The sequence below is a fragment of the Hippopotamus amphibius genome, chromosome 6, assembly GCF_030028045.1.
Source record: "Hippopotamus amphibius kiboko isolate mHipAmp2 chromosome 6, mHipAmp2.hap2, whole genome shotgun sequence".
NCBI classification, from domain to species: domain Eukaryota; kingdom Metazoa; phylum Chordata; class Mammalia; order Artiodactyla; family Hippopotamidae; genus Hippopotamus; species Hippopotamus amphibius.
Window position 1 is genome coordinate 43,664,592 of NC_080191.1, and position 121,896 is coordinate 43,786,487.

General features: G+C 41.5%; 2 long non-coding RNA genes across 3 annotated transcripts; one reads left to right on the forward strand and one right to left on the reverse strand.

The window, feature by feature from the left end:
- Window positions 1-54,042: 54,042 nt before the first annotated feature.
- On the reverse strand, window positions 54,043-106,666 carry LOC130855906 (uncharacterized). Its single transcript, XR_009054393.1, has 3 exons — window positions 106,650-106,666; window positions 58,569-58,614; window positions 54,043-54,132 (listed from the first exon to the last, which is right to left on the reverse strand). It is a non-coding gene; the product is annotated as an uncharacterized LOC130855906 (long non-coding RNA).
- On the forward strand, window positions 74,933-119,093 carry LOC130855905 (uncharacterized). 2 transcript variants are annotated; one of them, XR_009054391.1, is made up of 5 exons: window positions 74,933-75,054; window positions 91,263-91,349; window positions 94,719-94,785; window positions 114,544-114,628; window positions 118,800-119,093. It is a non-coding gene; the product is annotated as an uncharacterized LOC130855905 (long non-coding RNA). The 2 variants fall into 2 exon arrangements; XR_009054392.1 differs by having other exon boundaries at window positions 75,015-75,054; window positions 91,263-91,287.
- The last annotated feature ends 2,803 nt before the right edge of the window (window positions 119,094-121,896 follow it).

Below are 121,896 nucleotides of genomic sequence, written 5' to 3' on the forward strand. Positions count from 1 at the left end.
ATTACTATAGTACTTTATTGTATTAAAAATGGCATCTGGCTGTCAGTCTACACAGGAAGCAAAGTAAGAGAAGACATCATTTACAGCATGAAAAATCACAGCAGACACTAGCATGAATTTCCTAATATTAAGAAACATGGAGGGACTTCCCTGATCGTCCGGTGGTTGGGGTTTTGCCGCAAGGGGTGTAGGTTCAGTCCCTGGTCGGGGAGCTGGGATCCCATATGCCTCATGGTCAAAGCGCCAAAGCATGGGACAGGGGAAATATTGTAACAGATTCAATAAAGACTTTGAAAGAAATGGTCCACATCAAAAAAATCTTTAAAAAATAATAAAGAAAAAAGAAACATGGAGCCCTGAAATGACTTAAGAGAAAGGTGGACTAAATCCCTCCTTCACTGACATCCCCCACCTCCAAGCTGCCTCCTGCCTTTAAAACAGTGCTCATCTATTTATCTGTATTCTAACATCTTCCAGTCCTATGATTCAGTGAAGTCTGTTCAGGTTTTAGGGAGCTGGACTTCAAGTCCTTGCTGCTGAAATCCTCCAGGCCCTGGAGGTTGCACATGCCCTCTCACCAGCAGTTTGGTGAAGGTGAAACCAATGAAAATGCTGGCTGAATGTTGAATTAGTTTCACGAGCATATAATGCTTCTCTGTGAATTCCAATTTTATAGTTAGATTTTCCAGTAGAATAATGAGTCAGAAAATAGGAAGTAGCTAGTACTTCGTACTTTTCATGATTATCTTGAGCAAACTTAAACTAAAAATGACTAGATAGAAGCCTGGTAGTTGTTTTATGCCTTCTTGAGGATTTCAAGATATCATCAGGTTTGTGGTTTTTAAAGCAGGCACTTTAAAGTAAAAACACTAGCTACCTGTTCCTCAGTTTTCAAAGTATCATGTTTTCTATCTCATGCCTGAAGTTACATTTTATTTAAAACACTATATTCAGAATGGAGAATACGTTCAAAATAGGAAACATATTTTTATCTGAGACCTACAGCTTTCCAGTACCCATAAACAGATTGGAAAAGAAAGCATACAAAATCATTGCTGGTTAAAAAAAAAAGTGTATTTAATAAAGAGATACTTTAAAAGAATGGTCAAAACCAAAAACCCAGGAGTTGTTTTGAAGAGTGGAAAGGAAATTGTTGACACAGAGGCTTCTGAATCTGCCAAAGGATCAGCCCCACTGGCCCAGCAGAAGCTACACACACCCTTAGAGGCAGCAGAATTGTTTGTGGGTCTGTGGAAAACGTATCACAATTATTTAACCACAGAACTAGGACACATATTAGTTAGACTGACTTTATGCTTCTTTTGTTGTCTATATAGGATTTTGTATTTTTGAGGAAAGGACTACTTGTATTCCACATCGGAGGAAATAGACTCATTTCTCTTCCATCTCCAAAATGCTTTAAAGATCGTACCTGATTGTCAGAGAATTTACTAAAGATGTCATAATAATATAGTTGGCATATGTTCCAAACCATTAGGTAAATAGAGGATATTATAAAATATTATTTAATGAAAATTAAATGAATCAGAAATTTTTTTTTAATAAAAAAAATTTTTTAGGAGGTGAAGAAGGGTTAAAGTCTGTTCATTTGGGATCTATCAGCTCATCTAGGCTCCCACTCTCATCAACAGATTGCTCCTCACCTGGACCATCGCACCAGGTTGGTAACTGGGCCTTTTGCTTTCAGTTAGGACCCCTGCAAACCATCCTAGACAGTGAAGCCAGTGGGGTCTTTATAAATGTCCATCTAATCATGTTCCCCACCCCCCTTGGTGCCTGTGCAACAGCCTAGACCAGGAGGATTTTAGGGCCGAAGACTTGAATGAAGCTCCAAGTCCCTGAACTCTGAGCAGAATTTCACTCAACTGTAGGATTGACTTCATATGGCCCTCGGTGGGCTTTCCGCTAAGTCCGAGCTCCTTCTCACGCCCACTAGGCCATTCATGATTTGGGCCCGTGGCTCTCTGCATACTTGCACACCCACATAGAATCCCACATGCCATGAGTCTACAGCCTGCCTTGCCATTCCCACTACCTGCCCCACCCTCGTTCCCCAGCCAACTCCTATGCAGTCCTCAGGACTCAACTCCAGCGTCTCATAATCCAAAAAACACCTTCCGTCTCACACTCTCCAGTTTGAGTTAGCTGCTTTTCCTAGGTGTTCCCATTAAACTCTATGCACTTTCTGTCACTATTTTGTACTTATTGGTTAATCTACCATCGATGTGAATTTCTTAAAGAAACTTTCTTTTTCTGTGTCCCACACAGTTTGGACTTTTCTCTTGGAAACAAATACTGAGACAGTATTTGAGGTCTAATTTGTTTATTAGAGATCAGAACTTCATATTTTGCCTGGGATCAGCCTTCTGTACCTTCAACCATAAGCCAAAAAATGAAAAAAATATATATGCCGCTTTTCTTGTAATGACTGCCATTAGTGAACCTCCACGAAAATGCACATCACCATTGAGTTGAACCCTTAACAAGGATGTCTACGCCAATTTGCAGGATGTACAAATATTTTTGTGATTTCTTGAGTGGTCCAACTGTATTAGAAAGAGACTTTCATTCCATGGAATTTCTTAATCAAGGTAGTGCTCTAAATGTGCATTAAGTAGGTGACCCATACAAAACAAGCCTGAAATTAAAGCGTAACACTTTGAAGATTTCTTTTTTTCCCCTACTCAGGATATACACTTCTTGGCTTGTTCCAACATATCTCATTTTCTCCCCACTCACATTTATTCTTTGTGTACTCTGTTAACATGTTAACAATATGTCACCTTCCACGTTGCAAGCATCGGGTTGCGAAGATAAGTAAGACACATCCATGTCTTCAAGAGCTCCATCCAGTGAAAGAAACAAACCTGGACACAAAAATTACACCACCACAGAGAAAGTGCTGTAATCGGTTAACATTGGATTAGGGGGAAGAAATTACCACTCTAGAAATTCTAAGCTGGAAGGGATGTAATATAGGAAACGTGATGCTAACACAACGGATAGGATTGTTGGGGGAGAGAAGCTCAGACAAAATCGCTGTTGACTTTCAAAAAGTGGGAAGATGCAAAAACCGCATTTGTGTTCTGCCTGTACCTGCTACCTACAGCTGTCACTGGAAGATTTCTCCTTTTCTTTGGCTTTTCAATCTTTATCGAGTTCCTCTCAGAGGGACACTACACAAGAAACTTGCTAGCAAGATAGGCTTGGAAATGTCATTTCCAGGCCTTCAGCCCCTGCGTAGAAAAGAAAGCTTGGAAGGGCTGGCAAAGATGGTAGCAACTAACGCTGCCTGTACACTGGGTATTGGGATAAGTTCTCTGCTCTGAAATAGCCAAGTCACCTGCAGAAATGTGGCACAGAGCTTCCCGCTTAATAGATCCGTGCTTAGGAAGAGCCATATTCTCACACGAGGAGTGGTCCCAGAGCCGGAGAAATGTAAGGGATGTTCTCAAAGACCCTTCAGATTCACTGGTTTTTATCCTACTAACTGTACTGTATCTCATATTTATACCTTTTGAGTAATTCTCTGGAGGTTAGAGTGTTGTCCTAGGAGTCGCAGTACATGCATCTTTCATACTGTAAAGTCGGCTGCCTCCTGAGATGAATCGTAAGGTCAATTCGAAGCGGAGGTTCGTAGTTGCCAGCCCTGTCAAGTGGAAAGGACACTGAAATAAAAGACAAAAGGTCTGTGTTCAAGCCCTGACGAGGCCATTTATTAACTGTGTAAACATAAAGAAGTCATTTGACTTCTTAAAGTCAATGTATTTTTCATGAAACAGAAATTTAACAAGCCTCCCGCCCTACCTCATAGAGTTATTTTAAGACTTAAAACTAGAATGGGAAGGGACTTCCCTGGTGGCGTGGTGGTTAAGAATCTGCCTGCCAATGAGGGGACACGGGTTTGATCCCTAGTCTGGGAAGATCCCACATGCCGCGGAGCAACTAAGCCTGTGCGCCACAACTACTGAGCCTGCGCTCTAGAGCCCACGAGCCACAACTAATGAGGCTATGTGCCACAGCTGCTGAAGCCTGTGCACCAAGATCCTGTGCTCCGCAACAAGAGAAGCCACTGCAATGAGAAGCCTGCGAAGAGTAGCCCCTGCTCGCAGCAACGACAGAAAGCCCGCATGCAGCAACGAAGACCCAACACAGCCAATGAATAAATAAATAAATAATACATATTTTTTAAAAAACTAGAATGGGAAAATGGATGTGAAGATATTTTTGTAAACTATAAAAATATTGTGAAGGTCAGAACCCAAGAAGCCTTACTTGAAGAGTCCGCCAGGACCTTGGCAAAGGGGTGATAAAGATAGGAGAGGAAGTCAGAATTGATGGGGGACTCAGCTGGCTATAGAGCTGGGTACTAAGATGGGTGGCCAGGTTTTCAAGTTATAGTGTCCAAAAGTATATAGTAAACTTGATATAGCATCAATATCTAAGAGGTCCAGTTTGGGGCAAAGCAGGACAGTCCAGGCAGTGGTGATTTTCAGAATCAGATGCTTGGCAGGGGTGGCTGGGCTCTACCTGCTCTGGAATGATATTACAGCAGTAGCTTAAAATCCAAGGCAGTAGTACCACCCACATAGTACCTTGGCACAGAGTAGGAATCAATATATTTTTATTGACTTGATCAACTGACTAGTAGAATAAATGATAAATATCTGGTAATAGGAAAGGATGTTGCCAAGGCCCCAGAAAAGCTAAGTCCAGTTCATAACCTGGGAAATGTCAGTTTTAATCAGGATGAGCTGCCCAGCGACAGGAGCTGAGCAAGCTCGGTGCTGGCCAGAAGGAGAACGGATGCAGCTCAGGGGGCTGAAGACGTGGGAGCCCACCCGATGCACAACAGCTTGGCGCCAACAGAAATTCAAAACCACAGCTTTGGGTAGAGTTGAGGCACCTGGCTTGGTCAGGCCAGCTGGGTCAGGACTAGGATGGAGCTAAGAACTGGCAGGTGCCTGAAGCTTAACAGGAAGTAAAAATATACATTAATGTATTGTTGTACTGAGTTTTTAAATATTTACTACTCACCTAAAAAGCGGTGAAAATTTGGCTCTGGGATTCAAAGGGAGTTTAATATGGATTCTTTTGAATAATTATCTTAATATACAGCCACTAAAATGTCTGTTTTTGGAGAAAACCTGGGAAATGCTAATGAAGTAATGAAAGAAGTAGATAAACAGGCTATACTCCTATGTCCATAATTTTGTGTTTATGAATGTTCACCAAAATAAAATTACACTCTGTTACCATCACACATCCTTCCTAAAAGGCATCAAAGTTATAAATATCAACAAAGTCCAGTAGAGTGCCTATTTTTAAATGCAATGTTAAAGCATAAGACTTTTTTGTCCATTTACCCCATTTCCAGGGATGGCTGGGAAAGAATGTTATGCACAAAGATTAAATTTCAGATTTCTTCTTCAAGTAAATGTTAACATTGTCAAGAAAAGGTTGGGGCCAATTTTCTTTTTTTAACAATGGGAACATACTTGTAACTGGAAAACAGTCTATATTCAAGTAATTTATACATAGCTTTGGTGAAATGCACTTGATAGATAGGGTCATATTGATTTGTGATGTTAAAATCCAATGCAGAAGTTTCCCAAAGAAGGTAGGAAGGAGGTGAGGTTCTGGGTACAAAGGTCCAAGCTTTCCTCCTTAGAGGAGGCCGTTGTCCAAACACTTTTCGGTCCCAAGTCATATCTGGGGTTCCTTTATTCCTTTGTGAGTGAGCAGCTTTGGGCACTTTCTTGAGTGTTCCTATCATAGGCTAGAGAAAAATAACAGTGAATTTCAAGTGATCCCAGAGACTCGTGTTTTGAGGATTCTCTCATTTTCTGCTTGGGGAGAAAACCATCCCATACAATTGTCTACACGTTGTGTTGTCAATACAATAATTCATCCTCCCCAGGTTAGAGCCTCCTGTGAGGTTTTAGCACAAAGTGTTGATTTTGTTCTGATGGTCTGGAAGAGTACACACTGCCTGTTAGGGGGAAGCTCCCCCACTGGAAACATATCACCAAGGGATGCCATCCGAGGAATGTCGGTGGAGGACTGAAAAGCTAGAGTCAGTAAGATATCTGAGAGTCCTCAGCCCCACTACAGGAGAACAGGATTTCCTCTGGGGGCTGGGGGAATATGTTACTTTAGGTAAGTCTTTCGGGTTTTTAAAACCCAGAAAGCAGACAAGGGGACTGGAAATTGAATTTATTATTAGACCCTTATCTTAGAAGTGTGTAGGGCAGGAAAGTCAGCCTAGTACCCTGGAGTTCCCATCTAGTCTGTGGATTCTTGGGGGGCACTTCCCAGAATATTCAGGTGCCACAGATACCCCTGGCAGGGCCACCGTGGAAAAACTCTCCCTGCTCTTCTGATGCCCAAGGGGCCGTGCTGCCAGCACCTCATTCAAGGAGGTTTCTCACTCCGGACCTAAATAAGGCAGTTACATTGAAACTATTGCATCACCTTGTTGCAGTCAAGCATGGTTAAATAGATATGTTGGAAAGACAGAGGAAGGCGGCTGATTATAGAGTGGAAGGGGTGTCATTTATGGTAAAACACCTTTTTCCTTTAGCTTGTAGTAAAATCAATCACAGGCAGTGGTATTTGCTACAACATGCTTTTAGTGACAGTTTGATTTCTACATTTCTAGTTAGTTTCCCATTCTTTTCTTCCTTCCTTCCTTCCTTCTTTCCTTCCTCCCTCCCTTCCTTCCTTTTTTTTTTTTTTTTTTTCTCTCTCTCTCTTTTTTTTTTCTTCTTCTCTTTAAGCGACCTTAAAGAAACCTGAATAAAGTTTTGACCGAGGGCGGGTAGAGGGGACATGGAGTATGATAGTCACTTTTGTTCCAATGTTAATTTTCAAAAACTCCAGATGTCTAATACCGAAAGCCGGTCCAGAGCGCGCAGAGTTAAAGAACTCGCTACCTACCCCTCCTCGGGCTGCGGGGCTGAATCACACTGGGGGAAGGAAAGTCTGCCTCACAGAATTATTAATTCACTACTGTGATTTCTTTCTCTGTTGCTGAAGGGGAGCTGGAGGAGGGGGCGTGGGAAGTCGAGTGGGCAGCCAGGAAATGTGACATTTGTCTTGGTTCCTTGTGATTGGAGGAACTTCTGTCCTCTTTTGGTTCAGAAATTTTAGCAGCGTAACTTTTTGGTTGTTTAAATGTTTAAATGGTTGACTTTTATCAATGGAAGCAACCTCTCTGGGGCTGTAAAAAATCTTGATCAAATGATGTCACTGAGATGGAGGGCTGCTAAGTAAAACCTAACCCCGCAGGAGCCGGGTCCCAGCCTGCCTCTAAATCCTTGTGTAATTTAAGGCCGCGCTTGTCAGGGGAGTCTGATCAGACCTGTCGCCTTCAGTCTCCTCTTTGAACGTCACCTCACTTTTCTACTTTATTTTCTTTTGATGAGAAGTGAACATTAATATGAATGATCGTCAATGCCTGCTCTCTGAAGACCCATAGTCACTAAGAAGTGATCACTTAGTGACCGATAGTCACTAAGTTGCCAGACAAAATGCAAGTGCCATGTGAATAAATGTGCCTGACTAAACAGGCTGTGAGAAAGTTTAGATGATGCGCAGCAACTATTTTGAGTTATTTGGATAAAATATATTCCTCAAATTTGGGCACAATATTATAAATAATGCAGCACTAATTTAATATATCCTCAGTATATCTCATTTCAAAAGACTGTAATTTCTATTTCTGTTTATTTTTAAGAACTTTTTTCCATTTTTAAAGAACTTATATGATATTTCAATAATAAAATAAATAAAACTACATGTATTGCATACTCATTATATGGCAGTCCATGAGCTGGGCTTTTAAAAAAAAAAATCTCATTTAATCCTAACAAAACATTATGAGTTAAGTATTATCCCCATTTGACAAACGAGAAAACTGAGGCTCAGAAATGTCACACGGCCAAGTTTAAAAATGTGGTTTATCTATCTCAAAAGAGAAATGCTACACTAAGAGGAATGTCTAATATTTTTCTCTCATTTTCAGTGTTTTTATTCTTTAACAAAAGATTGTAAATAAATATTTAATACAAAAAAAGCATATTTACAACATATGCATAAGGTCTAAAGAACAATAATAGAATAGATAATTGTATACTCACCCTTGGGCTTAGAAAATCAGATATTAGCAACATTTTTGAAGTTTTTTGTACCCTTCCTCAGTCCTATTTTTCTCCATCATTCCAGAGACTGATGGTTTCGTGCATGGGATAGAGCCATCTCCGCAGTTAGAAAGTAAGCTTCTTGAGAAAAGCACTGTGCTTTTTCATTATGGGTTTATGATTCTTTCGTTTTTCTTCCCAGTTTTACCACATAGGAATTTATCCCCAAACAACGTATTGCTTTATATTGCTTGGGTTTGAATGTCATAAAATGAGTCTTTTGTAACTCACTGTCTTCATTCAGAATGCTCTATGCTGATAAGAATGGTGTGCGGTTCTTCATCTTCACTGCTATACAGTATTCGGCTGTAGGAATATACGCCATTTATTTATCCAATCTCTCATTTATCTGCATCTGTGTCACTTCTGGGTTTTGCTGTTACAAAAATAATAATAATAACATTCTTGTCCAAATTTCCTGGTACACACGTGCCATACATGTATATAAAGGAGTAAAATGGGCAGGTTGACGGGTATGTGAATGCTCAAACTTACATGATGATGCCAAGTATTTTTTTAATATTTTGAGAAAAGTTTTACGTTTATACTTATAATATTTTAGATGTTCCGTTGTTCCACATTCTCATCAGTGTTTGCTGTCATTAAAAGAGCTTTTGATTTTTGCCAGTCTGGTAGGTCTGAAATGATAGTTCATTCTGAATTTGGTACAAATTTCCCTGATTACTAATGAATTTGAAATTCTTTTCATATACTTACTAATCATTTGAGTTTGCTTTTCTGTGACAAGTCTGGTTATATTTTTTGCTCATTTCCCCAATGTTTTTCTATTGTTCTGTTGGCCATTTTCTTATTAATTTGTAGGTTGACTTTATATGTTCTTATTACTATTTTTCCATCTGACATATATGTTACAAATACCTTCTCCAAATTTTTGGCTGGATTTTCACAAAGAGAAAGTCAGTTTTAATGTTGTTAAATTTAATTTTTTTCCCTTTGTAAGCAAAAATCTTACCTGCAAAATCTTTTCCTTTCCAGAGGTCATAAAAATGTTATCCTATATTTTCATCTAAACATTTTTAAGCTTTTCTTCCCCATATTTAAATCATTGATATCTCTGAATTTGTTGTACGAATATGGTAGAGAATAGTGAGGAATTTATTTTTTTCCATGAATTCAAGGAGCCACACAGTCTGAAGCAAGACCACCTGGACTCAATAATTAAAATGTTACAGCATTCTCCATTGCATTCCTGCTCCTCTTTTGAAAACGGTATTTCCATGTACTTTATGGTTGTTATTGCTTTTATGATTACTGTCTTTTGTTTAAATTTGGTTACTTTTTCTAACTTGTTTGCTCTTATATAAAATACAATTGACTTTTAAGTATAGATTTTCTGTTTTAATAAATTCTATAGATTCTTCTGGGTTTTCTGTGAGAACAATTACATCATCAGAAGTGTGATTTTCTATATAAAATAGATAAACAACGAGGACCTACTGTAGAGCACAGGGAACTATAATCAATATCTTGTAATAACCTATAATGGAAAAGAGTCTGGAAAAGTACATTTATATGTATACATATGTGTATATATGTGTGTGTGTATGTATATATATACATGTATATTTGTATAACTGAATCACTCTGCTGTACACATGAAACTAACACATTGTAAATCAATTAGACTTCAGTACAAAAGTATGATTTTCAACTTGTATGTGTATGTGTGTACGCATGTGCATATGTATAAAGATACATTAGAGACTAAAAACTTGTCCTTTTGTATATTTATTGCATTATTTGTCCATATACATAAACTTTCCATAGTGTAAATTTTGATATGGTTTCTCGTTTTTAAGTAATATCTATTAGATGAGAAAACTTAGAAAATAGGCATAACAAGAAAATCAAAATCACTCATAACTCTACCACACAGTTTAATAAAATTCGACAATATATATTTTAATAACATACTATGTACTCAAATGCAGCTACTTATTTCATTTGGTCCTTTTTCTAATGATAAATTCATATTTTTAACACAAATGAGGTAATATTGTACACGTGATTATGTAACCTGATATATTTCATTAACAATATATGTAGCCATTTTTCACATCACATTCTTCTGCAACTTTATTTTTGAGGAACGCATATTATATTCCATTGTATGTGGAATTATATACAATGTGCGTTATAATTAATTATTTTGTTGCATACATACTGTGTTTTTTGCTACTATAAATAGTTAAAACTTTGTACCATTCTGTGACAATTTCCTCAGAAAAATTTCTGGAAGTGGAATGCAAAATTCTAAGTTATATAAAAAATAATATTGCCGAATTGCCTTCCAGAGATGATGTTCTAATATGAACATCCACCAACGGTGTGTCTGATTCATTCTATAATCCTCTCTCTCTCCCTCTCTCTCACACACACACACAAACACACACACACACACACACACACACATGTCTCAAGACTCCAAACTTGAATCATTAAATGGAACCAAAAAACTTCCTAAAATTTTCACTAAAACTACCTGGGAAAACTTTTTGTAAAATTACCCACCCGAGAAATTATTATACTTGTTCCCACTGAGTTTAAGGGGAAAAAAAAAAGATTTTTTTCTGGGCACTTTTCACTAAGATGACTAGAGTATAAAACTTTATTTTTCTTTCTAAGGTTGAGAGAAGCTTTTTATTTTAATTTTATCACATCTGATGGAATTCCTTCATGTATTTATTGCTTTGTTTCTAAATATAAGTATGAGAAGCTCACAGCCGTCTGTGGTTACACGGGGGTTTTTGGAAACAATTTTAACTTCGGGCATACCCCTGAACGTGGGCAGCGCCCACACACTCTCATCTCAGCCTCCTCTTACCCTTTTGGGAAGTCCTGATACCCTTAAGGGGAGGGGTTTTTTTTTTTCTGCTTTTTTTTTTTTTTTTTTTACCATTCTCAACTCAAAGAGGGGTTTTCTTCCATCCCCAGCCCACTTTAACTTACACAATTTTAACAGGTAGCACTTTACTGAGAATGCTTGTTCTACAATATTAGTTCTCACCCTGGGCCACACATTAAAATCACTTAGGGAGTGTTTTTATTTTTCTAAATTTTCTTAAATTTATTTTTTTTATTGGGATAGAGTTGTTTTACAATGCTGTGTTAGTTTCTACTGTACAGCAAAGTGGAGTTCCCTGTGCTACACAGCAGGTTCCTATCTATTTTATGCATATTAGTGTATATATGTCACTCCCAATCAGGGAGCTTTTTAAAATGCCCATCTCTGAGCCCTATGTTGAGATTCAAGTTTGCCTGAGGTGTGAGCCCCGCGGTCACTGGTATTCTAATGCGGCTTCTGTCCTCTGCCACTGTCATTAGCAAGATGGCCTCCACAAAGGATGGGGTTAGAAAAGGGAAAGTAAGGATACTCATGAAGCAGAAGTGAAAGACTCTCTCTTTTTGTAGCCAAACAAGATGTTACAGTAGAAGGTAAAATCGTGTCAGTTTATGAAAATTTGTAAAATTCCTGAAATGGTAAGAATTTCACCATTTCATCATTGTATTTGGAACATGCATTTCAGCTCAGCGATCTGCTTGTTAAATCATGAGTTGTCTTCCAAAGGTGTCATTTTACAGTTTATTACTCCTATTCCCCTTCAGAGAGGAAGGAAGAAAGAAAGTGTAGGGTTGAAGCAGGGAAGAAAAGGGCAGGAGAGAGGACACAACAAAATGTGAAGGGAAGAATAAGGGACAGGAGATAAAGTGTGAGTAAAACCAGGCGATAGAGCAGGAGAGTACAAGCAAGGGAATCGCAGATCAACGGTGAAGGGGAGACCCCTGTGACAGGCAGGCAGGGAGCTTCATTAAACCCTTGTCAAGTGAAAACAATCAATGGAAAAGAAGGAGGCCAAAAAGCAGAAGAAGATTGACAGGAAAGGAAGAGGGGGTACATGCAACACCAGTGCTTAGGGCTCGCCTCCGACAGAAAGACAAGGCAAAATGTAGGACCCCAAATCGAACTTCCCATTTCCTCACATGTTCCTACTCTTATAGTGCAAGTGGGTCTCAAAAGAAAATTCAACCCCCAATTCTCAAACAAGACTGCAATTGCTCAAGACATCATAGATAAAGATGCTATAACTTTCCTCAGTAATCTGTTTATTTTACAACTTGATTTTCCTCAGTTCTCCTCTTCTTTAATAATGTCTGTGCATTTACAAATTAGAAATTAACATTAGTTATTGTTTTCCTTCTATACAACACTGACATATATTTAAGTATCTTTCCTATAATTTCCACCTATCCACCTTAATTCAAGTGGTAAAAGAGAAGGTCTGTGTTCAGGGGCAGGGTCGAAGTGAGAAAATTTTGTTCTACTACCCGGTATCTTTCTTAATCTTTCTATAAGAATTACAAATGCTTGTAATGGCACATACGAAGACACCCATGATTTCAGTTGTATTGTTTATAAGAAGTCTGGAGGTAGGTACTTCCAGGGTTCACTAAGGGTCTCAAGCACTGTTAGCTTCCCAAGCGATGTATCTTTCTGCTCAGCCAGCCTCAAGGTATAGTCTTTACCCTTGTGGTTTTGCTTCGCGGTTGTAAGATTTTGTCCTCAATTCAGCATCTCAAGCAGGTACTGGGGGTGGGGTAGGGGTGGGGGACGGGGGACGGGGGAAGCAAGGGAAAATTTCTGTCCTTTTAATCAGAAAGCAAAATATTTTCCCAAAAGCACCTCCACAAATCTATTCAATGCCTTCTTCACCAGAAATGGGTCCAATGGCCACCCTCAGCTCCAAGAGAGTGTGAGAAACATTCTGAGGCCGTTCAGCTGCCGTAATGGGAAGAGGGATAGGAGAAGGGGGCTGAGGGTGGCTTTGGGGAAACCCAACCACAGGGACTTCCACCCCTCACCCCTCCTTTGGCTGGGGTCCCTTTCTGTCCTTCTCTCCTGCTTCACGCCTTCAAGCACAATTTCCAAAGTCTGTTCCTTTTATAGAAACACAAGCCTATGGAATTTCCACCTATTAAAATAGAACCCAGAACATCCACATGTATTTTTTAAATATTATTTTTATAATATCTAGGCTATGTTTTCCTAGGGGTATTACTTACCTAATAGGTTATCTAGGTCCCTTGCCTCTTCCTTGGCATCAACCACCTTTAAAACTCCTGGCTTCAAATAGAATATGGCTATAGTTGGTGTCGCAAGAGCTATGAACAAATCATTTGAGGATTATTTATTGCTTTCATCAGTTAAGCCACGTATCCACAAATTCTCTAACTTCTTTAAAATCTCCCTTCATCCCAATAAGCTTATTCTTTTTAGCAACAGGCAATTGTCAATTCCTATTTTATTTTCCTGTAAATAAAGCTGTTGTTTTTATTCTCAAAGAGTGTTCCTTATGGACATTCAACACTTACTGCCCACTAGGAAGTCTTCCCTGACCCTCCAAGGGTAGTAAGGCTGGACTATGTGTCCCTCACCGTGTTCTCATAGTTTCCACGTCGTGTATATTATAGATGCCACTGTGAACCCCTGCAGGGCATGCGAGCATGCTATATTTACCTCAGCATCCTCTGAGCCCAGTGTAACTGCCACATTAGACTGGCCCTTTTCAGAGACACTGGGCAGATGCCCATTGAATTGAAATGAAGGAAAAGGATCTGAAGTGCCCCATTTGGCCACATGACCGTCAGCTAGTTGAAGCTGGTTTACCCAGACCAGGTACCGATCTGTAGAGTAAGTCCCTCTGAAGCTTGTTGGCCACAACCTCTCATAAGGCTGTTCTTCATCAAAAAAAAAACTCCCCTCCCATCAAGTCAAACAGAAAAATAAGCAGATTTAGGAAATGGATGGAAGTGAAGATTGACGGCCAAAGCCACACTCCTTTTTGGCATCTTCGCTGCTCATTTGTGCTGGGGAAGCACCTTTATGCTACAAAACAGGTCCATTGGCAGAAGGACAGGCAGGAAACATGTTAGGGAAACAACAGAATTCTGGAGCCAAATTACCTCTCTCCTGCCCCTTAAGCTCTTCTTCTTTGGTGGCCATTCTTTTCATTTTAATTCATTTCCTATTTAGAGATCCTTCTTGGGCAGGCCCTGAGGGCATCCTAACGAATTAGTCCAGCTAGCACAATCGCTTCCTTTTTTGTCAGCCTACAAGATCCGCCATCATTTTTAACTCTCTCTTAATCAACGTCTTTGAAATCAAATTGGACTATATGCAAAAGCAGTCTTGTCTATCAGTATAATTGAAAAATATACTTCTTGAGAGCTGGTTTGGAGGTTCTAGCAGGGGAGCACAGCTACTCTTACCCCCTTGACCAAAGAACGGTCCTCCTCTGTGGGTAAGGTCATCCTCTTCCACAGAGCCTGTGGCTTGGGGAGGGGTGCACACAGAGCAGCGAGGGAAGAAGGGGACATCCGCCTAGCCAGCCAGATCAGCGGAATCAACCCTGGAGATCAATGAGGTGACAGATGTCACAGTCAGATCACCCTCACATCCCAAAAAAGTACTTCTTGATGAAAGACTTATTTCATTAATCTCATCTGACTTTATGATCACCCTCAATGTGCCACCTTAGCATTTATATGCCCAGTGTCCCCTTCAATTTCTTATTTAGTATGAGTGAATGACATCCCCAGTTAGAAAGTAGGCTTCTTGAAAAAAAGGACTGTGTTGTGTTCTGTAATGTTTTAAAATCCTTCTACTTGACAATACTGTCCCCCCTACTAATGTGCTCATCATTCTGTTGGTATATGCGATGGATTTAACCCGACCCTTTTACAGACAAATTCTGACGTGTAGAGACACTTGGTTCAGTGTAAAGGCATTTGTATTCTTAGCGAACTCACATAATGATCCGTGTATGGTAGATGCTGAGCACTCCTGACCGCCTGCTCCACATTCTAACAGGACTTGACTTTTGCAAACAAGCCACCATATTTGCTATTAAATGACTGGAAAGGACATCCTAAAGGCTATAAAGACCAGTGCTGACCCTGGAAAAAGTTGCAAATGAGACACTTTTCAATAAAAAACAGACATTAAAATATGTCACATCACAAGAGCCTGGATACAAAGAATCAGGCTGGCAGCATCATCAAGGACACTGGTTCTCTCTAGCTTTGACTTTCCGTAATTTTTAGTTGGCTACCCTTTTGCTCTCATGCTTTTTGGATCGTGATGTAACATGATACCATAATGGTGGATACATGTGATTATATTACATTTGTATGATACCATAATGGTCGCTACATGTCATTACACATTTGTCAAAACCCATACATTATACAGCATAAGGAGTGAACCTTAACGTAAACTATGGATTTTAGTTAATAATAATGTATCAATGTTGACTCATCAATTGTAACAAATATTCCACACGAATGCAAGATGTTACTAACAGGGGAAATGAAGGAGCAGGTGAGAGCATATTTCTGCTCAATTTTTCTATAAACCTAAAACTGGTGTAAAAAATAAAGTCTGATTTAAAAACACTAATGTGCATTAAGTATCTAAAACACAGGGAACACTCAATAAATAATAGCTATTATTATTCACCATCTCCCTGGTGAGTACATCCATTACACAGCAGCTTCTGTAGCTGGCTAAAGGTACCCATGATGTTAGGGTTTCTCAACCTTGGTACACCACTGGCATTTATACTAGATAACGTTTTATTGTGAAGGACTGTGCTGAGCACTGTAGGATTTTAGCAGCATCTATTCTGCCCCCACTAGAGAGAACCTGTTCCCCACCAAACCCCTCCTCATTCTGTGACAACAGAAAATGTCTCCAGACTGTCCAATGCTCCCTGGGGGAAACAAAATCACCCCCAGTTGAAAACCACCACATTAAGTGCTTTTGAAGAAGAATGAAAGGGCGCCAAAGATCGTAATCTGTACCTCTGTCACATTAGATGAGAGTTTCCAAACTAAATATAAAATATATGACACTAGAAATAAATTCTATCTGCTGGGGATTTTTCATTTCATGATTTTGGCCTTGGGACCAAAATAGCTGGGGACCTATCCTGGTTTGGCATTCTTTGAAAGCTGAGAAGCTATTCAGTCTCTGCTTTTGGAAGTTTCTGTCCAAACTGATCCAAATAAAACTAAAACCATATGGCTAGAGCAAGGGTATGATACCCACCTTTTTTCCCTCTTCTTTTCAACATAAGCACAGGAGGTGAGAGTGGCAAATCTCTTTGCCAAAAGGACCTTTCCAGTCTGTTTTTTTTTTTCCGGTCTTGTTTTGTTTTGGGCTGCGCCACACAGCTTGCAGGATCTTAGCTCCCCGATCAGGAATTGAACCCCAGCCCTCAGCAGTGAGAGCTCGGAGTCCTAACCACTGCACCAGGGAATTCCCTGTTTTGTTTTGTTTAAATAATTATTTAGGACATCTTGATACATCATGGCATTTTCCTCCCGAGAAAAAGAGTTTTCAGATTAGTAATATTTTTCATCACTAATCTCAGTCTTAGCCACTAAACCTCAATCAAAGGGTCTGGAGAAAAGCAAAAGACCCTGTTGTTTGTTATTTGTTAGGTTAAAAGGGGATTTTATGCGGGCACCTTAATTGGGTCGGATACCCTATGACTACCTTCTTTAAGTTTGAAAGCTGGGAGTTTCCAGGAGATATGCTAATCTTGATTTGCCTGTATGAGTTTTTATTAGGTACCAGCCAGAAGATGGTATTTATTTGTTTATTTATGTAAAGACTGAGGGATTTTGGCAGTAGGCCCCAGTCCAGGGGAATTCATGGTTCAATAAAGACTAACAGCCCAGACAGGGCTAGTGCTTTCCCCATTGGGTTTCTCCGGATTCCCTATCAAAGGAAAAGAGCTCTTCTAAGAAAGAACTTCAAATGAATCATTTCTTCTCACTAAAACTTCTTAGCATAGCCAACAGGTACTCTAGTTAGGTGTGTGTGTGGTGGGGTGGGGGGGAGGGGGCAGGGGGGCAAATGATAAGTAGGAACACGTGTGAGGTGGGCCACAGCTGCATGTGTCCTCAGAGAAGACACATGGTTACGGTGCCGCCCCGCAGGAGCGCTTCTAATGCTGCGGCGCTTTCGTGGGGCGGGAATGGTTAGTTCGGAGAGCCAAGGGTTATGTAGGCCAGCACCTGGTGTCAGATCCCAAGGCACAGAGCCACCATATGTTGTTCTTCAACAAATTTATTTTTTATGTGTTTGTGAAATGCTGGGCTCTCTAACACGCAGGTGCTAGATGATTCTTACAGTAAATGAACACATAATATCAGTCACCTACATCACCGAACGTCTCCCACTGAGAGATTTCAGTAAAGGGGGCAAGCAGTTAATTCTGGCCAAGTATCAGAATCAATGCGTAGAATTGTTTAATACTATAGACCCCCAACTTCTGCCCCAGCTCTTCTTAATGATATCCCTAGAGGTAAAATTCAAGCATCAGCATTAGTTTGAGGTTGGAAGCCAAGTTTACATAGCAGAAGGTTCCCTGACCATGTTTTCCACCTGGACGGCTGACAAGGACAGTAGCACATGCCATGCCGGGTCTCTGGTGAGGATACCAAGTGGAGAACAAAGGACGCCTTTATTCCCTAGTTCACCTTGGATGGCCATGGCCTCAAACTTTCCACATCATATATCTTACTCTCCATAAAACTATTATCACAGCCAGCCTCCTGTTTGTGCTTAATAAATTAACCAATTAAGGCAGCAGCTGTCTGATTCCATTCCCCATGTCCCTAGTTCTGTCTTATCAATCAGCACCTAAATACATGTTAAAAGAAGCAATAAAAGTTTGAGATTCCTGAGGGATCTGGAATAACCTCCCATGGGAAAAAATTGTTTTTATAATAGCTCATGTGTCTGAAACCTGGAGAAGCCCTGCCAGAACTTTTTAGGGAGAAGTTGAGCATGTTCAGAATTTAAAAGGTCCTTTCTTGTGGACATTTTGTGTGAAGAAAGTTTTAAACTTACATTTAGAAAGACATTTAATAATAATGAAAGACTCACATACTGTGAAAGGAGAATTGTGGAAGTATTTGGCTTACATTATACCAAACATATACTCAGAGATAAAGAAGGGGGAAAAAGATTTATTTAAAATTGAATTAGAGAAGTTGCATAACAAGTAAGACCACTTGGCCTGGTCTAGGGAAGAGCTGGAGGGGCCATCTCCCAGGGTTGACAGTAGAACCAGCCAGCACAGTGACTCTCAGCCCTGCCCCGTGATGCACGATGACCTCAGGTTCATAACCCCATGATGCACAGAAGACGTCTTGATGCTGTCTTACAAAAGATACGATCTCCAGTGATAGGGCACGAGGATTCACTACTGGGCAAATTGTGCCTCCAGGGGAGTCCCGTGCAACAGGGCTCATGCAAATAGGCGCCTCGAGAGTTCAACTGCAAAATTTAATTGTGATTGAAAATTATCTCAAAGGTCAAACCATAATCAGATGGGTACGTTGTGGTTCTGCCACCAAATAACCCTCTGTTACTTTGGGTATGTTAATCAGTTCACTCATTCTTTCATTTATTCATTTGTTTATTCATGCACTTATGAAGTGCCTGTCATGTGCCAAAAGGTTTTTCAATAACTGGGGTTACAACAATAGTCAAAGCAGAGAGCTCCATGTCCTTGGCTGGTGGGGAAGCAAACATGAAACAAAGCATCACACAGATAGGCGTAGAAATAGACCTTATGAGAAGTGTTGGGAAGGAATGATGTAACAAGGGAGTCCCTCTGTTAGGCTGAGGGGTCCAGGAGGACCTCTCAGGGTCATTAAACTGATACCTAAAGGATAGTTAGGACTCAGACCAAAAGGTGTGGGAAGAGGGTACCAGACATTAACAACGACAGCCATGAAAGCTGCTGTTCAAGGGAAAGAGTATTTGGAGAAGTAGCCGTGAGAGTAACAAATCTTTGCTTCACGATGATGAAAATGACGGCTCAAGGATTCTAAGGCAGGCATAAAGGAAAATGAAAGAAGGAGGTGCTGAAAGAAAAGAGAGAGTGAGTGCATTGGGTTCTGGCTCAAGGCTGATAGGATGGCAAACTGTTGGAGTGACGAAAGTCTAGCCTACACGCTAAAAGGATGTGATTTTCTCCTTGGAGAAGTTCTCCTATGAACTAGTAATAGAAGTGGTGTCCAGGGCACGGCAATGGGGTGCACGTCTGAGGAGGAGCGCAGGAGAAATGTACCACAGTGTGGAGGTCGTAGGAAAGAGCCTGTTGGATGGGCTCTATGTTAAATGGACCTCTAGGTTATTTATGTTTTGTAGGATAAAGACTAGTCCGGGTGCTAGAGTCTTCAGTGAGTCAGGACAAATGATCAGGAGGCTTGCAGACAATTCCCTTTACTCCCTTGGGGGGAGCCCCTGGGAGCTTTGTGGTCAACAGTAACAATATCCACTGTTTTTTTTCACTCTTTCAACATAGTGACTTAAAATCAGAATACCCAGGTTCAAGTTCTGGCCCTTAGACTCTCTAAATGTGCCCTTTACCTTGGACATGTCACTCTAAGCCTCTGAGTCTGGGTTTTCTCATCTGTGAATTATATAAATGACCTTCAGAAGATTGATGAGAGGTGGGGAAGAGATGGTCTGCCTCCCTAGGGAAGTACATCAGAATTTCCAGGGCAGTGGTTTTCAACTCTCCTTGCACATGAGAATTACCTGCATTTGGTCAAGGTTGGGGCAAGCTTTGGAATTTTTTAAAAGGCCCCCCAGTGATTCTAATGAGAAGAGTTTGGGAACCATTGCTCAAGGGAAACAGATGTCGTTTGAGGAGTTTATTCAATATACGCTACTAGAATATAAGCCTCATTTCCCTGTTTTGTTCACCAAAATTACCCTAGTACCCAGAATATCTGACACATAATGGACACGCAATAAATTGTGTTTGGCAGTATCTTGATTATAAAGCAGAGCAGAGCCCTTGCCCAGGGACACAAACAAAGTCAAAATTGTTACTGAAATTCTTATTCATTTACATCCTTCTCTGGTCCGTTCTGGCCATAGAACTCCGGGTGACCCTGTAGCCTCAAGCATAATTCTAAAACATTAAGTAGGATTTGCTTACATATAATTAACCTCCTTCTGAGATGCCCCTTCCCCCCACATTCACATAAAATGTGGCCTCCATCTCATGAGGGCTCTGTATTCAGGGAATTTCTTATCATCACACCCCCGGAAGACAAGCATCTTTTTCTCTCTGCTCCCACGGCACCTGGAACCTCATCCTCATCCCACAGCCATCACAGACAGTAAAGATTATCTGTTTGATAAGTCTGTCTCCTCCCTTTACACAAAGCTCCCTGAAAATAGAGAATTCGTATTTCCCTTGTAATTCTAGCACCTGTGGATGGTGATGATGTTAGGGATGCTGATGTCCCTGGCACCGAAACAATATTTTATCACATAATGAAGAATGAATACATTTTTATGCTGTCTGGGACGCATTGGGGATTTTTCTCACCGCGTTTCTCTTCTGATAGAGAAAGAACCAGGAGTAAACCACAGAGGCCAACCAGAAATTTACTTCATGATCAGTGGTGGGATAACTTTCCTGGCACAAAGATTAAAGGAAAGGAGTGGAAGAAAGCTTTGAGGGGCACCTGAGAACTGGCTGATGGGCTCAGGTTACTGGATTTTCCCAGCCTACTTTGGGGAGGTCAGCCGACCTTGGCAACCAACGCACCACGATGAAAGGAGAGCTCACTGGGGTCAGAGGTGTTCCTGGCTGCACATTCTTCCACCATGTGGTCTCCCAGAAATAACCAGAGAATAAGAATTGGGAAACTCAGTCTCCTGTCTTCTTATTTACCAGCTGAGTGATATTGAGTAAGCCACTTAAAGATTCCACGGGGGAGTCTTTTCATTCATAAAAGAAATGGCTAAAAGTTGTTGCCTTACCGTGTGGTCATGAAAACAAAAAGTAGGTACTACATGTAAAACCTCTTTATAACGAAACTCGTTAGGTGCTATACGAAGTGACAGAGTTAGCAGAGCACTCATATCACGTCAGTAACTTAGGTTTCCCAGGGGTTTGCTGCATAAGCTCCAAGGGCAAGACCCACGTATGAGTAGCTCCCTGGTTCAGTACAGGGCCTGGGCATTAAGGGCTGTCAAGCCATTGCCCATGTGGCCTTTCATTTGAGATGTGAATGGTGCTATTGTCTCCCCTGAGAACAGACAAGAGCCCAAGGGAAATACAAACTTTCCAGAATACTTTAAGCCCTTCATTCCCGCCATCACCTGAGTCCCCCAGCTGTCAGGTAATAATTAAAGACTCTTTGAAAATGTTAAATTACCTGCCCAGGCCTGCTAGACCTCCTCCCTGTGGACACGAGGGACAGATCTGGGAGCGACCCTAAAGGACTGGTATCACCCACAATGGCCTCCCCATCCTTGTTTTTTGCAGCTCTTCCTCTACACCCAATTTTGCAACTGTTCCTCTTTATCCCTCTTGATGAAAACCAAACTGCCCAATAGCTGCTAATCCACAGAACAATTCCTCCTTCTTCAGAGAACATCTTTGACCAACCAGCTGCGAAGCAAGCTGAACTTCTCCCTTGTCCCTCCTGCTAAGGCTCCATAAAATGGTTCACTGTCCTTCTCCAAGTCAGACAGATTCTGACACCTGGCATCCTGAATGAAGCCTTATGTTAATGATGTTCTCACTCATTTTCTTCCTCTCCTCTCAGAGGCCTACATTCTGCCTTTATGGTAAGTGGGTGCCAGCATAGGAGAGACACGGTAGTTCTTATTTTCTGACTTCCTTCCATAGTCAGTAGAACAAAAGTATCTTTCCTTCTCTTCTTGCTGTTGTCATCATTTAGATGGGTCTGAGCCTTGTTGGGGAGAGAAAAATTTTTTTTCCTTCTACCCATCTTCGATTCTCCAGGTAGGATACTGTAAATTGGACTGATGAAAGACAGCTTAACAAGAGGAAAACAAGTTTATTAACACAGACAACAGCACCTACACATGGGCGCTCTCAGTGATGAGTGACGCAAAGTGGTGGTTAGAACTCAGGGTCTAATATATCTTAACTTAGCTGGGAAAAGGGAGGGAAAGAGAGGACACTTATGGAAAAGCAGATTACTTTTTGGAAAGATAAATGAGCCCTTAAAAGAATAAATGGGAGATACAATTACTCGTGAGATGTCTGTCTGGGTGTGGTATGGTCTTCTCCGCTCCCCAAAGAGAAGGTTAGAGTTGCTCCTGAAGGGAATTTATGACAATTGAGTTCTTTTTAAAGGCTTTGCTTTTAGGCAGATAAGGGATCTCAGGAATTCAAATGTTTTCATGTCAAAATAATTCTTCTATCCAAGTGGCATATTCAGGGGATGGAACATCCTTCAACCTTCTAGACCAAATTACTACACTTCGTGTTATAGGATTGACTTGTAGGACTAAACAAGTCTTCAACCTTGCTTTGGACAGGGCTGGGGCTAGGGTGTGTCAACTGAAAAAAAAAAAAAACTGCACCATGTGAGAGTTGTGAGTTAAGTTTTATTTGGGGCCAAATGAGGACTAGAGCCCAGGAGACAGCCTCTCAGAGAGCTCTGAGGAACTGCTCTGAAGAGGTTGGGGGAGGTCAGTATATATGTGATTTGGCAAAGGGGTATACGTGCAGTCAAGCACACATTTTGGCAGAAGGTCACTGCTGGTCACAAGAAGCAGATGTCACCATTAACTATTTTAGTGCTTTTCTAGATATGTGAGTAAATGGGCTTATAATCTTCTCTTGAAAATATCTACCTGAAGGCCCGTTCTGCCAGTTTTTCCCAGAGCACAGAGTGCCTCATTCCTGATCTCAGCTCTGAATTCCTTTCAGGGGGTGTCAAAAGTCAGCGATTGCAGTGTCGAATGAATTCATTCTTGCAGAACCAGATGGCAAGCAACAATTTTTAGTTGGCAGGTGCAATAAATGAACACTGGCCTTGACTACAAAATTTAGGAGGGGGGCGATGGAGAAGGCAAAACTCTATCATCATGATAGATAATATTTTAATGTAGAATTTAAAAAAATGAAAAGCCATGGAAAAATCCAAGATGAACAAATAAGAAAATTTTAAATTAAACTAGGATCAGTATTATTGAATATGGGCCACTGGCCTAAGGGATCTATTTCTGATACTGATTTGTACTGACTGCTTCCTTGTCTGGGCACCTACCTCCACAATGAATTTTCCAAAACCACAGTGTCCTCGAAAGTCTCTCATGTGCACCTCTCCTTCCTTCACCTGCGAGTCCATCCTCATGTGCTTTATACTAGCAGCCAAAATTTCTCAGCCACGTGAGAGGCACTGAGCCAAGATCTTTGCATTCATGATGTCAGGTGATCCTCACCACCTGCACAGGCACTAGTAAAGCAGGTTCTGGTGTTACCCAAATTTTATGTTTTAAAGTTGAAAAAGCTTCAAAGGGGGTCTATCACAGCCAGAGGTGACACAGCCAGTACACAGCAGAGCAGAAACCCACCCTCTATACTGCTTCTCACAGATTAAGTCCTCCGTCTTGTCTTTTCTTTCTACTTGCCGTTCATCAACTGCAGTCAGGATTCCCTTTCCAAGACCTCCTGACTTGTCTCTTTAAAAGTTTTATGTTGGATGGAAGATGCCTTAGAGGACTGGGGCAGGGAGGGTGGGGGGGACTCGAAGGGGGGGGCATCAGGGAAGGGAGGGAATATGGGGATATGTGTATAAAAACAGTTGATTGAACCTGGTGTACCCCCAAAAATAAAAAAATAAAAAAATAAAAAAGTTTTATGTTGAATTAGAAACTTTGCTAAGGGATTTCCCTAGCAGTCCAGTGGTTATGACTCTGGAATTCCACCGCAGGGGTCATGGGTTAGATCCCTGGTTGGGGAACTAGGATCCCACATGGGCCAAGAAAAAAAGAAAAAAACTTCATTATATTCAGGTTATATATCTTTTCACTCTACTATATCACTCTGATTTCTCTACAGAAAACAATTTTTAGAAAAAGAAAAGCTTTGTTGAAATTCATCTTGCTGAAATGGAAAGCTGGAAGGGGCCTTAGAGAGAAAGCATTTAATTCCCTCAATTTGCAAAATAGGAAACTGAGTCCTGGAGGGGCCATGTAACTTGCCAAGTTGGCGTGTTGGTAACCCCAAGAGAATCTGCTCAGCAGCCCTGCCTTTCCTGCCTTTCCCACCAAATGCTGCCTCTGTGTCATACTGTACCATCCTGAGTTTGGGAGCAAACCCGTCTGTCCACCAGGAGTTTTTCCACCAGTTTTCAGGTTGCAGGCTTTGTTCCCCAAACTTCTGTAGTTTTCTCCTCTTCAAGCCCACTTGCTCCCTACTCCCCAGAAATAGCCATTGATCACTTCCTACATGCAAGGGGTTTTACTGATATTTTAGGTAGCACTCTGAAAACAAATAAATAAATGTCTGGCTCAGAATAAAGTTTTTGGGCTTGAAAAACAAAAATGGGGGGGGGGGGTGGCAGGTAGAATGGAATCCCAGCTTCCAAGAGAAAATCATCTCAGGAATTTATAGTCCTAATTTTGCTTCCATGCTGAGTTCTGGGTGCCAATCGCCATCTCTAGACTAGACGTGGCTCTGCATAGAGAAGCCCTCCAACATCCCAAACCGCGCTTTATCCTGACCTGTCAGCTCCCCTCCGCTGTGGGAGCTGCAGTGACAGCCCTTAGAGTCAACAGAGAAGGGAGGACTTACAAGGTTTCATTAAAATGCACATAAGTCCCCTTTCTCTCACTCCCAGAAGCTCATTAATAGACCATCTGATCGACCTCTTGGAACACACCTTGGGAGGGACAGGATAGATGAAAGGAAACTTTCCATGAGGTGAGAGGAATCTGGTGCCTTAGACCCGGAATGGCCCGAGCCCCCATCAGAGACTGGCAGGCTCATATGTTCCGCTGGTACCAATGGTTCCCAAATTCCATCCACAGGGGAGTTTAACACAGAAAGGCTGTCCTCTGGGAATGTTCCTGCTTATTCTGCAAATGATTAGTAAGTTGGGGAAAAAGAACCAGAATGTTCTACAACATTCTGTAGAAACTTGGGGGCGACAATGCACCAAAACAGAAATGAATTGGTCAAGTGGATGGTGTTCAGGTAAAGGAGATATTTTAAAATATTCGATGGAAAATAAGCACCAATCTGTGAATTTGGCATCCCTGCTCAAGGGAGGGCACAGGAAGTAAGTGAGTGGAACTTCTGGATCTTCCTTCCACTTTTTAAATGGCAGCAAAGAATCATCCTCTGAATCCTTTAGGGTATGGCGAAAAAGAGCTTCCTCCCTCATCCTAGTTTTGTCCCATCAGCTCCACTCTGGGGCTACTGACAGGCATAGCACATTACAGTTTTACAGAAAGTCCTTAGCAGGAAGGATAGGAAATAAAATAGAAACTGGGCTGGACTGCTCATTTGCCTCCCTAAATCCAAAATTAAACCCACAGCAATACATAATCTCTCTAACCTTTACCTTACTGGGTAACCAGAACACACCAAGTCCTGCTAAACTATAGGTGAGCGATCACTAGAGCCTCCACACAAAGCCCATCTTTGAAAATCAACCGTTCTTTATGGGGCTATTGCGTTTTAAAGGGATTTTTTTTTCTTTTTAAAAATAAGTTTATTTTTATTTGGTAAGCAGCACTGTTCATAATAGAATTTATTTTTTCCTGATTCTATTTTCGCATTATGCATGACTGATATTCCTTGTTACGTGGAGATTCCTGAGGCTTGCTGGCTGCAGCCTCAGTCTTCATGGCTCCCAGGACAGGGTAAGCAGAGCACAGCTCGAGGAGGGAGGGCACCCCCGGGAGGGCACCCCCCCTTCCCCCGCCCCGAAACCACCACCCAGATCTGGAACATCTCCTTGGTGAAAACCACAATATAGAAAATTTGAAAAGTACAGAGATGTCTGAGGAAGAAAAAAGTCCCTTATCATTTCACCATTTTCAGCATTTTGATTAAAATATGTGTTTGTCAATGCAATAGCTCTTTCCTACGTTTTCAGAAAACATCTTGATTCCAAACAGAACTTGGGGGTAAGTCAAGTCGTAAAAATGTTGAAGACGCGTGCCATGTTGGAGATGGACTTTAAAAGCCATGATGCGGGGAGGGGAGGAGAAAGCGTCTAAATATAACAAACTTCCCAGAAAAGGCAATCAAACCTAACTGAAGTCAAACTATTTTTGAAAGTGGAAATCCCCTCATGCACCACACAAGTCAGTGGTCGAGCCATCTAAGAATTGAACTTCTGTGCCGCCAATAGGACAGAGCGTCCTTCGGTGAATGCCATGGTCACTCCTCTTCCTTCCTGCCACCCACAAGGTCACTAACAAGTGCTATCAATTAAACGTGACACCTGGTGCCCAGGGACCTGAATCCCATGTGCCAGTGTGGTTCCCACTTAAACAGATGTTCCCTTTGAAGCACCCTTTTTTAACCCTCATTTCAGTTCTGTGCTAGTTTCTGGACTTTCGCCAACACTTCCCTTGAAACAATTTGTATTACCTTTAAATTTTTTTTTTTTTAAAGAGGCTTATATTCTGGAAAATATATTTCATATACGTCTCTAACTTTTAAAGGACTGAAGGAGAAACGTAGCAGTTTCTTTTTGCAAATTTTAAATATAGGAGAGAAATAGCAGTCACTTTACAAAGAAAATCGAGGTTGTCCACGTGCTGAGACTCCCTCAAGTTCATTTCCATGTTCAACTTGAGATGGGCTATATTTAGGGTGCCAATTAGCTTGCCCCATACACTTCTACATTCTTGATGTCCAAGGCAACATCCTCTCCAGAAATTGGTTTTAAGGCAGGCCTCTGCCACCTACAGCCAACCTCCTCACGCCTTCTTCCCCTGTCTGGCCTCTGAGGGACAGAGGAAGAGCACCGGACCCGCATCAAAGCAAACTGCTTGTCACCTACTTTCAGGCAATTTCCTTCAAAGACTTTGTTTTTTTAGAGCAGTGGTAGGCTTTCAACAAAATTAAGAGGAATTTACAGTGATTTCCCATACGCCTTCCAGGCAATGTGGAGACAGCTTTTCTTCATTTATTCTCACTCTTAGACCCTGACACAATATAATGATATCTCAAAGCCCCTAAGTGTTAAGAGAAAATAATAAAATCACATTTTACATAACTGAAGACAGGCCTCTCATGGCTTGCTTAGTAATGTACATCACTGCAATTCCTTATTTCTTAACGTGCCGTTTGCTTCTGTTGTTGTTAGGTTGAGTTTCTGATTTATTCCGCCAAGGATGGGAAACAGTAGAAGTGAGGTGACCCCACAGGGGGGAGCAGAGGCAGCCTCTCAGACCACACTGTGCACTTTTAAAAATTAACTTTTTTTTTCTAATGATGTAGGTAATTCATGTTTACTTAGGAAATGTTGGAAAAGATTTTAAAACATCACAAAGGAAAGCAGATCACCAATGTGGGTCATCTCCCCCAAATTGTCACTCTAAACATTTTGGGAAACAGTCTTCAGGCATTTTTTTTCTCTGCCCACAAGCACACATTGCCTTTCCCAGCCCTCTAATTAGGATCATGCTACATATACTATTTTATAACATAATTTTTTCACTTGCTCTGTGGTGATCATTTTCCTAACATTAAATTTGTTCATCTATTGTTCTGTTTGTCATTATAAAAAAACAGAGAAATAGCCAAGGCAGTTTTTAGCCCCTTGAGGCACAGAGGTGACTATACTAAAATTATAAAGCCGCTCAATTTAGGTCTCCCAGCTGCCAAACAATGCCCTTCTACTCCAGAAAATTAAAAGAGTAGAAAAGCGCAAATTGAGGGATCATTGCTATTCCTTTGTAAGTGGTACGTGATACATAGATACTATATGTAATCTCCATCCATTCTCCTTTCATATTTTTTTTCAGGTTCAGCTTTTTTTTATTGAGGTATAGTTGATGTACAATATTATATAAGTTATAGGTGTACAACATAGTGATTCACAGTTTTTAAAGGTTATACTCCATTTACAGGTATTATAAAATACTGTCTATATCCCCTGTGTTGTACAATATATCCTTGTAGCTTATTTATTTTCTACATAATAGTTTATCCCTCTTAATCCCCTACCCATCTATTGTCCCTGTCCTTCTCATCCTCTCTCTCCCCACTGGTAACCACTAATTTATTCTCCATATCTGGGAGTCTGTCTCCTTTTTGTTCTATTCACTAGTTTGTTGTATTTTTTTAGGTTCCACATATAAGTGATATCATATAGTATTTGTCTTTTTCTGCCTGACTTATTTCACTTAGCATAAACCCCCCCAAGTCCATCCATGTTGCTGCAGATGGCAAAATTTCCTTCTTTTTTATACCTGAGTAGTATTCCATTGTATATATATATATACCACATCTTCTTTATCCATTGTCTATCGATGGATACTTAGGTTGCTTCCATATTTGGGGAATTGTAAATAATGCTGCTATGAACATTGGGGTGCATGTTTCTTTTCAAATTAGTGTTTCTGTTTTTTCAGGAATATACTCAGGAGTGGAACTGCTGGGTCATATGATAGTTCTATTTTTAGTTTTTTGAGAAACCTCCCTATGGTTTTCCACAGTGGCTGCACCAATTTACATTCCCACCGACAATGTACTAGGGTTCCCTATTCTCCACATCTTCGCCAACATTAACTGTAGTTAACTGTAGTCTTTTTTATGATGGCCGTTCTGACAGGCGTGAGGTAACAGCTCATTGTGGTTTTAATCTGCATTTCTCTGATGATGCAAATGATTAATCTCTGATGATGATTAATGATGTTGAGCATCTTTTCATGTGCCTGTTGGCCATCTGTATGTCTTCTTTGGAAAAATGTCTATCCAGGTCTTCTGCCCATTTTTTAATTGAATTGTTTGTATTTTTGCTAATGAGCTGTTTATATATGTTGGATATTAATCCCTTATTGGTCTTATCATTAGCAAATATTTTCTCCCATTCAGTAGGTTGTGTTCTCATTTTGTGGATGGTCTCCTTTGCTGTGCAAAATCTTTTAAGTCTAATTAGGTCCCATTTATTTATTTTTGCTTTTATTTCCTTTGCTTTCAGAGACAGAGCCAAAAAAATATTGCTATAATTTATGTCAAAGAGTGTTCTGCCTATGTTTTCTTCTAGGAGTCTTTCATAATTTTTTTAACTGAAATATATTTGACATACAATATTGTGTACATTTAAAGCATACAGCATGTTGATCTGATACACATATATTGCAGTATGATTGCCATTTAGCATGAGCTAGCATCTCTATCACGTTATATAATTATCATTTCTTTTGGGGGGGTGGGAATAATTAATATCTAGTCTCTTAGCAAGTTTGGTGTTTATAACACATTATTATTTATAATCACTATGCTGTCCCTTCGATCTCCAGGACTCATTTATCTACTAGTTGCAAGTTTGTACTCTTGAACAACTCCCCAACATCCCTGCCCTTGGTAATACCATTTTACTCTCTGTTTCTATGAGTTCAGCTTTTTATATTTATATTCTTTATTTACTTTTATATGTATTTATATTTACACTTGCTGTTTCCTATGCCGGAAATTTTTTTCTGTTCTATATCCAAATAGCTATTCCCTCACTTCCTGCAAGTCTTTGCTCAAATTTAAGTTTCTCAGTTCAGACCTACATAGACCCCCTAAATAAAACCACATTCCTGACTCCATTTCAGAATTTTAGATTTTCCTCACTCTGCTGTTTTTTTCTTTCCATTGTACATATCACTTTCTTACATACTATGAAATTTACTTATTTATTATGCGTATTGTCTGTCTTTCTCCCAATAAACTGTGAATTCCACGAGAGAGGAGATGTATTTCTATCTTGTTCACCTCTGCATCCCTAACATAGGGTAGGCATGCAAGAAATATTTTTCTTATGAGTAAGTGAATGAAGATGGGCAATAATCCTTTCTGACACTAGTATTTAGAGTTACTGTGGTTCATAGATTATTTCCAAAAAGATTTCAGTTATTTGTACTCCTAACTAGTAATACATGAGTATGTTTATTTCCCCATACTTTTATTAGCATTGCATGTTATCAGTCTTTCTAATTTTAGACTATGCAATTATAGTTCGTTGATTTTTTCATTTCTATTTATTAATCACTTATTTCACTTCTAGGAATTGCACGTTTATGTTATTTGGTCACTTTTTTCTAAAGAAAGAATCTTTTTTTATTTTATTTTATTTATTTATTTTTATGTTTTGGCTACATAGGGTCTTAGTTGTGGCATGCAGGATCTTTCATTGTGGCATGTGGGCTCTTCACTGCAGCACCGGGGCTTCTGTCTAGTTGTGGTGTGCAGGTTTTCTCTTCCCTAGTTGTGGCACGCAGATTCCAGAGCTCATGGGCTCTGTAGTTTGCCACACACAGGCTCTCTAGTTGAGGCACTTGAACTCAGTAGTTGTTGTGAGTGGGCCTAGTTGCTCCGAGGCATATGGGATCTTAGTTCCCCCACCAGGGATTGAACCCACGTCCCCTGCAGTGGAAGGTGGATTCTTAACCACTGGATCACGAGGGAAGTCCCTGGTCACTTATTTTGAATTGTCTTTTTTTTTTTTTTTAACTTAATGGGCTATTTTATAAATTAACGTAATCCTTTATCAGATACGGTTTAAATATTTAATTCCATTCTCTTTTTGTCTTTTAAACATTTGACATGAATTTGACTAGCTACTTTTCTGTTCAAAGAAATGTAAGAATATGAGTATTCCTTTTTACTATCTTCATGAGACAAAAGATGTTTATTTTAGAGCTAAACTTTATGATGTCCTTTTGCAAGAAAGGCTTATTTTCAGGGATCAAGGCTCTTAACCAAACTGCAGTTGTAGTTAGCAGCAAGGACAGGAAACTGCCAGCAGATGACTTTTCACAAAGTCTTGCATTTCAGGAAAAGGGAAAAAAGAAAGATAATTGCTAGGCTAGCTTTCAATTACTTGACCTATAGCAAAACTCGTTGTAAGTCAATGAGAAGAGACAAAGTTTGTTATTGTTGATTTTTTCTTTTTCTTTTTTTTTTTTTGGTAAAACAGAAAACTCAATTAGTTCTCAGGATAACCAAGCCATGATTCTGTGAGCAACGGATAGTAATTTTATAAAATAGTAGGTTCTGTTTGTATAATGATTTATAGTTTCAATGTACTCATAAATATTATCTGATTTGATCTTCAAAAACAAAAGCATTTTACAGAAAGCTAATTCTGGTACCCCATATTGATTCTAAGACAGAGCCAGACCCTATGGCTCCCAAGGAGGATTTCCTAGTCAAGTGAATTATTTAGAATTTTAATAAGTTAAAATATTAAAGAAAATGATATTAGAATATTAAGTTGAACAGATTGCAGATAAAATCTCCTTTTTGTTCTAATAAAAGTTCTCGTGTATCTCCTCCTGTCTTCCAAAACACACTAGCATCGGGGCTTCCCTGGTGGCGCAGCAGTTAAGAATCCGCCTGCCAATTCAGGGGACACAGGTTCGAGCCCTGGTCCAGGAGGATCCCACATGCCACAGAGCAAATAAGCCCATGCACCACAACTACTGAGCCTGCTCTCTAGAGCCCACACTACAACTACTTAAGCCTGCGCGCCTAGAGCCTGTGCTCTAGAAAAGAAGCCACCGCAATGAGAAGCCTGTGCACCGTAAGAAAGAGTAACCCCTGCTCACCACAACTAGAGAAAGCCCATGCGCAGCAATGAAGACCCAATGCAGCCAAAAATAAAATGTAATTAATTAATTAATTAAAACAAAAAACAAAAAAAAAAGCACTGGCATCTAACCTGTACCTCCTCTTGCCCTGGGTCAATATGTGTGATTCACAGAATATGTCAACAGTATTAAGAGAAAAAGGTTTCTGGAAAATCTTGATCTATCATTTTACAGTCTTTTAAATTTTGAGGACCTTCTTTCTCCATAATACATTCTTCTTGGATTCATAGTTTCAAGACATTTTTTTAAAGATGCAAGAACAGCAACAACTTTTAGATAATAATCAACGCATTTTTATTTTAAAAGTGTGTAAGATCATAAAATGACGCCTATCACTGTATTCAAAAGCTCTTGAATCATATTCAAATATATGGCAATCCTATTTTATATACTTTTATTTTTTTCTTGGAGAAGCCATAGTAAAGACCATAATGAAGTTAAACAAGGGACAGTCTGTAAATTCACACTTACAAATATCCCTGGTGAGGTGTCCATACACAGGAGATCCACATGTTCTCTGAAACCCTGGACTTCCTTAGCTTTATAGACTAAGCCTAAGTCCACATCCGCCCTCACGTTCCACCCTCAGCTGGCCCCTGCCATTCTTAATTAGTCCCATTTGTACTGGATATTTTTAATCTTTTATGCCATCTGTTTCCAAACACTGTTTTTGTTAAGGCCTGGCTGGGTTACCCCTTCATTCAAGAGTCCCTATATTTGCTTCTCAGTTTGTGACTGCTTTGTGTCAGAGTTTGTGTTTCAGAGATTGGTTTCATTACTTTGAGTCATAGACTCAGTGAAGACACCAACTTTCCCCTTATTTCAAATAATTCTGGCCCTGGGCACTTTCTTAGTATTTGGCCTGAAACATGAGACCTTGTTCAGCCAAAAGAAAGCTAACCAGCAAGACTGTGTATCGACCTCAGTCTGGAGACCCACTTATATGGGCATCGCCTCATGCCAATAAACAAAGGACTTTGGGCAGCCTGAGAGGGAAATGTCCAGAGAATTACAGTGTTTTTCTCGTGCTATAAGTGAAGATGGGACTTTTGGCTTGAAACCACTTGTGGGAATGGCTGATTTGTTCCAGATTATCCATTTTTCTACCAGTAACATATTGCCAACTAAATAAAAAGAAAGACATGTAGAGGTTTTCTTAGGATGCCAATAGTCACTGGCTCTTAAGATAGCCTTCTTGCATAACTTGTTTTTCTACTACTAGCAAAAATTTGTTAACCCATATGTTTCTGAATAGCTTAACTCAATACAAGTCCAGAGCAACAGAACTTTCTTTGGGGACAAGCAAAGCAAGAATGTTGAAAATAAAAGCCTACAGCATTGTAGTTTTCCTCAATCTAGGTCACTGTTATCTGCCTAGGATTTTATTTTCAAGACAGGGACCACCGTATCTGTTTAGTTTTCTTCACCTAGTTCTGCCCAGCACTTAGAAATATGATGTGATGACATTATTTGAATGATTACCATAGGATCTTGTGCTTTTTCAATTTGGTGAACAGACATTATTAGGCAAAAAGAGTAATGGAATTTATAATTTATCTCTCCTTACAACATAATTCCCTCCCAATATTCATTATTGAGCCTTTCCTTTTTTATTTAATGAGCCCCGTGATTTTCCTCTTCCTCTCTCTTTTCTTTCTTACCTTATGTAAAACAAACAAACAAAAACCACACATAATTCTACTATCTCCATTTCCAGAGGGATTTTTGCCAGTAATCAGGTCCATCTTCCTGGCACTAGCTGATATGTCTGGGTGGTCTCCCTGCCTCCCCCATCCCACCCACCCAAACTCCAGCGTCCTTCATGTCAGGCTGGCCCCTTGTGTTCTGCTTTGCCGTATGTGAAGTGAAGACAAAGAATTCGAGAGACTTACGTGCAATTCCTGATCCTACTTGAAACTCACTCTGATTTAAACTCTCTAATAACTTTCCTAGCAGTTTCGATGAGTGCGATAGCATGCTGGAATAGCTACAGAAATTGGGTAAATGCGCTTTCACTTTTCCTCTTCATTGAAATGGATTATAGAACTTGCAGTTGACCCCATGTGCTCATCAGTAAGTCATTGGTTTTACAACTGAGACTTCTCAGTGGTTTAGGGGGACTCCTCCCACATCTTCTCTAAACTCTTTTTTAGAAAAGGGGACTATAGGGGAATTCTGGTTCTAACACCCCCCTCCCCCATCTCTTCCGGAAGCTGCCAATGTACTATCTCTAGAAACCTCAAGCAAGTCTGAGAAACCCCTCATCCAACACCCTGCCCAGATTTCAAAGAGATTTTATAGGTCAGATCTTGGCAGAAATTTCCAGTCACTTTTTGGACTATTTGTGCTTAAGTAAAATCACCAATAAATATCAGATCATCCTCACAATGCCTTCACTTTCACAACTGCTCGTGTCCTACACTCACATGAAATGAGCCAGTTTCCAGACTCAGTTCAGATGCTCTCAAGGGAACATGAGAAGCTGGCATCCCCTTGGTAGATTTTTCCTGACGAGAGTACAGGAACCAAGGAAATGAGGCACCCCCGATACTTAAAGATTTCTCCTTGTTGGTAGCAACTGGCTCACAAAGGGAACACTGAAATAGAGTAGAAATGCTATGGAGAGAATTCTCACATATATTTGCATTGAGAAGATTTGGGAATGAGGTGTTCTAATTAGTTATTAGTTAGAATGTAGCTTATTAACTGGAATACTGGCTTGGCTGCAATAACAATGAGACAAAATAACAGTGTCCTTTAAAACATAGACTACTTATGTCTCTCCAACATAAAAGGGCAATTTGGCAGTACAGGCTGGTGAGGTGGCCCCACAATCTTGAGGCTCTTTTTTTTTTTTTTTTTTTTAGTCTTTCATCCTCAAAGACTGGTTTCCAACTGAAGATCTACAGTGGCTGATTCAGCTCCCACCACCACACCTGCTTCCCAGCCAGAGGAAGGAGTACAGGGCATGGGAGGGCTCCCCCTGCCCTCTAAGAGCACAGCGAGCCGTGGCACACAGTACCTCCGCTCATGTTCCACTAGTCAGAACCAAGTTCATGGCCACACCTGTCTGCAAGGAAAGCTGTGAAATAAATAAAAACTTTAACTGGGTAACCATGTACCCTTTTTTAAAGGAGAGAATGGATCCTGGAGGACAGCTACTAATTTCTGCCACAACCTACTTTCCAAGGATCTGAATATAACACCTACAATCAATAGAGTGGCTCTGATATTAACTTCCAATCCCTTCTCACTGAAAAATGGGTGAAGAACCTAGTCTAGATGTACCCTATTTTCAGTGCTATGACTCTAGATATTTTTCCTAATCCTCTTCTGTGGTCCACATATTTTTGTGCCATATACTTTTATACCAAATAAAGATCCTTTTGAGTCTCTTGGTTTAAAATTTCTAAATGTTCAATTTAAGGTAAGATTTTTCATCAACTACATTTCTGCAGTTATTCATGATCCTTATTTGTATGTCAAAGAACCAAAAAGACATGTAAATTTTAAGAAGGCAATTTGGAGAGATGGACATATTGTGAAGTTGAGTCAGATTTCTCTGTGTCCAATCTCAGCTCAACTTTTTGCTGATTATCTTCTCTTAGACAAATTACTTTACCTTTCTGAGCTACGTATTTTTCACTTTTAAGTAGGAAGCTGGGAATACCTCTTTGCAAATCATTGGAAAGATTAAATGATCTGTTGCATAACATTGTCTAGCACATAGCAGATGCGCAGTAAACAGTCATTCTTTTTGCTTTAATTCTTGACACACTTCCTAAAATTCCTACCACAGCCCTTCATCTGGAAATGATCTCCCCCTCTCTCTGCCATGTCTTGAAGAGCTGAAGACAGTCCTGACTTTGGGGTGACTCAAGCCCCACTTTAAAGTGGCATATTGCCTGAAGAATTCTTTTCCAGAGTGCAGAAGGCATGTGTCCTGTGAAACTAAACCTTATCATCTCTCACAGTTCCTTCCCCAGTAGTTATAGGACAGCTTGGACTTTGTCATTTAATTGTTTCATACCAACTGTATATAAGCCAAATGTGCCCAGGCAAGATAATAGTTACTTACCAATGTATATCATTTCTAAACCTAAAAAGAATTTCAGGCAGCTTGTAAAGATACATCTAAGACAGCAAGCTAAAAAAACAGAAGACAAAATTAGAAAAATGAAACAATGGAAAGCAAAGAATTGGGCAAAAATGAAGCCAGGAGTGAAATCAGTGCTCAAATGCTCACACCAGAGCTCATGGACACCTCCCTCTGCATTGGTCTAAACATTGTATATTATTTTGCAAGGCCACTCTCCTTGGTTTATAGATGGCCATCTTCTTGCTCACACAGTGTTCTCCTTGTGTGTGTGTGTGTGTGTGTGTGTGTGTGTGTGTGTGTACAAATTTCCCTTTCTTAGAAGAACACCAGTCATATTGGATTAGGAGTCACCCAGTAACAGAGCCATCCCCTAAGGACCTCACTTTGACTTGATTGCCTCTGTGAAGACCCTGTTTCCAAATAAGTGCACATCCCTTATTTACTGGGGCGGGGGGGGGGGGGGGCTAGAACTTCAACTTATATATTTCAGGGGGACACAATTCAACCTATAACACATGGCTTCTGATAGAACAAGCTCAGAGCTTGTTGTTTTGCTTTATTTTGTGTTTTATAAGTTTTTTTTTTTTTAATTTCTCAATATCTGACTTTGGGGTTTCACAGGCCCTTAGGATGAGCGTTTAACCATCAGTTGCTGCATAGCGGGCTAGAGAGGGCCCCAGCCACGCGAGCTAAGGGACCCCTGGGATTCCCTTGGATGCATTAAGCTCTGAGAGCAGCTGGTAATGGAGCCTTTTCCAGATCTGTATCTCTTATAACTAAACTTAAATGATATTTCTTCCACAGTGTTCCCTAGCACTCTCTGGAGCTCATGACTACTTCTCTATTCTAGTAGTTTCCCAGCAGTTTTGCTGAGTTGACTAATGTATCAAGATATCTGTAAAGTTGGGGTAAACGCCCTTTCACACCACTGAGTGCAGCGTCAGTCAAGAATCTGTCTGAAAACCCACAAGACAGAGAACGGATTTTAGCTTTAAAAATTTTCTTAGTGAAAATAATAAGATACCACAATCTACTCTTTGTGGCATGAATGCCTCCACATTTCTTAAGAAAGGAAGAAGGAGTGAAAATCAGAATTTTAGAGCCAGAAGGCCTTAAATGTCATCTCCTCCTTCATTTTCAGGAGAAAGAACAGAAGCCCAGAAAGATGAAGTCTCTCAGCTCTCAAACCAGTCCTCTTTTTATTAGGCTTTCTTATCACTGTCAAATCCAAATATAACTGCTTCAAATACCACCTATGGTCAGGACGTGAGAACACAGTACATGTGTCTTTTATCTGAAACCCTCGAGGCCATATGAGCTTCTGAATTCCAAAGGTGTTTGGACTTCAGATAGGCAATTCAGTGTACCTACCATGTATCTCACAACACCCCCGGTGGCATTGGGACAGCACCTTCTAATCAAATACATTAATATTTCCTAGGAAGTGTGTAAATATTCACATTATGGGCACTAAATAAGACTCATACATAGCTTCCTGGCATTTCATGGGTCTGATTTTGCCACCAAAGTAAGTTATGCGAATTTTTCAGTTTTCAGAGTTTGTAGTACTCTCTGGGTTTTAGGACTGGGAATAAGGAATTGTCGGCTCTCCTTCCTCTGGAAGAGAGATTCTCAAGCTTGGTTGTGCGGAGGAACCCTTGGAGGTGCCCCAGCCCAGAAGCATTGAATCAGATTCTTTGCGGTGTGCCTGGGAATTGGAATTTTTGACAAACAACCCAGCTGATACTGATGCAGATGGCGGGGGGCAGGGGGGAAAGAAACACTGCCGAGTGCACAGAGTTCGGGCATGGGAAACAGGTGGGAACCTTTGTTAGGCTATTTCTAACACATGCCTCTCCTAACACCTCCCTTTGACATCAGTTTGACCCTGCAGTCAAGTTTCACAGAATTTTTCCATTTTTACATTTTAATGGGAAGTGAGTGTCCAAAGGGTGTGTATATGCAAATATTCAAAGGAAAGGGAGAGAAAAACAAAGCCAGACAAGGAGGAGAAAAGTCACTATTCTAAGAATGTTGAAGCTACCATCTGGTCACCAGATTATGTCACATGTATCCATTCATTATCTGAGTGCCTACTATGTGTCAGACACTGATATAGGCATCTGTACAATCACAGAATTGTTCTATACCAACAAACGTTGTTGTTGTTTTAGTAGTAGTAGTCGTAGTAGTAATTCTCCTCTTTCCCCACACCTCTTTTTGTTACTGATTTTTCTGAGGGGGGCGCATCTGCCTTTGAAGCGGATTGAGCCCCTCCAGGCTGTAGATCCATCTGCTGGAACACCGGGAAAGGAACCAGTGCCCCACTGGTGTTTAATACAGATGATCCTTCGTATATATTAAATCAGAATGCACTATATGACTGTGTCAGTTGTGGTAATGGAAGTTATTTGTTTGTTAGCTACAGGTAAGCACATGAGAGAATTATCTGTGCAACCCCATCGGAGAGCGTTAGACTAATCAACGTGGTTGAGAAGGCTTTAGTGTAAACAGGTTCACCCGAGTGCAACTTCCCTAATATAGCCTGCACTTGCTGGGGATGAAGAATTCACCTTCCTTGCAAGTGCCTTCCTCTAATCCTGGGCTGCTGAGAAAAGCCCCAGGGTGGCTATCACTGCCTCTTGGTCTTGGCTATAGGCATGGAGCACAGATGACCACTGGAAGCTTGTTAATGGGCCTTCTGGGTTTAGTATTCCACCTAGGTAGCCTGAAGTTGTTTTGCTGACCTTTTATGTACCGTCTCAGCCATCTCCTCTCTGCCCATTCATTTTCTCCACACTACCCGTTTCTCCCTAAACTCCCTCCTCCATTACTCACCAGAGCTCGCGCTCTCACATCCCTTCCATTGAGGGCCTGTTTCTCTCAATGTCTCTCTTGGTATCAGCTGACACACGGAGCTCCGATTGTCTCTGGAGAGCTTTCTATGCTGATGTCTCTGATTGGAGCAGGATCTCTGTAGGTAGGAGTGGAGGTGGGCAGGGGGTGTTTATGTTTAGATACATCGGCACTCACAGGTGGAAGTGTAACTGATGCTATTTTTAGACTGTCTGGCTTCTATGAAAATGGGGGATTTGAATACAGGAAGGGGAGGAATACAGGAGGGTAAGGAGGAAGAATGAACATTTGAGGAGATGGGAATGGATATGGCCCATGGGCGGGCCCATGAGAACACTAGAACGGGGAGACTCCTTTCCCCAACGTCAGCTCCACAAGACCGCGAACTTCATCTATTTGTCACCTGGAGTCTCCCCAGGAGCTTGAAGAGGGCCTGACACGCAAACACCCAATGTTTGTTGAATGAATGAATGTTGTTGTTGTGATGGTTACTGTTACCTAAAACCATGCCCTGCAAGTACCTAGAAATTTGTAAGTTGTAGAGTGTGTCTTAGTCAACAAATATTTAGGAATATCTGTGATGCCAGAAGTACTTCGGGGAAGTAGAAATGAGTCCATTAAAGTTGGTCTTGAAGGCCAGATGAGGAGTTTTGAGATGGAAGGACACGTTGCAGTAATTCTGGTTGTGGGAAGGGGGCTTTCTAGGTGCCAGAGCCTGCAGGACTCTTCACAAATCCTACATTATTCATCACAGCTCGGCTTCTTACCAACTGGATGACTTGGGACCAGATTCTCTTCTTGCATCTCTGGATTCTTCTCCTCTGCCTGACCTATAAATTTTCAATGTTGGGGTGTTCAGACCTGAGAGGCCTTCTCTTTTCTATGCATATTTTGTCCTCCAAGCCAATGGCCCTAAACACCATGTATATGCAGATAATCCCATATTTTTTATCTCTCATCCACATTCGTGTAGCCAACTGTCTGACCTCTTCATTTGAATGGTTGCTCATATTTTTTTTTTCACGGCCAAACTTGATTTCACATCCCATTTCTTTTTCTCAAAACCTGTTTCTACTCTAGTCCTCCCAGCTCAGCTCCTGGCCCTGCCATTCACCCAGGGGCTTAAGCTAGAAAACTCTTTCTAAATCCTCCCTTTTCCTCACTTTCCTCCACATCCAACAGCAAGTCACAAAGCCTCTGCCTCAAAAATAGGTCCCTCATCTCTTCATTTGTGTCCATCTCCACTCAATCCTTGAGCCCAAACCCCCATCATCTACTGCCCTGACTCTTGCAGTAGCTGCCCTGCTGGTCTCCCAGGTTTACATCTCGCACCCTCATCCGCCTCACACCACACCAAAGCCAGAGTGATATTTCAAATTCTAATTCAGATTAGTCTTTGCACTGCTCTCACTCTAACCAGTCTTCCCATTGCATAGAATAAGCTCCAAACTCCTTGCCATGGTGTACAATATTCTCCATCCCCAGGGCTTATCCCTCAACTCCCCCACCCCTACTTTTCTCCAGCCCTGCCTGTCTTTAAGTCTCTTAAACATGCTGGCTCCTGCTTGTTTTGAGGCCTCTGCACTCTCCCCTCCATCCTTTCTTGGTTGAATGCTTTCTCATCCCTTACATCCCAGCTCAAATATCACCTAGTCAGAGATGCTTTTTTAAATTAACCCAAAGTAGGCCAACCTACCTATTACTCTGTCTCTCTCTCAAGACTCTACTCTTTACTTCTCAGGACTCTTCACAATCTGTCATTATTTTATTTGTTGACTTGGTTAGCCTCAACTAGGATGTAAGTTTCATAAGATCTAGGGCCCTATCTTATATACTGGATGATCTCAAGCTCTTAGAAAAGTGTCTGGTACAGACTAGGCATGCAGTAAACATTTGCTGAGTGAATGGATGAGCTTCTGCAGGCCTCATTTTCTTATTCTGTGACCTAAAGATAAGATATACAACCCTGCTTCATAGAGCTGTTATGAGGATTAAATGAGAAACTACCAAGAGATCAATAAATATTAGTCACTGTTATTATTACTAATACAATTCTTCTATATTACTACTACTATGACTACTAGTAGTCATAGTAGTAGTACCACTATTCTTTCAACAACCCTTATGAGGTAGTCAAAATTAACTACAATTTACAGATAAAGAAATGAAAATCAGAAATGCAAATAGCCTATGTAAGATCACTTAGCTAGTATACATTAGAGTTTGAATTTTAAGAGTGAAGAGTTGTAAACAACTACAGAGCTCAATTCTGAGTGATTGGAGGAAAGGTGTTTCCAATGGCATAAAGAAGCTTTGGACAGAGGTGGCTCTAAAGAGAAGATGTATTATGCTGAGCGAATAGCTGGATACCCAAGGTCTGATACCTAATAAACTATTGGAGAGGGACCTCTTACTCAGGTGAGAGGTCAGGAGTTTGAGATTTGTGCATCCAAAAATATAACCTCTCCATTGTGATCACAGTACCATATCTAGAAAGCTGTCCAGTTAGAGTCTGTTAGCAGACACACACACACACACACACACACACACACACACTTTGAGGCCAAAAGACAGTGCCTGCTCCTCATGTGGACCCCTCTCTCTCTCTAATCTACCCACATTCTTACATACCCCACCCCCTACTGGAATTCCCTTCTGTGTTTTCTATTCCTAGACCCTTCCTCACAGCATCCCATATCCTTTTTGGGGGCCCACTTTGAGGGCCTCAAGCATTAACTTCAGGACCCTGAATCAGGTCTTGGGATTTGATGTAGTCTTATGCTCAGGTGATGTGAATTTTTTGGAATGGAACAACAAAACAAAGTACAACACCAAAAACTCTTTCTCTTCTTATACTGATGTCTCTGAATATAGCTAAAATTGATCTAGCATTTATCGTATGCCAGGGACTATTCTAAGCACTTTATATAAACTAACTAATTTGTTCCTTATAACAACCTTCTAAGGGAGGTGCTATCATTTTCTTTATGCTACAGTGGAAATTGAGACACAAAGTGGCTAACATCACAAAGCTACTCAGGAGAGCTGGGGTTCTAACCAGTGCGGTGGGGTTGCAGCATCATTGTTCTAAACCACTGGCCCACACAGTCTCACAGTGTGGGCTCTGCCTCTCCACCGCATCTTCCCAAAGATGCATTTCCCATCAGAGGTGAGGAGGAGAAAGAAGAGAGTAGAGGGACAGCTCTCTTGCCACAAAAATATAAATGTTATGCCTACATCCGTGAAAAGAGAAGGTGAAAGTGGGAAGAGAAAATCAGGGAGTTGAGGAAGAGGCCTTAAAATGCTTATATTAGGGAATAAGGTAAAGAAGCGTGATGAATAGAAGGGACAAAACAAAGAATATAAGGCTGATGAATAAAGGACAAGATGGATAAGCTAGTGTTTTAGAAATCAAGAAATCAAGCACTTCAAGGAGGAGATAGCCAGCAGCATCAAGTCTCTTAAATTGGGGGAAGAAAATTAGGTTCGTATTTAACTACAGAAAAGTGTTTTAGTAGAGAACTTAGAAGCCAGGTTACTAGCAAAATAAGGGAGGAAGTATAAGCTGAAGGTACAGAGAGACTCCTCCACATATTTGACAGCAAACAAAAGTAGGCAAGTAGCATGCTTGCTAGAGAAGACAGTAAGGTAAAGGGAAATATTTGCTCAATACTGGAGACCTATAAATATTGAAAGGTAGAATGCAGGAAGCAAAAGGGGTGGGAGGAGAGTGAAGATGTGGAAAGGGAGAGAATAATAACAGGTGCAAACACCCTTCAAAGTTGAGCTGAGACCAAACAGAGCTCAAGAAGTGGTTCTTAAGCTGGGATGCATAATGGAGTCTCTTGAGAGCCTTAAAAATCATTGATGCCTGGGTCCCATCTCCAGAGCTTCTGATTTAATTGGTCTGGGGGTGCCTGGGCATCAAAACATGTAATATTTCCTAATAGATTCTAACAGGCAGCCAAGTTTGGGAACTGCTGATCTCTGAGTCCTGACTCAGAGACTATCTCTTCTTTGAATCTGAAAATAAGAACCAAGAAAACTATGTAAAGATAGAGCATTTGAATTGAAGACACGTTTAATTGATGAAACTCACACCTGTTGGCTTGGATCATCTTAGTAAAAAAAAGAATTAAACAGGTGGTTTGATTATCTGTGGAGAGGGAAGAAGGAAGTTTGAAGATAGAGACTTCTCAAATAGCTACTATGACGGGAACACGCAAGAGGCTCCCACAGCAGAGGAGTGATAGATAACGTGGGACGGTGATGATGCTGTTGTGCCTGGGTCTTGGTTTAGGCAGGGCTTCACACGATTGGTCCTCATATCTGGGCTTCATAGACTGATGGAGATGAAGAGAAGAGGGAGATCCATGGACTCAGGAATGTCAAAGGAAGTCAATTGACCATGGAGTCCAGTGTTGGGTTATGGTTGGTTAGGAAACAAGTTGAGTAGATTTGGAGAGTGGGAGAGACCAGGAAGGTTGTGGTTAGAGAAAGAAGCATTCACAACTGAGATCCCCATTAGAAAATAATCCCTCGGGATCTATAACTCTTAGGGCACATTAAAAATGTTAAAAATGCGAGCACCATGTGACCTCTAAAGGAAGTTTGGTGAAATGAACAGTAGACACAAATTCTCAGATCAATCTTTAGACAGAGCTCTGCCAACAACCAGTCCCTCTGTCCATCTTCAGGGCTCGGTGTATACTAGAAAGAGGCTTGCTGAGATAAATTCTCAGAACTCATATACCTAAATCACTACATGAGCTTGTCAGGTTGCTTAGCTACACACATCAAGCACCAAAAAAAATCCTTCCTTACCATGAGTTTCTTTCTCTGATTCCCCCACTCCAAACATTTTTTTATGTCTTCTCTCTCCTCCGTACTCCCATCCCCCAAATGGCTGTAGCAATCTTGATATTAGAAACAGGCATCTTGAGGGAAAAAACCTCAAGGTTCCCATTTGTTTTCTAGCATTAAACTAGCAAAAAAGTTTACTGGTAATCCGTTTAAAGAGGTGGAGCCTTATTAAAACCAAAAACAAATGGCTCATGGGAAAGCTTTTGTGCACTTAAGCATAACTCCTTATTTGTGTCAGCCAAAAGTTGTACTGACTTATATTGTCCTGCATTTTAACCAAATTCAAGTATCACATTAACATTACCAGTTTCACAATTTGTACCCTAGAGTGTTCTTCTTCTCTTTTTCTTTTACCGAAAAGTTGAGTTTAAGGTAAAATTCCAACCTGCAAAGCGAGCAGGGTCATCTAGCCCTCTCTCAGCTGACGGGCTTGTTTCATCTGAAATGAAACTCACTTTTGCTCTTAATTCTCCCTCCTTCTCTCCCCTCCCCTACTCTCACCTACTTCCTGGAAATGTCATTCAGGTCAGAGTTCTCAGAGGCAATATGAGATGGTTCGTATCTTCCAGACATTAGAACTGCACGGTACTATGGCTGTAATGTTTAGACACAGGAATGTGAGGGAGAAGAGTCTAATGACAGAATCTTCTATTTAATGCAGACTCCACAGAAATTTTGAGTTGCTTAGTTACCAGTAAGCTTAGTTATAAAAGTAGAATACGGGGATATGTGTATAAAAACAGATGATTGAACTTGGTGTACCCCCCAAAAAATAATAAGTAAATAAATAAAATTAAAAAAAATAAAATAAAAGTAGAATATATATATATACACACATACATACATATATACTTATATATCTCCATCACACCAATTTGCATATGAAATCTACTGAAATGCAAAGAAAACTTTATTTAAAAGTTACACTATGACTAACAGTAACAATCATGACGATTTATACTATTCAGTACACTTCCACATACATTTAGTATACATCCTTCCTAGTAATCCTCAGAACCATGAGGGAGGTGATTAAACATTTATTTACTCATTCATTCAAGTTAACTGTCCTATCTCGTGAGAGGGGCAAAAGTCCAAACAGCCCTTTTGAGCTAAAAGGACTTTGAGGAAAGCCTAGGTATTTACAGAGGCTGATTGCATCCTGGGACTCAGAGGTCAAGAAGTGATGTACCGGGACTTCCTAGGTGGTGCAGTGGTTAAGAATCCGCCTGCCAATGCAGGGGACAGGGGTTTGAGCCCTGGGCCAGAAAGATCCCACATGCCACGGAGCAACTAAGCCTGTGAGCCACAACTACTGAGCCTGTATGCCTCAATTACTGAAGCCCATGCGCCTAGAGCCTGTACTCCACCACAAAAGAGGCCACCACAATGAGGAGCCCGCGCACCACTATGAAGGGTAGCCCCCGCTCGCTGCAACTAGAGAAAACCCATGAGCAGCAACAAAGACCCAACATAGCCAATAAGTAAATAAATAAATAATTTTTTTTTTTTAAGTGATGTACAAGGCACTCAGGAGTCTCTGTCATAACTTATGCAAATGATTCGCACTAGAGTGAACAGCTCAAGATTTACAGAAACCTGACAGCTGGGCAGGGAGGATGCTATTTTAAAGGCAAGCCACCAGGTGGGCATCACTGGGACTCATGATTGACAGCTTGTTGGAGCAGCAAATTCTCACCTTGTTGAGGGGAAGGATTCCTTTTCAACAGCAAAATATCTTAGGAATTCCCCACCACCCCGATGCTAATCGTTGTCCTCTTTGTATCCGTTACTTGAGAAATACACAATGATAAAAATCAACTAGGAATCAGTAAAGTGTTGAATTGAATGTATATTTCCCTGATTCCAGCAGTACTATGCCAGTTCTCAATGTATTGCCTCTCAGTCCCAAATTCCTTGCGTAGCTGCTCTGCACACCTGGACTGGACCAATTAAGTATCTCTCCTTGACAGTGAGTACCATGCTAAGCTTCGTTAGTGAGGGCTTGCACTGGAATGACATTGCTGGAAGGGGGTTTCTCGTCCTGGCTCTGGTATGCTCTGTTCTGCTTCTTCTTGTCTCTGCTGCCTGATTGGTCAGTGGCGCCATGTGTGCCCCTGCCACACGCCCAGAGGTACAGTCCCCCAGCCACTATTCAGCCTCAGCCTGGGCTGTGACCTCCCCTGCACAGCCTCAGATGTGGGCGCTGGGTGCTCTAGGCCTCCATCGGCAGAGGCAGCCTGGCTTGCCCCGTGCACCTGCCAGCCAGCCCCAGTTTGCCTGTGCGCCAGAGAATTGCTCCCCACCATTTTCCCAACACATGTAACAAGCACTCCAGGTCTTGCACCGTCTTCCTCAGTTCTGGCTGCTATAACAGAATATACAGACTGGGCACCTTAAACGACTATTTCTCCCAGCTCTGGAGGCTGAAAGTCTGAGATCTGGGTGCCCACATGGTCAGGTTCTTAGTGAAATATTCCCTCCTAGTTTACAGATGTCCGGTCTGCTGGCAGAGAGGAGAAAGAGAGGGAAAAAGAACTAGCTGTCTTCCCCTTTAAGGATGCTAACCCCATCATGGGGCTCCACCCTCATGACCTAATTACCTCCCAAAGGCCTCACCTCCAAATACCATTACATTTGGGCTTCAACATACTGATGTGGGGGGGGGGGGCGGGGGGCGGGGAGGGACACGACACAAACGTTCAGTTCACAGCGTGCACCTTCCCCTACTCCCCCACTCCCTTGTAAGCCTGCTCTCCAGCCTATTTGCCCAGGCTGTAACTGAAGATTGCTTTCTGCTTGCCCAGCAACTGTGGACAATCTCTGGTCCTAGCAAACAGTCATCTGCTCTGACATCCGGTGGGCTACACACCTTCTCCAGCAAGGCCTGAACCCCTCCTTCCAAGTTGTCCTCCCATGGGTACTCTTCCTCCGTCCTAGGATGCCCTTTAAAGTTCTTTTTATATCTTTATAGTTACTCTTCTATCATAGTTTATTAACATTATACTAAACGTCCTCTGTTTTACATTATTGTATGGTTTCTGTCTCTTGATTGAACCAAGACTGATACAAGTTCATCTGGAAAAGTAACAACATGTATTTGTATGAGACATTCAATCTACAGACAGTAGTTGGAATAGAAAAGAATTCTTAACTTTCTTGCAACTGCTACCTGCAATCTTGCAGGCGTCCACAGTCACCAGGTTGGGAAACCCTGGGCTAGAACTGGACAGTTTAGCAGGAACAAAAGCAGAATCCCTGACATGGAAATGGAGCTATTCAGGGAATAAGATGCATGGTCTGGGGTAGGGGGTGGGGAGGCTTTGAGTGTTAGGGAACCGTGTTGATGTTTGTGGTCGGCCCTGCCTCCTCCTCTTGATCCAGAATCTGTGAATATTACAAAGATAAAATCTGTCTTGGATGGAAGGAGAAGGGAGAAGGAAACGGCCTATTCTCGGTCAGGATGGGTTCAGACCCTGGACTAGGATGGACCCTGAAGGTGAGGAAGGAGAGGCAACATCAAACCCAATTGTGAAGATCTGAGACAGGCTGGGGAAACAAATGGCAGAGCTGACACCAACCTCTATCATGCACTGGTTTGACAGGTGAAGCTGTAAAGCAAGGGGTACCAGGTGAACTGCTGGAGAGCACTCAGTTTACAAGTGGAACATGCATGATTGGAAAACAGGTCCTCTGAATCCTAAAAAGGATACCTCTTTATCACACTGCTAATCCTATCAGAGCTTACTATTAGGAGCAGAATAGAAGGCTTCCATTATTTTCGATGTTCTGGAACAGATTAAACAGCATAAAAATCATCTTTTTTGGAAGATATTTATGGAATTAGTCTTTCAAAATATCCAAATCTGGGCTTCCCTGGTGGTGTAGTGGTTAAGAATCTGCCTGCCAATGCAGGGGACATGGATTTGAGCCCTGGGCCGGAAAGATCCCACATGCCACGGAGCAACTAAGCCCATGCGCCACAACTACTGAGCCTGCACTCTAGAGCCTGTGAGCCACAACTACTGAGCCCACGTGCCTAGAGCCTGTGCTCCGCAGCAAGAGAAGCCACTCCAATAAGAAGCCCTCGCACTGCAATGAAGAGTAGCCCCCCTCACTCTCCGCAACTATAGAAATCTTGTGCACAGCAATGAAGACCCAATGCAACCAACAAATAAAATAAAATTTTAAAAAAATATCCAAATCTGGCTTTAGCAGGGTTAGATTTTAGGAAATATTTTAAACTCCTCTGGTTTTCCACCTAATTAGTTTTTGTTTTTTTTTTTTAAGCCATCCCTTGAGTCAATTTTGGTAATTTTAAATTCCTGCAAAAGAATATTGATTTTATCTAAATATTCAATTTCTTTGCTTAATGTTGTAAATAGTATTTAATGTCTAATATCCTCTATATCTGTGGTTAAAACCCATTTCCACACCTAATGATGTTATTGTGTTTTCCCCCTTTTCCACGGTCACAGATGCCAGCAATTTGCTTATTCAATATCTTTCCATAGAACCACCTCTATATTTTTCATACCATTCTATTCCATTGCTTTCTTTCTTGCTTTCTTTCTTTTTTTTAATTTGATAGGAGGCATGTTACAGGGAACCTCGTGCATCCAAAATATAACCTCTCCATGGTGATCACAGTACCATATCTAGAAAGCTGTTTAGATTTAATCATACTTCTTTATGACTCACTTTTACAGTTGTTCTCTACAAGACTCTATTTCAATTCTTTTATTTTTTTTACTTTACTGTAACTCTTACCCCCATTCCTTTCCCCTAAATAGACTTCTTCCAGTTCTTGGATCAGTATGTTTTCTAGAAAAATATAATATCTTTTTATTTATTTCACTCTGTAATTTTAGACTCTATCCATATCATATACTTATATTAGTTTCTTATTGCTGCTATAACGAATTATCTCAAATTCAGTAGCTAAAACAACAAAAGTTCTCTTATGGTTCTGGAGATCAGAAGTTCAAAGTTGATATCAACTACCACTAAAGTCACTGAACTAAAGTCAAGGTGTTGCCAGGGTTGGTTTTTTCAAAGGCTCTGAGAGAAGAATCTTGTTTCCTGGAGGCCACTTTCATTCCTAGGCTCACAACCCTTCCTTACTTCACTCCAACCTCTAGCTTCCTTGCTTACATCTCCTACTCCTAACTGTGATGCTACTGCCTGCCTCTGATAAGGACCCCTGTTATTGCACTGGGCCCACCTGGATAACCCAGGATACTCTTCCCCCATCTCAAGACTCTTAACATTACTTAATTGCATCTACACAGGTTCTGGGGATTACAATGTGGCCATCCTCAGAGGACCATAATTCAGCGTACAACAGTGCTCATCTAATTCATCTCTTCTAACAGCTCTGTAGCATTCCATGGCATACATGCACCATCCTTTACTTATCCATGCCCCTAGGGATGGACACCTGCTACCATGGACATCTCTTCAATGAATATCCTCTAACACGTCCCCTTAAGAATCTGTGTGAGGCTTTCTCAATGCTATATACGGGGACAATGAGGGGTGGCAGGAGCTGACACAAAGTACCAAGCATCTGGAAGGGTACAAGGACCTGGAGTGATATCAGTAGAAATCCCATGTAAAGATGTTTGCCAAGCCCAACCTTGGTAGGAGAACTGAAAACAATTTTCTCTATAGGGCCAAAATTGCATGCCATAACCCTGAGTTATACCCAGAAGTGTTGCTAGTTGCAGTATGTAGACAGGCCATTTCTCCAGTATGCCTAGGTTGCTCTCCACCTGCAGTGCAAGGAGGTTCTTATTTCCTACACATCACTGCTAACACTTGGTAATGCCTGTGTATGGTCAGGCCATTCAAGATGGTTGTTCTCTTGCTCTTTGTACATCTGCTCGACTGGACCCTGCTTCACACACAGGACTATCCAATACTCTTAATTATAGGGCTTAATTACTCACTGCCTATGGGCTTGCCCCTGCCTCAGCTGCTGGTTTCCCTGGTAATTGATGAGCCAATCTGATGTCAATTCTGCGTATAAATGGTAGCCTCCTTCTCCCCCTGTAGTGAAGATGGCTGCCATGTCCTGCCGGCCGGCTGCTGTTCACAGTGGGGTGTCACTCCAGGACCCTTTTGCTTCAGACAGGTAAGATCCCCTGTCCAATACACTGTCAATGTCTCTGTCGCCGTCTCTGGGCTCTTTCTTCAGTCTCAAGGCTGGGTACATATAACGCTTGCAAGTCTGTGGGGTGCAGCCCAACAACCTGATTTCCTAATTATTTACTCTTCTTATGAGAGCTAATGTTTTCTCATTATTTTCATCAAGTTCCTCTAGTAATTAGTAAGGTTGACCATCTGTTGATATGCTTGTTATCCATTCTGCTTTCTACTTCTAGGAATCTTTGCTTGTTTTCTTCCAGGGTATTTCCAGGGTATTTCATTTGTATTGGTGGTTGATGTTGTTTTTATCCATTTGCAGGAATTTCTTGTGTGTTCCAGATTTATTACTTGTCGGTTATAAATATTGCAAATACCTTCTCTTAATATATTATGCATCTCTTAACTTTTCTATGTTGCCTTTTAGTTAACAGAAGTCTCTAATTTTGGCATAGTCAAGCTCATTAACTTTTTACCTTAGAGTATGAGTACTTGCTTTCTAACTCATTAATTTCTACATTTATTTTCATTTCTTCCTTCCTCTTATTTTTTGTGTAGTCTATTTTCTCTAGTATCTTAAGCTAAATGCCTACATAATTTTCATCTTTTAGTTTTTTAATTGAATCAGTGAATATTAGTTACTATTCCTTTGGTGAGAGATGTTTTTGAACTTGATAAATTTTCAAGTAAATTTTTAATATATTTTACTTCAATCTTTAACCAAAATATTCTTGTTTTGAGCTATTTCCCATCCACTACTTTGCAGATGTTAGGTTCATTCACAAAAAAAGGTATATTTTATTATAACTGGACCAAAATAAATATATTACTGGAAGTTGCAGTCTGCAAGTCATAAAGAGGGAAAGTAGGGTGTCCATTAGCAAGTGAAAAGAAATTGCAAGCCCAGTCACTCCTTCCTCCCTTAATTTTATTTTCTTTCTCTAAGCTGTTAAATTTTAAAACTTGGGATTGTTTTGAGGTGTTGATTTTACTTTAAATGTATGATGATGATGACTTGGGAACACTTGAAATCATTTGATACAGAAACAGTAAGATTAGAAAGGGAACTTGAAAGTCATTTTGTCAGTGCATCACTATACGATTTTTTAATTATTGCAATGAGGATAAACTCATTTATACAGAACCTAAATTTATAGCCAGTGCAGCACATACAAACTGCAACTTAAGAAAGCAAAAGAAATATAGAAGCTGAACTATGTTTTGTTCACTTGTTCAACAAATGTTAAAGGCCTACCATGTGCCACTGTTCTGAACACTGGGAATACAGCAGTTAACAGAGTAGGCAAGATCCACACTCGAATGGAGCTTTTGAGTGAGAGAGGCTGTGATAAAGAAACAAATAAATAAGGTAATTTTAGTACAGGTATTTCCCAGGACAAAGATAAAACATGGTGGCATATGAGCCAATAACTTACCAGATAAGAAGCTGCCATCCATCCACGTGGAGGTCACCTGGAGGAGCATCTGGGCGGAGCCACAGCAAATGCACACGAACCCAACAATGCACTTCTCATCTTTATCCAAAATGCAACAAGAATCAGGCTTATTAGTGTGAACAGCTAGAAATGAGAGAAACTTTGTTCCACAGGCCTGTTCATCACAAAACTCATTGCACAGACAGGATTGACTGTTACACTCTTCTCTCATGATGAGAGATGCAACAGGGAAAAGTCATCTTTTTGCACGAAGGCTAATTCTGAAAAAAATGTTTATGGCTTGTTTTCTTGGAGGGAGTGGGGAGAGAGATAGGTTCAGATATCCGTAACGATAGACTTTTTAGCCAGTAACAACCATTTCACAGGGGAGTCAGAAGGCTAACCACGGCCCCAGCTCTCAACACACAAATTCAAACATCCCAATTCAGTGTGTTTCTTCCACCCCAAACGTTTCATCCAACCAGGGTAGGTTCCTTCTCAGTGCTTCCCTCTCCAATTTCCAGCCCAGCTAGCTCTCGGCTTTCACATTTCAGGATATTTCCCCAGGCATCTATATCTCTTCTATTTCTTACCAGAACAATTTATTTCCACCCAATCCAACATCCTCTTAACGCCTAGGCTCACATCTAGACCTTGGCAAAAGAGACGGCCCCTTCAGATACTAAGGCCACCCGTTAGAAGGCAGTAACAGGAACTTCCCTGGCTGTCCAGCGGTTAAGACAGCTTCCACTGCAAGGGGTGTGGGTTTGATCCCTGGTTGGGGAACTATGCCACGTGGTGTGGGAAAAAAATTTTTTAAAAAAAAAGGCAGTGACAAGTTATAAATGAGACCAATGAGACCAAAAGCCTTTTACAATTCTATCTCCTATTGTGATTTGGCATTCTACCATTTTCAGTAACAACTGTTTTGTGTGTGTATGTGTGTGGTTTAGATTTCAGAAGCTACATAACCAGCATGTATTATTGTAACTTCACGGTACTGACAAGTGTCTGTACAAATTTTGTTAATTGAAATGGTTCTGAAGCTGATTTATTGTGGCTTTCCTTGACTGACCTTATAAATTACTTAATTGCAATATATAGTTAGTCTCACAGTTCTTCCTAATTTCTTAAGAAAACTAGTCTTAAGATAGAAAAGAAGACCATATTTACGGTAGCATCTAAAAAGATAAAAATACCTAGAAAAAAAAAAAAAACGTTTTAAATGTGCAACTTAATGTGAGGAAAATTTTAAAGCCATCCTGAAGTAGCTAACAATAGCCTTTGAAGGGGTTCCAAGCATACCACCCTAAAATATCCCACTCTGACGTAAGGATTATTTTGAGCTAAAGGCAATTGGAAAGAAACACACACAAACACGCAAAATCGCTCTGCCCTCCCTTCCTCTACCAAGAAGGGCAGGACAACTCTTAATCACCAGAGACAACTTTAAACTCTTATCAGCCCAGAGAAATCTACATAACAAAGCTCACTAACTAGTCCTCCTCTTCCATTAGTTTCACCCATATATCTACCCTCCCACAGTTTACCACCCTGTAGAAGCCTAACCCCTTATCCTTTGTCTTGTCACTCTTAACAAATGTATTGTTCTTTTGCTAAGATGCTGTATAAGCTCCAGTTCTGACCACTCCTTTCAGTTACTTATCACTGAGGTTTCTCCTGTGATGAGCACAGTATATGTTAATAAAGTGTTTTTTCTCTTGTTAATCTTTTGTTGGTCTAATTGCAGGGCCCTGGCTGAAGAACGTAGGGGTTAGAGAGGAAACATTCTTCCTCCTCTTAAACTTCAACATATATAAAGACATATCTTAGATATCATGGATAGAAAGACTCAATAATGAAAATGTACCAGTTCTCCCAAAGTTAACTTCTAAATAAGGTGTTATCCACTCAAAATAACACCATAAATCTCATGTGGAAAAATAAACAAATTTGAATAGTTAGAAAAAACTAACAGAAAAAAAGGACTGTGGGAGATCCAGTTTACCAGATATTAAAACATACCAGAGTCTTAATAACTACACGTCTGGTTGGTACATAAATAGAAAGACCTGTGGATTAGAAAATGTCAAAAATACACACAAACACATTCAGTAATATGGTGCATGATAAAGATGACACCTACATCAATAGAATAAAGATGGATCTTTAGATTAATGGGACTACTTATTGACCATCTGAAGAAAAGATAAAATAAAATTGGATCTATACTTCACATTATGCATAAGGAAAAACCTTCAATTATAGCAAGCATTTAAAAGTATAAATAAATAAGTTTTTAAAAATCACAGAAGACAATATAAGCGAATGCCTTGCTAACCTTGGAGTAGGGGAGTCCCTTATATGACTGAAAATTCATGTCATAAAATTAAAGATAAATTACATATGTACTTTAAAATCCGTTAGCCTAGCAAATACACCATAAGCGAAGCAGATGACAAAATGGTAAACTGGGAAAAATTGCAAATCCTGTCCATGACAAATACTGTTCTCCTGAATAGATAATGCACTGCTAGGGAACTCCCAGGAATGAAGAAGTTTAGGAAGAACACAACACAAAAACAGGCAAAGCACATGAACAGACATTTCATAGAAAAATATTCATAGCCAAATGGAATACAAATTAATATGAGAAATACAAATAAAAATGGCATTACTTTGCTATGAAGGGGCAAATGGTGCAGGCCCTGTGCAGTGGTATCTGGCGCTACCAGCCAAAATGACAGGTTCAGTGGCCCTTGGACCCAGCAATCCCACATCTGGGCATCTTTCCTGCAGTTACATCTGCACACACAGTAAGTGAAAATGTACAAGACAACTTATTGTGACAGTGTTTGGATAGGACCCAGATAAAACATGGCATATTTACAAAATTAATCCTATGAAGCTATAAAAAAAATAATGAGCACCTTTTCTGTAGTGATGTACAGAGATATTCAGGCCGTACGCTTAAGCAGAGAAAATGACATGCAAAACTCAATACAGTGTGGGCTGCATTTTGTGTAATAAAATGAGAGTGGGTAACAATATATTCTGTTCTTATCTATCTGCATATGCAAAAAGAAATATTGGAGCAATACATAAGCCAACAAACCAAAAATAGTACAAAGAGTAGGAAGTGAGAGAGGATAGGACGGATGGGAAGGGACAGATGTGGACTTCTTTGTGTGTACTTTTTATATCATTTTGATTTTTAACAGTCTAAATGTATTACCAACTTGGGAAAAAAATAGTGTTCTTCGAAACTAGAGGTTGTTTTCATTGCAAATGAGACAAACAACAGGGTCTTAAACTAAAACAAGACCATTCTTTAGTTTCCATACTTTACAACATGACTTTTCAGCTGTTTTTTCCTTTATGGCGTGAGTCATGGTGGACACTTGCATTTAGTCTCAAAATATCCCCCTCTCTGCACATTCACATACTTGCACTGGTATCCCCTCCAGTCCCTGCTCCTGCCCAAGTCTTTCAAATATGCTGCTTTCTCTGTAGGCTAGTCTTGGCTCCCCTGAAATAAACCCAAGTTGAGTTTTTATAGTGAGTCAAAATAAGACTGTCTTTCTCCTTAGGTCTCAAGGGATTTGTGGTATATCCTTCCAAAGAAATCACATCCACAACTTAACAAGTTGCATCCCTCCAACATCTGGTCAGTCGGCAGCTTCCAGGGCCAGTCAGTCTCATTTTTCAGCCCCAAACCCTTTCTTCCAGCTCTAAGTGTAGTTTTCCCTTAATCAGAGAGGGAAGGTAGAAACACATTCCCTCTCAAGCACTGGAGAAAGCATTTTCTCAAGAATGTTCCAGGGAACTTTAAGTCCATAAGATGCTTTGTCCCCTCCCCAAAGTGTGAGTTAAGTCGTTTGGGAAAGAGCCTTCAGTGGACCCTCACCACACATGCATTTTTTTCTCCCTGGAATTCAACTACACTTACACATCAAAAAAAGGAAGGAGTGGTGGGAGAATCGTTCATGTCCTCTATTTCTCTTCCTCCATTTCAAACTAGACTTGGTCTTCACCATCAAAAGAATAGAGAGATCACTACTGAAATGCAAAGAGAAAGAAAAACATTCTCTGCTGTTGTGATTCTATAGACCCAGCTACATTGTTAAAGGTAGTTTCCCTCCTTTCAAGCAACTACTGTTATATGAAGGGTCATTTTGACTGCACCGTTTTTGCCTTTTTCAGATCTCTGTAGAACAAGCCATTGTTTGGTTTTATTGTTTCTATATCACCTGTTTGTTTACATATTATCTATGGCTGCTTTTATGCTACAACAATAGAGCTGAGTAATTGGGATAGACACCCTGTGGCTCACAAGCCAGAAAGATTTACTATCTGGCCTTTCACCCAAAAAAGCTGGGCAACCGCTTCTTTAGAACTTCACCCCCTGCAAGACATAGCCCCACTCTAGCGGTTAAGGATTTTATCCTGGAGTCAAAGCAAGAATTCCAACAAGAATTCAGTGCCACAGCTTTGTTGGTTTTGCTTTTAGCCAAGTTTCTTAACTTCTTCTAAACAGCAGCTTCTTTACCTATAGAACAATGTCTATAAGAACGGCAGTGGCTCAGGGGGTTGCGAGGATTCCATGAACTACCTACCACATGTAAAGCACAAACTACAGTACTTGACAAGAAGCAAGTCCTCAAAAGGTATTAGCTATTATTATCGAAATTATGATTGATATACTATTTTGGTTAAGGCCTGTGAGCATAATTAAGAATCTGAGAAGAATTTTAGGAATAGAACATTTTTCTTTACCATTTCTCAAATTTCTGTGAGTGCCTTGGCAGAGATACTGCCTGACCTTAGGCATTAGTACGAAGGGTCTGTCTTCCTTCAGGTCCTGTCTCTCCTCCTTTCTCCACGCATCCCTTACAGCTCTCACCCTCACTCTTTTTCCTTCTGTGGTCTGGCTCTACCTGTGAAGTGTTTAATATTTCAAGCCTCAAGGTTTCCTCACCCCTCGTTTCCAGCAAACTGTACTCGTCCTGCCACTCAATTAGTTGGGGGTCTAACTCCCAGCTAATTGAAAGCCAGCTGATGTGATAGATGAGCTAGTCCTTGCTGACATATTAGTGTCTGAGGATGTTACCTCTTTGCATTCTAATGGGGTCTTTGGACACATAATGCCTTACCCAAAGCAATCATTCTAATCAATCTGGGAACTGCAGGCACTGGGGCAGTCAGCTAAGGAAGAGATGTTAGGGCAAGGGACCATTTGGCACTCTTCCAATTCACGGTGTATATGTGTTGTCTATAAATAAAGTGAGTCTAGGATAATTTCTAAAGGAATACTTTGGCATTTGTTCTGGTTAGGACAGGTAGGGGAGAGATCTAGAAACAGCCAAGCATCCCATACAGTTGCTAATGACACTTCACCAAGCCTCTGTGAACATCGTTATCTCTAATGATGAAGCTAGTGATGCTTTTCTCCCCAGCATCATGTCCCATCCTGGGGATGCAGGCCCTGGAAGGGACCCAAGATCTGGGATGTGAAGCAGAAAAAGCAGAAATAGCTTCCCTCTGCAATCAACTCTTGGCAGTCTACCCATAAGATCACCTAATCCAAGCTGGGCTTTCCTCTGGGAATTTGAACTTTGGTGGTCATCTCAGATATGGACATTCCAGAGATGAGGAAACTGAAACTCAGAAAGACTAAGTATCTGCTCAAGTTCCCACAGTTGGCAGAGTGGTGGGTCTTGAATTCAAATTCATATCTCTTAGACTTCAAAGCCCTTTCTCTGTCTGCTACACACACTACCTCTCGAAAAAGATGGTTTTGTCCACCACTGAGAAGTAATCAGGCTCTTTTACCACCTCAAAAACTGAATTTAATAACACAGGCACTTCTTTAAAGTGGGCCCTGCTCATCCAATTAATTCAACACTTTTTTATAAAATCTTACCCAATTCTTATAGCATGCACTGCTCTATAATGAACAAAGAGAATGGACACTCCTGCCTGTCCTGCATCAGAATACTTTAATTAATTATTTTTTGTCTGTACTGGGTCTTTTTTGCTGCATGTAGGCTTTCTCTAGTTGTGGTGAGCAGGGGCTACTCTTCGTTGCGGTGTGTGGGTTTCTCATTGTGGTGGTTTCTCTTGTTGAGGAGCACAGGCTCTAGGCATGTGGGCTCAGTAGTTGTGGCACGTGGGGTCAGTAGTTGTGGCTCGCGGGTTCTAGAGCACAGGCTCGGTAGTTGTGGCACACGGGCTGAGTTGCTCCACAGCATGTGGGATCTTCCCCGCCCCAGGGATCGAACCAGTGTCCCCTGCATTGGCAGGTGGATTCTTAACCACTGTGCCACCAGGGAAGTCCCCCAGAATACTTTATAAGTTCATTTTTCCATGTCTGTGCACCTGAGCTAGATGGAGACCTCCTGTGTCCCTGGAGCTTCCAGACTCTGAAAACACAGCCTGGGCCATGTTTTCTTTCCTTCTCTCCAGTAGGTGAGCAAGTAAACTATTTCTATTCACCTGTTAAAAATTTCTCTTACGTTTCCTTGTTAGATGGACCTGACCTAGAGTGTTTAGAATAACACAGTCTGAAAGAGGGTGATGATGGATGTCAAATGATATGGTACTTGCTTTGCATTGGATACAATTTAAAAAGTGATTAATATTTTATGAAAAGCCTATTATTTACAATATGTAAGAAATTACATCCTTTGCCCCACTGTTTAAGCGTATGATGACAAATTTCAGAATATCAAGCTGACAATACATATGGCAGTACTTAGTTTTTCAAGTAATTTTAAGGGACCAAAGCAAAGATGTTTGAAGATCAATGTTGTAGAAAGAGGATGGATACCTATGTTAACCCCCAGGACTGGGCCAGGGAGTGGGGAGAAGTAGTCAGAGGATGGGCTGGAGGAGGTGGTGACTAGGAAGCCTTGAAGGGCTAAGAGTGAGTATGGCCACCATGGTGGAGAGGGGAAGAACTTTAGGTTTGGTGGGGAGCAAGGTACAGTAAGTTCCAATGCTCGAAGACAGGAGAGAGCTTGGCATATTTGGATACGAATGCCATGCAGCTTCAACACAGGCAAGTGGTGAAAAAATGAGACTAGGAGGGATGGTGGGGATTCACGTATGGAAAAAGTCAACCTACCCTAGCAACACCGTCTTATGAATTTCCTTTGTCATGATTCTGGGCTCAGGGTGATGACTGAAACGGACTTGGGTCCAAATAACCTGGCACTGAATCCCAGCTTCACTCCTCTTACCTGTGAGAAGCTGAACAAATGATCCTCTAGGTCTTTACTTCAATATCTGTAAAAAGAAGAAAATTAAGAGGACTTACTTCGGACTTCCTAGGTGGTGCAGCGGGTAAGAATCCACCTGCCAATGCAGGGGACAAAGGTTTGATCCCTGCCCCAGGAAGACACCACATGCCGCAGAGCAACTAAGCCCGTGCGCCACAACTATTGAGCCTGTGCTCTAGAGCCCGTAAGCCACAACTGTTGAGCCCATGTGCTGCAACTACTGAAGCCCACGTGCCTAGAGCCTGTGCTCTGCAAGAAGAGAGGCTACCACAATGAGAAGCCCACACACCACAACAAAGAGTAGCCCTTGCTCGCCGCAACTAGAGAAAGCCCATGTGCAGCAACGAAGACCCAACACAGCCAAAAAATAATTTAAAAAAAAAAGAGGACTTACTTCATAGAGCTGCTCTTACAATTAAATAAGATACAGATGTAAAGCATTTGGCATAGTGTCTTGTATACAATAAGCGCTGAAAAATATTGGTTATTTATATTATTATTTTAAAACTATATTTAAATCTGATCCGATCATTCTCCTGCTTAAAAATCCTTGAGTTGTTTCCTTTTGCCTTTAGGATAAAAGTCCAAACTCTCTAAAGTTATCTGAAGCTTCCCCCTCCCTGTGTTTTAGTGGCAACTCCCACCCAGGTCACTCCCCAGAACTGGAATGAGAGAAGTCCTAAAGTAATATCACCATAAGCAAGTTAAACTGTCAGAGATAATGTGGCACTAATGGACCTAGTGAACCCCTCTAAGCGCAAGAAGTCAGGGAATCTATCCCTGCATCCAGGTCTGTCCTCCACCATCACACTGCTGTCCCAGCTCTGTCCCGCACCATCACTCTGCCGTCCCAACTCTGTCCTCACCACCACTCTGCCATCCCAGCTCTGTCCCCACCACCACTCTGCTGTCCCAGCTCTGTCCCCATCATCACTCTGCCGTCCCAGCTCTGTCCCCACCATCACTCTGCCGTCCCAGCTCTGTCCCCACCATCACTCTGCTGTCCCAGCTCTGTCCCCACCACCTCTCTGCCGTCCCAGCTCTGTCCCCATCACCACTCTGCTGTCCCAGCTCTGTCCCCCACCATCACTCTGCTGTCCCAGCTCTGTCCCCACCACCACTCTGCCGTCCCAGCTCTGTCCCCATCACCACTCTGCTGTCCCAGCTCTGTCCCCCACCGTCACTCTGCTGTCCCAGCTCTGTCCCCACCACCACTCTGCTGTCCCAGCTCTGTCCCCATCACCACTCTGCTGTCCCAGCTCTGTCCCCCACCATCACTCTGCTGTCCCAGCTCTGTCCCCACCATCACTCTGCCGTCCCAGCTCTGTCCCCATCACCACTCTGCTGTCCCAGCTCTGTCCCCATCATCACTCTGCTGTCCCAGCTCTGTCCCCCACCATCACTCTGCTGTCCCAGCTCTGTCCCCCACCACCACTCTGCTGTCCCAGCTCTGTCCCCCACCACCACTCTGCTGTCCCAGCTCTGTCCCCCACCATCACTCTGCTGTCCCAGCTCTGTCCCCACCACCACTCTGTTGTCCCAGCTCTGTCCCCACCACCACTCTGCTGTCCCAGCTCTGTCCCCACCATCACTCTACTCTCCCAGCTCTCTCCCCCACCATCTCTCTGCTATCCCAGTTTTGTCCCACACCACCTCTCTGCTGTCCTAGCTCATGTTTCTACAGTATGGTTAGTTCCTCGGGGTGTCAAATATTTGATGAACCTCTATTAAAGTGATGCAGAGAAAAGGCAACATACTCCAATTCTGAAATGACAAGCCTTTGTGGAGGGATGATCAGTACAGTGAAATTGATACAGGGAAGTTAACCAGTGATTTTGACATATGTGGTTGGAATTGCCCCAATCAAAATATCTTTTAGTTCCTTTTTATCACTTTTTTTTTCTATTTTATTTTATACTATTTGAGTGAGAAGTTTCTCGGATGGGAGTGGGAGGCTTGAGAGGGAGGCCGTATCCTGGTTTTCAGCACTCCCTCCCCGATGTCTTGTCTCCGCTGGCAGGGAGGAGGCTAACATCTTTGTGTCACCAATGGCTAGAAGACCTCGAACCTAGCATTTGCAATGTCCTAACTCTGATCACAGCTCTGTATGTATATGTTCAGACACACGTGTGTGTGTGTGTGTGTGTGTGTGTGTGTGTGTGTCAGGAGGAGTTGCAGGAGGAAGGGGGCAGAACTCATTATTTCTGCCCAAAAAAACTTCATATCTCACCATGACCCCTAGACTATGACACAAAAAAATGGAGAGATAGAGGACATATTTCAGATACATCTTACATAATTTATCTAAAGGAATGACTATATGATTAAATGAGACAGGTGAGGGAAAAAGAGATATCTAGGAAAATTGCCGTATCGTTAGCTTCCATGACTAAGTACATGGCTGGCTATACCATTCACTGAGAGAGGAGTTATGATGTTCAGTGTTTTAACTTATAATCTTGAGGTCCCCACAAGATGGCTAAATGGAGATGGTCTGGAGGCAGCTAGATATATGGGTCTGAAGAACAAAGTGAGATCAGGGCTAGACAAGGTTGTAATTGAAGCTGCTGGCCACTAATGAGCCTGTCCAGGTAAGATAAACAATGCTAAGAAAAGAAAAACAAAGGCAGACCCCCTAGGAAATTGCATCATTTAAAGATAAGCCACAAAACAATTGACCGAGGGTTAGAATGAAAACCAGAGAGAATATAATCTGAGCAACTAATAGAAGAATGTTTTTTTTTAAAAGGAGGGCATGGTTAACTGAGTCACACATAAAAGAGGTCACAGAGAGGACTCATTCATTCATTCATTCACTGATTCATTCATTCAACAAACATTGAACATCTAATCAGTGCCATAGATTGGTCTAGATGCTGGGGACAGAGGTAACTATGAAACCACCTTGCTGTCAGAGAACTTAGTGTATTGAGTAAGACAGAAAAGAAAATAGCTGATTACAACATCAAATATAATAAATAAGTGAGGGTGTTATGAGGTGACATGGTTGCGTCTGGACCTCAGGGACAACACTTTCAGTGGAGGGACAAGGACAGATACAAGCTTGTGCAGATGTGGCATTCAAGGGACTTGGTTCTCAGCAAATAAGAGACCTAGAGTGATAACAACAGATGGACAGGGGTGAGGAGAGGTGTTATTTTTGAAGATAGATACGATCTGGGTTTATTCAAGAAAGGGAGAGATTAGCAATCAGAAATAAAAAGGGATTCACTGATCTTGCAGTTGTCTGGGGAGAGTGAGGAGGACGAGAGAAGGGTTTGGGGGGTGGGGTGGGGAGGAGGGAGAGGATTGGAATCCAGAGTCAGGCGGACAAAGTAAACTTGTAGATGAGGAAAGCCTGTCTTTCATAGAGATAGCTATCAAGAAGAGGACGGAGGACGGATGGATGAGTGGAGGGAGGGATGGAGGGAAGGGTGGAGGGAGGGTTGGATGGAGGGATAGAAGTGCAGATAAACTTTGGAAACAGAATGACAGATTTTCAAATACTAGAAATGATCAATTAGCAGGTAGAATTATTAATTTCCTCTTTCCCTCCACTCATATTCAAACAAAAATAGTGAGTAAAAGGATTTACTTGAGTGAGCAACCTCAAAGGCCTTTCAAAGAAATCTGGTAGACGTGGCTGGAAATACTTTAACCAGCAGCCTGATACATGGGAACTGGGTTTGTGCGGCTCTGCTGGGAAGTGCTCTCAGCCTGGGCCACAGTTCTCAAAGGGGGTGGGGGGGGGCGCTTTCTCATATCAGCAACCGTGAGGCACAAAGGTCACCAGGCCTGAGGAAGCAGCACATCCATGTCCTCCCCACAGTTTCCTCTGTAACACTACACTCAGCCTCTGCCCTGGCTGCTTCATCGAAACCCATCCCTTGAAGGTCACCAATGACATCTTTATTGCTAATTCAAATGGGCTTTTCTTCCACCCTGTTCTCATCATCCCCCAGAGTCTATTGTTTATCAAAGTCCTTTCAGTGACAGCTGACATAGCTGACCTCTTTTTGAAACTCTCTCCGGCTTCCATGACACTGCATTACCATGATTTCCCCCCTCTGGGTGAGTAAAGGGTAATTCCTAGAGAATGGAAACATAGAGTTGACCATATAATTCGGTGAAGGATGGATCTGTGTGAGTATTACAGACAAAGTTCTTACGATGGTCATCAGACCCAGCAAAAGCTGCCCTCCTCTCCCGCTCATCTCCACTCACCCACTCACTCCACCCCAGCCACCCTGTCCCTGCCGTTCCAGAAACACACTAGGCACAGCTCACCTTTGCCACTACTCTCCCAGGGTGCTCTTCCCTCTGGTATCCTCCTGGCTGACTCCCTCACCTCCATAACGTGTGTTTACTACATTTGAGAACATTCAGTTCTGCTCTCAAAGATGAGACCAGCAATGGGCTGGATAAACTCCTACGATACGTTAAATACTGTACGTAAATATCCTATGCGGCATGATAAAGATAGACATAATGAGTGAAATATATGATTTCAAAAGCATGGAATAATCAAGAGTGTTATTTCTATAAAGAAACGAATGGAAGGACCAAGCAGTAAGATCTTGATCATACCACCTCCAGGTTGACAGCTATGTTATCGCAAATTGACCACCCCTTGGAGACACATATTATGGTCCCCACTCTGACTCCATGTGTGTTCCATCCAAAAGACCCAGGGAAAGCTCATGGCTGCTCAACAGGCTAATTTATGAGTCATATGCTTCGCCTTGAGTCTCTCTCATAGAGCAAGTGTGTATTGGCCCCCAGGCATCTTCTCTCTGCTGAGCTTCTAGGTTAAGTTCAAGTCTGGTCCTATAACTTTACTATCAGTGAGAAGGCTGGGGGGGGGGGGGTGTGTGTGTGTGTGTGTGTGTGTGTGTGTGTGTGTGTGTGTGTGTGTGTGAATACATTAGCATTGCACAACCCAGGATTCATCTAGTGTGATCCTTCTACCTGCTTATACAACATCCTAAGTATGTTCATCTACCCCATCTCTTTCCTCTTGCTACCCTCCATGTGTTATGTGTTATGTGTTAGGTTGATTCAATAATCTGTATGATTCAAGCATCTTAACTTGGCCTGTGAGTCTTTCCGTTCCATAACAGAACAGCCTGCCTGGTACTACATCAGGGTCATTTCCTATAACAACCTCTTTCAAGTCTTTGTTTAAATGCCACCTTCTCAATGAGGTCTACCCTGAACACTCTATTGAAAACTGCAGTCCCCATTGCCAGCCCCCTAAGACCACTCTATTGGTTTTTTTCCCTTAGCAGATATCATTTTTAAACACGTGTAATTTATTTATTCTATTCATTGCTTATCGTCTGCCACTAGAAAATATATCCTCTTGCTCTTTGTTACTTAGTGATAGTCCACATTCATAACACAGCATCTAGAACATAGTGAAAATATTCGTTGCTGGATTGAATTGTCACAAATTGGGCACAAGTAAAAGTGCTGGGGTACATAGGTTGGTGCTCACAGTTTACAAAGATGTGAAAGTCCGTATCACCTCCAGCACTGAGCAGCAGCAACGGTGGAAGATTTATAGTGCACAGCTCCTGGAAAAAGCCACACAACTAGGGGTGATCTCAGTGGGGAAGACAGGGAGGAAAGGACACTCTAATAATAGCCTTTGGATCTATGTAAAGATGTTGAATGGAGAATTAGCTCGTCTCCCATTTCTAGTGGACTGTTTGAAGAAAACCGTCAATTTTAATTGGTTTTATCAGATTAAATTTTGAGAACACCCCTTTCTAAATTTAGGTGCAAACTCCGCTGCTTATAGAGGCTAAGCAGATAATTAAGTGAGGCAAGAGGAGGGTAACAGATTAGGGCGTGGTGTGGATTTTGCTGAACTGGAGCTCCCGGAGCCCATTAAAGACAGCAACCCCTCCTTGGCTTCAGCCAAGTGTTGAGATACAGGAATGTAGATACAATGTCACCACATTCAAGAATGTTAGAAATCCAATTTTTTCCCAAATTTCTCAATCTTCACAACTCTGAACGGAACAAAATTTATTATTTTGGCCTGCTAGTTTATTATTTCTGGATTATATTCAAGGCCCTCTGTCATTTGTTGCCAGCCACCCTTTCCAACCTGTACTACCTCTCCTTCTCAGCAAGAATCTTCCTCTGCATTTAGCCATCTCTAAGGCTCTCAACCCCCTTACACAGTTTTCCTGCTCCTCAGAAGACTGCCGTTTCATAGAATGGAACTTACCCCAGCCCATCTTTCTAGTCTTTCTCTCTAATCTTCTTTTCTTTAAGGACTCACAGATCAAGACCCACCATACCCTATTTCTCAGATTACTCTAATCTATAGCAATGTGTCCTTTAATTTTATTTGGAATCAATCATCTACCACCTTATGATATTAGACACCTTTCCTGTGTACATGCATTGTCCCCTAACCAGATTGTGATTTCCTCGAGGGTTAGTGTTTGGGACCAGAGCATACACAGTCTTTGTTGTTAGGAAGACTGGCCTTTGTCACCTACCATTAATGTGGCATCAAGCTAGTGACTGAATTTTTCTCAACCTCAGTTTCTTCACCTATAAAATGCAAATAATATTTCTTCATAGAGAGATTGCAAAGTCTAAAGGAGATTAATAGAAAACGGACACTCACAATGGATAGAAAAAATGTCTGGCACATAGTAAGGATTCAACCTGCATTGACTGTTTTCGTTCCATCTCATTTCATTTCTATAAAAATTCTTTTACAGTGCCCGGTATAGGTCTTTGCTCCACAGAACATTCATTATAAATATTTGTTGATCTGTTTCACATAGAGAACATTATTCCGACTCTAACAAAGGCATTTATGCCCAATTTCATACTTGGAAAACGCTAACAGGTATTTGACGAACAGGCGTTTCTCTGAAGATTCAGTGTGAGTTTTGCCCATGAACAGGACAGCAAGATAAACAAAACTTTCAGGATTTTCTTCATTTTTGTAGTTAGAGTTTATCTAAAGCAGTGGTTCTCAAAAGGGGTGGTGGAGACAAGTGTTCTCCCCAGGAGACCCTTGACAATGTCTGGAGACAGTTTGGATGTCACAGCTTGGGTGGGGGGTGTTCCAGGTATTTAGTGGTACATGGTGAAGATGCTGCTAAATATCCTACCATGGGAAGGACAGCCCTTCACCCCCTCCCCCCACAAGGAAAAGAGTTATCTGGCCCCAAATCTCATTAGTGCCGAATTAAAAGAAAAAAACCTCAGTCTCAAGATGAAGCAATCACCATTCTTAAGATCTCTCCCTTTCCAGAACTCTCTGCTATTCCAAATTCATGAGACAGGGGAGAGAGCAAGTAGCCGAAAGAGATCAACAGTAGGTCAAGTAAGTGGTGGGTGGTCAATAGAGAATTAAAGAGCCAACGCTGAAAGAATTCTTCTCAACTCAGGGGCTTCTAGGACCACCGAACTGGTGGCACCCTTTCTATTTCCAACACATCAAGGCATTGCTGCTGATGTGTGTCTAATTATTCTCTTCTTGAATAATGTATCCTATTTTGCCACACAATTAAACCAACAAGGAAACCAATGTAAAAGACCTCTATAAAGGGTACTAGATAAAATAAGTCTTGAATCCAAGCTGTTTGTTATGCTAACATATGACTGACTTAACAGGACCAGAACCCTTTGTAAATGTAAATTCATTCTCAAAGTTTCCCAAAGACACAACTGCTTTTATAAGAAGGTCAAATGTCTATCTTATACTCACACATCGAGGCTGTGAATAAATGTGGTTATAACATTGGTTTCCTCTCTCGGAAATTTCCTACATCGATGGCTTGGTTCTTTTCTTTCGTTAAATATAATCTAGCTGAATGTGAAATATTTTTTCTTTGTTCTTTTGCTTTCCTTTTTCATTGCCACCCCTCCTCCTCCATCCCACTTTCTTTTCTCTTTTCCTTTGTTACTTCCTTCCATATTTATTTCTTCCTTTCTTTCCAGCTATAGGAACAAGAAGAAAAGTTCTCAGTTATGGTTCCTTTCTAGTCCTCTTTCTATGCAAGCGCTGGTCACCTACTTTTAAAAATTAACTTCATGCTGCCATCTTGTGGTGAATTAAGATATCCAGCCAGTCAAATAAATTCAGAGTTCTGAATTATTGAAATCCCCGAAAATGCACAGCCCGTTAACTAAGAATCCACGTGATCTCACCTCATGTTTTAAGATCCAGGGCTCAGAGCTAAGCCCCCTCAATCCCTACAATCCTCCCTCCTCCCAAAGCCTGTGATTTCTCCTGGGAAAGGAGGCAAATATTGTTATCACATTGAGTCTTGACAACTCTTGAGTATGGAAAAAGCTTCTACATAGGCCTATGGCATATTTTAGCTTTTTAGAAGGAACTTCTCGGGTTTTAAGTATTGTGAATTCACTGGTCTCAGGTCATCCAGGTAGATTCAAGATCTACAATATTAAGGTAGGAGAATTGCCCAGTCATGATATTGATGTTAACCTAGATACGTAACCAAAAATCAAATACTTTGGGACAGGCAGAAAACAACACAAAAAAGTTAGTGAGAGATTTTTAAAGATCAAAATAGTATTTTTTTTCAATGAAATAATACAAATGTCTATTGCCTCATTGTAGCAGGGAAGTTACACAAAATATAAAACTGATATTTAATGAAAGTTCTAAAGAGTAGATCCCTCAGGTGATGCTAGGGCCTCAAACTGAGCAGATTCAAAATGAAATTCACTCATTATTTCCCCAGCCCCAGCTTCCCCACACCCACCACACACGAACACACGCAAGCACACGCACACGGGTCTCCATACTACAGCCGTACTATACCTCTTTAAAATTCTTATCTGATCATATAACTATCCTTAATTTCCTTCACTGGCCTCTCTTGTCCTCGGATCAAAGCCTGAAATCCCCAACGCGGATCTGATTCCCTGTCCACGTCCCTAGCCCCCTGTGTTCCATCTGTATTTGCCTCCTTCTGATTCAAGCACCGTGCATTCACTCACAAGGTGGGTTTCCCTGTCTACATGCACCTGTACTTCTTCTGTAACAATCCTCATGCCCATAATTCATTTTTTCCTGTTACAAGAGGGTAGGGGCTCTGGGGCATTTTTCTTACTACATAGTGAATGCTCAGACATATTGATTTAACCTGCCTCTGAATGTGGTTCTCAGCAACAATGAGGTAAGATAGGACTTGTAGAGTAAGGAAGACTGTAGGACCCCTGCCATGGTTTCCAGATAAGAAACAGGTCCGACAAGCCTGGATTATCCTCTGGCTTGTCTAATGGCAGCCCTGGAATCAGAACCCTGTTATCCCGACAGACAATTCCAAGGCCTCTCTGGGAGGAGAGATGGGGATACAGGATGCTTCCTTTGATATAAACATTGGATGTGATATGGGTTTGGGGGGTGAGTGTGAGTCTGGTCCCTGGTGCCTCCCTTAGTGAAAGCATCTGCTTTCTCCCTGTGCTTTGGGAGTTCACCCTGAGTTCTGTGGTTCTCTTTGTTCAGAAGCTTTAAATGTTCAAATCTATGACTTTGTGGTTTGGGGAAGGCCATTCAGAGTGATTTTGGTGTGCTCTGAAGAAAGGAAAAGGGAAAGAAAACTAACTTTTATGTTTCCAGCTTTTATGCCCACTCTATAAAACATCTGTCACTCTTCACTCTTCCCAATCCAAAGTTAAGCAACAGGGCCCTTCGGGGAAATGAGCTCTGATGACTGAGATCCTCCTCAGTGCCAATCTCGATCTCCAGGCAGGGGGTGCATCAATGCTCAGAGCTGGAAGGAGGGCTTCTTAGGAGACCCTGGGGAGGCGGGAGACTTTCCTGTGGCTGATGGTGAATTCAGCCTTGGGAATTAGCTAAAGGCAGACGCTTCCACCACCAGCTGTGATAGTGTGATGTATTATATAAAGAGAAATACATATTCGGGCTTGGTCCTGGTTCCTGACACAGAACTCCTGAAACCCTTGTAAATTTCTAAGTAATAAGAGTACTAGGAGCAGACTTTCCTGGTGGCGCAGTGGTTAAGAATCCGCCTACCAATGCAGGGGACATGGGTTCGATCCCTGGTCCAGGAGGATCCCACGTGCCACAGAGCAACTAAGCCAGTGTGCCACAACTACTGAGCCTGTGTGCTGCAACTACTGAAGCCCGCACACCTAGAGCCCGTGCTCTGCAACAAGAGAAGCCACCACACTGAAAAGCCTGCACACTTCAGTTAAGAGTAGCCCATGCTCGCTGCAACTAGAGAAAGACCGTGTGCAGCAATGAAGACTCAATGCAGCCAATAGATAAATAAATTTATTTTATTTAAAAAAAAAAAGAGTACTAGGAGCATCTTTTGTCCTAATGAGGCAACTCTGGGTGGGCTTCTGGATGGGGCCTGGTCACCAGAAAGACTAAGTCATGATGAGATGCTTGGAATTTTCAGCCTCATCCCCGCAACCACCACCTCTCCAGAGAGGGGAGAGGGGCTGCAAATGGACTTAAGGCTCCATCATGCCTACGTGACAAAGCCTCCACAAAGCCCCAGCAAGCAGGGGCTTCAGAGAACTTCCAGCTTGGTGAACACATCCCTGTGCCAGGCTGGTGATGCATCCCAACTCCACAAGGACAGGAGCTCCTGCATCCGGGAACCTTCCAGAACTCAGCCTAGTATCTTTTCATCGGGCTGTTCATCTGTATCCTTAATAAACTAGTAAACACAAGAAAGTGTTTCCCTGCATTCTGTGAGCTGTTCTAGCAAATAATCAAATCCACGGGGGAGAAGATGATGTATGTAGCTGTGTCTGACAAGTTGTAGGTAACCTGGGGAACTTCCACTTGCTTTTGGCATCTGATGTGGGAGAGGGGTCATCTCTTGGGACTGAGCCCTTAACCTGTGGGCTCGATCTGACGATGACTCCAGGTAGATAGTGTCAGAATTGAGTTGCACTGTAGGACACTCACTTGGGGTCACAGAGAATCACTTGGTGCGGGAAAACCCCACACACATTTGGTGAAGAGAAGTGTCAGAAATGTGAGTGTGGTAGTCATGCGAGGGTAAAGGAGAGACCCACAGGAGGGAAGACTGGATGGTTTTCTTTTCTTTCTTTTTTCTTTTTTTGCAATAAACTACACATATTTAGAGTGTACAATTTGGTATCCCAGTCTCCCAATTCATTCCCCCCCAAACCTCCCTGCTTTCCCCACTTGGTGTCCATATGTTTGTTCTCTACATCTGTGCCTCTATTTCTGCCTTGCAAACCCGTTGATCTGTACCATTTTTCTATAGTCCACATATATGTGTTAATATACGATATTTGTTTTTCTCTTTCTGACTCACTTCACTCTGTATGATAGTCTCTAGGTCCATCCATTTCTCTACAAATGTCCCAGTTTCATTGCTTTTTACAGCTGAGTAATATTTCATTGTATATATGTACCACATCTTTTTTATCCATTCATCTGTTGATGGGCATTGAGGTTGCTTCCATGTCCTGGCTATTGTAAATAGTGCTGCAGTGAACATTGGAGTGCATGTGTCTTTTTGCATTATGGTGTTCTCTGGGTATATGCCCAGTAATGGGATTGCTGGGTCATATGGTAGTTCTATTTTTAGGGTTTCAAGGAACCTCCATACTGTTCTCCATAGTGGCTGTACCAATTTACATTCCCACCAGCAGTGTAAGAGAGTTCCCTTTTCTCCATACCCTCTCCAGCATTTACTGTTTGTAGGTTTTCTGATGATGCCCATTCTAACTGGTGTGAGGTGATACCTCATTGTAGTTTTGATTTGCATTTCTCTGATAATTACTGATGTTGAGCAGCTTTTCATGTGCCTCTTGACCATCTGTATGTCTTCTTTGGAGAAATGCCTATTTAGGTCTTCTGCCCATTTTTTTGATTGGGTTGTTTGTTTTTTTGATATTGAGCTGGATGAACTGTTTATACATTTTGGAGTTTAATCCTTTGTCTGTTGATTCGTTTGCAAATATTTTCTCCCATTTGGAGGGTTGTATTTTCATCTTGCTTATAGTTTCCTCTGCTGTGCAGAAGCTTTGAAGTTTCATTAGGTCCCACTTATTTATTTTTGTTTTTATTTCCATGACTCTAGGGAGTGGGTCAAAAAAGACCTTGCTGTTATTTACATCGAAGAGTGTTCTTCCTATGTTTTCCTCTAGGAGTTTTATAGTTTCTGGCTTTACATTTAGGTCTTTTATCCATTTTGAGTTTATTTTTGTGTATGGTGTTAAAGTGTTCTAATTTCATTCTTTTACATGTAGCTGTCCAGTTTTCCAAGCACCACTTATTGAAGAGGCTGCCTTTTCTCCATTGTATATCCTTGCCTCCTTTGTCATAGATTAGTTGACCATAGTTTATCTCTGGGCTTTCTATCCTGTTCCATTGATCTATATTTCTGTTTTTGTGACAGTACCATACTGTCTTGATCACTGTAGCCTTGTAGTATAGCCTGAAGTCAGGAAGCCTGATTCCCCCAACTCCGTCTTACCTTCTCAAGATTGCTTTGGCTGTTCAGGGTCTTTTGTGTTTCCATACAAGTCGTAAGATTTCTTGTTCTAGTTCTGTGAAAAATGCCATTGGTAATTTGATCGGGATTGCATTCAATCTGTAAATTGCTTTCGGTAATATAGTCATTTTCACAATGTTGATTCTTCCAATCCAAAAACTTGGTATGTCCCTCCATCTGTTTGTGTCGTCTTTGATTTCTTTCATTAGTGTCTTACAGTTTTCTGAGTACAGGTCTTTTACCTCCTTGGTTAGGTTTATTCCTAGGTATTTTATTCTTTTTGTTGCAATGGTGAATGGGATTGTTTCCTTAATCTCTCTTTCTGATCTTTCATTGTTAGTGTATAGAAATGCAAGAGATTTCTGTGTGTTAATTTTGTATCCTGCAATTTTACCAAATTCATTGATTAGCTCAAGTAGTTTTCTGGTGGCATCTTTAGGATTTTCTATGTATAGTATCATGTCATCTGCAAACAGTGACAGTTTTACTTCTTTTCCAATTTGGATTCCTTTTATTTTTTTTTCTTCTCTGATTGCTGTGGCAAGGACTTCCAAAACTATGTTGAATAGTAGTGGTGAGAGTGGACATCCTTGTCCTTTTCCTGATCTTAGAGAGAATGCTTGCAGTTTTTCACATTTGAGAATGATGTTGGCTGTGGGTTTGTCATATATGGCCTTTATTATGTTCAGGTAGCTTCCCTCTATGCCCACTTTCTGGAGAGTTTTTGTCATAAATGGGTGTTGAATTTTATCAAAAGCTTTTTCTGCATCTATTGAGATGATCATGTGGTTTTTATCCTACAATGTTACTATGGTGTATCACATTGATTTGCGTATATTGAAGAATCCTTGCATTCCAGGGATAAACCCCACTTGATCATGGTATATGATGCTTTTCATGTGTTGTTGGATTCTGTTGGCGAGTATTTTGTTGAGGATTTTTGCATCTAAATTCATCCGTGATGTTGGTCTGTAATTTTCTTTTTTTGTAGTATCTTTGTCTGGTTTTGGTATCAGGGTGATGGTGGACTCATAAAATGAGTTTGGGAGTGTTCCTTCCTCTGCAATGCTTTGGAAGAGTTTGAGAAGGATGGGTGTTAGCTCTTCTCTAAATGTTTGATAAAATTCACCTGTGAATCCATCTGGTCCTGGACTTTTGTTTGTTGGGAGATTTTTAATCACAGTTTCAATTTCATTACTTGTGATTGGTCTGTTCATATTTTTTATTTCTTCCTGGTTCAGTCTTGGAAGGTTATACCTTTCAAAGAATCTGTCCATTTCATCCAGGTTGTCCATTTTATTGGCATATAGTTGCTTATAGTAATCTCTTATGGTGCTTTTTATTTCTGTGGTGTCTGTTGTAACTTTTCCTGTTTCATCTCTAATTTTATTGATTTGAGTCCTCTCCCTCTTTTTCTTGATGAGTCTTGCTAGAGGTTTATCAATTTTATTTATCTTCTCAAAGAACCAGCTTTTAGTTTTATTGATTTTTGCTGTTGTTTTCTTTGTTTCTATTCCATTTATTTCTGCTCTGTTCTTTATGATTTCTCTCCATCTACTAACTTTGGGCTTTGTTTGCTCTTCTTTCTCTAGTTTCTTTAGGTGTAAGGTTAGATTGTTTATTTGGGATTTTTCTTGTTTCTTGAGGTAGGATTGTATCGCTATAAACTTCCCTTTTAGAACTGCCTTTGCTGCATCCCATAGGTTTTGGATCATCGTGTTTTCATTGTCATTTGTCTCTAGGTATTTTTGGATTTCCTCTTTGAGTTCATCAGCGATCTCTTGGTTATTTAGTAGCGTATTGTTTAGCCTCCATGTGTTTGTGTTTTTTTACAGTTTTTTTCCTGTAATTGACTTCTAATCTCATAGTGTTGTGGTCAGAAAAGATGCTTGATATGATTTCAATTTTCTTGAATTTACCAAGGCTTGATTTATGACCCAAAATGTGATCTATCCTGGAGAATGTTTCATGTGCACTTGAGAAGAATGTGTAATCTGCTGTTTTTGGATGTAATGTTCTATAGATGTATATTAAATCAAGCTGATTTATTGTGTCATTTAAAGCTTGTGTTTCCTTATTAACTTTCTGTGTGGATGATCTGTCCATTGGTGTAAATGGGGTGTTAAAGTTCCCCACTATGATTGTGTTACCGTCGATTTCCTCTTTCATAGTTGTTAGCATTTGCCTTATGTATTGAGGTGCTCCTATATTGGGTGCATATATATATATTTATAATTGTTATCTCTTCTTCTTGGATTGATCCCTTGATCTTTTTCTTGTCTCTTGTAACATTTTTTATTTTAAAGTCTATTTTATCTGATATGAGTATTGCTAGTCCAGCTTTTTTTGATTTCCATTTGCATGGAGTATCTTTTTCCATCCCCTCACTTTCAGTCTGTATGTGTGCCTAGGTCTGAATTGAGTCTCTTCTAGACAGCATATATATAGGTCTTGTTTTTGTATCCATTCAGCCAGTCTGTGTCTTTTGGTTGGTGCATTTAGTCCATTTACATTCAAGGTCATTATCGATATGTATGTTCCTATTACCATTTTCATAATTGTTTGGTTTTCATTTCTGTAGGTCCTTTTCTTCTCTTATGTTTCCCACTTAGAGAAGTTCCTTTAGCATTTGTTGTAGGGCTGGTTTGGTGGTGCTGAATTCTCTTAGCTGTTGCTTCTCTGTAAAGCTTTTGACTTCTCTGTCGAATCTGAATGAGATCCTTGCTGGGTAGAGTATTCTTGGTTGTAGGTTGTTTCCTGTCATCACTTTAAATATACCTTGCCACTCCCTTCTGGCTTGCAGAGTTTCTGCTGAGAAATCAGCTGTTAACCTGATGGGAGTTCCCTTGTATGTTATTTGTCATTTTTCCCTTGTTGCTTTTAATAACTTTTCTCTGTCTTTAATTTTTGTCAGTTTGACTGCTGTATGTCTTGGTGTGTTTCTCCTTGGGTTTACCCTGCCTGGGACTCTCTGTGCTTCCTGGACTTGGGTAGCTATTTCCTTTCCCATAGTAGGGAAGTTTTCAACTATAATCTCTTCCAGTATTTTCTCAGGGCATTTCTCTCTCTCTTCTCCTGCTGGGACCCCTATAATGCAAATGTTGGTGCATTTAACATTGTCCCAGAGGTCTCTTAGGCTGTCTTCAGTTCTTTTCATTCTTTTTTCTTTATTCTTTTCCACATCAGTGATTATCACCATTTTGTTTTCCAGGTCACTTATTTGTTCTTCTGCCTCAGTTAATCTGCTATTGGTTCCTTCTAGTGTATTAATCATTTGAGTTATTGTGTTGCATATCACTGTTTGTTCGTTCTTTAATTCTTCTAGGTCTTTGGTAAACTTTTCTTGCAACTTTTTGATCTTTGCATCCGGTCTTTTTTCAAAGTCCTGGATCATCTTCACCATCATTATTCTGAATTATTTTTCTGGAGGGGTGCCTATCTCCTCTTCATTTAGTTGTTTTTCTGGGGATTTATCTTGTCCCTTCATTTAGTATAAAGTCTTTTGCCTTTTCATTTTCTCTGTCTTTCTGTGGCAATGGTTTTCAGTCCCACAAGATGAAATACTGCTGATACTGCTTGATTCTGCTGTTTGCCCTCTTGTGGAGGAAGCTGTCTAGGAGGCTCATGTGTGCTCCCTGATGGGAGGGACTGATGGTGGGTTGGGCTGGGTGGGTGGAGCTCATTAAAACTTTAATCTTATTTGGTGGGCGGAGCTCAGTGACACTTTAATCTGCTTGTCTGCCAATGGGTGGGGCTGTGTTCCCATCCTGGTGGTAGTTTGGCCTGAGGTGACCCAGCTTACAGGCTCTTTGGTGGGGCTAATGGTGGACTCTGGGAGGGCTCACACCAATGAGCACTTCTCAGAACCCCTGCTGCCAGTGCCCTGTCTCCTCAGTGAGCCACAGCTGCCCCCCACAGCAACCCTCCAACACCAGCAGGTAGGTCTGGTTCAGTCTCCTATGGGGTCACTGCTCCTTCCCCCGGGTCCTGGTGAGCACACTTTTTTGTGTGCCCTCCAAGAGTGGAGTCTCTGTTTCCCCCAGTCCTGTGGAGGTCCTGCAGTCAAATCCCGCTGGCTTTCAAAGCCTGATTCTCTGGGGATTCCTCCTCCCATTGCTGGACCCCCAGGTTAAAAGCCTGACGTGGGGCTCAGAACCCTCAGGACTTCTGCGGTATAATTGTTCTCCAGCTTGTGAGTCACCCACCCAGCATTTATGGGATTTGATTTTAACGTGATTGCGCCCCTCCCACCGTCTCATTGCAGCTTCTCCTTTGTCTCTGGATGTGGGGTGTTTTTTTTTTTTTGGTGAGTTCCAGTGTCTTTCTGTCGATGATTATTCAGCAGTTAGTTGTAATTCCGGTGCTCTTGCAAGAGGGAGTGAGCGCACATCCTCCTACTCCGCCATCTTGATTCTGTTTTCCAGACTGGATGATTTTCTAAGTCACCAGCCCAGGCCAGAGCCCACACTGTAAATCAAACCACAGTTATACCAACTGTGTTGGGGTTCTAGAAACTCAATATTCTGCCAATTTTAGTTCTCTATGACCTATTTGTTGTCTCATATATTTGTGATATGCAATAAATCTTACAATCAAAAGGGCCTTGGAAGCAACTATACTCCAATTAAGAAAAGGGGGGGTGGGGACTTATCTTAAGAGAGGACTAGGAAGGGAGAGAGCAGGGGAGGGGGTGGGGGAAAGCAGGCTGAGTCACTGCAGCTTGCAGTAAAGGAAGAACAGACCTAAAGACCCCTGAGGTATGTGCTTGACAAGAGGCCATGAGCTGAGTAAGAAGTAGAGAACTGGACAAAGTCCTCTGAGAGGTGCAAGGCTAGAGAGGGAAGAACTGGCCTTCACATTGGAGTGGAAACAACTAATCAATCTGTCCAAACCCGTTCCCCATAAAGGGAGGACTGGTGGCTGCCGGGCTGGCTCGGTGAATGCTGTTTACTGATTGTAAAGGGTGAGGGTCAGGCTCGTGGAGAGCGTGCTTGTTTCAGGGCCACAGGGACAGTGACATCAGAGAAAGTTGCAGCCATCTGTCACTGGTTCTCTGTGGATTAGTGGTTACCAGCCTGAGCAACTGGTACAAAGGTGAATCACAGTCAGCAAAAGCAGTATACTTTATTTCAGACTAATCTCTACAATAACGTCTATTGCTTTTGCTGACTATGTTTATTGTACAATACACTGTGGCTTTAAGGAAATGACTTTCAAGGCCCCCCAGTCCCAACCTGCAGGAAAGAATGAGAACTGGGTCCCACAACACTCTGCCTCCCCTCTGTAGATAAGCTCCCCTGCATCCACCCTCCACGCCCACGCCACTTTCCCTCTTCCTTACACTTACCTGGTCAAACCCCATCCTCGTTAAATCCAACCCACATCACTCTGTGCTTGCAGCCCTACCCCTGTGCATGGCTGGAAAAACCACCCCACCATGGCAGCTGGTCTTATTTTAAATTCATGGCAGCAAATGTCTCAGATTCTCCTAGGCCCATAGTCGCCCAAGCAGTTCTGCTGTATTTCCCCAGTCAGCTCACTCCCGTGACCTTGTAGATGACTGTCACACACCTCCTCCTCTCTGATTTTCCATCACATTCTCCCCCTTCCTGACTCTCAGCTAAACATTTGCTTCTCATGTCATGATGAAAGTTGAAGCAACAAGAAGAGACACTCCACACCCTGCCACTTCTGTGTTCACCTACCCACCCCACTTGCCTCTGAGGCCAAATAATTTGTGTTCCCTTCTGTAGTCTAAGACCAATTTGTGCACTATGTCCCATCCTTTTGCACATACTCAAGGACACCATCATCCCCTTGATCTCGTGTATCATTCATTTCCCTCCTCTACTGGACCAGTCCCATCAGCATACAAGCATGCTGTAATAGCTCCCATGTTACACACACACGTCTTTCGAAATCTACATTCCCCTCTAGCTTTTATTCCATCTGTCCTCTTTCTTTTATATCAAAATGCCTTAAAGAGTTTTTAATCCTTTGCGATCTCCACATCCTCTCTCCCCAGGCTCTCTGGGACCCACTCAAATAGGGCTTCTGCCTGACCGTTCCATTGCAACGGTTCTGGTCAAGGTCAGCAACCTGCATGTGGTCAAGCTCAATGGTCACTCCACACACTTTTTGTCTGGTCTATTAGCAGTATCTGTCGTTCCTCTCTGGCTTCTTGAAACACTAACTGCATTTGGCTTGTAGGTCATAACTTCCTTTTGGTTTTCCTTGAATTCATTGGCCTCTTCTCATTGTCCACTGAACTGCATCTTCACCTGACCTCTGGATGTTGGAGTGCCCCAGGGTGCAGTCCTCTGACATTTTTTATGCTCAGATTACATTCACGTCCTAAGTTAACTTAGCTTTCAATGTCACTACAGGCCAGCAACTCCCATATCGACATCTCTAACTAGACCTCTCCCCTGAATTCCAGGATCCTGAGTCTATCTGTTGGGCATCTCTGATAACCCAAAGATCACAGTAGTTCAGTGTTTGGCCTCCGGAATCTATTTGTGATTGAAGCCTAGCTTCAATCTTAGTAGCAATTAGTAGATGCACATGCAGAAAAGTGTTGACATATCAGGTATGATAGCTGGTCTTAAAAAGGCATCCTTGCAAGGTTGGTCCTTGGTTGGCATCCAGGAACTTGGATTTCAGGAGCATTCACTCTATTTCCCAAACTGATAAGAATACCTCCCTGAGCCTAAACTTGGCAAACAATATGACTCATGCTGAATACATGCTTTCCTTCTGGGAGTCTGGAATTTTGATACATGCTGGGCAGAGGTGGCCTACATAACCAGCTTCCAATAAAAACCCAAGCATTTAGTTGCTAATGAGCTTCCCTGGGAATCATTTTTCATACATGTTGTCACCGCTCATTGCTGGAGAAATTAAGTGCATCCTGGGTGACTGTACTGAAAGAGGGCTCTTAGAAGCTTGGGCGTGGTTTCCCTTCAACTTTCTCCCATGTGCCTTTGCCCTTTGCTATTTGCTTGGTATCTTTTCATTGTAATAAATCATGACCATGAGTATGGCTGCATGCTGAGACCTGTACGTCGTCCTAGCAAGTCACTCAACCTGGGGGACGTCTCAGGGGTGCCCAAAACACATATATATCTGAACAAGTCACTTCATCGTTCTGTGCTTTGCTTTCCTCATCTGTAAAATGGGAATAATAATGGCATCCAACTCATAGGGCTGTTGTGAAGATTAAATGGGTTAATACATGAGAAGAACTTAGTGCCTGGCTCGTGGTAAACATAAATATTATGTTATCTCAAACATAAGTGCCTAAGAATGTACAGTTAGATAATACAGGAGCCAGGGTAAGAACCTGAATATCCCTGATTTTTTGGTTTTACTGTGAACATTATACTCTTATCATGTCTCAGACATTTAAGTTACTCAGGACTCTATATTTAAATACATTCACCTATCTGAAGCAATTCAGTTCAGTAAGCCATGCACTGGTTTACCTATAGAGAAAAAATGATTAGAAGTTCATCAGTTTGTTTTCTTGAATAGTCACATAAATACATATGACAAATTCAATCTGTTAGAATATAATTGTAAGACATTTAATTGACTATGATCTATTGAACATTTTAATCCTATAGCGCATTGTGCTATGGACAAAGCTCAGAGATCATTATTTAAAAGGTTACACTTTTACAACAGTCTTCAGTTTCTCTCACTAAGCATTTCTGAAGGCTAGTGTATGCAAAGCTCTATAAAGTTACTATGTTGCTGAGAAACATCATTTAGTATTTCAGACAGTGATCACCACTGACCTTGCCACTTAGCAATATGAGCAGCAGAGGGGCTGCCCATCTTCCTCCAGACTTCAGGAAATTCTAGACAGACTTTGAGCTCAACACACACACATGCACACACACAGCAGGGCAGTGAGGCTCATTCACTCTGATTAAGCCTGCATTGGTGCTCCCTACCTTATCCCTCCAAGGTCCTTCTCCAGGGCCCTCTCAACTTCTTGGCCAGGACCAGGCATTGTCACAATCTACATGGCCCAACTGCTCACTTCCCTGAGTGTTTACTGTGTGATTCCACCCTCCTTGACACCCTTCTGTGATGGGGGAACCAAGTAGCACAGTCCAACCAGATGGAAAAGGGAATTCTCCAGGGGAGCCCTGTGAAGATGGTCATTTGTTCATGCCTCTCAAATAATGAATCCCAGCCTATGACTTTCCCTTTACTTTCAAGTCCCTCCTTCTCCTCCTCCTGTTAGACAGGTGGCTTGATGCAAGGAACCTAGGCTCTGAAATCCATGCCTGAGCGCGTCAATTCTGACGACGGCCAGTAGGGGGAGCCTGAGAGGTGAGGAAAGGAGAACAGGCATCAACCAACCCGCAGACCACCTGTTTACAGAACAGGACAGTTATCTTGAGAAGCAAGACGCCACTGAGGTTTGAGTTTAGAATGTAGTGTTTTGAGTAATGAATCAAAGACAACTTCACCTTCTCCTAGCAGGTCCTGATTCCTGTCCTCCCCCACCTCTGTCTCTTCTCAACATAGCAGCCAGTGATCCTTTTAAAACGTATGTCCCAACATGTCACATCTGTGTTTGAAGATTTGCAGTGGCTGCTATCTTGTTCTGAGTAAAAGCCAAAGGCTTTGGGTGGCCCACAGGCCCTGCATGACCTGCCCCCACTTGATTCTCTGGCCTCATCTCCTCTTGCTCACTCTGCTGCAGCCCGTGCTCTTTCCTCAAACACACCAGGCACGTTCCTGCCGCCATTCTCGTTCTGGCTGCTCACTCCTCCCGAGTCTCCTTCCTCAATACAAACATGCAGGTTCCCTCATCTCTTAAGATCTGTGCTCAACCCCCGACACCTCTGATTCGCTTCCCCTGCTTTATTTTCCTGCACAGCACTTATCACCATCAGACATACTACACACTTGATTGTTTGCTTATGGTCACTCTTGTCCACTAGAATGTCAGACCCAGAAGGGGAGGGACTGGACCTGCTTTATTCAGTGTTTAGTCCCTGTACCTAGAACTGGGCAGCGTCCATGACAGGTGCTCAGGAAGTTTTTACTACATGAGTGAATAAATGAACTAGTGTTTAAACACACAATTTAATTCCTATGCCCAAGTGTCTTCTTAGTTGCAAATTGATTTCCAAGCATTGAGTATCCAAAACAAGAGAAAAAACAAGTCAATGAAAAGACTGGAGGAAAACAGACTTTCCTTGAGAATGACTTTGCACACAGAACTTTAAATAGCTTGCAAAGCAGAGCTAGTAACTGAGAGTGTTAAAGTATCTGGAAATGACTGCAATGTGTAAGCTGCCAATCTAGGGAGATACAGCTTTAGGTACCAGGCGCTGGCGCCAGAAATTCTGAGTGCTCATTTTTTTCAGTTAAGGTAGTCTCTCCTGGAAAAAGCCAGCTTACATTTATTTCAGGTCAAGGATTCGTATAAGTAGCACAGATTTCAAATATTTTCTCCCATCGTTCCCATATTTATTAGATAAATTCCCCAATTTTTGTTTCACAAATAAGCTAGTCATAATTGTAACGTGAACATGACTTTGAGGATAGGTTTTGTTGGGACTTGATGTTGTACATTCTATGTGTTTTCACAAATATTTAATGACATGTATCCATCATTATGGTATCAAATAGAGTAATTTACTGCCCTAAAAGTCCTGTGCTCTGCCTGTTCACCCATCTCCTCATCCTTCCCTCCCCCCACTTCCTGTCAACTACCGACTTTTTTGTTTGTTTCCTTAGTTTTGTTATTTACAGGATGTTACGCAGTTGGAGTCATAGCATGTAGCCCTTTCGGATTGGCTTCTTTCACTTAGTAATATACATTTAAGGTTCCTCCATGTCTTTTCATGGCTTGATAGCTCATTTCTTTTTAGCACAGAATATTCCATTGCCTTGATGCACCACAGTTTATTTATTCATTCACCTATTGAAGGACATCTTGGTTGCTTTCATATTTTGGTAATCATGAACAAGTTGGCTGTAGACGCCAGATGCAGCTTTTTGTGTGGACATAAATTTATAACTCATTTGGGTAAATACTAAGATGTGTCATTGCTTAGTTGTATGGAATGTCCCACTTTTTAAAGAAAAAAAATGTCCTCCATCTTCTCAGGGCTGGGCATTTATCATCAAACTTAGATACATCTTCAAACTTATATATACATAATTACAGTAGGGAAGGGTGAGAGATATCTTTTTCACTTATTTTTCTCAGTTTAAATATTTCTTCAGTTTAGCCTTCCAGTAGAAATTATAGTTAATATAATAATAACTCTTGTAAATAACTCTTCCTTTTCTATAATAGCTGACCTGAATTGCTAAATCTCAAACTATCACTACTAAGCCTTCATCTTCTAGACTTGTATTTTAATGTTTACAGTGATTACCAAGGCAGTAATGGTACAAAGGTGACTTCTAGTCATCAAGATTCCATTACACTTAATATGCCATCAATTACATTTGCTGTATCCTGATTCTTTGGAAACTGGCATACCGTATGTGTTTGATACGATGAATTGTTATTAATCAGTATATTTAATAAACCAAAATACTGATTTTTCTATTTTACTGGAAAATCATGTTTAATCTCTACACTGCACAATAAAGTTGAAGATGATGACATTATTATGTCATAAATAGTGGTGAGTCCCACTTTATCTCAAGAAAGGAGACTCAGGAATTTCCTAGAGATAAAGCAGAGTGCATCTGGAGTGGTTGCTCCAGTTACAGACTCTCCTGCAGTGGTTGCTCCAATTATAGCCTCATGTTTTGAGTCCTCTGCTTGGCACCAACCTGTCTCCAGGTGGCGCCAGAGTACAGCTGTCGACCAACGTGCACTGCAAATTGAATCAAAACCCTACGTGTTAACACAAATACAGCAAAATACTAATTGTAGAATCTAGGTGATATGTATATGCCTGTTCACTGTACAATTTTCAACTTTTCTGTATGTTTGAAACTTTTTTATAAAAAAAACATTTGGGAGAAAAAAATTGGGTTTTCCTGACATAAAGGGCTGTGTGTAAAGTGCAGCAACTTATGTAGAGATGTAAATTGTGGTTGACTCATCTTTGCGTTATTTTTATCATCTTTAAAATTTTCATTTTATATAGTCAATACTTTTGCTCTTCACGAAGTTTTAAGAGTAAGGAATTGTGAGTTGTGATGTTTTCCTGACAATAACTTCTGTCAATATTAGCTATTCACATACATACATCTTATAGTCCAAGCTAAAATACAGACTCCTTGAGGACAGGTTCCATTCCCCTTTGTATATTTGCCCAGCTCCCAGCTAAATATACTAAGTGCACAGGAAACCCCTGATTAATTTTAAATGATGCAGAGAAGAGGTAGCACAATTTAAAACTGAAAAGCCAGGGGCTTGGTGATTATTGAGGCTTTAGCACAGTGAAATACAGAGGAGAGATTCCTTAATGAATTTGAAATGTGTTGATGGAATTGTCTAATTTAAAAATGCCCTTGATGTCGTGGTGGTCCTTGTATTTCCTTTTAAAATGCTATTGTATACCAGCAATGTCTCTTTAGCACTTCCAGGAACCCACTTTCTAACTGCTAGGAAAAATCCAGAGACATGTACATGTACATCCCACATATTATACCCCAGCAATGCCTAGTGATAAGCAGATCCTCAATATTTAGTATATGAATGAATGAATGATGAACAGCTAGAGATAGTCTTCAGTGGTAGTTTGAATTAGGAAGTTGTAAGCTCTTAAACAAGTTGCCAAGCATCTTCCCTTATGAATTTTTACAGATACTAATCTTTTTTTTTTTTTTTTTGTATTTTTGAATTCTTATATTACCAAATGTGGCTCTTTCTCTTATATTACATTGCATTACATTTGCCCCAAAGTTACACACTCTCTCCTCTCAGGTGGTTCATATTTTCTCAAAGTGTCATACGAATTAATGAGACTTTGGAAGAATTCAGGCCTGCTATTTAAAGTATTTTTAATATAGATTGGAGTGTATCACAAAATTTTCACAGCTTAACAAATAATGCAAACATAGAAATTATACTGTATGTGAAACTGTATTTAAACATATTGTAGCTGACCAAGTGCATTTAGAAACATCTATGACATATTCCTTTATGTTGAGGATGTTCTCTTAACTCATGAAAACCCTAAGGATGATTTGCTACTGGCCAGGTAGGGCGGGGAAGGGCGTGGAGTTAATCATATAAAACACTATGACTCAGACCCACATTAGCTGAGCTTTTCCTTCTATAGCAACTTCAGATTTATGTTGTATTCAGCAAATACGGATCCAGCCGCCTGCAAATACTAAACATCCTCTGGGATGGGACCCTAAGAAGCACAGGTGATCATGGTCACACAGATTCAAAAATTAATGGGAAAGTTAGCCCTGAAATTTGGGGTGGGGTGGGAACACAGTAATGGAATGCCTTACACATGAAATTCCATCGGGTGGGGCCCTTGGGAAGGCACCGGTTGCTCTTGGAGAGAAATGATTCCTAGTGAGAGGAATGAAGAGGCAGTTGAGTCATTTTGTCTTTAAATATAGCAACAACACTCTTGTTTGTGCTAGTTTCAGCAAATGACTGAATGACGGAGTCAAATTCAGATAGAATCACATCAAAGGATCTAGAGAATGTATCCTCTAACCAACGTTTCTTCCTGTGTAATTTGATATTTTAATATTACTTACACTGTTTTTTATTATTGCTCTATAAAAATACATACATATAAATATAGAGATCCATAGTCTTGGTTTTGAAAAAACATCCTGATTCTAAGTCCTGCTCAAAATGGAGACAACCTCGCAGGACTTTTCAAAAGGCACATCTCCCACAAATCATCTTGCTTCTCCCCAAGCAAGGATTACTACAAACAAAGAAAAGAATAAATAGGCTAGAAAATTACAGGGAAAGACTGACACCCATTGGTGGAAGGGAATTCATTTTTTAATTCAGAGTGATAGGTGAGATCATTGTGTACATTGCGGGTATTTCCTCTAGAATATGTGGTTTTTGTTTAAAGCTCAGGGTCACTAAAAGCCTGATTAGTCAAAAAAAAAAAGAAAAAACAAAAAAAGTACATTCTTAACCTGAGAGATTTTTTTAAATTGATTATTAGAATTCAAGTGTACATACAGAAGTTTCCAGAGAACATGAGAACCTGCGGTTTTCTTCCTTCTGTAGACTCTTGTTTTTGACATCACCCTCCCGATGCAGCCCCGTTCTCAACCTTGCCTTTTTCTCAGTAGGTACAGAGGATCTCAAGCTTGAAGGTGTTCAGATATTTTCAGGGTACCTGTTACAGAGGCAGAAGACTGGCCCCACCTTAGACCTATAGAGAGGGAAGTTCTGGGGGTAGGACTGGAATCTTCATTTTAAATAAGCCACAGGCTCGCTTCTGACCTGAGTATACTTCTGAGTTTACTAGCTGGAGCCCTGTTTTCCCTTGTACTCTCCATGCCTCTGTCAACTCCCTTTGACAGAGGAAGGAGTGATTTACAGGGGTGCTTCTCAAATTTTATTGCAAATTGAATCACCTGGGAATCTTGTTCAAATGCGGGTTCTGGTTCAGTTGGTCTGGGGTAGGGCCTGAGCATCTGCATTTCTAACAAGTTCCCAGCTGATACTGATGCTGCTGGTCCAAGGACCACATTTTGAGTAGCAAGGATTTAAGGCAGGAAATCTGTGACCTTTACAGAATGTTCTTCCCTCCCCACACCCCTTCAGTCCCACTGGGGAAAATGCTCTTATTTGGGCCTCTTTAAATTGTGGGTTTGCTTCTTCAGCAATAAACCCTGAAGGCTGAACAGGCATTTAGAGGAGACTATTCTAATCAAATAAAATCCACAGTGAAAGTAGCTATCATTTCACAATGTACCGTCAATAATGTCCCGCATGGTAATTAGGCATAACTGCCAAGGAGGCTGCATAATTGCCATAATTAATATTGCTTTGCACAGATGCCATCTTTAGAATTTCTCTTCTCGTTTGATCATGTTCTTCCCAATACCTAATCATGTTCTCACTCACCCAGTAAAGCTTAAACTGGAGTAAAGATGATTTTGCGATGCCACTTTGTGTAGATGAAGAAAATAGTTTAGGAAAATAGAAAGATTTTGAAAGGTAAATCTTTAAAGAAAAGAAAGTAGAGTCACAGAAAGTCAAAATCAAGGCTTCCCAGATTTATAATCTTGTCTAGGCTGACTTTCTCTTTATAAGCCCACTGAATGAGAGAGCTGCATCCTTGATAAATGGCTCATTTGAACATCTTCAGAAAGACAGGGAGTAAACAGATTGACACCTACTGCTGACAGAGAGTAGGGACGAGGATAAGGGCTGGTTAAAAAAAAAAAAAAAAGAGTATTGATGGTAAAACACCCAAATGAAAAGAAACTTTGTTCAAATATAATTTACATTTTACATGGATGTTTAAGGTCAGGAGGTGAGAAAGGAGAAAAGTGGTCTCAGAAACAAAGCTTCTAGCTTCCGCCTAGACCTACAGTGGATCAAGGGATGAAGGATTCAGATATCACTGCTGGAGAAGGAGACTTTTAAGTAAAATCCATAAAAGGCAATAAAATGGTAATCTTTATTTTATTTGTACTATTTTCTTCTCAAGATTCTATTTCAGCTACTCTAGCCAGCAGGTTAGAACAGAAAGAAAGAAATAATTTATCCAGTTAAGGGTAGCAGAATATGCCACTTTGGCATGTTGATTATTTTGAGCTAAAGGCAACTGAGAAGAAGTGGGTAAGTGGGAAGCTCTCTGCCCTCCCCCGTTTGCCTAAAAGCAGGACATAAATCTGCATCCCCAATTGTCCCCAGCCCCTCTTTACCAGGAAGGACAAGTTAATCACCAGAGACAACTCTAGACCCTTATCAGCTCAGAGGCAACACCGCAGGAACCTACTTAGCGAGCTTTGATGACCCGTATCTTCCATTTGTTCCCCCTCTATTTACCTCCCGGGAATTTGCTGCTCTAGAAACTCAAAGTCCTTTTTCTTCATCTTCACAATTCTCTACAAATGTATTTTTCTTTTGTTTAGATGCTATGTAAGCCCCAAGGTCTAACAACCCATGTGAATTACTCATCTCTGGGTGCCCGTGTGAATGTGCGCTGCACAGCTTCACACACTTGGGCTTGCTTTTCTCTTGTTAATCTGTTTCTTGTTGTCTGATTTGCAAGGCCCCAGCTGGTAAACCTAACATGGGTAGATTTTTTTTTCCTCCCTATATAACTGACTATAGAGAAAATTAGGCTCATGGTATTTAACCAATAAAAGATACTCTCTTAGAGAAATTCAGCGAAGACGGTCACACTATAAAATGACATGCTAAAATACACCAAGAGATAACAGCTCTAGTGATGTTTTCATCATGTTATGGAGAACTGAAAGGTTGGAAAAAAGAAAATAGGAACAAAAGCCCAGGAAGAATAAAGAAATACAGTCATAAATTACTGGTCTTTTGACGGGCGGGTGAACAGAATAGAAAGGCTACGTTTGCCTTTCTGGCACCAGGCTGACTTATTCTGGTGGTTCTCGGCCCTCTGTCTGGGTGCTGGTGAGAAGGGATGTGATGGCGTATACAGGGCACTAGAAACCATTCGTTAGAGTTAAGACCTCATATTAGAAAATTCCCTCACTTCTGTAATTTAGTCAGTGTCTCGATCTATTCCATTTATCGTCACGAAAACATTCTTTAGAAGTCTCTAATTTTTTTTCCTGAAGTATATTTTAATTGTTAAATGTATAAATTTTCCATTCTCCCTAATCTCAAGAAAGTTTTAAGATAAGAAAAACATGTTCAGAGGAATTTCCTGTTTAGTTATTCAGGGTGGTGTTTGAGCAACAAGGCTTTGAGAGAAATCAAATTAGAGCATTTGAAACAGTCTCCCTCGCAGCCCATCGCCCCAGAGAGCCCCCAGGTGTGTACGCTTAGCAGCGACTGTTCAGCTGCCCCAGTCCCAGGGAGAAATCCTCATAAGACTCCCACCTCGGTTGCGGTTGAGAGCAGCTCTCCAGCATCCTGCTGCCTCCCTGGGCCGAGACCAGTGATGCCCACTAGCTCCGAGTTTCTCTAAAGCCCCTGCACCACTTTTTGAAGAGGGAATTTCCTGGCTCTTCAAGGGTCCTCTCTGTGTTCACTGGAATCTCCAGGTGCCCATCACACCCTGCAAGGTTGCTGAATCGAAATCTCTCCAGCCAGACTTGCACATCACAGAGCGGTGGTAATTTCATTTGAGTTAATGCTGCAAAAGATGACTAAGGGGGCCTATGGGAGGGGAATGGACTGGGCATTTTGTAATGTGTCTTTATGGTGCAGGAAAGTCAGTCTGCGTTGTATTAATACTTCTACTGGGGTAGGATGGTACTGTACTTAGAAATACAGATCCTGGAGATGGACCACCAGGGTTTGAGTCCAGTTCAGCCATTTACTGACTGTGTAATATTAGGAAAGCTATGAACCTCTCCCTATGTCTCATGCCCTATCTATAAATTGAGGTATGCATATATCATATATACTATACATATAATTTTAAAAGTGTGATGTGTGGCAGCTACAGGGAGACCACCCTAGGATTGGGTGGGGCTCACTTTACTCATCAGATTCAGCCAGGGGAGTCAGATCTAACAAGTTACACTGCAATTATGTCTCCGAAAGAGGACTTACAACCTCAGGAGGCAGTAATTAAGGTTCCTGATTACACATTATTCAGTTTCCCCACCTCCTTGAAGGAATCGACATGCCTCTATAGACCCAGCCCTAAAGGTAGCCTGAAAGAGATTTGGCTGGATTTAAAAGAAATCAAGGAGTATGCAAAGAAAGTAACAACTAAAAATGAAACCACAATTCTCCTCCTCTTCCATACTTCACTCGGGTTCCACAGAGGCAAGTCACGCTATACCACGTAAGGAGTCTACCCCACAGGCAGGACGAGGGCCAAAGGAGGGCCCCAAGATACTGTCTGATAGGAAGCTACAGGCCACAAGAAGAGCTTGCTTTTGACAAGTCGGTCTTAAATGTGGCTGCCCATTGGAAACACCTGGGGAGTACTTTAAACGATCAACGTGGTGCTGGTAAACCAGCTCCTAGGGGAGCATGAGGAGGGTGGATTTGTGATTTGTAGTGTTTGTAATTTGCCAATTGCTTTGGTAGAAATACCACATGGTGGCCAATTTTAAGCCACCAAGCTGACGTCCCTGAACAGAGCGTCCCGGAGAGGAGCACAGCCGGGCAAGCCAGCCCCAGCACACCAGTGAGCTGATGGGGCCTCGCCAGAGATTCCGTTTTAAATGGTCAGGGCTGAGGTCTGAGCAGGGCGGACGTTGTAAACCAACCCCAGGTGATTCTGATGTGTGGCCATGTTTGGGCGCCACCGACCCCGTCCGCATAGCTTTCTCTCAGGCGCTCCTGTCCTCCCCTTTCCATCATCTGCTTCACAGCTATCAGGTCAGTACACTCTGTTTAGAATGCTGTGTCCATTTTTGGATAATGTGCTTTGGCAAAGCTCCTCCTCCTGCCTTCCCTACTCCAAGTTCCTTTCTGGGGCTGTGGTGGGGATTGTCCCTAAAAGAGTTCATTTATTCAAAAACATGTATTAAATAGTGTGTTCAAAGCACATGCTGGGCCCTCAGGAAACAAAGTTGAAAAACATGCTTCTTAACTTCTAGAGGCTTAGAGTCTGGAGGGGGAGGGAGAGGAGTTGGCCAGTGGCATCCAGGGAGGAGCACAGAGAAGGATGGGTGCAGACACTGATTAGGGGCTAACCCAGCACGCTTTCCCAAACCCCTTGTTGCATCCAGTATAGTGACTGGAAAACTAGACACTCTTTTCCCCAGCCTCCCTGAAGCTAGGAATGGTAATGAGACAGCTCTACCTGGTGGGAGATATAAGCTAAAATCAACTGGGAGCTTCCAAAAAGGCTTTTGCTTTTTTCTGTTTAAAAAAAACACGCGTGCGTGTATGACTGGTACAGCCCGTCTTATTTCTATCTGGAGCCCAAGGCAGCTGCCATGAGCTATTGCAGTCAGTTTGCAACCATGAGGTAAAAGCCAAAAGAATCACAGGTAAACTAGCTCTGGCCTCTGGTGTTAAGCAAATAGCAGAAGCTTCCTTTATATTTATATATACTGGTAAGTCAGGTTTTCTCTGACTAGCAGCTGAATGCAATCTGAATTGCAAATTTGTACAGGCTCATACCCACACTGGAAGATGGGGGCATTTCCTAGAATCTGTAACAGTGGAGCTCAGTCTTAGAGGATGGGGCAAATTATTAATGGAAGAATGAGAAGAAAAGGGTCCTAAGCAGAACAGTGCGAGCTGATACCTACAGGGACACGAGAGCATGGCAGATTTCAGCAAACCACAAGTAGCAGAGGTACACAAGGACTTGGAAGGGGTGAAGCTGGAGAGGCAGGCAAATGCCAGATCATGTGGCATCTCTCGTGGTAACTGCAAGAATTAAAAATTTATCCTAAAGACATAGCGTGACTTTTGAAGAATGATAGGCTGAGAAGGTACATGATCAAATTTGTGTTTTTATAAGATAATACTGCCCTTTAATGCAGGCTATAACTTCTAGGAAGTTTTTATTCAGCTCTTTAATTTATAATAGGGGAGAATCAGAAAAAATCTAAATGTCACCAATAGGACATGTTAAAATAAATTATACCACCCTACGACAGTGTATCTTTGTGACCATATTTTTAGCGAATGTATTATTTACTAGTGGCATTATAACTAAAGGAAAATACACAATATATAACTATGAACCATGAAAATCTCAATTTTTCAAGAAAAAACGTGGAGAAAGAATTTATAAGATAATAATTACAGTTCTTGCTAGGTAGTAAAAGTACCACAGAGTTTTATTTTCTTTTATAATTTTTCTTTTCCAAATTTTCCAAGTAAGCATTTTATAATTGGGGGCGGGGGGAGGGGAATATCCCCTAAAGTATAAAAATGGCAGCTGGAGGGATTCAGACCAGAAGCAGAAAACAATCGTTCTGTCGGGATTTACTGTCGTTCTTTCTGAGTCTCCGTGCCTGCCAAGCCAGAGCTGTAAACGGTATTCTTGGAATTTCTCTCGACCTTGATCCCCTCTCAGTCGCCTCCTGCGGTCCCCATCAAAACTTGTTGAATCCCTGGAATCTCACCCTGTCATCTGCACTCTCAACACTCCTAAGTGATTTTGAACTTTGCTCTCTGCTGGAGTTCAAGCTTTTCCCACAATACTGGGTGAGCCTCCATCCCACTCTTCTTGGGGGTGAGAATTCTTACAGTGTTTTAACATCCCCGGGAAGAGCAATGTGATCACATGTCTGGGTTGACGCCTTCATCAGAGTTTCTGCTCTGACCACTGCCTTTGCCACATGCAACCCAGGACAGCCAGGGTTCATACCATTGGTCATACCTTTGTGACCAATGAATAGGAATGATTGGACTATGGTGGACTAGCTTGGGCACCTACTCAAGGGCAGTTCATCAGTGGGCTGGCATGCTGGAACTGAGCCAGGCCCATCAGGCTCTTCCCTCGAGGACTTGAATTGGGAAGGACAGAGAGAAGCAGGCAGTTGGCCGCAGGAGCTGAGGTTGAAGGCACGCAGAGAGGAAGCCAGAAGGGAAGGCTGTAGTCATAATAAGTCATGGCCAACCAGTCGTGAGAGAGCAGAAACCGTGAGCAGGCCGAGTCGATGATGTATAGGGAAAAGGTATGCAGAGTAGAGGGGAAAGGTGAGTTGAAGCTGAGAGGTGAACAGAGCAAACCCTCAGAAAATAGCATGGAAGAGAATCAGAGAGAAGGTTCAGATATTCCAGCCATTGAGGCTCTTAGACGTTGCTGTCTTACCAGGGGCTGGCAGATCTGCTGTTCCTTATTTTTTTACTTTGGTTCATCTCACTAGGTTCCACGTGTTTCCTTGTAATAATAAACCCACCCTGCTGCCCCACCTTCCTTTATGCTTAGACTTATGTTACAGAAGTCGCCATTTCTTGAAATCAGAAGGGCTGAATTTGAATTGTGATTGATCCATTTCCTTATTTATTGAATTGTGTATCCAGTTGTTAACTCTTTCATATATTCTAAACAATATATTAAAATTGTGTCATTATTTTCTTCAGTAGGGACAAGAAGATATGTGATTCGGTACTCCTTAATAATTATTCTGCTTGGGCCCTCACAGTGGTGACAGAACACGAACAAGGGAGGTATGCAGGCTAGAACGGGTATGACTGTCCACCAGGTACAGGTGAGAACAGGTGTAAGGAAAAGGCAGGAGAGATTTTAAATTATGTTTCAGGCCTCTGCTTGTGTCCTTGAGAGAATGACAGCGCTGTTCTCCAAAATAAAGGAATTCTAGTATAAGAAATATTGAGTTAAAGACATCCAGGTCTGGGTATCCAATATGCAGCTGTGGAAAGAAATCATAACTTAAGCATAAATTTAGGAACAATAAGTATTTTCAATAACGTTTGGATCTATGGCTTTCACAATAAGATGACGGCTGAGAACCGAATTCTGGGCAACATTTAAGGGGAGGCAGAGAATGAGGTTTCCAGGAAGGGGGCCACGTAGGAGTGATCCGTTAACAGGAGAACCAGGAGATGCATGTCATGGATGCTCAAGAGTAGTAGATCATTTCAAGCAGGAGGACATAATCAACAATGCAAGTGCCACAGAGATGTTGAGAAAGATATGAGCGGAAAGATGCCCGCTGTATACGTAATATAGGTGCTCCTGGTGACCTAGATGAGAGGGCTTGGTGAGAAAACCGCTAAAAGAGCAAAGAGCTGAGGATCAAACAGGAAGCATGAATTATTCACTCAGTAAATGAGACTCTAACAGGCAAGAAAGAGGCAGAGGAACACCCCAGGAAGAAGATGCGAGCGGATATAGAGTCAGGGGTTAACAGAGCCCATTTGTGGAGCCCATCCATTGGTCGTCACCCTTTTTAAGGTCAGGTGGAAAAGTTTAACTCTCTTGGGTGCCAGCTGAGTGTCCACACAGATCTGCTCCTCTTTGCTCTGGGCTCTTCCCCACTTCTCCCAAGTCCATTGAGAGCCCCGACATAAGCTCCTGGATGCAGCCTCTCCTGCCCAGGCTCCACTTCCTGAAAGACTGGAAGAGAACCACCCCCTCTTTCGACTTACACCCTATCTCGTAGACCTTCCCAGCTGTTCCGCATCTGACTATGAGGACGTATATGCCATTCTTTTCTAAGGGACTGGAGAAATGAAGTGGGGATTATATTGTGTAGGAGGAAACTAAAAGTTGTGCTCAAAAGAGTGGTTTCGAAAGAAGGAAAGCAGGTGTGGCCAGGCTTGGGTGTGGGCCCTCCAAGTCAGATCCCCTCTGGGGTTCCTCACATCTGTTGGCACCTATTCACATGCTTACCAAATCAAACATTAATTCTCAAAGGAGAGACTTATAAAGGGAAATAAAATACATTGTGAACTCTTGCATAAATTTGGAGAATCCTCTCTGTGTGGATTCAGTAAGACACAATGTTATAATCCCTAGTTACCCTAGAGAAATTTTGAGATGATGTACTTAAAAAGAACTCAAACTTGGGTGAGATTCTCCTTAGGTTCTATACGGGGGAAGGGAAGGGAATGCTTAATGCCAGGCTTGGCTCCTTTGCCAGGAGGGACAGGGATGAATGATCAATGGAGTCTAATTCCTGAGTAAGGAGAAGGGGTGGGGCTCTGGGGCACAGGAGGGCATAGCTCACCTTCTGGAAGAGAAAGATGAAAGAACTGGGAGCAGGTGCAGACACAGTTGTATATGTGGGATGGGACAAGACAGAGTTCGCATTCATGGTTCTGTTTTCTCAGTAAATTATAAACAAAATCTGCTGGCACTAAGAGTTGAGAAGATGGGAACTACTGCTACTGCTAATAGCATACCATATATTGGATACTGAAGCAGGGCCATGTCCTTTATATGCACTATCTTACTGAGCCCCTATCACAGCCATCTGAAGTATGATTAACCCTTAAATATAAGGTTGTTAATAGAGGGTTTGTTCGGTATCTTAGCTACTTCCCAGCATTGCTGAAAAAAAATGGGAAATGCTATATTGCAATATTCCACTGAATACCTATGAAAGTTACAAGAAACGCTGTACAGATAGATGTGCTGTTCTACATTTGAAGTAATTATCTATGGATAGGCAAATTTTGCTTCCCCAGTCATTTCCTAGCATTCCATAGAGACCCTGGCTTCTAGGATTACGATTATATTAGTGTCCAAGAAGGCATTGTAAAAATAAATTTTAAATGATGTAACTTGTAAGGATCTTTATAGTTCGAGCTTCTGGCTCCTGATCATGAGACCAGCTGGGGAGGAATTTGTCAAAGGCCTTCAGGAGTCCTAGATTATTGGAATTTACCAGATATCAGATGTTTGGGAAAAGGAGAAATGTAAAGTCAGAGCGTTTAGAGTCCTGTCTTTAGGCTGTCACATCGGAAAACCTGGAATTCTGTTCAACTGAGCAGCAACGTGTGAGCGTTATGCTGGGCTTCAGGGCTTTCATACCAAGATGATTCAAATGCACTCAATGCCCATAAAGAGTTTACAATCAGTCAGAGGAAGAAAAATACACGTGTAGATAATGGTCTTGTAGACCTTGTGTCAGACACAGCCCCGGGCCTGGAGATTCTGAGTCAGTGGGCCAGGGAATCAGTGTTTTTTGAAAGCTACTCTGTGAATCTCCTGTGCATCACAGTTCAGAACCCCTGACCAGGCACCTAAGGCAGTTGTAGGTAGATTAATGAGTGATGGTAAAGGTGACACTGGAGAGAGGGATTGGGGCCTCACTGTAGATGGCCTTGAAAAACAACCTTGAGGAAAGGAGATTATTAGATCTGCATGGTGCGTTTATTCAGGCAAAAGTAGGGGAGGAAGATGGGTGTGTATCAACACTGAAGGTCATGAGATCAGTTAGAAAACTTGGAAAGGCAAGAGGAATCAAGGGTCAAGTGCAGAGTTAGGATAGTAGGAATTAAAAGGAAGGGGTACGTGAGAGAAACAAGACGAGGGATAGACAGGATGTGAAATCTAATGAGACGGAGGGTGGGGAAGGAGAGACAGGAGTCAAAGTCATCCTCAGAGTTTTATGTGTCGGTGACTGGATATAGGTAATGCATTAAAACAAATAAGGAAATCAGACACTTCTGCTGGTGATCTTGGTGTGGAGGAATGAAAAGTGGAAGACAAGGGGGAAAGGTCAGAGAGCAAAGTTGAAGATAAGGAGCAGATAATCTATGACGCTCCTACTTCAAAAATAAAACAAGAGCTGCCACCATTCTAGGAGCAAGTTCTTTTCAGCAACATCTTTCTAAAACTGGCAATGCAGGTACATTTAATCAATTACTGGAACTTTTATTGGTTTCCCATTGCTGCCATAACAAATTACCTCAAACTTAGTGGCTTAAAAGCAGTGCAAGTGTATTATCTCACAGTTTGGTAGGTCAGATGTCTGGCACGGGTCTCAATGGGCTAAAATTAGGGTGTAGGCAGGGATACACTCCTATCTGAAAGGTCTGAGAGAGCATCCATTTCCTTGCTTTTTCCAGCTTCTAAAGGCCACCTGTGTACCATGGCTCATGGGCACCCCACCCTCCATTTCCAAGGCCAGCAATGGTGAGTCCAGTTTTTTCATATTGCCTCACTCTGACTTCCTCTTCTGCATCCCTTTTCCACTTTTAAGGACCCTTGTGATTATCCTGGACCCACCCAGAGAGTCCACAATAATCTCACCCATGTTAAGGTCAGCCAAATAGTAACTGTAATTCTCATTTGCCATGTAATGTAATATATTCACAGGTCCTGGCAATTAGGACATGGACATCTTTGGGGGCCATTATTCCATTTACCACAGAGCCATTTCATGTTTTTAGAAATATGTTGCGTCATGTTACATGTGTTACCTCATCATGTTACAAATTCAACTTCTGATTTCCAAATCTGTTTCAGTATTTTATAATGTACATAAAACTTTTTTTTTTCCTTTTTACAGAGGCCTCACTCTATGCTATTGGAAGTAATTACCACTAGCCAAATAAGAGTGGAATGTTAATATCTTACAGTTTTACCTGGAGGGATGATATTAACTCAGAGTGTGAATATAGGCAAATGGCGAAGGATTCCTCCCTGTTAGTATAGAAGTCCAGAAATTTCTTAACCACTTCTATTGTTTTACTTCTAATTTTATCCTATTTATGAAACTTGCAGTCATTTGTTAGGGATGCAACAACAAAGTACCACAGACTAGCTGGCTTAAACAACAGAAATTTATTTCCTGACAGTGCTGGAGGCTAGAAGTCTGAGATCAGGTTGTGGACAATAGTTGGTTTCTTCTGAGGCCATAGGGATGGCTGTGTCCCAAGTCTGTCTCCTTAACTGGTAGATGTCTGTCTTATCTCTGTCTATTCCCGTCACCTTCCCTCTGTACGTGTCTGTGTCTAAATTCCCTCTTATAAGGACACCAATCCTTGAATCAGGGGCTCCCCCATGGCCTCATTTTAGTTTAATTGCCTCATTAAAGACCCCCTCTTAAAATACAGTCACCTTCTGAGGGGCTGGGGGTTAGGACTTCAACATATGAATTTTTCAGGGAGGCAATTCGGCCCATAACATAATAGGATAAACCTGTTACAAAATGAATCTCGTGTGCCAACTCTGCTGGCTGTTGACTGCCTCAAAGAATCTTTTGGGAAGGATTCTGAAGGCATATCTGGCCTCAGTTGGGAAGATCACTGGGATCAACTCGCAGTGACTATGGTGGACCCTGGCTGGTGGAGCAGCAAGCAGCATGCCAGGGATTTGCGAACCGTCTCACTGACTCAATTGCCACGCAAGGGATGAGAGGTTCCTTCGCTAAGTACAGAGTTGACTGTGATCCAGGAAGAATAATGTTGGATGCTGATGTACTGAGCCATCGGTTACATTATAACCTAGAATTCATTGCCCCGCCTCCACTAGAGGTATTGAATATCATTATTTGTGTAGGATCCCAGACTGATCTGATCCCAGCATCTAAGTGCTTAAATAATAATTAGAGAAACTGCCTGAGGAATCTGTCATTAACAAGCCATTCAATATGTGTAACTGATTCACCTTGCTGTACACCTAAAACTAACACATCATAAATCAACTATATGTCAATAAAAATTAAAACAAGAAAACAAGTCATTATTATGAATTATCCATTTGTAAAGTATACCTTTTATAGGAAAAATGAATCAGAGAAGGTAGCCATTATGTTATTTTGACAACTACATACAGATGAGTTCATTTAACAATAATATACTTGGACATCATGCACAAAAAATAATTGATTAGAAAACTTTGGGGACCTGATATTGTTTTCACTGAAAATTATTACTCAAGGATTAATATGGTTTTTATAAAATTGACCCTGTGAAAAAAAAAATTGATGGGGCTAAAATCCCTAGAATGGTTCAACACATTTCTGCCATAAGGACTTCCCTGGTGGTGCAGTGGTTAAGAATCTGCCTGTCAATGCAGGGGGCACGGGTTCGAGCCCTGATCTGGGAAGATCCCCCATGCCACGGAGCAGCTAAGCCTATGCGCCACAACTACTGAGGCTGCGCGGCAATGACTAAAGCCCACGTGCTCTAGGGCCTGTGCTCCGCAACTAAAGAAGCCTCTGCAATGAGAAGAACGCACACCACAATGAAGAGTAGCCACCGCTCGCCACAACTAGAGAAAGCCCACACACAGCAACAAAGTCCCAACACAGCCAAAAATAAAAATAAAATTAAAAAAAAAAAAACTCTGCCATAAAAACCACAGCTTTGAACATGCCATTTACAAGGCAGACCTGCTGCTATCATTTCTGAGGGTGAGTCTGTAGCTGAATTGAAGAAAATTTTGGATTAGAGCCTTGTCCCAATTATCCCAGTCATACATCTCTCTTCTCATGCAACCAGTGAGGCTGAAAATGTGGTGGGCAGACAGGTAAAGCTGTTCCAAACAAGAGGGCCGAGAGAGAATGGCTGAGACTTGCCATAATCCAGTAACAAGAGTCAATTCTGTGGGGAGAACTGATGTTTCCAGACTTGCATCAAAGGACACCCAAAGATTTTACAAGATAAACCAGAATGTGTGCTGGATGTGCTTTACATCTTGTTTATTTTTACCATGAAAGTTATTCTTTGCTGAAAAGTATGGAGCGGGACCAAGCTGGCTTCCTGCCACTCAGCTTAAGCTCGTGGGGACAGTGTCACATGAGGCTAGTGCTCAAGAAAACCAGTGTGACGTGGCCAGGTCAACCGACATCAAAGCCTTCCTCCCAGGGTGACCCGACAACAGTAGGGCCAGGACGTACTAGAGTTACCAAGGAACAGCATGAGTAGTCACTCCTCTCTGTTCTCAAACCAATGAGGAGAAGTCTCCTGGTAGTTCTCATTATAATTTTAAGCTCACAAGTGTTATGTGAATGTGAATCATTATAAAGAGTCTGAATATATCAATCATTTTAAAAATATCAATACAAAATGGTAAAAAATATTTAAGCTCACAAGTGTTATGTGAATGTGAATCATTATAAAAGGTGACTGTATCAATCATTTTTAAAATATCAATACAAAATGGTAAAAATTATATAAAAATAAAAAATATTCTCTTAATGGGAACCCTCCTACACTGTTTGTGGGAGTGTAAATTGGTACAGCCACTATGGAAAACAGTATGGAGTTTCCTTAAAAAACTAAAAATAGAGCTGCCATATGATCCAGCAATCCCACTCCTGAGCAGATATAAGGAGAAAACTATAATTTGAAAAGATACCTGCACCCAGTGTTCACAGCAGCACTATTTACAATAGCCAAGACATGGAAGCAACCTAAATACCCATCAACAGATGAATGGATAAAAAAGATGTTGTATATATACACAACAGAATACTACTCAGCCATAAAAAAGAATGAAATAATGTCATCTTCAACAACATGGGTGGACCTAGAGATTATCATACTAAGTGAACTAAGTCAGAAAGACAAATGCCATGATATCACTTATACATGGGATCTAAAATATGACACAAATGAACTTATGAGACTCACAGACACAGAAAACAAACTTATGGTTACCAAAGGGGAAAAGACAGGGAGCAATCTAGGAGTTTGGGATTAGCAGATACGAACTACTATATATAAAACAGATAACAAGGTCCTACTGCATAGCACAGGAAACTAAATTCAATATCCTGCAATAAACCATAAGGGAAAAGAATATGTAAAAGAAAAAAATAATGTTCTCTTAATGAACTTTCCTGATTCCAACCTCCTTTAGAGTTGTAATCATTGTTTCCAGTGGTGTGAATAGTCTCCCAAATCTATATTTCTATCTAATTATAGCCAATCTATGTCCATAAAAAATACAGATAGGAAGATGTAGATATATCTATATTTATATCTATATCTATCTATATAACATTTTATCTATTATTCAGCAACTTGCCTATTTTTCACTTACCATTTTGGTTTGGGGATTTGCCATAGAGGTACCTCTTCTTTTAAATGGCTATGTAGTGTAATAATATAATATTGTACTTAATCATTTTGCTATTGCTTGCCATGTAGACCGTTCCCAATTCTGATACAGAAAGTGCTGCTGTGTATAAACTTCCCTTTCCATGTCTTATTATGGCAAGTGAGAGCTTTCTCTATGGTAGAATCAAGAAAGAGAAAATGTTAGGGGACGTATATTTTCTTTTTATTTGAATGAATACTGACAAATTGGCCCCTCAAATCCCTTTTCTGTGACATTCCCACTAACAGTATATGAGCAAGGGTTTTACCCACATATTTTCCCAACATTTCTTATTGCCTGTCTGTTTAATATTTTTTATTTATGGCCCAAAACAGTATATCACTGTTGTTTCATTTGTATTTCTCTCACCTAGTGTTTATATACCTGCTAATATAAAACAGAAACATACCTTGTGTGTATGTGTGTGTGTGTGTGTGTGTGTGAGAGAGAGAGAGACCGAGAGACAGAGAGAGTTAGAGAGAAGAGCATAGAGCATGTGAGGGTTGGAGGCCAGGTCTGGAAGTACCTCACCTTTTTCATCTACATCTCCTTGGCCAGAATTTGGTTGCAGACCCCCATTAACTATAAGGGGCTGGGAAAGATAGTCTTTCGGTGTGTTTAGAAACACAAATAATGGTGAGCAGCAACTTTCTATGCCAAAAGATCACTGTCAAAACACACAAAAAACTCTCCTGAACCTTTCGCAGACTGCTTAGCAGAACTAAAACCACAGAAAAAAAGAGATGCATACAGGTTCAGTTTAGTTGACCACCAGCACCCTGAAATTTTAGCTATCAGGAAAAAAAAAAAGAAAGAAATACAGGGATATTGAAGATAAAAAGCTAGTTAATAGTAGAGCTGCCACAGTAACACAAGTCTCTTGATTCCTAGTTCAGTGTTCTTTCCAATACCACATGTCTTCACAAAAATTACAGTTTTGGGCACATGGTATTAGACATTTGATTTAACATGGTGTAACTCTGGAAGGCAAAATGAGAGCCAAGCGGTTAAAGTGAAAGAGAAATGGCTTGAGCTCCATCATTACTGTATATAGTTGTTCCAAGAGGGAATGCGCTGCCTAGTAAAATAATGAATTTACCATTAATGGAGCATTAAGTGGAAGCTCCATGGCTAGTTCTTGGGATGCTGCTGAAGTAAAGATTTATATCAGGTAAACTCAGTGGTTCTTTTCAACTGTAAAAACTATCATTAATTATCTAATAGTTAATATATAATTGCCTATTTTCATTTTTCTATTGAGGTCTGAATGTAAATATTTTATGGTTGTCTTTATAGGAAAAAACCTAGCATATAAAAAAATAACACTTTCAAAAACCAAAAAAAAAAGTCTTGAAATGTTTAAATGCAGTAAAAGAATGTTAAGTAAGGAGCAAGAAGTTTCTCAACTTTTTAAAGCATGCTTTGTCGATAAAATGGGGGAGGCAATATTCTCTTCCTCACACAGTTGAAATGAGAGAGAGGGAAAAGTATTTGTACAAGTGTTTTATAAAACAAAACACATTATACAAATATTACTTACCTATTATATTGTAACTTCTGAATTACTACAGTTTTATGCAGTTTTTACTGAGATGGCATAAAATAGGTTTTTTGATAGACAGCTATAATCTGATTATTGCCTTTCTATTTATTGTTATGGAAACAAATAGCAAAGCTAGGGCCACATATGACAGCTTCACCCTTGAGAGTGAGTAGAAGAAAGTTTTTATTAGAAAACATGATTGAACTTTATGCTTGGAGATAATAAAATAGGAAAAAAAAAGCTATTTGTTTTACAACTACTCACGTTACTTATTAAAATCTACAAAGCCAAATTTCAGGAATATGACCTCTTGAAAGCTAGTGGATGAAGGAACACAGCAGTGTACTGAACACCCACACTGTGTCAGTCACTGGACCAGGCGTTAGGAGCATGAAGATATGAGACGCAGTCCTTGAACAGAAGACACACAATCTTAATCTAATATGCTGGCCCAGCTTGTCTGTGGGTATAGCAATTCCATTCCTGCTCCCTCACATGCTCTCCCTGTATCCCAGGATCTGGAAACCTGAAAACTGCAATTGTAGTCTCTCTTGTCAGTAAGGTTCCATTTTGGTTCTGCTACTGAGAGGCACCACATGAGATCTGGGAGACAGGAGAGAAAGAGAGGCCATGATCGCTCCAGCAGCAGTGGTCAGGCGTGTCTTGGACAGAGGACAGATACGAAGCTTTGCAGCTTCTCCAAAAGTCTTCCCGCAAATCACCCACTTTGGTGTTGCATGCACCTGAGATAATTGATTGCCCACAATTCCTAGAATTCCTGATTTCCTGAAACCTACCAGCAGCTAGGCTCTTCCAATCCATCACATTGTTTTCTTGGAAGTGGATTTCCTGTATTGTATCCCCTCCTATTTGAAATACCTTGAGTGGTTTTCATTTTCTTGACTGATCTATGTTACAGATGATAAGATAGAAGTATACATGGATGCTATGGGATTATAGCTTTTGGTCGTCCAAAATGGCTTAAGGTAAGGCTATACATGCATGCCTGGATAATGGAAAATTGCTCAACTTGGAAGGTATCAGGAGCTCAGCTGAGCTGGGAGAGAGAGCTGGGCTGCCAGGTGTGGGAGTAGCCAGCTGAAGCAATAAGCCACCAAGAATGAAGAGAGACACAAAAGAGTTACGTCTTTAATCACCTACTGTGGTAATGTAAGAAAAGTCTGAAACTGGAGCAAGTGCTGACTCCACCTGTCCCCGTTTTTTCCATGGAATAGTGTGCTGGTTAAGGATAAGGGGGTTAAGCACAGACACGGTGGGGGGGTGGGCCTCTCTCTGTTGAAGGAACTCAGAGAAAAAGGCTCTAGCAGATTAATGAGCTTTGGGGTCAGGGGAAGGGGCAAGGAGATAGGGAGAGGGCTGGGAGCAGAGAAGTAATAGGTACTGAGAGTTGGAAAAAAGTGTCTTCAAGGTTTCCACTTTCTGCTGAAGGACATTTAAGCAGAGGTATCTAAAGAGGACCTCTGTCCAAGGTCTTAGATAGAGAGACCCAGAAATGAAGGCACCTGGGCTAAGAATGCAACTATATAAAGAGCATGACCAGCCAGAGGGGACTTTGTCCTTGACTGAAGCTTCTTTCAAAGACTGCAGTGCACTGGCTATGCACCAAGTCTGGTGTAGGGAGGGCAGCTTTCCTGGTGAGACCTGCTGGGAGAAGCCTTTTGTAGCTACCTTTGTAGTTGATCAGGCCTGAAAAATTGAACATAGTTTTTAATCAAGACCTGGACTCCTCAGAAGGGCCTCAGAAGGTGCTAGATTGGAAGTTTAGCAAAAAAGTATACAGATGGACTGATGTGAATGGACACAAGCCACAAGGATCTTTGCATTTCCTGTAAATGCCCAGTAGAGAGCAGCCCCTGCAGAGTGGCACTTCACCACCAAGAGGAAAAGAGGACTTGTTCTGTGGATGTCAGCCAGCCCGTCTCCTAGGTCACCTTTGTGGCTGGAAAATGGGCCCCTGAATGTGACTCCACATTGACCCAACACTTGTGCTTCTTCACACAAAGCTTGATCTAGCTGCTGCTACTGGTGAACGCCTAACCTTCTGGCAGCAGTAATGGACACTGAACCCTCCATATAGAGCCATTCCTCAAGGAAGCAGAAAGCCACCTGGTGGCAAGTTGATAACATTAGTCCCTCTACCTTAGAGGAGAAGAGGAGTGGTCCTTGTTCAGAGAGGCAATCTGCCATAGGCCCATAAGCATCCTGCCCATTCTTTCTGAGAATGCAGAGACTACAAAGCCATCATAACTCTTACCCAGGCCATGTCTCAGGGTTGTGTTTGCTGCAATCTATCATGAGGGATGACGTAATGTCTCACCTCAGGACAAAGAGAAGTCTTGTTTATTGCTTGCTATAAAAAAACAGGTTCCCCAAGCTGAGCATTCCTCAATTGTGATGCAAATCTACTGCATCCATCTGGGCCTTCTGTCACACTTCTGTGAGACTTGGACACAGGAGGAATTGCTATACATCATGTTGCTTACTAAGAGTAAAAAGTCTGTCTCTGATCTGAGTCTTGTGTCTCCTGCCAACATCCATAACATAGTAGCAGATTAACTTATTAGCTTAAAAGTAAGGTAAAACAGATCCCATACCTCACAATTCCTAGCAGAATTGATACCAATTCCAGATAAGCACTTGCCTTCTCTGCTTTCGGTATATCCACAGTACCATTAACCAGTTTATAGAATACCTGAATTATCAACTTGGTACCCTATACAACATTGTCTTTTTTAACAGTAAGGGAGGTACAAAAATATAGGTACGTGAACACAGTACCCACTGTTCTTATCATGTGCCTCGTCATTCAGAGGCATTTGTATTAACAAAATGGCAATTGTTAAAGATTCAGATAAGAAGCCAGCTAAGGGTCGGAAGCCCTTGGTTTAGGGATAATTTCCTCCAGAATGTGATAGACACATTCAACCAAAGATTGATATAGGCACTTCCTTGGTGTTCCAGTGGTTAAAAATCTGCCTTCCAATGCAGGGAACACAGGTTCGACTCCTGGTCAGGTAACTAAGATCCCACATGCTACAGGGCAACTAAGCCCACATGCCACAGTTAGAGAGCCCATGCACTGCAATAAAAACCCCATGCACTGCAATGAAGAGCTAGCTGGCACTGCCAAAATAAAAATAAAATTAAGATAAAATAAAACTTAAAAAAGTAAAATAAGTTTTGGAGAACTGTTTTAAAAAAAAAAGATTGATGTAGAGTGCATCCCCAATAGCTAAAATACATGGGTCCTGCAACCCAGTAGCACAAATAGAATTGGGCCTTCTTGCCATCTTTCCCAGTATCCCACTCATAGAATCTATGCTTCCCTTTCTTGAAGCCTCTGATTCTGCTAGGTTAGAAATCTTAGTTCTTTGGGAGAAATTCTCTGCCAGAGGACACAATAAAGGCTCCATTGAACCTGGAGTTGTAACTACCACCAGATCATCATCTAGCAGTGGACCAGCAGCTCATATGAAGGAACGATACTACCGCAAAAGTAGCTGACCATGATTAATGTGAAGCTCTGGGGTTTCTTCTACATAGTGGGTTAGAGAAGAGTATGTTTAGAATCCAGGAGATATACTGGGGCATCTCTTGGTGACTCCATGCCCAGTGAGAATGATAAATGGAAAATTGCAGCTATTATACCCCCAATAAAAGCAAGGTAATATCACTTGACAATAAAAAACCTGGGTCAACTGTCAGTCAAGTCATCGAGGCTAGTTCAATGATGGTTGAGTAAAAGAGAATTCTAGAATGGATGGTGAAGCAAGAAGATAATGAAAATCAGTTATGCCCATTGGATTAGCTACAGCTTTAGCAACTATAATGTGTTTCCCTAATTCTCTTGCTTTCAGTCTTTTCAGAGATGTAACTGGCTACTACCTTGAAACAGACTCTATAACTGATTGAAATTACACTCTCTCTTAGAGTAGCACAGACAACTGTAAAACAGACAGCCAGTGGGAAGTTGTATAACAAAGGGAGTTCAACTCGAGGATGGAAGTTGCCTTAGAGGACTGAGACGGGGAGGGTGGGGGGGACTCAGGGGAGGGTGGGGGGGCGTAGAGGGAGGGTGGGAATATGGGGATATGTGTATAAAAACAGATGATTGAACTTGGTGTGCCCCCAAAAAAATAATAAATAAAATTATTAAAAAAAAAAAAAGAAAGAAATTACACTCTCTCTTGAGAAGTAAGAAAATCTTGCTCTCATGAAAATGGAGGCTCCACATTTTAGTTACAGGTGCTGGACGTAAAGAGAGCCAACGAAATCTGAGTAGTGCAAGGCGTGGACTGTATCACACACTTCAGTGCCACATCAGCCTCCCCTGTCTCTGACAGGGTCTTTGGGCGCGGTTTCCACATCTCCGCATATACCCTGAACTCTAAGCAGCCACTACCCAATAGCGGTTGTCTCAGGCCAGTGCCACGTGCTCTCTGCCTCCTCCCCTGGCTTTCCTATTGATGCTGAGGGATCAAGCACCAAGAGAAGGTCTCAGGGTTCACTCAACGACCACTCAGAGATCCAGAATCCATGTCCCATGGGACCAGTATGTACCCAATGGGGAAGGGAGCTGAGCGAATAAGTTTTTCTCCCTCCATCTCCCATGACTCCCACCCCCAATAATCTATACTGACAACACCACTCCCTCAGGGGAAATCCCAGATCACTTCCCCCCTACCCTGTCACCACCCAACACAGCCTCAGTAGTTTATCTCTGTCTTTGAGCCCCAAATAATTATGGTAATTACATCAGAACACAAAGGTACTTAACAGACTCCAATATTCCCCACACACCAAAGGCCCCCAGGCAAGGCAGTTTCAAGCAAAAGAACTTAGTATTCAAGTCCTTTCCAGTTGCAGGGAGTGTCCAGTAGACTCTGCTCCAGAAAGGCAATGTAAATCTTCCCTGAGTCTCCCGCACTATGGGTAGCAAAGAGTAATCGGATTCTTCCTGCTCTGGTTTGCTTGATCTTATTTCAGGTTTTCTCATGGTAGACTGGGTGCTGTTGGTTAGACAGGGTTCCTCAGCCAGTGCCCCGGGCTCCCTGAGCCACCAGACAGGTAAAGCCTGTAGCTAGGTGAGAGGTGCTTCCCAGCGCTGGGGCGAGTGACCCAATCCCATGACGCCACAGGTCCCACTCCCTAGGGGCCACTCCTTGTTTCATCTGGAATGAGTGCCAGGCACTTCTCCTCCTCGTGATTTATCTCACACGGACCATGTGCATGCAGCTCTGGACTCCACATTTCTCATCAGCTTCACTCCCTACCTGAGTTCTAGAGGAGCCCCTCACCCCACCTTTTTTTCCTCCAGAATGAAAAACACTAAAAATCACAGTTACGTGAAAATAATGCTTTGGAGGGATGAGAGATGTGATCATAACTTAATTATCATTTTTATTTTTAACAAAGTACTGAAGGCATCAGAAGGACTTGCCAAGGTTGTCAGTGACCAGCTCACAGCCCAGGGATCAATAGAAATATGAACTTTAAGACATGCTCCTCAAAAGTCTAGTTGGCAACTGCCTCTATAACAGGGATTCCCAGCCTGGTGAAATTTTGAAAGCAAAACAAGACTTTAGAGAACGGCAGAGTTTTATTTTGTCATGTATAGGCGTCACAAACAAAAGACTGCCATTTATTCTCACCACTGTATCTTACATGAAAGGACATTTCAACGTCTAAAGATGGGAGAACATGATTCCAATAAAAGAGAGCCTTTGACTAAATTAACATCAAGACAGGCAGAAATTTCCTGCCTGTCCTTTTCTTTATTTCACTCCAGATAAATGTCAATTGGTCCGAATAGACCTGCAGGAATCCACGGCCAGGCCTGGGGAACCATTCCTCTGTAGCAGAACTCAACTAAGAATTTGCACAGAGCTTCCTGTGCAATGGTGAGAACCCCCACAGTGGGTACCAGGGTATTACTAGCTTCTTCATGGCCTGTACTGGAGACCTGCTCCAGCCCTCTGACCATGAGCCAAGAGAGGCTGTCTTTCAATTAGGATGGAGACTGCAGCCGTATGGAATCTAAGTGGAGCTGTGCTGTGTAAAGGAGGCCAGCAACTTGGGATACAGATAATTTTCTGTTGCTAGTCCAAATAAAATGGATGCTTTTTTATTCTCCCTTAAGCAATCCCTATTTTAAATCTGTTATTGAAAATCTAAAGGACAATGTTGCAAGAAGAAAAATATAATGAAGTATTACCTTATGGCAATGTGTTTTTAAGAATATAAACTATCAAATTACTAAGAAACCTCAATATCAAAGGAAACTTTTAGAATTGGAGGAGCCCCTAAAAGTCATAACGTCTAACTCACCACAGCTCAGGAACTCCTGCCCCACACTGCAGCCATCACTCCGTGCCACACAGCTTACCTGACCCCAAGGCTGATCTCCCCTCGTGCCTGGCTCTCCCAAATCTTTGATATAGCCATTGCCCCTTGCCAGCATCTGAAGTCTCATATGAGAAAAGTACTATCATTTTTGTTTCCACTCAGATTGGAGGAAAAACAGACCTCATCCTTATCCCCTCCCACCAAATCCTATCCCCCAAAATCTTTTCCCTCCAACTTGAGTTACAAAATGAAATCTCACATGTGTACCTGGATGACAAGAGATACGGGATGAGGAGAGGGAGTGGAGAGAGACAAAGGGTGCTTGCTCAGCCACCAATATTCCCTGTGGTATATGAGATCTTAACATATTTCCTTGCCATAGAAAATCTCCAGGAGCTACTTCCATGGGAAAATTAATTTCAAAAGTACAAAAGAAAATAAAAAAAAGCAATGAAGAGCCATCAGGTTTTGGCTGGACATTTGGAAGGCTTAGGCCAACCTGGGTGGGATTGTGTGAGATGATGTATCAATATGATGGAAAGGGGCTGTGCCAGGGAGGAGCCTGGTGAAGGAGGGCAGAGCTGGGCTACAAGGCTGTGGTCATTGCAAGACAACCTCGATCAGCTGGACAACTGACTGATCTTGCCCTCAGGCAGAGTGATCTGGAAATCCTGCACTTTTTAAAATTTCTACAATCATTAGCCAGTAGTATTTGTATTCTAGAGGACAATTCTGAGACTATTTTTCTATTCTTTCTATATTATCACGAGATGGTTGTTTTCTCAGGTGAACCATTCATTTCCTTCTGAATTTATTGGCTCCTTTTTGTACCTGGTTGTTCTGCAATCCATTCAGTCACCAATACACGATCCAGAAGTCTGAAAAAATGGATTTTGGAAGTAGTTCTTCCTGTAAATTTCATATGGAAGGAGGAAAAACTGAGCTGGAAAGTATCTCCTAGAACCCAACTCTGTACTTGATCTGATATTTATGAAATAATTAGAAAGTGAGCCTTGCTTATGGTGCACTAGTCTTGAATTCCTGAGTGATGTAGACAAGCGAGGCAAGATTGGGCATGTTCCTACAGACCATTTACCATCAGGAACAGAAAGTTCCCAGGAGAAGGTAAATGCTCTTGAGAAAGATAGCTAAGAGCTGTGCTATTTTGAGAAAGGTGGGGGAAAAAAGTCTCTCTACAACTGTCTAAAACGTTCCATTCCCTAAGCTCTCTAGGCTTTGGGCTGTGCTAACAACAGGGAACAGAGAATCTAAGCCAGCACATTCTATGAGAAAGGGGGAATAATCTGCTTGATTCTGTCAAGTATAGCAAGGGCTGGAGAAAGGACTTTGCAAAGCCGTGACAGGACTTGAAGCCACACGCAGGTGACTTGAAGGAGAACAATTTCCAAGATAGAAACTTCTTATGTATTTTGAGACACTGATTTGAGTCACCTGGAGCAAACCACATCCTCAGGGTTTCTTCACTTTTCTGCTCGGTGACCTGTGCAACTCAGACTGAACTAAACTGAAAGATAACTGAATGAAGTTTTCAAGAGGAAAGAAGTTTCAGTATGAAATTGTTCCTCTAAGGCATCTGTGGCTGTGACTCTGTCGGGGGAAGAGGGCCTGGGCCATGCAGCCAGCCACACCGGGCTTCCCAGCAGGCCGTGCCTCTCAGACATGCATTTCAAAACTCCCCACTGCCTCTCCTCCTCACTGTGGCTTTTCAATGAGGCTTCTTTTGTTTCGCTTGTTCTTCTCTTGCCCATAACGTTAGAACCATATATATTTTTTAAAACACCCCAGATAATGGTTTATGATGGACCCCTTTAAAGCGTCTGAGCTCGTGAAAGAACCAGAAGCATTAGGAACAGGGCCAAGAACTGTGATGGCAAGGACGGCACTAGAGCAAAGTCCAACTGGGTTGGAAAATCATTTTACACACTTGCAAGACGTGAGTCCCTCAAGCTTTGCACACCTACATCTTTCAAAGGGCAATTTACAAAGAAATGAGATTTGAGGTTAAAAAGAAAAAGGACAAGGTATGCCCTCAAAATCAGTATCTCAACATAAATACAAAATTTAATTCTGACTCTAAAATAAATCAGTCATGTGGCAGTCACCTTGGAAGAACAGACCCATTCCAGAGATGCGCACTGAATGAGGCACTTATACAAAAGGGCCAGTGAATATCCTTGCAGACATGCTGGGGGATGCAGGGCACCCTGGACCCTCCAGTTCTCCTCAGAGCCAGCACTCACCTGTGAGCCCTGCCTGCACCACATCTCCCGGGGTTGACCCCTCTCTGTCAGTGATTTTAGGAACTTCAAAACTGGCTACTACATCCCCCAAGATCAAACCTGTTCAGAACACACCCAGGCAAGTTGAATCCAGCTTAGGCAGTATTGTAACATGGAGGAGAAAGAACATAAAGGGAAAAAATGTGCCATTGATCATCCCTGACTCTGCCCAAAAGTGGTGAGCCCAGTATTTATCTGTGAAAGAGCTGGATGCTATTCCTGGTGTGGCCTCTCCTCCAGATGTATGGTCTGAGATCCATGAAAAGGCAAAGGAATGAACAGCTGCCTCTTCCTCTTTCTACCCCGTTATCCACAAACCACCCTCGTGTCCCGAGTGAACCAGAGTCAGAGAGCTTCCACGGTTGCCCATTTGCGTGATAAGGGTATAGAAGCCATGAGTAGTGAGCACAGAATATCCTGGGCCAGGAGAGGTGCTCAGATCCTTGGTACCAAACAAGATTCACTGACAATGGAAACTAGAACCACGTAGGCACTGAGGCTGTGTCAAGCAGCCTCATCCACTGGGGCACTGTCAGCAGTGGTTCTTGACCAGGGATGATTTTACCCTCTGTGCTTCTGAAGCTCATCAGACAGAACTGAAGGGGCCCTGCCTCAAGCCACTCAGTCACTTAGATGTCAACCTTAATGTCAGGTTTCTCCTCTCTGCTCCAAATAACCCCCAGCTTCCTCCCAGTTCCTCTGAGCTAATAACCTTCTTAGCTTCTGCGTCTCCCTTCTCTCCCTCCCTGGATGAGAGCTTTGATCTTTTTTTCCCTTTTTTTAATTTACTTATTTATTGGCTGTGTTGGGTCTTCGTTGTTGCGCGAGGGCTTTCTCTAGTTGCAGCGAGTGGGGGCTACTCTTTGTTGTCATGCTCGGGCTTCTCATTGTGGTGGCTTCTCTTATTGTGGAGCACGGGCTTCTAGGCACACAGGCTTCAGTAGTTGTGGCACATGGGCTTAGTTGCTCTGCTTAGATGCTCCCGGACCAGGGATCGAACCTATATCCCCTGCATCGGCAGGCGGATTCTTAGCCACTGCACCACCAGGGAAGTCCCAAGAGATTTGATTTTGAAGCCCCTTTTTCAGTTACATCCTGTTGGCTTCTGTCAGACCATCCACCTGGCCACATCTCCACAGATTGTCTTCACTCAACTACTATATCCTCATGTCCTGCTCTCCTCCCAGCTCTCTGAGCTGCCTGGCTAGACCTCCCTGACGCCATCACCTGCCTGGACTGCCACCTGGCATTAGTTCCATCCTTTTTACCTACCGCACTCCACTGGCAGGGACTCTCCACTGCTTGCAGCTGTGTTTGCCCCCAGCTTCTGCCCTGCCCTGCCCTGCCCTGGGATGGGTGTGCCTGGTCTCCAGATTCTCTCTTCTGGTCTATCTGGGGCAACCACCTCCTGAGAGCTGACACCTCAGCTATGATGCTGCTTAGAACAAAGACTTCACCAATGCTGAGATCAGCAAAACAGTATCTCTGTCCTCCATCCTACACAGAGCTGTGTCACCACCTCTGTGCATGCTTTCCTAAATTCCCCAGGACAAGTTAGCCATCTTCCTTGGTGAAACTGGAGTTCCCAGGATAGGTCTCTGTGAAGACACCTGTCACTATAATGATATTTAATTTGTAATATATATAACAGGGTAGAGAATATTCTCTCCTTTAGTAGCTGGCATGAGATTTCTCTTAGGGCAGGAACCATTTTTGTTGGGAAAATTTTCTTAAGATCGCTTGGGTTTAGTGAGTTCCTGCAAGAAATATCATCTGGTGCTTAGACCTCAGAGAAAAGGTCCAAGATCACATCAGACAAGGAGAGAGATTTGTTTGATCCTCAGAGCAAGGGGAGAGAATAAAGGAAAGAAAAACATACGGGCAGGAAGAGGAAGAGTGGAGCCACCAAGATACACAAAGCCTCACACTCTAGGATGAGACCCTTTCCCCTGGAAAAGCCAACCAGCCTTATAATAAATAGATTGTTGTTAGAAAGCAAAGATGAGTTGGGATTTGGCATCCAGGTTTATTTGAAAGGAATCAGAAGCAACATGTGTGGACACAGACCCAGAGACAGAAGAACTGTGGGACTGCAAACCTTTTAGAATTAATCGTAGTATAGATATATCCTTTTATATTTTTATATGCCAATATATATCAATAGGTGACACATCTTTCTTTGACATAGTGCCTGCCTGGCACACAGACAGTGCTCAGCAAACATAGGGTGAGTTGGTAAGTAATGCAGCTATTCTGAGAACAGCTTTACCTTCTTAGGTTTATGCAAGATATCCTTGTATAAACCGAAGAAATTGGAGACTATCATCTGAATAATCTTCTTCACACCTTGTGAGAAACCATCTCAAGAGAGTTACCAAGCCAGGGAATTATGTGCTGCTGCCTTGCTTGTTTGGGCAGAGGGCAGAGAGCCCTGGGCAGTGGGGCCACCATCCTCTCTGGCCTCCAGGGAGTGTGGAGGCCAGGCTTCCTGAGTCAGCTCAAGGGTGGCGCTCTCATAGAGGGCCCCGGTGACGGTGGGAACGCTCTCCAAACCTGGGCGGGGAAGGGTGAGGTAGGGAAGGGAGGAGCCGTTTCAGCTTCTGTGTGTGCACGCTGATTTAGTTCTCACAATTATTCCCCTAGACTAGAGGCCGGGCATGAAAGCTGTCTACATCCTAAGAAATGGAGGGGACTCCAGATGAGACATTAAAGGTACAAGAGCTGCAGGATTGCCAACCCGACACAAAAACTTACACTTGGCCCTGCTTTGATGTATCTCATTCCTCTACCTGGCGTTTGAGGGCCTCCTCGGTCTGGCCCCACTGACCTAGCCAACCGATTCCCAACATCAAAGAGAGGCCTTCAGAAGTTGACCTCACCCACTGATTGGGAGGCCATGTAAATGGGTCCCAAGTAATGAAATTTCCACTGAAATCATACAAGCAGGGACTCTCAGAGACAAAGCCCTGGTCTTATCATTGAATGAGCCACACATTTGTTGCTGGGGTTGTTAGTCACTTACTGTGTTCTAACCAATGACAAGGTGGCCTCTCTTTAAAAGCCAGTTGATCTGATTTCTTATCAGCTGATTTCTGTGTGCAGTTTCCACAAATGAGTATTTATATACTTTCTAGGCCATGTCACCATCATGTAAGAAGCTCGAGCAATACTTACACATGTTATGTCCTAGAACACATTATTTTCCTGGAAACAATGGTTGTAAATGCTACTTACTCCAACTAATGAGAATATGCCAGCCTGTCTATCACCCAGGAGGAGGAATGATAGGAGGTCTTGAGATGCGCTGAATGAGGCTCTGGGACTCTTATCAACTAAGTTCAAAGAACAAACAATTGCTCATGTTGGGTTTTCCTTTAGCCAGAGTCTGATCTCTTGGCTATTTAGGCTGCAGTGGGGTAATATTCAAAAAGTAATCACTGGAGTCATATAAGAATATTTGCACATTCTAGCCTGAAGAGAACACTTGTGTTCATAAGCCACCTAGTATCCTCACAGCTCTACTGGGGGTGTCTCAAGATCGAACACTGTCATGCCACCCAGTCCCCCCACCATCACCGCTAAATAATAACTTTGATCTTTGAGCACTTACTCTCAGCAGAGACTGTCTTTAGGGCTCCCACGTGTTCACTGGTTTAATCCTCACAACTTCATGATGTATGCGCACTTAGTACCCCATTTTGACAAACAAGGACACTGAGGCTTGCCCAAATTACATAATTTGCCCATGGGTGTCATTAATATTGTAGGACCTGGATTTGAACTCCAGAAGCCTGACGCTAAGACCTATGCACCTAAATGCTATGTTACTCCAAATTCCAAAAACCAAAAAACTGAGAGAAAGGGAAGAATGATATGTGAATGGCATTTAAAACCAACATGAATTAAACTATCTGAACTGGGGGGAAAAAATAGAACAAAAAACAGAGGGGAAAAAAATATCCTCTCATCAACTCTGTAGTTCTCTCCATTTAAATCTGATGTTGGCCTCATTCCCATGGGGAGATGGAGGCCACAGTTAAAACACAAGGGAGTACTTCCCTGGTGACACAGTACTTAAGAATCTGCCTGCCAATGCAGGGGACATGGGTTCAAGCCCTGGTCTGGTAGATCCCACAATGCCTTGGAGCAACTGAGCCCATGTGCCACAACTACTGAGCCTGCACTCTAGAGCCTACGAGCCACAACCACTGAGTCCACGTGCTGCAACTACTGAAGCCAGCACCCTTAGAGCCTGTGCTCCTCAACAAGAGAAGCCACCACACTGAGAAGCCCATGCTCACCACAACTAGAGAAAGCCCGTGGACAGCAACAAAGACCCAATGCAGCCAAAAACAAAACAAAACAAAACAAAACAAAAAACAACAACAACAAAAACCACAAGAGGAAACCAAAATAATTTGCTTTGGAGTTTCAGTGTGAGGATAGAATTTTTGAGGGTAATTTGATTTTCCAGGCTTTTTCTTCAAAAGTTGAATTTAGACCCTAACCCCCCAACAAAACGTGACTCCAGTTGAGGTGACTGATTTGGGTCGAAACTTGTAGCAATTTTCCATCACTGAATCACCATCAAAAGGCAGCCTGAGAAGCACCAGCCAGGCATGCGCCAGATTCGCATTCAGAGCTGTTTCTTCTTTCTGCTGCCGGAGGCCAGAACCCTCCTGCCTCCCAAGTCACTGGGCTCAGCAGGCACCCAAGCAGAGCTCACAGAATAATAGCAACTAAATTAAAACAGCACAGATCTGCAGTCAGATGCTGGCCAAAACACCATTAAGTAATTGTCTGTACATAAATCACACATTATTAAAAACTGCTTCATACAGAGTCTATTAGTATTTTCCCTAAACCCTATAGCAAAATATCTGCCCACAAATGTTCAATACTAATTATTCTCCCATGTTGAAAGCCATTTCCATTGTGCAATGTCCCTTATGTCATTTGACAAAGGTATTTTGCCAAAAGTACATCGGGCCTTCTTTCTCAGCATAATATTAGTCATTTTCTTTGCAGCTGGTCTTAGAGGCTTCTCATAAATAGTGTAACTCATACTATTTTTGCTCTGAGAAGCTCATTTGGTGTCAGTCTTCAGGTGGAGAAGAGGGCCTCAGTCGGGAAGCTGAAACTAAAAATGATGTGTTCAGGAATTAAGGGGGGAGGGCCAGTCTCCCTTTTAGTTTAGACCAGTAGTTAATTACCGTACTTCGGAATCGCCTGAAGAACTAAAGAAATTAAAAATAATTCCTAAGCCCCACCCAGGTTTTGATTTTAGGGTCTATTTCTATAAAATAGTTTGCCAAATAAATGTTTGTTATAAGATGAAAAAAAAAACTTTTTTCCCCCAGGTCAGGGAGGTAGTTTCCTGGGAATTTTTTTTTTAAGTTTCCTAGGTAATATTCATGATCAGCATAGACCACAGAGCTCTATTGTAAAAAGAATGCATCCCAGAAAGCCCTCTGTGCTGTAGTTCCTTGCCATTAGTTCCAGATCTACTACCAAATTTAATTTTTTTGAGATTTAATGTTTATAAAAGATGAGCAACTATGATTTAGCATCTATTAATGAGAGTCGAAGGTTGCCAAATTGACTTTTGTACTTCCTACCTATATTTTCTCGCAGAATGACACAGAAGAGTACCTCCTAGGAAAAACGCCGCACACTCACCAGACCCTCAGAGCCATCAACTTCCTGGTTATCCCAACAGGTAAGGGACTGATCAATGTGACATGTACCATAAATAAGAAAGCAAGATGAAAGCACTTTACACGCTCTCAGAGGCGTCATAATGTGCTGCTCCCCCATTCGCTGCCTGCCCTCAGAAGCCAGAAATTTTGTGGGGAATGGCAAGGTAGAATATCCCACAGACAAGCAAATGTCAAGTGCAGAATTTCTTCTTTATTCTACTATTTCCTCAGTGGTGGTGCTGGTCTCACATTAGACCTCAGGAGACACAGGCAGTGCCCAATACCTTCAAAAAACATTTGACCAAAATGTGATTTCCCTTACTCCACGGGGAGATACTAAATAAATAAATGCATTTTATTAGTTGATTTGATTATTGAATTTTAGTGATAGTATATGTTTCGTTAACCCAGTTACTGATACCTGTTAAGATATTTGGTTTTGATTAGTTTAATTCAGAAAAAAGAAGTTTCTAGAACAATGTTTTTGCATCATTCCTCCAACCTCCATCATAAAGTTAACCCTACTGTGGACATCTCTTAATTGGACCAAAAATCAAAGATTGAATTCCCAAGTGATTGGGTAGTAAGATGGTATCAGCCATATGTACTCAGACTGGGAGCTTGAAAGCAAAGGAAATCCAGGAGTCTTTCCACTTCATTGCACAAGAAAGAGCATGTTTTCAAACCAGAGCTAGGTTTATTTTATACACCAGGTTATCTAGGCCAGTAGGCCCATCTGTGTTTATTTCCCACGTGTTATCCCCTCGTGTAGGTAAAGCCTTATCTGAATGTTTCGCCTGTCTCAGCAGTGCTTCAGAGACTTAAGGGAAGAGTCATATGTCCACATTATCCTGATGGATCAGAGAGGAAGGACTCCTTTAGAGGCAGGGGCTGTAGTAAGTTGAAGCTCGAGTGGAAGAGCAAGTCTCAGGATACAGAACAAAAGTAGTACGGCTCAACTCTGCCTCCCCATCCGGAAATGCTTCTTTCAAAAAAACCAACCCATTCAGGGGTTTGACTTTTTTTTTTCCTTATTAAGTAAAGTTGCATATCCTGCAGAGATAATATCCCCATCTTACAGAAGAAATAAGCGAGGCCTAGATAAGTTGAGGGCTTTTTTCCCCAAAACAACTGCAAGTGGTGGTATAAGCAGTGAGAATCATGCCACTCAGTGTTTCACATCACTGATTTCCAAACCTTGGAAATTATAGCACTCTTCTTTAAATTTTTTTTAAATTGTCTTAAAATTCATAACAAAAAATTGCCATCTTAATGATTTTTAAGTATACAATTCAGTACTGTTCATATATTCACATCGTTGTGCAACAGATCTCCAGAAATTTTTCATCTTGAAAAACTGAAACTCTATACTCATAGATAACTCCCCATTTTCCCATCCTCCCATCCCCTGGCAACCTCCATTCTATTTTCCGTTTCTATGAATTTGACTACATTAGATACCTCATATAAGTGGAATTATACAATAATATTTGTCTTTATTTAAATGGCTTAGTTTACTTAGCGGGATATCGTTAAGGTTCTTCTATGTTGTAGCATGTGACAGGATTTCCTTCCTTTTTAAGGCCAAATAATATTCTACTGTATGTATATATTATATTTTGCATGTCCAGTCATCTGTTGATAGACACTAGAATTGCTTCCACCTCTTGGCTATTGTGAATAATGCTGCAATTAATGTGAGAGTGCAAATATCTCTCTGAAATCCTGCTTTTAATTCTTCTGGGTACATACCCAGAAGTGGAATTGCTAAACCATATCATAATTCTATTTTGAACTTTCAGAAGGACTGTTTTCCTTAGTGGCTGCGCTATTTTAAATTCCCACCAATAGTGCGCAAGAGTCCCAGTTTCTCCATGTTCTTGCCAGCACTTGCTACTTTCCCTTTTTTTTTGATAGTTGCCACCCTAATGGGTATGAGGTGACATTTCATTGTGGTTTGACTTGCATTTCCTTAATGATAAGTGATGTTGAACATCTTTTAATAAGCTTGTTGGTCATTTATATATCATCTTAGGAGAAATGTCTATCAAGTCCTTTGTCAATTTTTTAATTGATTTATTTGGGTTTTTATTAATTTGTAGCTCTTTATATATTCTGGATATTAACCCTTTATCAGATATATGGTTTGCAAATATTTTCTACCATTCTGTTGGTTGCCTTTTCACTCTTTTGATTGTGACCTTTGATGCACAGAAGTTTTGAAGATTAATGTAGTCCCATTTATCTATTTTTGCTTTTCTTGCCTATGCTTTTGGTGTCGTATTCAGAAATTATTGCCAAATCCAATGTCATGAAGCTTTTCCCCCTATGTTTTCTTCTAGGAGTTGTATTGTTTTAATCTTACATTTAGGTTTTTAATCTAGTTTGTGTTAATTTTTGTATATGATATAAGCTAAGGGATCAATTTCATTCTTCTGCCTGTGGATATCCAGTTTTCTCAATACCATTTGTTTTTGTTTGGTTGGTTTTTATAAATTTATTTATTTATTTTATTGGCTGCATTGGGCCTTTGTTGCTGCACATGAGCTTTCTCTAGTTGCTGCGAGTGGGGACTACTCTTCATTGTGGTGCGTGGGCTCTTCATTATAGTGCCTTCTCTTGTTGCGAAGCATGGGCTCTAGGTGCATGGGCTTCAATAGTTGTGGCACATGGGCTCAATAGTTGTGGCTCACAGGTTTAGTTGCTCCGTGGCATGTGGAATCTTCCTAGAGCAGGGCTTGAACCCATGTCCGGATTCTTTTTTTTTTTTTTTTTAATTTATTTATTTTATTTTATTGGCTGTGTTGGGTCTTTTTTGTTGTGCACGGGCTTTCTTTAGTTGCAGTGAGTGGGGGCTACTCTTCGTTGTGGTGCGCGGGCTCCTCATTGCCGTGGCTTCTCTTATTGCAGAGCACAGGCTCTAGGCACGCAGACTTCAGTAGTTGCAGCACATAGGCTCAATAGTTGTGGCGCACGGGCTTAGTTGCTCCGTGGCATGTGGGATCTTCCTGGAGCAGGGCTCGAACCCGTGTCCCCTGCATTGGCAGGCGGATTCTTAACCACTGCGCCACCTAGGAAGCCCGGCAGGTGGATTCTTAACCACTGTGCCACCTAAGAAGTCCAATACCATTTGTTGAAGAGACTGTCCTTCCCCCATTATTGAAAGTGCTCACTGCCTCAGCTAGGCTTCAAACTTAGGATTGAAGGTCACACACATTTTGGTACATGAGATCTTTCTGATGTGCATCATTATTCCTTTACCTCTTGGGTATGCCCAATGTCCTTAATTATAGCAAAAAAATCACAACAGCTTACTTACATGTTAATCAAAACTTGGTTGCAAGCCAATGACAGAATTGTGGTCTATCAGTGTGCCTCAGCATACCAGTTGAGCACCACAGTGAGATAGTGTAGCCTCTCAGGGAAGGTGTTTCTTAGAACCCTAAGCATATTTTGTCCATCCTTACTAAGCTGAATAATTACATGAATTTAATCTGAAAGATTAAATTTTCTGACTACTGTGGAAAGCATAAACATATTATGTATTTATGTATTTTTAAAATTAAAATATAGTTGACATAAGATACTAAGTTAGTTTCAGGTATATTATGTAGTTATTTGACATTTACATACAGTATGAAATGAGTACCACGATATCTAACATACAAAGTTATTACAATATTATTGACCATATTCCCTATGCTGTATATTACATGCCTGTGGCTTATTTATTTTATAAATGGAAGTTTGTAAATTTTAATCCCCTTCACCTATTTCAACCCCTCTTCTTTCCCTTCCTATAACCATCCATTTATTCTCTGTATCTATGAGTCTGGTTTTGTTTTGTTTTGTTTTATTTTTTAGATTCCATGTGTAGTGAGATCATACAGTATTTGCCTTTGGTTTATTTCACTTAGTATAATACTCTTTAGATCCATTCATGTTGTTATAATTGGTAAGAGTTCTTTTTTTACGGTTGAGTAATATTCCACTGTGTATATATACCACACCTTCTTTGTCATTCATCTGTTGGTGGACACTTATATTGCTTCCATATCTTTGCTATTGTAAATAATGCTACAGTGAACATTGGTGTGCATATGTCTTTGAATTAGTGTTATTTCCTTCAGGTAAATACCTGGAAGTGAAATTGCTGGATCACATGGTACTTCTATTTTTAATTTTTTTCAGGAAACTCCTTACTGTTGTCCATAGTGGTTGTACCAATTTATAATCCCACCAGCAGTGCACAGGGTTCCCTTTCCTCCACATCGTTGCCAACGCTTGTTGTTGTCTTTTCAACGAAAACCATTCTGGCAGATGTAAGGTAGCATCTCATTGTGGTTTTGGTTTGCATTTCCTTGATTATTAGTAATGTTAAACATCTTTTCATGTACCTCTTGGCCATCCATATGTCGTCTTTGGAAAAATATCTATTCAGGTCTTTTACTCATTTATTTAATTGGGTTTGTTTTTTAATACTGAATTGTATGAGCTGTATATGCATTTTGGGTGGTAAAGTCTTTTTTTTTTTTTTTTTAAGAAATTGTATTGAGATAACAATTGACATACAATAAACTGCATAAATTTAAAGTGTACGATTTGATTTTTTTTCTTATTAGTAACATATATATGGCAATCCCAATCTCCCAATTCATCCCACCCCAAACCCCCACCCCTGCCGCCGCTTTCCCCACTTGGTGTTCATATGTTTGTTGTCTACATCTGTGTGGATATTAAACTCTTAATGGACATATCATTTGCAATATCTTCTCCCATTCAGTAGGCCACCTTTTCACTTTGTTGATAGTTTTTTTCACTATGCAAAAGCTTTTTACTTTGATGTAGTCCCATTTCCTTATGTTTTATTTTGTTTCCCTTGCCTGAGGAGACAGATCAAAAAAACTATTGCTAGGACTGATGTCAAAGAGTGTGCTGCCTCTGTTTTCTTCTAGGAATTTTGTGGTTTCCAGTTTTACGTTTAAGTCCTTAATCCATCTTGGGTTTAAATTTTTATGCTATGTGAGAAAGTAGTCTAGTTTGATCCTTTTGCACGTAGCTTTCCATTTTTTCCCAGCACCACTTATTGAAGCGGCTGTCTTGTCCTCATTGTCTTGCCTCCTACGTCATAGATTAATTGGCCTTATGAGCATGGGCTTATTTCTGGGCTCTCTACTCTGTTCCATTGACTTTGTGTTGTATCTTCCCTCTATGCCCACTTTTATTCTTTTTTTTTTTTTTTTTTTTCAATTTATCTATTGGCTGTGTTGGGTCTTTGTTGCTGTGCATGGACTTTCTCCAGTTGCTGTGAGAGGGGACTACTCTTTGTTGTGGTGCACGGGCTTCTCATTGCAGTGGCTTCTTTTGTTGAGGAACATGGGCTCTAGTCGCATGGGCTTCAGTAGTTGCGGCTCACAGCTCTAGAGCACAGGCTCGGTAGTTGTGGCATACAGGCTTTGTTGCTCCGTGGCATGTGGGATCTTCCCAGACCAGGGATTGAACCTGTGTTCCCTGCATTGGCAGGTGGATTCTTAACCACTGTGCCACCAGGGAAGTCCCCTCTATGCCTACTTTGTTGAGAGTTTTACCATAAATGAATATTAAAGTTTGCTAAAAGCTTTTTCAGCATCTGTTGAGATGATATGATTTTTATTCTTCAATTTGTTAATGTGGTGTACACACTGATTAATTTGCAGATAATGAAACACCCTTGCATCCCTGGAATAAATCCCATTTGATTGTGGTGTATGATCTTTTTAATGGTATTTTTCAATTTGGTTTGCTAATATTTTATTGAGGATTTTTACATCTATGTTAATCAGTGATATTGGCCTGTAATTTTTTGAAGTGTCTGTGTCTGGTTTTGTTATCAGAGTGATATGTGGAAAATCCTACAAATGCTACCAAAATAATAATAATAATAAAGTCCATATATGACAAACCCACAGCCAATACCATATTCAATGGTGAAAAGCTGAAAGCGTCTCCCCTAAGATCATAAACAAGATAAGAATGCCCACTCTTGCCACTTTTATTCAATGCAGTATTGGAAATCTTTGTCATAGAAATTAGACAAGTAAAAGAAATTAAAGGAATTTAAGGACTTCCTGGTGGCACAGTGGTTAAGAACCTGCCTGCCAATGCAGGGGGACAGGGGTTCAAGCCCTGGCCTGGGAGGATCCAACGTGCCGCAGAGCAACTAAGCCCATGCACCACAACTACTAAGCCTGTGCTCTACAGCCCACAAGCCACAACTACTGAGGCTGTGTGCTACAACTACTGAACCCCAAATGCCTAGAGGCCCATGCTGCACAACAAGAGAAGCCACTACAATGAGAAGCCCATGCACCACAACTATGAGTAGGCTCCCTGCTTGCTCAACTAGAGAAAGTCCGTGCACAGCAATGAAGACCCAACCCAGCCAATAAATTAAATTTTTTTAAAAATTTAAAAAAAAAGAAATTAAAGGAATCCAAATGATCACTGTCTGCAGATAACATAACACTATATGTAGAAAATCCTACAGATGCTACCAAAAACAAAACAACAACAACAACAACAACAACAAAACTATTAGAACTAACGAATTCAGTAAAGTCACAGGATACAAAATTAATATACACAAATCTGTTGCATTTCTATACACTAATAATAAACCATCAAAAAGAGAAATTAAGAAAACAATCTCATCTATAAATACATCAAAAAGAATAAAATAGCTAGGAATAACCAAAAGAGGTAAAAGACTTTCACAGAACTAGGACAAATAATTCTAAAAATTGTATGGAAAAACAAAAGACCCCAAATAGCTAGCAATCTTGAGAAAGAAGAGCAAAGCTGGATATTTCACACTCCCTGATTTCAAAATATACTATAAAGCAACAGTAATTAAAACAGTATGGTACTGGGGGTGGGGGGAGACATATAGATCAATTGTGACATTCCTCCCATTTGTGAGTCACTGACCTAGGGGTGTGGGTCTTGACTAAACCACATCTCTGCCCCTCCTACCCATCTTATTGTGATTCCTTCTTTATGTCTTTAGTTGCAGAAAATATTTTCTCCTGGTCTTCATGTTGTTCTCATAGATAGAGAGATACTTGCCCTATAAGTAGTTGTAATTTTGGTGTGTCCATGGGAGAAGGTGGGTTCAAAGTCTTACTACTCTACCATCTTGGTCATCTCTAAGATATTACCATTTTACAGCAAAGTACATAAATAGGACCAAACAATGACTGCCATTTGATTCATGAATGAGTAAGAAGTATGTTGTCTAAAATCATCTTAC